This window comes from Schistocerca piceifrons, chromosome 5, assembly GCF_021461385.2.
Source record: "Schistocerca piceifrons isolate TAMUIC-IGC-003096 chromosome 5, iqSchPice1.1, whole genome shotgun sequence".
Lineage (NCBI taxonomy): Eukaryota > Metazoa > Arthropoda > Insecta > Orthoptera > Acrididae > Schistocerca > Schistocerca piceifrons.
This window is the reverse complement of record NC_060142.1, coordinates 534,217,504-534,361,682: the sequence shown is the minus strand read 5'-3', so window position 1 is coordinate 534,361,682 and position 144,179 is coordinate 534,217,504. Positions and strand designations below refer to the sequence as shown.

Here is a 144,179-nt window from a genome sequence, read left to right as displayed (position 1 = left end):
GCGGTTCTAGGCAATTCAGTGCGGAACCGTTCTGCTGCTATGGTCACAGGTTCGAACCCTGCCTTGGGCATGGATGTCTGTGATGTCCTTAGCTTAATTAGGTTTAAGTAGTTCTAAGTCTAGGGGACTGATGACCTCAGATGTTAAGTCCCATAGTGCTTAGAGCCATTTGAGCCATTTAATTGAATTTTATAAATAAACAGTATATCCTATGCTGTATAATTGAATTTCCTGTCATGAGATCCTTCCTCTCTAGCATCTTAGAGCTCATGGTGGAATCCATTCTCAGTCAGCCATTTGCCTTAAGTAGTCAATCAAATTGATAGAGTGAGAGAGTGTCATTCGAATAACTCAAGCCTGAAAGTGTATCTATATAAGCAAGGGGCAGGGAGGAGGGTTGGAGGTTTTCTGAGGGGTTGGTAGGAGGAGAGGGAGGGGTTGGGGAACAACAGGTTAAGGACTGGTCAATCAAAAGAAAGGATTATCCCCATGGGGTCATAATCCTCGTAGCAGAACAATAAATTATGGACCTGTCAAATAAAAGAGGACAGTAGGTTTGCCCTGAATGTAGGCAACCCGCACTAACAAATTGGACTGATGCCGCCCTCCCTCCCCCCTGTTCCACTACTACTGCTTATAGTGATCCCTAATGCACACTCGTTCATGTGATTCTAAAATCAGTCACTAGACTGAAATACTGATCAAGAAACATCGTATGTTCCAAGGTAGAGTATCTACTAGGTACAATACTCAACCCTACGTAAGGGGTGAGGAACAGCATCAGATGTTGAGTGATCACTGTGAAGGAAATGGAGGTTCCACATACTCTTGAGACACGGTTATTACCACCTGACGCAGTTGGAAAGCGGTCTCATTGTGGGTCTAATTGTGTTGTATGCAGATTTGTTGGTGTACCAGTGACCCAATGTTGGACTATGTGGGAACTTCAGGGCAGGCTTATAAGTTATCACACTGCTGGTCAACCACCTCTGACCACCACAAGCGAAGATTGCCATACTGCTCACCAGGCAGATCGTAGCTGCTTCACATCTGCACCTGCCAACCGAGGACAAGTGATGAACTCCCTACAAAATTCTGTGTCATCCTGCACCATTGGTTGCAGAATAGCAGCAGATGGACTGTGGAATTAGCATAGGGTGCATGTAATAGCATAACTCAAACGGCTGTGTTTGGATCTACGCTGCGACAAGAAAGCATATACTGCTGATGAATGGCGTCTCATTGTTTTCAGCGATGAACCGTGGTCCAGCACTACTACAGATGGCCATTGTTGGCGAATATGAAGAGGACTTGGAAAGACCTGGGATGTTTGGAGAGGCAAAGCGGTGTTACTCCTGTCGTCATCATGTGGGGAGGAGTCAAGTGCTGGGAGGTTTCTTGAGGAACGACAGCCCATTCTTCATGGAGTGCTGCACTGAGGAGACGTATCGACGTCGTTCGGTGTGGCCTGGCACGAAGTCGGCGTTCCAAAACATCCCAAAGGTTTTCTATAGGTTTCAGTTCAGGATTCTGTACACGCCAGTCCATTATTTAAAAAAATGGTTCAAATGGCTCTGAGCACTATGGGACTTAACTTCTGAGGTCATCAGTACCCTAGAACTTAGAACTACTTAAACCTAACTAACCTAAAGATATCACACACATCCATGCCCGAGGCAGGATTCGAATCTGCGATCGTAGCGGTCGCGCGGTTCCATACTGTAGCGCCTAGAACCGCTCGCCAGTCCATTACAGGGATGTCATTGCCATGTAACCACTCCGCCAAAGGCTGTGGATTATGAACAGCTGCTCGATCGTGTTGAAAGATGCAGTCCTCATCCCCGAAATGCTCTTCAACAGTGGGAAGCAAGAAGGCGCTTAAAAGATCACTGTAGGTCTGTGCTGTGATAGTGCCACGCAAAACGACAAGGGGTGCAAGCCTCCGTGAGAAACAGGACCACACCATAACACCACCGCCTCCGAATTTTATTGTTGACATTACACATGCTGGCAGATGACGTTCACCAGGCGTTCATACCCACACACTGTCATCGGATCGCCACATTGTGTACCGTGATTCGTCACTCCACACAACGTTTTTCCACTGTTCAACAGTCCTGTGTTTACGCTTCTTACACCAAATGAAGCGTCGTTTGGCATTTACCGGCGTGATCTGTGGCTTAGGAGTAACCGCTCGACCATGAAATGCACGTTTTCTCATCTTCCGCCCAACCGTCGTAGTACTTGCAGTGGATCCTGATGCAGCTTGGAATTCACATTACGACCCTATTTAACTGTCGGCGGTCTCTGTCAGTCAACAGACGAGGTCGGCCTGTACGCTTTTGTAGTGTACGTGTCCCTTCACTTTTCCACTTCAATACCATATCGGAAACAGTGGACCTAGAGATGTTTAGAAGTGTGGAAATCTCGCGGACTGACGTATGACACAAGTGACGCCCTATCACCTGACCACGTTCGAAGTCCGTGAGTTCCGCGGAGCCCCCCATGCTGCTCTCTCACGATGCCTAATGACTACTGAGGTCGCTTATATGGAGTACTTGGCAGTAGGTGGCAGCACAGTGCACCCAATATGAAAAATGTATTTTTTGGGGATGTTCGGATACTGTTGATCACATAGTGTACCTCGAAGTGTCATTACAAGCTTAGACCGTGTCTGAATTGTCACCTACCTGGTAGACAGGATGATGGCACGGGAAATTGCCAGCTGGATTGGCATGCAACACGGGGACGTCGTTCAAACATTCCGCTGCTATCGTGACCTGTTTTGATCTCATACGTACAGTCCTATTGGCTCAAGAGGGAAGTGTCAGTCATATTCCGGACCTGTATCATCTAGTGATCTCTTTTCGCTGTGGATGGGAATTTGAGGGCTGGTGCCGCATTGGGTCAGGATCTCTCCAGCCCTTGTGTAAACTTGCCGGCACTTAGTTAATGGTCGACGCTACAATCCTTGTAGAGCATTAGCCTTCTTGGTTCCTTGCCTCTAGTTCATGATTCCCATTGCTTTGAAGTTTTCTTACATATCTTCAAACCTCCTTTCCTTATGTCTTCCTCTTCTCCTCGCGGACTTTCATATTAACATTTTCCTTACATTGCGAGTTTCTGGCATACTCTATACATGATCTGCCCATCTGATTCTTTCTTTCTAGATTTTCAGTACAATATTCATCTGTCTAGTGAGTCTCTGTAGTGCTCCGCTTGTCGTTATTCTAAAGCTCTCTTCCTCTCTCACTATTCCAAATATCTTCCTCAAAATCTTTCTGTCCCATCTCATTAACCAGCCTTCTTCCTTTGCAGTCATCACGAAGCCTTCTGGACCATACAGGTCTTAATATGGTCAAATACACTGCGATTTTTGTGCTCCTAACATTTCCGGACTTGAATATATTCTGCAAGGAATAAAAGCATTGGTTTTCACTTACTATCCTTTTTGAATTTCTACTGCAGTCCTGTTATCTCCCGTTACTATCGAACCTAGATATGTAAACGTTTGCACTCTTTGATATTCTTTCCCATTTATTTTTTGAAGCCTCTCCTCTATCACTACCAGAACATCCCATCACTGTATACTTTGATTTGCCTGTATTCACTTCCAGTCCTAGCTTCCGCACTTTCAAATGCAGCATAATTATCTTCAGAGCTCTGACATTCCTTCAAATTAACGCTACATCGTCAGCATATGCTACCACCTAGACCTGCCAGTTAAATATTGCCCCCACTGTGCTTGTTGGCATCTGTTGCATTACCTTTTCCAGTGCCAAGTTAAAGAGTAGCACAGAGATCACATCTCCTTGCCGCAGCCCCCTCCGAATTTTGAACTCTTGTGGCAACCACTGTTTAATCTGACTGCAGACTGTTGCTTTCATGGTCATTTCCGTCAACCCTACTAATTTTAGCGGGCGTCTAAAATCTTTCATAGTTTGTAGAATCTTATTCCCGCCTAGACAGTCGTATGCTTGTTTTATATTAATGTACAACTGACCAAGTGGCGATAGGTCGTCTTTTAAGACGATAGTGCGTTAGCACACCACACCCGCCTTGTGAACACTTTCTCCGCGGGTCTGACATCAACCGATTGCAATAGTCTACGGTACCCGATGCTGCGAACCTGAATGAGCATGCTTGGGACCAGTTTAAACTTGCACGGGTTGGAGCAACATGTTATTGAATGTTACCCAGCAGCCTATTTTGTTTTCACGTATGTGCAAAGACGTGCAGTTTTGAACAGACTGGCCTTATTTTTATTATAGTTTTATTTTTATTTCACAGTTTTCTTTTTTCCATAAATTAGTCTAATCCTACACACGTTTGCAGACAAAGTTTTTTTTCTTTTGACGTATAAGCCCGACAGCAACGTCAAATTCAGGTAAACAAGAGACTAAATTGACCATCTTAGAGAAGTGGTCCTCGAACTCCAGTAGCGTGATGTAACCTTTATGGATTAGATATATGCAGGGGGTATAATAATAAATGGCGTAAACGCATGGAGTTGAAAGTACACGATACTAGAAGCAAAAAAAGTCTCAGTAAACATTGGCTACACATACCTTAGGAACTATGAGTACTTCTTCAACTTCGACACTGTGAAGCAAATCTCTTCTACTGCAAGCTCTTTCCTTCTCATATTTTGGGAGGATATAGTAGGAACCAAAAGAAGAATAAAATGTATCGTAAACACTAGCTCTGAAGTGCATACCTGAAGAGCTGTGAGCACTTCTTCCATGGAAGAGGTGTGTGTCACTGTAAAGAAGATGAGTAAGTGCTCACAGCTCGGAAGGTACGCACGTCTCAAAAAATGGAAAGCAGAGAGCTTGGCGTAGAAGAAATTTGTTTCACAGTGTCGAAGATGAGCAAGTGCCCATTGCTCTTATGATATGCGTTTTAGAGGCCGTGTTTACTGAGACTTTTTGTTTGCTTCTGGCATCATATACTTTCAACTGTTTTCATTTACGCAATTAATTACGTTACACTGTGTATAAGTCTAAGCGCCTCGGGCTGACGACATGTACGTGCAACGGAAGCTGAGCGGACCAGAACTGCTGAAGTATGATATGTACGTTTCGAAGTGTCCTTATTAAATGCTTGCAATGTGGTTGCACAACGTTTTCATTGACAAAAGTCTCCTGTTGTTCAAGGTACGCTTGGCTTTCAGACGGTATGTCATCTAAAAGAAGTCGTTTTGGAATAATAGCTTTTGATCTTGGTGACTGGGAAACAGGGTTGTTCCTTTATTTCTTCATGTTTATACTGCTGCAAAGCATGATATTGTAGTCAGTGAAAGCTGTTATGGAAAGACAGGCAACATTGATACCATACGTCTCGACCTGTATCTCGGAAGGTGACATGTTTTGCGTTGACTATTGATGCACAACTCCACATCTCTTCCACTACTTGCATGAAAGAGGAAGAACTGCAGAAGCAGTTCACATGAACAGGAAAAATATGCCGAAACTCGAAGGAGAAGTGCAAAGAGGAAAGAAAGAATATAGCTCCTCGAAGGCTATTATGCCTTCAAAGCGCCATTACAAAAGACGTGTGTATATTGACAACATACCGTGCAACCGAAGTGTATCGTCTCGGTAAAATGGACTGTAAAATTAAATCGGAGACTGTGGGTGCAGTGGACAAACGGTACAATTTACTTAGGTCAACAGAACATGTTCGGAAAAGAAGGCATCACGTCTACTTTTTTTGTCGCATTAGATATGTCAGTACTAAATGCCCATTGGTTCCAAGGTTCGTACCAGAAATAACACGTGAAGCGTCGAGTTTATGAAATTTTGGTACTATACAAACTTCTCTGCTTTCACAAATGTCAACAATGCTATAATTTATAGTAAAAACCTTTTGGTAAGAATCGATGTACAAAAATAGCCTTCGATGACATTCAACGCAGAGGCGCCAAAATGCGCAGCGTCAGGTGGCGGATGGCATTGTTGAACCGAATGGAGCGGACGGACTGCAAAGGGTTGATGACGGCGTTGCTGCGGCGTCCTAAGGAGCGGAAGTGTTACCGGGAGCCCTTGCAGTCACGTCTAACATCCACGTGACTTTTTTTGCTGTTGTAAAGACTTGTGACGGGTAGTGCACATCACTGCATTTGGAGGATGTTGCAGATTTCCCGGTTTTATTGCTTCTCTTGAAGAGTAAGAAGACGTTGATAAGGCTATTACAGTATATTTTTAACGCAGAATGTTATTGTAACTAGGCTCTACTGGCAAATAGATTGCAAGTAATCATGTACATCTATGCCCTGCAAGCCACCTTATGATGTGGGGCGGAAAGAACTTTGTGAACAACTCTCCCTTCCGCTTTCATGTTGGTGTCGCCAAAGGTCCGAAGGAGAAATAATTGTTGGTAAGCTTCCTTGTGAGTTCGAATCTCTCTATGTAATAAAATGGAGCGCCTGCAGCCGTCCTTTCGATTTTATTTATTATATAGGTACCAGTTCCCGTGATTCAGTACACCATTTTCAGATCTAAACTGACGCTGAGGAGGTGAACTCCAATCGTATACACGATCCTCTCAATGGCCAATGTCTAAGAACTGGTTGCCGTAGAACACTGCAAAAGCGATGTTGTGTCTGCAACCATCAACTAGCAACTGACTGGAAAGCATTCAAAACAGAACGTTCCATAAATCCTATCACGTGCAGATCCCATACTGGCGATCAGTATTCAGGTATTCGTCGAACGAGGCGTTTGTTAGCTGCCTTCTTTGCAGGTGGTCTACATTTCCTGAGGAAGCTTCCCATGAATCTCAGTCTGGCATCTGCCTTACCTCCATTTATTTTTATGTGATCATTATTCTTAAAAATCGCGCCGTGCGCAAACTCCCAAATATTTAATGGATGTGACTACTTCTATCGATTCTCCTGCAATCGTGTAGTCATACAATAACGGATCTTCTTGTCTATTTAAACGTAGTACGTTACTTTTCAGTATTAAAATGTAGGCTCAACCTACTTTCGCAGAGCAAAATTACTGAAATAGCCGCGTTTCGAATGAACAAGTCTACATCACTATAATTATTCTTCAAGACTCGTATAAGAGCAATGAAGTTAAAGATACAAATAAAAATATTATATATACTGAAGAGCCGAAGAAACTGGAACACCTGCCTAATATTGTGTAGGGCCCCCGCGATCGCGCAGAAGCGCCGTAACACGACGTGGCATGGACTCGACTAATGTCTGAAGTAGTGCTGCAGGGAACTGACACCATGAATCCTGCAGGGCTGTCCATGAAACCATAGGAGTACGAAGCACGTTGCAAGGCATCCCAGATATGGACAATAAGGACATGTGGGGTGTCGCACTGTCCTGCTGGAACTGCCCAAGTTCGTCGGAATGCACAATGGACATGAATGGATGCAGGTGATCAGACAGGATGCTTACATACTTATCATCTGTCAGAGTCCTATCTAGATGTATCAGGGGTCCCATATCACTCCAACAGCTCTTTTCCCACGCTATTACAGAGCCTCCACCAGTTTCAATAGTCCCTCGCTGACATACAGGGTCCATTGATTCATGAGGTTGTCTCCATACCCGTACACTTCCATCTGATCGATACAAGTTAAAACGAGACTCGGCCGACCAGGCAAAATGTTTCCAGTCATCAACAGTCCATTGTCGGTGTTGAGGGCCTAGACGAGGCGTAAAGCTTTGTGTCGTGTAGTCATCAAGTGTACACGAGTGGGCCTTTGGCTCCGAATGCCCATATCGATGATGTTTCGTTGACTGGTTCGCACGCTGACACTTGTTGACGCCCCAGCATTGAAATATGCACCAATTTGCGGAAGGGTTGCATTTCTGTCACGCTTAATGATTCTCTTCACTCGTCGTTGGTCCCGTTCTTGCAGAATCTTTTTCCGCCCGCAGCGATGTCGCAGGTTTGATGTTTTACCGGATTCCTTACATTCACGGTACACTCGTGAAATAGTCGTACGGGAAAATCCTCACTTCATCGTTACCTCGGAAATGCTGTGTCCCATCGCTCGTGCGCCGACTATAACATCAGTTCAAACTCACCTGAATCTTGAGAAGCTGTCACTGGAGCAGCAGTAACCGAACTAAGAACTGCGCCAGACACTTGTTGTCTTATACAGGGGTTGCCGACCACAGAGCCGTATTCAGCCTGTTCACATATCTCTGTATTATGAATCACGTTGAAGAAAATGGATTATTGATAGATAACCAGCATGAATTCAAAAAATATCGTTCTTGTGGAACACAGCTAGCTCTTTATTCCCATGAAGTAATGAGTGCTGTCGACAAGGGATCTCAGATCTATTCCATATTCCTAGATTTCCAGAAGGCTTTTCATACCGTTCCTCACAAGCGACTATTAATCAATTGCGTGGATATGGATTATCGACTCAGTTGATGACTGGATTCATGATTTCCTCTCAGAGAGGTCACAGTTCGTAGTGATAGTCGGTAAATCATCGAGTAGAACAGAAGTGATATCTGGCGTTTCTCGAGGTAGTGTCATAGACCCTCTGCTGTTCCTGATTTACATAAATGATCTAGGTGATAATCTGAGCAGCCCCCTTAGATTGTTTGCAGATGACGCTGTAATTTACCGCCTAGTAAAATCGTCAGACGATCAATTCCAATTACAAAATGATCTAGAGAGAATATCTGTGTGGTGCGAAAAGTGACAATTGTCACTAAACAAAGAAAAGTGCTAGGTCATCCACATGGGTACTAAAAGAAATCCGATAAATTATGGGTATACGATAAATTGGACAAATCTAAGGGCTGTCACTTCTACTAAATACCTAGGAATTACAATTGCGAGCAACTTAATTTGGAAAGACCACATAGATAATAATGTGGGGAAGGCGAAACAAACACTGCGCTTTGTTGGCAGAACACTAGAGAAGATGCGACAAACCCACTAAAGAGACAGCCTACACTTGCCCGTCCTCTGCTGAAATACTGCTGCGCGGTGTGGGATCCTTACCAGGTAGGATTGACGGAGGACATCGAAAAAGTGCATGGATGGGCAGCTCGTTTCGTGTTATCGGGCAATAGGGGTGAGAGTTTCACTGATATGATACACGAGTTGGGGTGGCAGTCACTGAAACAAATGCGGTTTTCTTTGCGGCGAGATCTATTTACGAAATTTCAATCACCAACTTTCTCTTCCGAATGCGAAAATATTTTGTTGACACCCACCTACGTAGGGAGAAATGATCATCATAATAAAATAAGAAAAATCAGAACTCGAACGGAAAGATTTAGGTATTCCTTTTTCCCACGCGCCATTCGAGAGTGGAATGGTAGAGAAGTAATATGAAAATGGTTCGATGAATCCTCTGCCAGGCACTTAAGTGTGAATTGCAGAGCAACGATGTAGATGTATTTGAATATTCATGCCTGTACCAGTTTCTTTGGCGCTTCAATCAATATATATATATATATATATATATATATATATATATATATATATATATATATATATATATATATATATATATATCCACAGCAAGTCGCTTTGTGCAAGAGAGTAAACTAACAGAAACGTGAATACTCCACTAGTACCACCGCTATCCTTGCAAAAGAAATAGCAGCAGCTTATAGAATTATCTTGGACCTGTCAACAGACTGCTAAAATTGAATGTCTATTCCAACGGTGAGGTTCTGCACCATCCATTGGACTGACTGTCAAGCGATGGTCTCATAACTACGTCTTGTTTAATTTTTATTTTATGTATGCAGATTTGGATGGTGGGAGAGAAGTAGTGACGAATGTGAAGGTGTGATTGTGTATCGTCAGCCGTACCTGGAGAGCTCAGTCGGTAGAGATCCTGCTCGCGAAAGACAAAGGTATCAGGTTCGAGAGCCATTCCGACATTGCCATAAAGTTTCAAGCTATTCAAATTCTACTGTTCTTTATCTTTCCCCAACAAATGTGTAAAAGAACTGCAATTGTTGTTAGTTACTTTGATAGCAGAATCTGTTGTCAGATATTATATGCTCCGTATGGCTTGCTAACCTTTTTTCCCAATGTCTGTAGTACCACATACGTAATAAAACGATAGTACGCAGAACTCTCATGTCTGAAAGAAATATATCAATTTTTCTTGGCATTTAATTTGTTTTGTCGATTGGAGTCGATACGACACAATGCGAAAACTATCATGTGGTTGTTCCCAGCACAACTGTTAACCGTCGCGGCAGCACAGAGTCCGGATGAGCATCGTCTCCCATGTGCCGCAGAGGTCCGCTCGTCGTCTGCTGGAGATACGGCTACTTGACTGGCCTCGAAGCCTATAATAGGACAGGTCGTCTGCTCGAAAGGCGATTCCGGCAGAACGCAGTACTGGACGATGTGCTGCACCGACGATGCTGACTCCTACTTCATCGTAATTTGTTAACACCATCACTGTGTTTTGCTTTTCCAAATGGTGGCAAGTAATTACTTCTTCAATTTAATTCCCTTGAAGCGCTTTTATATTGCTTTTCGAAAGCGATTTTTTCACGTTACTCCGTACAGCACAGTTAACCTACTGAGTAAATTATTTTAGTCGTATAGTTACGGTTATTTTCGACTATATGGACAAGATAATTAACTCATCGTCCGCAGTGTAAGTCAGTGCAACCAATTGGAACTCGGGTTTCTCAAATTATTTTTCGATTTTGTTTTAGGTAAAGTGGTGTACAGGTTCATCTAATCAGGCTGCACACTATAACCGCAATGTACCGAGGAACAAGCTCCAAAAACACTGTTAGTGATAATTAAGTTGCAACGTTTTGCTTCGTAGCAGGATTGTTGACTTTCAGTAGGAGTGGTAACATACCACTTGCAGCTATAAGGTTGCCACTTTCTCCTTTCCTTTCATTCATATTTTCTTATGCCACTACACAAAACCTTTGTTCATAAGTTGATATTTTCGTATGTCACTACACAGAACCTTTGTTCATAAGTTACACTACACAGCTCCCCTTATCGTTGTAATTTAAAGTTATGCACTGACGGAAAAAAAATCACAACACCAGAAACGAGTAATGAGACACTGGTAAGCGTGTTTCTACATCTCAAAGATGATGTCTGTTCCGATTTCGCGGTAGTCATATAATAGTGGTACTAATAGCTCCACTATGAGGGTACTAAACATATTTGCTTTAAATTCACGTTGTAACGGTCGTGGGCGTTAGTTACTTCCAGTAGGAATATAGCCAATGTACATGACTGCTGGCAACGGCGGTCACTAGAATGTACGGTCGCAAGAAGACCGGGCTCCAGATGGCCACTCGGCACTACCAAGAGGGGAGACAATCGTGTTCGGCGTATGGCTCTGGCGCATCGTAGTGCATCTGAAGTAGTTGGCACCACAGTGACACAACGAACTGTTACAAGTCTCTTACTTCAAGGACAGCTCAGAGCCAAATGCCCTGTAGTGTGCATTCCACTGACCCCGAAGCACTGCTATTTGCGACTTCAGTGGTGTCAAGCGAGAGCTCGTTGGAGAACAGGGTGGACGTCTGTCGTGTTTTCTGGTGAAAGTTGGTTCCGCCTCGGTGCCAGTGATGCCAGTGTGTTGGTTAGAAGGAGGCCCTGCAATCACCCTGTCTGGACGTACACCTGAAGTTATGGTCGGGGGTGGGATTTCGTATGACAGCAGGAACATCCTCGCGGTTATGCGAAGTACCTCGACTCCAAATTTGTACGTCAGTGTGATGATTCGACTTTTCGTGCTGCTATTCATGAACAGCATTGCAGGGGGTGTTTTCCAACAGGATAACGCTCATCCACAGACCGCTGTTATAAACCGACATGCTCTAAAGAGTGTCGACATTTTTCGTTGGCCTCCTCGATCAGCAGATCTGTCTCCAATCGAGCACATATGGAACGTCATCGGACGAAAACTCCAGCATCATTCACAAATAGCATTAACCGTCCCTGAATTGACCAACCAAGTGCAACCGGCATGGAACTGCCTCCCACATATCGACATCGGGCACCTGTACAACACAATACGTGCAAGTTTGCATGCTTGCATTCAACATTCTAGAAGTTACAGCGGTTACTAATGTACCAGCGTTTCCAGTGGCTGCACTCAACATACTCGTCGTTTGTAGGTGATTCGAAGAACCTCCGTGAGGCAGTTTGTAACTCTTTTGCCCGTTTATGTTATCGTTAAGAAAGAAAGAAAATTTAGAATGCCCGTCAAACTCACACTTATCAGAGAGGAAAGAAATAGAAAGTTGTGAAAGAAAACTCGCAACGGAGATCACGAAAATCACATTTCGGAGACTTGGTGGTGGAACGTTTGTTAAACAGGTCGTGTGACATGCAGCCACCAAACCCTACTCAATAACTAGTGCAGTGTTGTGTGAAGTATGACCCTAACAGCCCAAGTGCTGGCCAAGTATACTGATCGCTGGGAAAACCCCGCACAGTTAGAGAATATAGATAAACATTTTTGAAAAGACTCGTAGTTCTGATGACTAGATGCTGCGTTCAGCGTTGGTGGCTCTGCTCTGGTTGCTGAGTCATGTAACATCTTATCGTCCTCACTGAACAACAGCTGTCGCTTGCCGTTGATGTGTTTTTGTCGTCTTCTTAACCTTATAAACCGTTAGCGGCTGGATAGTACCTAACATTATATCTGGCTTTCGTTCACTGACAGTTGCGAATATCGGGATGATAAGACAAACGCATCAGCTTAGTCTAGTGCATATGGATTAGATATCAACCTCAGCGAGTTCAAACTCATGATAATTGATCGAGAAGGACAGCTCCAGTTCCCAGGTCAGTTAAAGGAACTGGAAGTCGTGCATTCCTTCATGTATCTTGGGTCAATCATCTGCAGCACGGGAAGTTGTGAAGATGAGATACAAAGACGGATCACGCTAGGGAAAATGGCTATGAAGCAGCTCACCAAGATCTGGCAGAGCAGAGCAATAACAAATAGCGCAAAGATCCGGCTAGTTGAAACACTCTTATTTTCTATCTTCTTTTATGGTTGCGAAACATGGACACTCAAGGCCAGAGACAACCGCTCATTCATGCGTTTGAGCTTCGGTGCTGGCGTAGGAGGCTACATGTAAAGTGGACCGAAAGAAGAACAAATGTGTCCATTATTGAACAACTCGATGTCTCCATATGCCTTTCTTTTCGAGTCACCGAAAAAATTCTCCAGTTCTTTGGCCATATTGTGGGAAGAGGTGGAGAAAATGTAGAGAAAATAACCTTGCAATGAAAGATGGAGAGCACGAGACCACGAGGAAGAGCAGCGAGCAGATGGATAGATCAAATCAAGAAGGTCTCTGGTCTACCTCTTCAGCAGGCACTAAGAGAAGCTGGCAACCGTCCGGGATGGAGACGCTTGGTTCATGGGGTCACGACGCTCAGCAGTGAGCACAACGGACTTATGATGATGATCCATCTTTCATTGGACCTCCGTCTCTGACTTAACTTATTTGTTGGGATCCAGCAAATAACTTCCTTGGACTATCTGCCATCCACTCACCTGCTACCTGTACCGTCCACCTCCATATAATTTTCATTACAGTCGTAGTTACAGCTTCTACCCCACTCTGTTAGTAGCCTTGTCTCTCCCAGTTTCCATGCACGTATCTCACCTTACGTGAGATCCCTGATCCAGACGTTGAGGTTTGCCAATGACATCGTAATTCTGTCAGAGACAGTGAAGGACTGGAAGATCAGTTGAATGGAATGGACAGTATCTTGAAAGGATGATATAAAATAAAAATCAACAAAGCCAAAACAAGGATAATGGAATGTAGTCGAATTAAATCAGGTGATGCGGAGGGAATTAGATTAGCAAATGAGACACGTAAAGTAGTAGATAAGTTTTGCTATTTGGGCAGCAAAATAATTGATGATGGTCGAAGTAGAGAGGATTTAAAATGTAGACTGTCAATGGCAAGGAAAGCGTTTTTGAAGAAGAGAAATTTGTTAACATCGAGTATAGATTTAAAGGTCAGGAAGTCTTTTCTGGAAGTATTTGTACGGAGTGCAGCCATGTATGGATGTGAAACATGGACGATAAACAGTTTAGACAAGAAAAGAATAGAAGCTTTTGAAATGTGGTGCTACAGAAGAATGCTGAAGATTAGATGGGTAGATCACGTAACTAATGAGGAGGTACTGAACAGAACTGGGGAGCAGGGGAATTTGTAGCACAGCTTGACGAGAAGCAGGGATCGATTGATAGGACACGTTCTGAGGCATCGAGGGATCACCAGTTTAGTATTGGAGGGAAGCGTGGAGGGTAAAAATTATAGAGGGAGACCAAGAGATGAATACACTAAGCAGATTCAGAAGGATGTAGGTTGCAGTAGTTACTCGGAGATGAAGAGGCTTTCACAGGATACAGTAGCATGGAGAGCTGCATCAAACCAGTCTTTGGATTGAAGACCACATCAACAATAACAACAACAGCCTTTCACCATTGTTCGCTGAGAAACCTGCGACGGAATTTTCCTGGCGTTTTTATTTGCGCTGTATATTTATCTTTATTTTTTAATTAAGATTATCTAGGTTACCTAAAATATGTAAATTTTCATGTATGTAAGTGTTCTGTATGTGTACTGTCTGTGGTGTTAGCGCTATGCCCAGAGAGATAATATCTGTGTGAAATAAGGGCAACGGAGAGTTGGCGGAAGTGAGTAAAAAAAGAATAATGGTGTGAGTTTTCTGGGGCGTCGAATGTATGAAAAATAAGGAATTGAACGACTCAAGGACTAACAGTTAGTGAAAAAGATTTATAAAGCAGAAGTAAAGAATGTGTGATTCCTAATGATTGAAGCTGTTGCGATACTGAGAGCGATTTAAAAGCGTAAAGGAGGTGATGTGTGAGCTGGAAATCACGAAATCGTGTGGCTTTTACTGAATCATGGTGATTACTTAATCATGGTGATTATCTAATAACACTTTTTTGAAGGCATGGCACACCTAACTGCGTTGTGTGTCTTCTCTGTTTGATAAAGGATCTGGAACAGTTGGGCAAACGAACGAAGCTCTCGAGAGACCACCCTGCTCTCAAGAGTTGGGAAAGCACGATATGCATCTAATAATCTTAATTCATAACATGGACAATACCATGTAGTTAGCAGTATATAAAAACAAATTTTTGGTAACAATATTTATGTAATTAACGACATGCAGAATCATAATTTTAGTTAGGCAAGCAATGTTGTGCGTATGTGTGAATGTGTCCATTGTGATTGCTGTTTTACTACAGAAGTATGTGGAGGACATCAGTGAACGATTAAAACTCAAATACCATTACAATTCTAGACACTCAGTATCAAAAAGCCACGTATCACTACTGACAGTCAAAGCTGGTGTTACACACAGGACTGTAAACTTGATTCTGACCCACCGGAATCTCCATTTTGAAAACCTTACTCACTTTACCAAATGCATCACAGGCTATTTCTGCTCTCTTATTTATTACTTATTCTTCTTCATCCATGAGTTGCCTCAACTGCTATAAATAAAAAAAAAACCTCATCAACTGGTTCCATCACTTCACTGTTAATTTGTACAGTTTTGCTATCTACATACTGATGAAAAACTTTTCCACCATCTGTACAACTGCAGACGTGTATGGGCTTAGATTCAACGGAATCATATAATGAAACAGTAAGCCTCAAAAACTAAAAAAATAGCTTTGTTGTGAAAGGACAACAAAACGTTAATCAAAACGAAGATACCTTCTTCGAAATTGTATATCATTTCACGTCTGTGAAATCAAAATACAATGCTGCGTGATGTTTAATATCACACTGCTACATGCTGTCCGGGGTAAAATGCTTCGCTTCCCCTCAGTATGCTGTCAACAAAGTAGGCAAAACGATACTGATGCACCTATTCCGCTCTTTGACAGCTGCCCTCCTGTGTGATGGGGCCCGCCAGAAATACGGGTCCGGCAACGAACTTGTGACGTCACACTAGTCGCCTTGCCCGCCAGCCATTGAGTAAGCTCGGCTCCGTGCAGCGCCTATGGGAAATCAATATGTCAATGAAAATGTCTTAACTTTGGCGCATGTTATAGAGAGCACGCATGTATTTAAACGCGCGGTTAAAAATTATTAAACTCATCTGAAATAGTAACTCGCTCCCTGTCGGAGACGGCTGCTGCAACTAACTCTTTAGGACCAGCAGTGTTCTGTGCTGTGACGCACGACGCACGGCCTATGATCTCGTTGGGCCCGGTGTTTTGTGAGCACGGACATACGATGACGCACTGCAATTTTCAACTGGTCTCAGACATGCCTCATCGGGTTCATCTCAGCAGATTCTGCAAACCATTCCATTCGGTTGATGCCTGCTTCCTGGAGAAGGTGTTTAGGAGGTAGAAGGCGTGTGGTCGAACATTTGCAGCTTGAAAGAAGAATCATCGCAAGAAATGCTGACTGTAGAGCCGGGCATAGTTCACAGGAACATGTCTCGATACTGCACGTCCTTCAGATTACCTAACAAGGCGGTTGCATGTTGTCTGGATTGACACAGCTTGTCAGATCGCATGCACGAGTCAGTGTATCACACCTCTGGTAGAATGACAAGTAACGAGAGGTGTTAGCGGATCCACTGACTTAGAAACCAATGTAAAAGACATAGGACATAATAACAAACTGTTTCAGTTGCGTTCAAGATGTTCCACTTTCTACAAAGAGTAGTGTGTTGTCCACCGTCCAATCGCTCTTCTAATTCTTTTTCCAAGTGAATGACTGTCTCGCATTTGAGAATATATTTTGAAGCTGCAGAAATACGAATTCCAGTCTCTGACAGTACGTGAAACTCTGTGACAGTTGATGGTTTTACGTTGTGAACATATGGAGTTGTGTTTGCTGTGCACCATTCGAGTCAGAGGAAAGTCGGAAAGACCGTTCGTTGTTTGTACGTTTGTACGCTCAGATACCAGAGGTGAGCTCCACGTTTAATATTACTCAAGTTCCTAGGCAGTCACATGTATCCAACAGCAATGTCCGTGTCGTGCTGTGATGAAGTTCCGTGAAAGTGCTGTAGGGCATCCGTTAATAATATTTTGTTTTTCGCCCATTACCAGTATTTTCTCCTTGTTTCTAGGGCGCAACAATGTCAACACGTTGAATGCAACGATATAAAGGTATTTGTATCCGACAGAAAATTTCCAAATGTACCACCTTCCAGAAGCGGTTTATCGGACCCAATTCACGTATTCTAACGCTTTACGCTCAGATACTTGAATGTCTTTAGTTTTAATGTCGCGTAGTGTTGAGCATTAGCTGTGTGCTCAAAATATTACCATTTGCATCCCATTTCATTCTAGGAAAAATGAAAAACCATCGAATCCGCCAAGTATGACGGGTACATAACTCTTTTTTTTCCAAAAGCTGCCAGACATCGACCCTACAGGCTGCGACAGTTGTCGTGCCGGAGACTTGTACGTGTACAGCAGTGCCCACAATAAAATACAAATACGAGTGAAGACCGCATCAGAAATTTGCGACCAAGAACTTCAAGCCAAGCAAAAACAATAATAATAGTAATAATCTTGAACAACTAAACTAGCGGCCTAGGTGCGATCAGGTTTATTTCACTAGAATACAACAAGGCCCGAAAACAATGTGTCTACAATGTTAATCCATATACACCGTTGCCGGCGGACTGGCAATAATTTTTTTTCTTTTTCACACTATTCCCAGCCCATGGCAAATGATGTGTTTGTTGTATGTGAGACCTCTCAGAGTGTTAAACATACATAGGGTACTGAACTTCGGTATAGGTGTTGACTTCGGTACAGGTGATGCCCACTGTGAACGTGAAAACTGTTTTAAACACTCTGCCATCGGCAAATGCAGTAATATACCAACGCATACCTCTCGATGGCGCTGTCAGAGATCTTCACGAATAGCTTTAGCAAAAGGATTTGACATCAACAGCAGTGAATAATTAAGCTTAGTACCAGTCAGTCGGTTTATTAAGAAAGTTACGAAATTAACTGTGAGCACTACTAGATATTATAGCAAAAAGTCACCTGCCAGCATGACAGTCGAATTAAAATAGAGCCGACTTGAAGCACTAAATTAAGATAAATGCTCAATTAGAAGAACAAACAGTTAATAGTCGCCGCCTACACATGGACTGTGCGGCTGGTTCCGGCGGAGGTTCGAGTCCTCCATCGGGCGTGGGTGTGTGTGTTTGTCCTTAGGATAATGTAGGTTAAGTAGTGTGTAAGCTTAGGGACTGATGACCTTAGCAGTTAAGTCCCATAAGATTTCACACACATTTGAACATTTTTTAGTTGCCTACAGCCAGCAATACAGACCCTAACTACATGAGCTTAAGCCCTGTGGGGCAGCAGAGGGAGACAAACAAATACACAAAGCGATAGTAGTACAAGAGATGAGCACACTGATATGCAGTAGAACAGTAGAAAAAGTGCATACATGAAATTATGGTTCAAATGGCTCTGAGCACTATGGGACTTAACAGCTATGGTCATCAGTCCCCTAGAACTTAGAACTACTTAAACCTAACTAACCTAAGGACATCACACAACACCCAGTCATCACGAGGCAGAGAAAATCCCTGACCCCGCCGGGAATCGAACCCGGGAACCCGAGCGCGGGAAGCGAGAACGCTACCGCACGACCACGAGCTGCGGACATACATGAAATTAGTTGCCAGCTCATTTACAAAGACATAGGCTACCTCTGTCCACTGGAGTATGAAGGATTAAAAAGAACTCCGAGGTACCTCATGTTATCCCTTTTAGCTGCAAACTTAGTTCCACACCAAGTCTTACTGGGCAATACAGCTAAGTCCGTATTGGGGCTCCCTCTTGAATTCAGTCAATAGTAATATGAAATGACCATTAGCTCCGCTGCAATATACAAACTGTATTAATCCTAATACTTCTGAAGCAAGAAAACACATAGGCCATCGATTAAGGCAATGTTTGCGTGCACAAAAAATACAAAGGCCAAGAAAATTTTGACCAATTACTCGAGCATGCAACTCCCTAGACAATGTAAAAACGCGGAGCTTGTACAGACACTAACAAGTCACACCACTCACCAGTACGACAATTAAATGCCAAAATTCCTAACAGTAAATTTACTAAGTAACCCATGTTCGCCAAAAAATGGCGGCTACGGATAGTTCTGTACAGAAACAAACGAGCACATACACGGCCCTCAGCACATCAGGTCAGGTACAGGAGAATCTCTCGCAAACTAGAACATTTTTTTATCGAATTCAAAATTGCTGTCTGTAGCTATAAATTAGCGCTCAGCATGAAATCCACAGTGCTGAGGTGAGATGCATGAGACGCATTACTTCTGCCAAATGATTGAGTGGCTAACAGTTCGAATTTGAACCAGCCAAAAACACACACTCCAAGCTACGCTGTCGACTTCACGCGATGTTCAGCCCGCATGGATGTCGACACGTTCGCAGCAACAGCGGATTCCTAGCTGTACACAGTTCCGCCAACTAGACTTGCCGAGTGTGTCACGCACATCCATGTAATGCCACTCGTTGACACCAAGTCCCTTGGTGAGAAGACGTCCTTCGGTTACCCAGCAACTAGTCAGAAACGTTCACTGTGAACAACTGCTATCGATATACTCGTAAATGAGCGGCCCCAATATGGAACGTGACGGCTCAAGATTCCAACAGGAAGTTGAGATTGATTGTGACATTTTGTTCTGACATGTCTATAACTGTATAATTTCCATATGCATGAAATGGTCATACTTTTCGAGAAGCTTCACAAGTGAGTGTGTTTATGAAAAACATCTCCGGTCAGTGTGACTATCTAAACTTCACAACTTCTGTATAAGCAACGCTTTATATCTTACATAAAGCCTTTTTCCGTAGAGTCAATCACCGGGAAAATGCGAACTTCATGTTGCTCTCTGGACTCCTGTTTGTCTGACGCTTTCCCATAGACGATGATTGGTTACAGATTCAAAATAGGAGAACCTATTACTGCTCTCCCTCTGTCCACAGAAAAGGAATTATCGTTTATTTTGAGCGTCCGCCTCTTGTATCTTGAACGGTTCATAAATTAGGTTCTGACCATCATTTAACTCATCGTTCATGTATTCTCGATGTCTGCACGAATGTGCTTATGCCTGTTGTAAAATAACGAAAACTCACACGTCAATACAATCTAACTGTGTGAATGTATGGGCGAGTGCCGCTGTAACGAAAAGATACATTGAAGGTTCCACACTCACACACACTTTGGAACATATGTCTCCTCTTATCAACTGGCTCAGGGTAACGTAGTCTGAAATGTAGGATTTTTTGAAGTGCTGTGGACTGTACTTCATGTTATAAAGTCGAAAGTCAGGCAGGCATTAGTATGAAGACAGCTTACAGAAACCATGCAGATACGCTGAGATCCTAATGCAGGTCACTATAATCCTGGTAATCTCTGAAGAGCTGAAATATTTTGGAAGGAATAAAAAATGCCATTGACACGCTTGATGGTCGTTTAATCAAACAAACAACTCACTGGACAAAATTTTGATCATCTCGTTAAAAGATCACACTGGTCACTTTGGAACGCTGTAGAGGACATAGAATTAGGCAGTCAAGTGACTCTCTACCACTAACTTCAGCTGTGGCTCTGAAGTCGCGCGCGTGGGCTAGTCGCTTGTCTGAAATTAACATAGTAAGGTGGGACAATGTGAATATATGACAGAATAGCAAAAAGGGACTCGTTCATATGACCACACCACGACAGAAGTTGCCCAGTTCGTCAATTCATCAATGCAGACTATCTAGGGTGTCTTCAAGGAATTGTGCAGCCATGAAACAGGGCGTAAGAACGGCAGTCACATGAAAATCGTACGGTCAGCCCTTGTCGATAAAAATCGATTTCAATTCCGACAGGAATTTCTTCTGTCAGTGAATGCAACCACTTTCCGAGCGAACATGTCGAAGGGAACTGAAAGGCAATGGACATTCGGAGTCCGGTACCTCACAACGCATAAACTTAACAGTAGCCTGACTGGAGGCGTGTACTGTGGTCCAACGAATCGCAATTTTGCCACTTTTTAAGGAGTGCAGTTACAGCGCATGAGCCGTTTAGCTGGCAGTGAGTTGAGGATGCAGTTCAGGCCAGAGACCATTCTCTGGTGTTTTGAGAGTCTTTTTCGCAACATGACTTGGTCTCAGCCATTCATGTTTCCATGATCACGAACCATAATATTTAGTTCAACACTGTCCAGTTTTTGCCCTTTCTATTACGTTTTCATGACGAGTATCCTGTGGACAAAGCCATTTCTAAGGGCTGCATGCATTCATTACTTTCCCCATCATTTTCCGATTGTGGTCCACCTCTACTGACATCATTGTCGACGGGACGTTAAAGCATCCTCTTAGCTTATTACTTCTGAACAACCTGTTTTTAATTTCCGCTCCAACGCCCTGAAGGAACTGGTAGTCACGTCGAACATATGACGACGTTAGTCATCAGACGAAATCCTACGACATTTCAAATACGAGGTATATAGTCTTCTTCTTCTTCTGCTTTTACGGCCTCATTGGACCACTTCAGTCAATCATTTCTGGTCCTCTTCTTTGGTATTTTCCCCTTCCGAGTGGCCCAGTATCTCTTCATTCGTTCCGATGCTTTTCATCGTTCCTTATCTGTAAATACCCTTTTCATTGTATGTCGTTTGTCAATTTTTGGTTTAAATCTTATTTCTGTGTCCCTCAACTTCTTTAAATTTGGCGTTTTGTTCTGCAAATCATCCAGAGTTATTTCCAGTTCTTCCATATCCTCTCTTATTTCCTTAAGCCATCCTCCTTGTTGTTTCAAATTCCAGAGTTTCTCAATAATTTTCCTTGATAATCTGGTTTCTGGTGTCCTCAGAATGTGACCACAAAAAGAGATCCTTTTCTTTCGTATAGTATCAGTGATGGGCTCCAGTTCTCTGTATACCACTTCATTTGGAACTATCCGCCATTGCTCAGCTTTTTGATATTTCTTATTTATGCATGTTCTAGCAATTCTTCTCTCTACTTTTAAAATTTTGTCAATTCTGTTTTTCTGGGTGACTTTAAAAAGAGTTTCACTTCCGTATGTAACCTCTGGTTGAACCACCGTCTTGTAATGTTTTAATTTTGTTTCAATTGATAGACATTTTTTGTTGTACGTAGACCATGTTAGTTTTTGAGCTTTTATCATTTTATTAGTTCTTGCTCGCCATGCAGGTTTCTCATCCAATTTATGTGTTATAATTTCACCCAGGTATTTAAATTGTTTCACTATTTTAATTTCCCTATTGTTCACTGTGATGTGATCTATTACAAGTGGATCCGTTACCATTATTTCAATCTTTTCAAATGATATCTGGAGTCCTAATTTTTGTGCTATATTTTGTAAGCTTGTTATTTGTTTCATGGCTTCCTGAATATTATTAGCTAGTAATGCTAGGTCATCAGCAAATCCCAAGCAATTTAGGTTTATTTTATCTTTCTTAGTTCCAATTTTAATATTCATAGGATTTGCCTTGTACCATTCTCTCATTACATATTCAAGAGCACAATTGAATAGCAATGGTGATAAACAATCTCCCTGTCTCAACCCTGTTTTAATCGTAAATGGTTCAGATATTTCTCCTCTAAATTTTACTTTGGATTTGGTGTTTGTTAAGGTTAACTGTATCATTTTTATTAATTTAGGATGAAGTCCAAAATTCCTTAATATTTTCATCATTGAAGATCTATGGATGCAATCATACGCCTTTTTGAAATCTACCAAGGTTATGACTAGTTGTTTTTGCCTTCTTTTGTAGACATCCATAACTAACTTCAAGGTGATTATCTGTTCTGGGCAGCTTCTCCAGGATCTAAATCCTCCTTGATATTCTCCCAGTTCCAGTTCTAATTGATCTTTACAGCGGTTGTATAGTATTCTTGACATGATTTTATACATGCAGTCCAAAAGGGAAATTCCTCTATAGTTGTCTGGATTTGATTTTTCTCCTTTCTTATGTAATGGATGTATTATAGCAGTAGTCCAATGTTTTGGTAATTTCTCTTCATTCCAGATTTTTACTATGCATTGGTGTAATGCTATCTTTACTGGTTCTGCTGCATATTTCCAAAGCTCTGCAAACGTTTGATCTCCACTTGCTTTGTAGTTTTTGAGTTCTTTCAAAGCTCTGTAGACCTCATTAATTGTAGGTGGATTTATATTTTCTGCTGGTGTTTTAATTGGGGTTTCTGTGTTTATCTGAAGAAGTTCTGGGGGATCTTCACAATTTAGTAACTTGTTAAATGTTTCTGCTAGAATTTCTGTATTTTTACTGTTGCTATGGGCTAGGTTATTATCTTTATCTTTTAACATTAATGTTGGAGGATCATATCTTTGTAATTGTCTGCCAAATATTTTGTAATAGTCTCTTGAGTTTGTTTTTTCACTATTTGTTTCTATCATTAGAAGTATATCTTTTTGGTACTGACGTTTAACTCTCCTTATTATTTTTTGTGTTGTCTTCCTTTGTTTTGTGAGTTCCAAATATGATTTTTCTGTTTTTTCATTTTGATGCTTTAACCAGGCTTGGTGTCGGTCCAACACTGCTTCATCACATTCATCGTTCCACCACTGGTGTTTTTTCCTTGGATTTATAGGGGCAACTTGTTCAGCTATTTGTTTCAATTTGGGAATTATTTCTTCCAGATCATCTGTTATTTTTATATCCCTGGTTTGTGCTCCATAATCCTCATTTTGTATCAGTTTATGAGGGTCATAGGTTCTCTTCTTCTTCTAGTGGGATTTTTTCTTTGCTAATGGGGTTAATTTAATTTTAATATTTATCATGTAATGATCTGATCCGGTATCTGTCCCTCTCAGTACTTTCACATTGTAAATTTCCTTGTGGTAATTCTTATCCATGCAGACATGGTCCAGTTGCCATTCTCCTTTTTTCCAGTCTGGATGTTTCCAAGTTTTTAGTTTACTTGGTCTTCTCTTAAAATACGTCGACTTTGAGATCATGTCATGGTTTCTGCAAAATTCCACTAGTCTTATGCCATTTTTGTTTGTTCTTCTTTGTGCTGTCCATTTCCCTATTATGTCTCTATATCTCTTTTCCCTTCCTAACTGGGCATTGAAGTCTCCAATTAAAATTTTGATGTGATTTTTATTAATGTTATTCGTCGTTTGATCTAAGAGCTCCCAAAATTTTTCTACCTCTTCTCTGTGTTCTTTTTTATTATTTTTATCATTTGTCGGGGCATGGGAATTTATTATTGTGTACATTTTATTTGCAGCTTTTAGAGTTAATGTTGAGAGCCTGGGAGATTGTGCTTTAAATGCTATTATGGACTCTATTATTTTCAGACTCACCACGAATCCTGTTCAAAATTATGGACACTGTTTCATGACTCTTTTCCCTGGTATTCCCTTATAAATCCTATATCCTTGTGATTCTATCGGCTCCTGATCAGTATTTCTCATTTCTTGAAGTCCGGTTATGAGAATCCCCTTGCGATCCATTTCATCCGTCAGAATTTTGAGTTTGCCTGGTTGTATGAGGGAATTTATATTGTGTGTCGCAATGTAGTTTATTTGTCCTGTCTTGAGTTTTGGTCGTCTGTCCGTTTTGGGTATTTTCAGATGCTCCGAGTCATCCAAGTTATCTTTCAGGTGACTGCCCACCGTATCCGAGTGCAGTCTTCCTTGGTTATTGCCAAGCGGTGGATTATTCCTTGAAAGATTTCCTTCCATGTTTGACTTTCAAAGGTAGTCAACCTTGTATGGAGCAAGCTCCGAGTTACAACTACGGTTGTTAGCCGTAGAGGTTGTTTAGTGTTTGGTCCGCGAGAGCTATTTTATTTCGCTCAAGTCCGCCGGTAAACCGGTGAGGACCCCCCTATCCGCCACCTGGGACGCGCCACGTCGGAGTATCACCTCTCCGCCTGCTACGACACCGTAGTAGGTTCGTGGGGTATATAGTCTACTATATCTTTATTATGGAAAGAGTATATTAACGGTTATTATGAGATTACTCATGATCATTTACAGTTACAAAACTATTTTTATTAAGTAATAATAATAATAATAATATATTCGTGTGTCTTAATTGCCTGCAGCAAGTCTTTCAGTCAGGCGACTTGGATGTCCTTAAACAATCCCAGTTATCAAAAAAATGTTCAGATGTGTGTGAAATCTTATGGGACTTAACTGCTAAGGTCATCAGTCCCTAAGCCTACACACTACTTAACCTAAATTATTCTAATGGCAAACACACACACCCATGCCCGAGGGAGAACTCGAACCTCCAGTTATCCAACAGGGGAAACAGGATAGATAGTTTGACGTAGAATTCGTGCACTTATCGATTCTGGTGAATTTCAACTTCATTTAGAGGTGGATGCTATGTTAGAAGCAGATTGTAAAATCCGTGAGTGACTAGGATTCAAATGGTTCAAATGGCTCTGAGCACTATGGGACTTAACTTCTGTGGTCATCAGTCCCCTAGAACTTAGAACTACTTAAACCTAACTAACCTAAGGACATCACACACATCCATGCCCGAGGCAGGATTCGAACCTGCGATCGTAGCGGTCGCGCGGTTCCGGACTGCGCGCCAAGAACCACTAGACCACCGCGGCCGGCGACTAGGATTCGATACCGCGACCACTAAACCATCAATCCCAACATTTTTCAGTAAGTTGAAAGCGGCAATTCAAAGATTGTCATAAAATTATTTATATAGTTTTCTGTAGAAGAAACATTTTCATCTAAGTGTAAAATCGTATAATTGGGACTGAGAATGGCTTCAGTTGAATACGTGTTTGGCGTTGCAGCTGTCAGACAATGTGGTCGCGAAGATAGTCTCACTTTAAGCATTTTCGTTTTGATGTTTGGAAGGCATGAGAGAATACATCATCGTAAATAATCAGCCATTTATTCTGACTCGCATGGTCTTGTCAGTTATTGACAATTGGTCCAAGGGCAACTATTAAGAGGTTATTGCGATTACACTGCTTTTTATTGGGTTCAGGTTTCTGCGGTTTCTCTACACCTCTTAAAATAAGTGGACACATCCTGCGTTCTTTCCCATGCTTACCTATACCGAGTCCGGACACCGTCTGTAATGACATTGTCGCCAATGAAATGTTAAAACTCTTATCTTCCGTCTTTCGTCGTTTCTTTCCTTCGTCGAAGCTTTTCACGATTAAACTAATGGAGATTATGAGAACTGATAGAAAAGGAAAGCGGCACAATAGCGTTAAATCGACGTTCCAGTAAGACATTGTCTGATATTAGTAATACGGCCAGTACATTGTTAAGTTCGTTGAACGGAATCTCCACTTTCACCTTTGGATACAAGGCCATACAGTTATCAGAGAAGTCATGAAATTTCTGATAATTTTGTACATATCAGACACTGAATTACATTGTTTCTTTTTTTTGTTCAGTATCTTACATGAAGTTCAAAGCCAAAGCAGTTGCTGGCCACTGTGGCCGAGCGTTCTAGGCGCTTCAGTCCGGAACCGCGCTGCTGCTGCGGTCGCAAGTTCGAATCCTGCGTCGGGCATGGATGTGTGTGATGTCCTCAAGTTTGTTAGCTTTAAGTAGTTCTAGGCGGCTGATGACCTCAGATAAGTGCTTAGAGCTATTTTAACCATTTTGAACCAAAGCAGGTATTTAGTTACATTCTGGTTTGTGGACAGGATATGACCAACTGTTGTAGTCCAGGGAGCCAAAGCATGTAAGCACGTTTAAAGCAGTAACGTTTGCTTGATGGTCATAGGGAAGCAGGTATTCGAACCCGTAAATAACACTTTACGGGCAGCGAATGTACTCCAGGTCACAACCGACTTCATTGTTTACATGTGTTGCGCGGAAAACCATCCAATCCCCCGTTACGACTCACGACTCGTCAATAACCGATTAACTAATAACTTCCACAAATTTTTCCATTTCATACGACTAACTTTCGTGGTCAATTCAGTAAACGTCCTGCGACTTACGGGCACTCGAACTGGAGGTAGTCATTCGAATAACGCTAGAGTAAAAGAGTTTCATTATTAAAGTGAACTTCTCGCTTGATACTTTTGCAGATACGTGAAGTGTATGCATGTATCGGTTTCCAGCTGTGTCTTTCTTTCAGCAAAAGCTATGATATACAGTCAACATTAAATTTTGTGTGTATGCACCGAAATCGTATAAACTACCTGAGTGTAAGAAGCCCCCAATAACGGTGTATGAACAATTTCCTCGGCGTCTCCAGCTGAATGAGAACTGAACTGTACCCCCCGTTTTTTACCACTTTTTTATTAGGTCTGTCTCTCTGTTCGGTATAAATTTTGCAACTCACCTTAAACTAACTTCCGGATGAGCTAGTTCAAAAATAGCTCTGAGCACTATGCGACTTAACTTCTGAGGTCACCAGTCGCCTAGAACTTAGAACTACTTAAACCTAACTAACCTAAGGACATCACACACATCCATGCCCGAGGCAGGATTCGAACCTGCGACCGTAGCGGTCGCTCGGTTCCAGACTCTAGCGCCTAGAACCGCATGGCTACTCCGGCCGGCGATGAGCTAGAAATTTGAAATTTTAAACATGGCTGAGAATTGGATGACAATACAATATTAACTTCTTGTCTGTCTGATCCACAAGAGTGGAGGTAGTGGTGAAAATGGTTGGTGCTGCCTGACCTCTCAGCTGCGTTGCAGGACCGACATGTGTGCAGGTAATACTGGAACGAATTCCAGCCGATATGCGAGCGGGCGGGCGCAGCTGACCGAAGAGAGGGGGAGGAGGAGATTGGTATTACTGTCCTGGCTGTCTGTTTGGTACAAATTTTGCAGTTGAGTTTAAAATAATTTCCCAAGGAGCTAGGGGCAATACAACATTACTGAGTTTTTTGTCTGGTGTGTGGGGAAGGATACTTTGTTTGGTTCTGTCATTTCCCAGTGAACAAGATACCCGAAACTATCAACGCTGAACTGGATGCCAATGCAACATTAACTGTCTTTCTTATCTGGTGTGTGATGGAGGGTACCTTGTGTACCACTACCATTACCCCGTGTTCCTGTTCAAGTCTCAAATGGTTTGCGGGAAGAATCATTACTGGTACGCCTCCCTGTGATCACGAATCTCTCTAATTTTACCACCATGGTCTTTCTGGGAGACATAAACAGGAGGAAGCAATATATTGATTGAGTACGGAGCAGATAAACTGAAATAAAACTGAAATTTACTTATGTCTCTGTTGCGATCTTATCAAAATGTTTTAAATGGACCAAAAATTTCACAAATAAAAGATTAAAAAGCGGAAAATCATTATTTAAATAAAACTGAATTTTTAATATATCACGTTTTTAAATGTGACTAAAACCTATAAAATACACACCATCCTGAAAATATTTGATTGTGAATATTTAATTGCTGTGGAAATATTTACAAAATTTAAAACGAATGCGTGAATAGTTCACCTACTTCCTCAGTTCACCTACTTCCTAATTGATACACATATAGAAAATTAATGACCACAGGTTTGATTTTCAGGGGTATCTTTATAGGGGTAAGAGAAATTATTTTATGCCTCGTTGTCCCATCTGAAAATGTCGTATATTATAAATCCAGTCGTATTTAAACAACCATTTTCCTCCATACAATAAGCGGTGAGTAAATAAGAAAGCCGTGTGGCGCACTGCCAGACTGAAACCTACTGACTGCGCGGAACGTCGGCGACCGGCGCGTGGAGATGCTGCAGACCCATTCCAGACGCCCATTAGCTGCCAGACATACCGGACCTACATTCAACGTAGGAAATCCCGGGAGCAGTGGGAACAGCAGCCGTGCTGTCTGCGCGAGCAGTCAACAGTGCTAACCACTGCGTAACGAATACGATCAGACTCGGAAAGTTTCACCTTCTTGCGAAACGAAAGTGTGATTTTTTTAAAAGGTAAAAATACTGAAGATGGCTGGCCATTCACGTTTACGCATGCCAGTGCCCCCGTTGCCGCAGTGGCATTGCTCTGTCAGTGTAGCTGGCTCGAAAGCAGTTCGTCGCAGAAAAGTTCATTGTCTGATTTTGACCGGGAGAGAGATCATAGTACGACATTACCGGAATATCTGACAATGTTCTTTGTAAAATGTCTGCCTCCGTGCAAAACTCTTGTGTGCTGGTGGCACACTATATTGCTTAAGATGATATATCTGTTAGGTAGAGATGTTGATCTCGGCGAGGTTAATGACGATTTTCCAGGTGAGTATGGTATGAACCCATACCAGGTTTTACCCCCCTGCAGCAATGGCGGCTGCTGTGTAAGAGCACATGACCACGTGAACACCCTAACTTTTGACACCTTGTGGATTTATTGGTTATTTTTTTTTTATGCTGTTGAACGTAATGTAGATGCGGTAATCTGAAATATACGGCACTAAATCTATCGCGCTGTCCTACATATTGCCCCACTAGACTCCGCGAAACTTTGCATCAGGGTCGTGAGCACACCTTCACTTGTGTACATTTTAAGGAGCTTCTGCGCATGCGTAGCTGGCGTGATGTAATTGCCTTACGGGCCAAATACATACTGGATTGACTAACAACGTATACGGTTCACTGCACTGCTAGCCTCACCACTCAACTACTGGTTTACGTCTGTGCCACCAGGTGGTAGCACACTGCAGGAGACGTATCTACGTTCGCCATAAATCCTTCTATGCGGTAGCACACTCCACCGATATGCGAATTCACCCACTATATATTAAAATTAGATCGGATATATCATATGTTATACTGTGAGAAAAACCTATTTTGTGAGATTCTGAATGAGATATGGTACATAAAGTTTTCGATTTTATCATAGAGTATCCATTTGAGGCGCTGAGAATCGTAAAGCAAATCATCGTCGATTGTGAGACTAGCATTTATTCGTGCTTCTGACATCTGTTGATCTTATTGTTCATCTGTACTATAGGCCCACATTGTTCATATATTTGAACATTCACGAAAAGCTGCCTCACTGGTTTCTCTGATATTCGCTTAAATAGTGGGGGATCGAAGACGGTGTGCTTTTGGCCCTTATGGCTGTCAGTGCCTCATTTGTATTCTAGTCCAGTTACCTTGTTGGTAGGCAGTACTACTTGAATTTAATCATTTCCGCAAAGGGCAGTTTGCGTTTGGAGTTGGTTGTCTACTGTGTAAGAATCGGCTTTCCTGTGGGGTGTCAACATGTACACTGTTGACCTGCATTAAGAACGAACAGAAAAGAAAATTACCAGGAAAAGTTAGCCGCAAAGAAACTAGAGCGTTCCAGACCAGATTCTTGTCTGAGAAAGTGACAAAATCAAATAAGCGTGACTACAAGCGAACATTTCACAAAGAAGTATGTAATAAGACAGTATGTCGGTGCAACGTAAGAATGCCCGATTTTCAGCCCAGAAGTTAATTCGTTAACTAATTCATGAATTAGGAATCTTGTACATTTGTCCGAAAAAATAAAGAAGCACGAAAACTCCCATTTACACAAAAATACGAATCGGAGAATAGGTAAAACTTAAACATGGTTCTTCAGACAAGTTATGCATATTATTATTATTATTATTATTATTATTACTGACAGCGGCTGGAGTTGTATAGATATGTTGTTGAACATGACTGTTGTACAGCAGATGCTATTAATTTCGCACTCTCATATATTTAAAAATTTGTGAAGACCCAGAATGTATATCTACCAGCCGCCACTGCCTCTCACCATTTCTTTAAGCCATACTAATCAACATTAAAGCGAACATAATGTTCCCTAACAAGGAACTCACCACGATCGTTCACTGAAAGTGGTGAAAGGAGAAACTGGCCTAAATGACGTATCAGGTTTAAATAATGCACTGTTCAACGATAGAGTTTCATTTTACCCCCTCGGGGTATGAGAAATGGTACGAACTTCGGCATCGAATGTCAATATTATTAGATGCTTAAGTTAGTATCATTTCTTATACCTCGAGGGGTAAAATGAAATTTTCTGAGGAGTAATAACAGAAATGTGTTCTATTGTGTTTCGGTCACGAAACTAAATTATTTTTAAGAGACCATTACTACTACCACTATTTAGTAATACTGTAATACTGATTACGTAAGTTAGCAATAATTACATTTTTATTCTGCAATTAACGCGTGACACAGTGTGGTAGAGATTACAACTTGTGAAACGAAGACATGAACATCTTAACTTTGTAGTTTGTACCACGCTTTTATGACAGTAAACCTGAGACTGTACGTCACACAGGCTTAAATATCTCATGAAAATAACTTCTCCGACTTGTAGGTAGTTCCTGCCATGGTCCAGAAATTGCTTCATTATTCACTTCCCAACAGGTAAACGATTTCATTGGCAGTACAACACTACAGTAACTATGTAATTGCCACCATATTGCTGTAAGTCTATTCCATTTTATTATTATTATTATTATTATTATTATCACTACTACCGGCAGTGGTCATACGCAAAGCACTAACAGCCAATTTTCGTCAGTTCAGAAGTGAGGCGTCCAGCAATCAAATGATGTACAAACAATAAGTATAGTGCACATATTTTAATTTGATTATTTTTAAATGCTGGTGCAGGGCGCATATGAAGCAAACGTCGCTAGAGCGAGAGAATAGTCGCGCAGAAGGTAGATGTTTTGTAACAATCTTCAATATGGATAGTCAACTTTCTTTCATGAGGAGTTTTAGGTAGCACACAGGCTGCAGTGAGAATTGTTTCATTATTTTATTTAAAGTGTGGTTAGAAATAAGCAGTGCCAATTGTCTCATTAACTCGTGGTATAGTAAAACACTTAAAAAATGAATATCATTTTAAAAGAAAAAGTGTCAAAGATGGTTGGGAACCGCTGTACTAATGGATGCTAGTGGACAATGTTTCTCTTTGAGGGCGCAAAATGTGGAAGTAAGTGGACGGAACTTTTGTTCAAGTACTGAAATTTATTTCCAGCATTTTTTTCCTTTCGTTACTTAAGCTTTTTTTAATGTTTTCTAATTATTCGTAATAATGAAGTTAACTATTATTTTAAGCTAACCACTTCTTGTGCAGACATGTCACGCGATACGTTAAAATGACACTCGTTTTACCCCATACAAATACCATTAACGAAAACAATTAAAAACCACTAAAATATCATTTTCAATTCTATTCGACTTTGATGCTAGTCTGTGAAAAGTAATTAAATGCTTATTTCCAGAAATACAAACTTAAAACAAATCAGTCTCAAGAGGAGATGTTAATGAAACTTGTGATTGGTGTTAACGTTTACTCCGAACGACACAATAGACCGACAATATAGATCTTAGTGGAATAGAGCAACAACTCTTGAAAGTTGTGGCAGTCAAGGGCATACCAACTTATGATACACGCCCGTTCCCTCTAGCAAAACGACGAATTGCCACAAAACGTGTGAAAAGTAAAATAAGTCAGTTTGCAAGTTCACCATATTTAAATCAAATATTGAGCAAAACAACTGACAGATTCAAGAAAACCATAAAGGCGGTTTCAGAAAACAACTTCAGACATGAAATGGAAAACATGTAAGTCCCTGTTAGCACTGTAATCATTTCTCATTATTTCTATTCACTTTTCATTGTCTTCTTTAGTATGTGTCACAGTCGTAAAATCCACTTTAGAAAGCTGGTCAAGCTTGTGGGGCCCAAAGCAAATAGCACTAAAACGGGATATTGAACGTATATAAAGGGCAGCGCAAATGATACAGGTTTGTTTGATCCCATGGGACTGTGACACGGACACGACGAAAGACCTATAAAGCAGAGTTTTGGAGGTACATCTACATCTTCACCTACATCTACATGATTATTCTGCAATTCACAATTAAATGCCTGCTAGAGGGTTCACCGAACCACCTTCAAGCTATTTTTCTACCGTTCCACTCGCGAACAACGCACGGGAAAAACGAACGGTTAAATCTTTCTGGCCGGCCGGTGTGGCCGTGCGGTTAAAGGCGCTTCAGTCTGGAACCGCGTGACCGCTACGGTCGCAGGTTCGAATCCTGCCTCGGGCATGGATGTGTGTGATGTCCTTAGGTTAGTTAGGTTTAATTAGTTCTAAGTTCTAGGCGACTGATGACCTCAGAAGTTAAGTCGCATAGTGCTCAGAGCCATTTGAACCATTTTTTTAAAATCTTTCTGTGCGTGCTCTGTTTCTCTCATTTACGATGATCATTCCTCCCTATGTAGGTAGGGCCAACAAAATATTTTCACACTCTGAGGAGAAAGTTGGTGATTGAAATTTCATGAGAGGATCCTGCCGCAACGAAAAGCGCATTTGTTTTAATGATTACCACCCCAGTTTACGTATCATATCCGTGGCTCTCTCTCCCCTATTTCGCGATAATACAAAACGGAATGCCCTTCTTTGAACTTTTTCGATGTCCTTGTCTGATGCTGATCCCACACCTCACAGCAGTACTCCAGAAGAGGACGTACGAGCGTAGTGTAGGCAACCTGTTGAATTTTCTCAGTGTTCTGCCAATAAGTAGTGGTCTTTGGTTTACTTCACCCGCAAAATTGTCTATGTGGTCGTTCCAATTTAAGTTATTGGTTAATTTAATCCGTAAGTATTTAGTTGAATTTACAGCCTTTAGATTTGTGTGCGTCATCGTGTAACAGAAATTTAGCGGATTATCATTTCGCAATTTCATCATCTGATGACTTCATAAGATGGTAAATGAAAGCATCATCTGCAAACAAACTAGGTGTGCTACTCAGATTGTCTCCTAAATCGTTTATGTAGGTCAGGAACATCATACGGCCTATAACACTTCCTTGGGGAACGCCAGATATTACCTCTGTTTTACTCGATGACTTTCCGTCATTACTGCGAACTGTGATCAATCTGACAGGAAATCATGAATCCAGCGCACAACAGAGGGGACACCCCACATGCACGCAGTTTAATTAGAAATCCCCTGTGAGGTACGGTGTCAAAAGCATTCTGAAAATCTAAAAAATAGAATCAGTTTGTCAGCCTCTGTCAATATCACTCATTACTTCGTGTGAATAAAGAGCTAGCTGTGTTTCACAAGAACGGTATATTCTGAATCCTTGTTGGCTGTTTGTCTATAAATCGTTTTCTTCGAGAAAACGCACGATGTTCGAACATATGGTTCAAATGGCTCTGAGCACTATGGGACTCAACTGCTGAGGTCGTTAGTCCCCTAGAACTTAGAACTAGTTAAACCTAACTAACCTAAGGACATCACAAACATCCATGCCCGAGGCAGGATTCGAACCTGCGACCGTAGCGGTCTTGCGGTTCCAGACTGCAGCGCCTTTAACCGCACGGCCACTTCGGCCGGCTGTTCGAACATAGCATATGTTCCAAAATACTACTGCAAAACGACGTTAGCTATTTGGGTCTGTAATTCAACGGACGATTTGTATTTTCTTTCTTGGGTATTGGTGTGACTTGTGAAACTTTCAGTCTTTAGGTAGGGATCTTTCAACGAACTATCGGTCGTATATGACTGTTAAATATGGAGGTATCAGCATACTCTGAGAGGAACTGAAATTATATCCAATTTGAACTGGAGACCTTGCCTTTATTAACTGAATTGAGCTTCTTTGCTACACCGAGGATATCTACATCTATGTTACTCTTCTTGGTTTGAATTCTAGAATATTTACTTAGTCTGCTTTGGTGAAGGGATTTCGCAAAACCGTATTTAGTAACTCTGCGTTAGTGGCACTGTCATCAGTAACATCACCACTGTTATCGGGCATTGAACGTATTGATTGTCTTTCCGCTGGTGCACTTTACAAACGGCCAGAATATCTTTGGATTTTCTGTCAGATTTTGAGACAGAGTTTTGTTGCGGAAAGTATTACAAGCATCTCGCATTGAAGTTCGCGCTATGTTTCGAGCTTCTGTAAAACTTTGCCAATTTTGAGAGTTTTGGTTGGTTGATTCGGGGAAGGGGACGAAACAGAGCGGTCATCGGTCCCTTCGGACTAGGGAAGGATGGGGAAGGAAGTCGGCCGTGCTATTTCAAAGGAACCATCCTGGCATTTACCTGGACCGATTTAACGAAATCACGGGAAACCTAACTCAGGAATGCTGGACTTGGATGCAGGTTTGAACCGTCGTCCTCCCAAACGCGAGTCCAGTGTGCTAACCACCGCGCCACCACGTTCGGTTTTGAGGGTTTTGCGTCCTATCTGGCGAAAGCCTACTTGCCAAGTTTTAAAAATTAATATTTAGGAATCTAGAAATATACAACATCCCCTGTGTATCATATCCTGTAGGAGCAACAAAGATAAGATTAGAGTAATTATAGCAAACACAGAGACATTGACGCAATCATTCTTCCGTGCAGACCGATTTAATTACTGCCCTATAAGCGACGTCAGCGCAGAAGCTACGGTGGCAGCTTGAACTAAGAACTGTAAGCAACAGATGTATATCCGACCAGTCAGTTGTGAGCACGCAGTGTTAAGTATATCCGACCAGTCAGTTGTGAGCGCGCAGTGTTAAGTAATGAACGGGCAGTTGGAGTGTGTCAACATTGTTGTGTCACAAACTGCAGTATCTCTAAATCAAGGTGTTCAAGACATTCTTCAGAATGTTTTGGAGAAGAGAAGAGAGTGTGCAAAGTTTGTCGCACACACCTTGATTCCCGAATAAAAACATCGGCCTGTGGATATCTGCCGCAACTTGACTGAAATGCGAAACAAAGACAGTTCTTTTCTGGAAATATCATCATGGAAGACGAGAGTTGATAGTATGAATACAAACGTACCACAAAACGACAAAGTGCAAAAATTCAAGTCAATGCTTTGACGTCCTACTCGACATGCAGGCCAGTATGACGCTTGAGTTGAACAACATTCCTAAGAAGAAATTTTGTGACTGTGTCGGTTGTATGAGCGTTCCCTGTGTTGTAATCATGTGTGTCTTCGGTGGAGGGAGGAGGGGGGAAGGATGAGGAAGAGGGGGCCTATGTGGAACCATGTTAAATTTTCCCCTTGTTTTATTAATGCAGTCTAGAAACGTTTTGAACTGATGGGTTTTATGTAGATTTGCATTATGTGGCCCATCCCTAAGAAATTTCGCTAATTTTCAGAGAGTAATAAGTCAGTCAGTATTGTTGCTCCTTGCTGTTGACAGTCACAGTGTTACCTGTGTTCTCTAGTATTTGTCATTTGATGTTGTTTTGCTTCTGTTAATTCTAAGACATTTGTAGAATTTCAGTTTTTAATTTATCTTGCACAGAACAACATAGGGTAAATTTGCTGTTCTTTTTCTCTTTAAAAGTCTCTTATGAGGCAGTCACTGATTATTTTGCGTTGCTTGTTTATGTGCTCTATTTTCAAATTTCCCCATACAAAATTGTACGCCGTTTTCGGCCATTTCTCTCGTATCTTATACGATCCTCACAATGCAGGGCGATGCAATGGTGAAAGACCTTTACTAAGACCACAGGAAAAAAGACAATGTGGGATTTGACATCGCCTGTACATCTCATTTGTAAGTGTGGACGTAATAGCTTTTACAATCCGTGTGCACCAATTCTTGTGCCGAGGTCGCTAAATCGTATCTTCAGGATATAATTCGTCAGGAGAACAACTGGCTACATCATGATGATGTAAAATATTTTCTTCACATTTTCGAAAGGCCTTATAGTTAATCTGACCATCAAACCCTCTTCGTCTCTGAAGCGCCTACTAGACCAGTGGTTCCCCAAGCTTTCTGCGACTATTACCCCTGAGTGTAATCAAATATGTATTAGCTAGTACTTTCTCCCCCTCTTCCCCCTCCCTCCCAAGATTATCAACTTTAGGGCGTAACTAAACTTTAGGATGAAAAAGAATTATCTATGAACACTTTGATTTTTAAAATTAACGGAAGACGAGTGGCATTTAATTTCGTACTTATTTTACTATACCATGAACTAATCATCTAATGAGTCAGTGAGACAATTGGTATTGCTTATTTCTAACAATATTTTTTTATGGAACGATGAAGCAATTCTCGCTGCATCGTAAGCGCTACCTACAACTCCTTCCCAGAAAAGAAACCTAACTATCGACATTAAGGGTAGATACTTGTTACAAACCGTGCTTAGCCTGCAGTACTCTTGCTTCGCCCATACTGTACAACCTATCCAAAATCAACCAAGTTCAAATATGTGAACCATACTTCTATTCGTAAATCACTTGACTGCTGGACTCCTTACCTCTGAACTGACAGAAACTGGAAGACATCAAGCTGCCAGTGCCTCATGTTTGACCTTTTATCATTAATAGTAATATTTATGTTTTTTCGATCCAACGACAAATCTATTACAACATGGGATCATTACTATCACTACCCAACGAAGACCATAAATTTCTGCAAGTATATTTCATCGGAAATGAAGAAACAGAAACTGATCAATGATGCACGAATATCAGTGGATTGAGACGAGAAGTAGTCCGAGTTGCACAGAGGATCTTACAGAAATACAATCAACTGATTCATATTTTCACTAGTCAAATAATTCAAGCCGACAAAAGACCACATGGGGAACACGAACATCAATTTAACGCACCTCACATAAACGATGTCGCCATCGTAATTGTGGACAATGAAAAAACAAGCCATGACCCCCCACCCTCGCATCAACTCCTTGAGCGAAGCTGGGTACCCCAGCTGGTAATTATAATAACAATAATAATAATAATAATGTGTAGGCCCTACAGCAGTGTAGTAGCAATTACATAGTTCCTGTTGAGCTATCAATTAGTTCGTTTATGTGTTGCGAAGTGAATAATGACGAAATATCTGGTCCAGTGATGGAAGTACTTGCAGTTCAGAGGAGGCATTTTCATGAGATATTTAAGAATATATGACACTGTGATATTTTTTTCTACCATAGATACTTGATGCAAAGTATGTGTGTAGTGTGTAGATTCTTTGAGGAAGATGTTGTCGACACATCCGTTTCTCAATCAGTAGTTTCACCAAAGTGTGTTATGCATCATTAGAGGTAGTTGAAAAAGACGTAATTATCGGTCACTTATGATACCAGTAATACAGTTTTATGAAATAGTGATAACAGTAATGGCCTTTTGAAAAATTATATAATTTTGTGATCGAAACACTATAATAGTGTGCAATATTATTGAAGTTCTTAATAATATTGTCCATAAAATAGCAGCTCGGAACGGTGGACGATAAAGACTCTGCTGCTGTGATAATTGCAACCTGAGAAAAAGGTGGGTGAAAAACTGGTTCAAGAAGCGTTAAAGATCACTCACGGACAACTTGTTGAGAGAACTGAAGTGGAACGAAAAAAAGGAAAAAAAAGATTTTCATGACTTTTTATGTGTTGATGGTCAACACTTGATACGCTATTGGAGATGGTTGTCCCCACACATACAAACACGCCCCTATCCCTCTCGCCTGACCATTGGAATCTGGAGTAAGGAGTTTATGTTTTTATTCCTTTCAAATTTCTCAAACAATTCTAGAAGATTTCCTGTGGTTCCTCGAAACCTCGCGTTTTTCCGAATGTGGCACTACGTTGCTGATCGCAGTGAGACAATGCTATAGCTTGAACATTTGTTGAAGAATTGTGTGTTGGTTTTTAAGTATCAAAGTAATTTACCTATAACAAAATAATATTGATTGGATAATCATCAGTCCTCTGGGCTATAATAAGTTTTTTATCATAAAATTTATTTCTAATGGCAGGACACATCTTGAAACTAACTCATTTATATCAAAATTGACCATTTTGAGCCCCACATCCCCTCGCCCCCCTCCCCCCCCCCCAATAAATTTCTGCGGCCATGATCAAAAAACAAAATACAACAATGAGAGACGCAATTCCACGAAGTTAACGCTTACCTATTGCTACAATAGCTTCCTACTGCCAATTCTTTCGAAGACTTTAAATTCACAAGTGTAGGTTTGCGTTAAAGTGTTTGAGACATAGACACAGAAACGTGTCAAGCAATAATACCTGCACGATGTGCAAAGAAGGATTGCTTTCTGGTAAGTAATGCATAATATACATAACTATCTGTATATGCTTTTACTCAAACCTTCCGAGTTAGTTCCTCAATTATTTATTGCACAAGAGCCAAACATTGTACAGATATCATACATATGTCATTTTGTATAGAAACCTTGAAAGTTTTTTTCATATATACCGCCACAGCGTAGTTTGGTAATTTGCTAGTAGTCTGCGGTAGTTGCAAACATGGCGAGTCCAGGTGCGGAGTGAGCTGTCCCATGAAATGGCTTCCCAGATCACCAGATCTCACTCTGTGTGACTTTTTTCTGCGGGGACACATTAAAGATCTGGTGTATGTACCGCCTCCACCACGTGATGTAGCAGAGCTCCGGGAGAGAATACTGGAAGCGACTGCCACAGTCGACGATGCCATGCTGGGACGGCTATGGCAAGAATTCGATTACCATACTGATGTCTGCTGGGTCACTCATGGTTCGCATATCGAATGTTTGTAAAAAAAAAAAAAGTTCAGAGTTTCTCTTCAAAATGCAATGTGTATGACATCTGATCAGTGTTTAGTCCTTGTGCAATAAATAATTGAAAGTATTCTCGGACTTTGTGTACACCTTGTATTTTCTGAGCGACAAATCGTACGATTCATTCTTTACATTTCTGTTTCTGTACTCATCTGCCCTAACATCCCACACTGCCGGCAATAATCTATACATTCGATGTTATCTTATAAAAACGCTCTTTCGTCTTGTTTTGAACATAACACAACGAGTAGCGAACGAAAAGATATTCAGAGTCTGTAGCACGCAAGGGATTGGCTAGGATATTATCAATTCTGACTACAGACAGCACAATATTTCCAAGCAGCCCAAAATATTTCAAAAGCTTTTTATGTTTTCAATATTATTGTGCAGCCTCTCAATCTAAACCCTACATGTTGAATATGACTACTCACCCCGAAATATTGTACAATAATAATGACCGTCTAGGAGCGCTTCACGATTAAATATCGAACTACACTGCAGTGCTGTGTGTCATGGTAATACTTCAGTGTAAATTGCACAAGTGATAGTCCTTAACCATGGAATGAGCTTCTACTTAATTCAACGTCACTTACCGATTATTTGTGTGCAGTGGAATAATAACGTAACAGACAACTAAATACAGCACTGACAAGATTTTGTCGATTGCAGTGCTTTTAATTTTTAGCAGAATATGTGATCCTCGATAAATGACCATGTTGTCCTTAGAAACATTGCTTCACATTTGAAAAAACTTCACTTTTCCAAAATAATTTTTGTAATTTCAGAAAGACTGCAGCATTCAAAAAGTGACTGCTGTCCTTTAAAAATGGAATAAATTGTATATTAAACTTCTATTAGAGGGTTGGCTATGAAAGGTGTTGTAAGGTCAAATACTTTCCCCTACTATTTTTTTCTATACATCTCTGCTTAATAGGATGGAGAATCTCCTGGATGTAGTGTTAACATTTCAATCAAAATAACGTGTTGTAAGTATGCAGATGTTTTACTTCTAGCGGACTTGTGCAGTACATGTCTCGAATGAAATACGTCTACCATCAACAAAATAAGGAAAAGAATGTAATGTCAAGTGAAGGAATCTTCAGAGACTCTTAATTTTATCCGTGCGTGATTAAGCGCGATAAAATTAAGTGTTGAAGTTTCTAGTAAGTACAACGTTATTACCAGAAATCCACACTTGATTCCCGTCATTTCGAATTCTAATAATACCGACTTTACAAAATGTAACGAGAGAAACATTTGATTTTTTCCTGAAACATTATAACATTACATTTATTTTGCGAACAGTAGAGGGTGGATGACTCCTTCTGCCTTTGTTCGTGACACTTGCTGTTCTTGCTGGGAAACTTAACAGCGATCTGCCAGGGTCAAGGATAGTGACGCTTGGAAGACTCAGTTAGATAACGTTTCGTACAACAGAGTATAGGGAAACACCATCATATAGGTTGGTAGGCGTCTAACTTCGAGTCATCCATTACATCTCTTACTGAGGAGCTCGCAGAAGCATCATCCTGTCTGGCTCCATGTGGTAATCTCGAGACTTATTTCCATCTATCATACCGCCGATAACCTATCATATTTGTTGAAGACTTGACAAACGTTCATCTGCAACCTTTCAGGAGGATTAGAGGATGTCAAAATTCTTTTTCACGCGACAAATCTTCTCTAAAGCACATGAGCACTAACCACTTTCGTTTCACTGCTTCACCTAATGATGCGGGTGTGTGTTTTCAGTTCCGCATTTGTCTACACTGACGTTCAACAAAAAACCTCTTAACCCTCACACTCCTTAACGCCACGAAGTCTTCTGAAAACTCCTTAATCTTCTCAGGCTGTTAGACATGGACATTTTGCGTATTTGAGTGCATGGAAGATGGTGCAATGAATAAGACAGACGGGACTTCCCGAAAAAGGGAGGGGGGGGGGGAGAGATGATTATGCCATTATCCATTTAAACGAGACAGATGAGACACGTCTGACATCCCGCGAAACAAATGGTCATAACCATGGGCGTCTGCAGAAACTTATCGGGGGGGGGGGGGTACACTCTATAATTGCCGTTTTTAATATAAATGAGCTGGACAGTTTCGAGACATGTCATGCCACAGAAATAAATTTCAGCTGTGACACAAAAACTTTATTACATCCCAGAGAACTGATGGTTGTGCAGTCACATCTAGATGCGTATGAGGGTTCTGCATGAATAAATATACTCCATCCCACCCCTCCCCACCCCTACACCCAACCATTGCGAAATCGTATGGCCATAAACGTTTGGAGGTTAGGTCTGTGGACCAGAATCGTGAAAGCAATCGGATTGAGACACATACGTGTTTTTTGTCCGCTTTAGCAACGCGGATAATTTTTAAAATACAAGTCTTTCCTAAAGACAGAGCTGACAGATGTAATCATTTACCACACAACGAAGTTTACAGGTATTGGGGAGAGCGTAACTTACCGCGATGAAGGAATACTTTCAGAGAAAAACAATCCTAACGAGTGTATGTCGACGGTTCAGTGCAATACTATCGTAACTACACTTTGGGAGAAAATGAAGTACTATGCCAGTATGTTGTACATGCTACTGTTATGTCTCTGAAATAAAATCGTAACTGCTCCGCTTACTGATCCAACATAGAAAGAAATGTTCGAACATTGTAACTACAGACTCCGTACGTTGTCAGTGGGATACCATCGCAACTGCTGTTAACATCCTTTTGCACTCTTGTCTTTGACAGCTTGCTTAGCCTCTTATCGTAACTGCTTTTACAATTTTGTTTCAGCGAACAAAAAACTAGGTTTATACATCATGGCACAGTTACGTTGGTATCACTGCACTCTTTTGTCATTGTAACGCGTGGGAAAAGGTGTTGATTGGAGCAGGAGGTCGTATTCGGAGTTTTTTTTCTATTTTGTGTTGTGTTTATTATCTAATATCACAGTCATCAGTGTCGTTAAGTATTATTACTGTGTTTCAGTGGTCGTATTATAGGTATTCTAGTAATTGTCAATGAATAAGGTTACAGTACCGTGTATTGTGTTATATACGGCATAATATAGCTTACACTTGGTCTTTTGCCTGATACCATAAAATAAACACTTCCAGATTAGATTAGATCAGTACTTGTTCCATAGATCATGAATACGACACTTCGTAATGATGTGGAACATCTCAGTTAAATAAAAGGTGTCTATAAAAGATATTACATTACGCAAAATATTACATGACACTTAATATTTTTAATTTTTTTTATTGGGGGGTGGGGAAATTACCCACTTATTATATCCAAAAATTCATCTAATGAGTAGAAGAAGTTGGCATTCAAAAATTCTTTTAATTTCCTTTTCAATGCTATATGGCTATCTGTCAGACTTTTGATGCTATTGGTAAGTGACCAAAGACTTTTGTGGCAGCATAATTTACCCCCTTCTTCGCCAAAGTGAGATTTAACCATGAGTAGTGCAGATCATCCTTTCTCCTAGTGTTGTAGCCATGTACACTGCTATTACTTTTGAATTATTTCGGATTGTTAATAACACATTTCATAAGTATATATATATATATATATATATATATATATATATATATTGTGAGTCTACAGTGAAGATCCCTAGTTCTTTAAATAAATTTAATGTTACAAATGGCTTCAGAGAAAGAAAGGAAAGACGATTCTCTGCAACCGGATTCTTCATCAGAAGACACAAGACATGAAGATGTATTACGTAAGAGCAGCCATTTGTCTAAACAGCAAACAACAACCATGAAGCTAATCATACGGTTGCATGCTAAGCACTATTGCACAGATTGGGCTAAAATATTATTATTTTTATTGTACTATTATTTGTACGTTGACAACGGAAACAGCGGCGGTTCTTCTGATGAAGACATTCCAGCCGCTGATGTTTCATCAGAGTGTCAACCATCACATCTTTCTGAAAGTGTAAATAGTGAACAAATAGTTTTAGATAAGCTTCTTTTATTGGACTACTTTGATACATTTAGCAGTATTGCAAACAGTATAATAGTAAAGCAATGCAATTGCTATGCCATGAGAAATTATTATTATTATTGTAGGAATTCCACATGGTCACCAAAAAGTGAAGGATCTCATAACTGAAAATTCAGATGGGATAGATACTGGTTTTCATGGGTAGTTAGCAGACATCCCTGATGAAGCAGCCGAAACAAATGAAAATAAAAGCAGAGGCAAGTGATATTATAGAAGTATACTAAGCCTGCTACATTCGAACCAATATTTTGGATTTTTGGAACAGATATGGTGGAACGGCAACATTTTCTTCACGCAGACAACCCGCGAACGCAGACGTGAAGAATATGAGAAACATTAGAAAAGAAGCTTATCAAAAAAGAAAAGCATATATTAATACAAGCAGAAAAAAGTGCAAGAAAAGCGGATGGGTTCAGGCTGTGCAATAACTGCAAGGTGCAAGTGTAAAGATAAAATATCATTAGATCAAAGACAAATTGTTTTAGATATTTTATGACTTAGAAAGTACAGATAGGAAACGTGATTATCTGAGCAAGCTGTTCATAAAAACTGCAAGAAAAAGAACTTGCATACCTGCACATTACAGTATACAGTTATTCTTGGAAATCACGTAGTAAGATGTGCAAAACTATGGGATTGCATACATTTGGTATTACTGATGAATGGGTAAAAACAGTTTTAGGAAAAACTAGTGTAGAAGGTGTTGTGAGTGAGAGCAAACGTGGAAAGCACAATAATCATCAACGAACATCAGATGATATTATGAAAGATATAAGAAATCATAAGGATTCATTTCATAAAATAGAATCACACTACATTAAAAATGATAGTTCACCGCAGTACCTAGATAGTACCCTCAGTGTTCGAAAGATATATATAATGTACTTTCAGAAGCGCCAAAGGAGGGGATGAAAGATGCATGACATGGATGTATGAAAAGGTTTTCAACATGGAGTACAATCTTGAATTTTTCAAATCTAAAAAGAAAGCATGTGATGAGTGTGACACCCACAAGATGCTGAACCACAAAATAAGTCTGCTTTAGAGGGAAAAATACAAAGACATTGGAGAAACAAAGACATAAATCGAGTAGAAAAAGATTTTGACAAGTTGAAGGCGTAAGCTGACAGTCATTCCTGTGTGCCTGTTTTGATTTACAGCAGGTTCTCAACACTCCACATTGTGAGGTATCCTTGCCCAATACATATAAGATGAGCACCTATAATCTGACTATGTACAGTATGGGAGTAGGTAAAGGAATGCGCTTCGCGTGGCATGAAGGAACTGGACTGCGAGGAAGGATAGACATAACAAGCTGAGACAACAGATTCCTAAAGCAGCAAATGAGAATGGCTACAGAAAGTTTCATTCTTTTCTGACAATTGCAATGGTCAGAAACGAAACATATTTGCATTTTTCATGGAAATGTACAGCTTGAGTACTCTACAAATCGATTCAATTACCCATAAGTCTCTCAAGAAGGAGCACACAAACGAAGGAGACAGCATGCACAATGTTATCGAGAGGGCAAGAAAAGGCGTGAACATTTACCATAACAGTGGCACACTCTAGCAGCCACAGCCAAGCAAAATGGAAAAGGGTGTCATGTACAAGAGATGTCACAGAAGGACTTCCTTGATTTCAAAGGGGCTTCATCGACGATCCGAAACTGGACTAAATCTGAAAATAGAGAAAGAGTAAGATGGTCTGACACCAGACAAAAAGTGACAAGGAAGGAAGAACCATGGATGATGTCATTAAAATATGAATATGCTTTAGACTACAATACAACTGGCTTAATCCACAAGTTTCGAGGTCGCAGGCCAATGTAGAGCAAGCTGTAGAAAATTTATCACATGCATATAGGTCATCAGTGTAAATTTCAGGGGAAATTTTTTCCAGTCTGATGCTCCTGTACCAGAAGAACATTATTCCAACAGTTTACCACGAATTTTATCACAATCTGAAGCATGGGGAACCTCTTAATATTGAGGAAGAAGACGAATGCAGTATTAAAACTGTTTTAATTTCAATGTTAATTTTAACATACAATCTTTATTTTTTCCTGGGAACTATTTTTTGTTGTTGTGTTGTGTTTGCATGTTACCACATTCATGCGATATAAAGCTTTAGAAATAAGAAATGTCATAGAGGTATTGTTACTGTCAACAGAATTTATGAAACAAAGACATTCACGTTCGTAGCCACTTGCTGATGTAATACAATTTCGGTGAAATATGATCGTAAGTGACTTTAATGTCAGACTTAACCACATTTATCAACACTCTCATCTCTAAAATAATTTCTGGAACGTTTTCAGCTATAAAGAACCTAATAACGATGAAACAACAGAACATTCTAAGCATCATTCTCAAGTATACGTTTCTAGGTTGATTTCTGGGAAATACTGGAACTTTCAGTTTGTCATACTGCAAAAACTAAGAAATACTAGTTATGATACTATTGCTCTGAAGCGTCGATGTGTGTGAGGAAAAGAGGACATTATGTAGCAGCTACGGAAGTTGCCGTTAATAATTCGAATGACAAGAAAAGTGTAAGGATCAGACATATAGGCATACCCTTTGAAATTTCTGCGGAACACTGGGAGAGAGGAAGAAAGAGAGAGCGAGAGATCGATTGCTATCTGGCAACTGACATGTACTTAAATTCTCCTGCACAGTCTGCCTGCCAGTGTTCTTCATCTCACTGTCAAAGTAACAATAACCAACACCAGAAAGTTACAATGAGAATTTTCGTTAGTCAAATGTGCGTAATATTGTTTAATTATTCGAGTAGTAGTGATGAAAAGATATCAATTGTTTTGTAAAGGGGAACCGCATTAATTTTCTGTTGCGCAATGAAGAACATTTTATAATAATAAAACATTGTCGATTTATATTTTTGCAACTGGCACACCTAAACATTTTATTATTAATTTGGAAATGACACAGTCAAGTGCAATTATATTTTTATAAAATGTAATCAATATTAATTAAATTTTTGAAAAGTGTTAAGGCTTAAGTTGAATAAATTTCATCATTACAACAGCTCGAAATCACCTCTCCATATCTGCAAGTTTTTTGACAAATAAATTTCTTATCTCCATACCTCCTCTGTGAATTACGAAACGTTGTGAAAAACAGATTTTTGCCGAATGTGTATACATGTGTGCTATTGGCATTTACAGTTACATGACATAGATCTGCAACTTTCTGTGATTACTTTCAATAAAAGTAGGTTATGCATAAATAGTTGTATTTGTAGAAACACTTTACAGCAGTGTAACACAGCACTGGAGAAATGAAAATGATAAGCAAGGAACTATTCATAGAGTCTGTTCGTGTAGAATTCAGTCTCCATAAAACAACAGAAAAATTTTATATTAAGTCTATTATGTTCTTAGCTCCAGTTTCAAATCCATTTATTGTCACGAACGATTCTGACTTGTAATAGTCAATATTCGATTCAGTGGGATATGCAGGTGTCAGAACTTACTCTGAAATTAAATGACAAGTGTAATAAACGAAAATACACTTACATAAGGCGAATTAAGGTTGCACAATATGTCCATATTTACGTGGTACATACAAAACGTGCAAATTGTTGTGAACAAATCATATTGTTTGAGGAATGAGTGACAGGTGTTCATGATCCTAGGAAAAGACTGACAGACTTTGACGTGGCAGTGTTTGAACGTACACGCAACATAAGGAAAGAGTATTTTAACTTAAAATTATAATAAAGAAACAAACATTACCTTTAATGTGAATCTGCAGGAATATCGTCTCTCTAGAATATTTTTCCTAAGACGTACAATAGCGTAGAAATGGGACAGTGGATGATCTTGAATGTGCAGCAAACCCCGAGTTGTTGGAGCATGGGAGCAATACTTCTGAGATGCACTTGGACCATTGGAACAAGATTTTCTCATTACACCCTTTAATTGTTCTAGTTCAATAAGCACTTTTTGCAGCCATCTATAAGTAAATTTTGCAGCTATGTTATTAACATTTTCAGGTCTCAGAGCCGTATTTGGTCTTTGTGTTTATGATACTGTGCTAACATTTCAAGATGCACTGTATAGTCACAAACAAAAGAATCAGTACTCACATCTCTACATGTCTGCAAAAAAGTAAAGAAGGTTAGGGTTCAGTGTCATGTATCTCCAAATATGTGTCGTATTAATTTATAAACAGCAGCTCGTTGAGGTTAGATTAATTTAGATACACTTTTCGTTTCATATGACCATATTGAGGAGGGTCTCAAGGATGCAGAACATTTCATTAAACAAGTATAAGTCATCGATATTTACAAACGAAAAAGAGACGCTAATGTCCCTACCAGAGATCCTAAATGAACTAGTCACGAAGGATTTGAATAAGTAAAAAACCGTAAGGATACAGGGTACTTTTCTGGCTCAATATTATGTAAAAATCAACACCTATTTCTTTCAGGCAATTTTATAATGTATATGTTTTACGAATTTTTTGTTGATATCACGTAATGCAGCACACACACTAAACTAATTAGAAGTATTTCGAATATTTTTGAACCTGCTTAGGGTTATTAAGAAATCACAAAGACATTGATGCAATTTTTTTCCAAAATGCTTCCTCAAATTGAGGTACCATATAATCCAATGTTATGCACTTGAAGGAGACCAAATTCTTACAAGATACGCATGACATGATGGCTGAGGTACTAGACCTATTTAATTCCACCTGTTACGCACATTACAAGGATAAAAAAATAATCACATCTAACATCTTAATTTTTATAGTTTTTTTCTAATAAAATGTTATTTTTTCGATAATTTACTACATAAGTATAATATACTACGTAAGTATGGACTATTGAAAGTTGCAGAAAAAAATTAGAGCAATGCTTTATAAACTTAGGAAATATTTGTACCTGAATTCTGAAAAATTCAACGTGTGGGAAATTGCGAATGAAGATATGAGTCCAACTAAACTGTGCCTCAAAACATTTCTGAAGCATAATCTTCATCATGCAGCATTTCTTCATCTTCAAGCTTCCTCTTGGCATTCCATTGAGCACTTCTTGCTTCTTTGGTAACTTGAAGAGCGAATCTTTCAGCTTCATGCATCTGTTGTCTGTCACAGGCAAGCAATTGATCTTCCATATTAGAGTCACATTCTATGTCTAAATTTCTCAGGACTTCCAACCTTCCTATCACTACATCACTGAAACATATCACTGCATCTAGTACACCAACGTTTAATGTGTTTAGCCCTACAAACACATTCTTGGGTAATCTTTCCCATATACGACGGTTGAAACTTTCATTTATATTCTTAGTGCCCCAATGAAGACATTTACTAAGCAACTCAGGATCACTAAAATTGATTTTATTTCATTCATAAAAGGCCCAGGAAGGGAATGCTTATAATGGTATATTTGACCACTTTCTTTTGCTGTTTGGTAACCACACCAAGAATCTGCTCCTTTAGGGCAAAGTCCGTGAACAGGGTGGTCATCTATGGACAACTTATGAAAGTAGGTGACACATACGGCATTTCTCATTGCTGTAACATCATTCTCAGGTTCAGTTCGTCTAATGACCAGTCCATAATAACTCAAAGAAGGTCTATTTTAGTTTATGTTAATCTGCCTCGGCGAGACCGAGATTTTCCATCGGGTAGCAACTTTCCTTTCATTTCTCTTCATAGCTTCCTCAACCTAGCACCCATCTTCTTTTGCACATGTCCACAACACTCCAGTTTTGTTACCAAGGTATCATCATAAACATTGAACTCATTAATTTTATTGAAAGATTTAGCGTCCACGTCGCCTAGGTACTTCGTATATCTAACGTTATAAACGGGCACTGACCTCTGAAATATCTTTAGAGCTCCATCACACTCCATACCTCCACTGTAACCATCATAATTCTTAGAACTTATGTCCAGTATGTCCTTCAGTGTTACCACGGCAGGTGTGGCAGTACTTAGACAAGCACACAACATCAACAGCTTTTCCATTCTCCAGAGAAGTAGCACTTACATCATTCAAGGAACGATGTCCTCAACGTTGCCATGTCCCATCAAGTGCAACAGCAATGTCCCTGGTTCCACTAATATTTACAGTTTCTTCTACTGCACGTTTCATAGATGCTTTAGACACAACCTTCAAGACACCTAAAAGTATTTTTATGTACTTGCTGAACCTACTGGGAGGAGGAGGAAGGTCATCAGAACACAAAACGTTTGAGCAACCTTTTTTGCTTTTCCTATTGCTCGCATTACAATCACTAACTTCAAATTCACATCCTATGAATTACACACATTTCATTTTCGAGGTAGATTTATTGCAGGATCTACACAGAAGAACTAATTTTGACGCTAAACCCTTCCTGCTACTTTGTTGTTCAGTTATTTCCAGGCAGCCTCACAATGTTTACATTTCGCCACTTCCTTTAGAAAAGAAGACAAGATGCCCACATCAACAGAAACAAATCCACTACAGACAGCGTCATTGTTAACACAAAAATTTGAATCACCATGAGGCGCGCCATGTGGGAGTTTCTTCCCTGAAGAACTAATACATAGGTTAGCTTAAACAGTGTGGCTTGCTTTGTTTGTAAACTGGTTACCACAGAATTTCCTTTTACTGAATTTCTTGATGTGTAGCATGGTTCGTGTTTATTGCACACTAAAGCATATGTACTTCCACAAATATATGTACCACTTGGGCAACAAACATTCAGCAACACGTGAACAAACTGTTTCAGTAAAACAAAAGTAAATATTAGCATAGATAATCATTTACAGACACTAGAAACCTGCACTGTTATCAACATATACAATGTATCATACGTATAATCGCTGGAAGTAGAAAGTTCACAGTTCTTTCGAAATAATACTGGTTTCTGTAACAGAAATAAAGGGGCATGGCGGCATACATGACCATAACTTTATAATTTGGTATATATAGGTCATTTTTCATTTGAAACCCTATAATGTATATATCAATGTAGTCAGGAAAGACTATAGAATTCAATAAAGTCCACCGTTTATAAGTACTTTATATCCTTAAACATATTTCATTTAAGAGGCAATAACAAACTTGTCACAGAATATATAATTGTAGAATACACTGAAGTGCCTATGATGATAAATTCGTAGGTTACTGTAGCCTCACAACATTTATTTACATTCATCACAATACTGCACTGAAGATGTGTGGAAATCAGATTACATGTAGTACCTACTCACGTTATTTGATCTCACTGATATTGTATACGCATCAGTCGACTGTAGTATGAAATTCACCTATGGAGATGAACGATTTGGCAACCGATAAATCCTGTAGACTCTCTGTAAACAGAACTTTATTAATAGCTTATCTTTCTATGACTGCTGGAAAGATATTGAACACATGTGTTCCTGTATAATGGATGGGCTTTTGCACCAAAACACATGACGTTAAATCTTTGTAAAGTTTTAGTATTGATTCCCCGAACTCAGCTGTAGGTGTGAAAAAGAGATATATTACCTATGGCAAAGTTCATTAAGGAGTAAATATATAGGGAAGAAATACTTAATATCCCCAGTTCCTTGAAAAGACCTTTGCAGGATGTTCTTGAGTTCACATCAAAAATTATTTGTATTGCACATTTCTGAAAATACTGTGTGCTCGTGACTGTATTGATCTATGACTTTCAGCATGTCGTGTGAGACAAGCACAAGTTCGGTTTCGCAAGATAACATTTTTGGAGTCCATACTGGTTGGGATGGAAGTTATCATCCTGTTGAAAATAACTCACCTTATTTGAGCTTAGAAAATGCTCTAAGTTTCTGCAACAAATAGACGTCTATGAATTTGGACGGTAGTTTTGTGAGTGTGCTCTCAGTATACTGGCCGTGTATCTCTACAAAGGGAGAAGTGTCAGGTAAATCTACACTGACGCTTGCTAAGCAAAAATGATGCTGCTGTCTGTGATCATTATTCTCCATATAACTAGATGGCTGAACAGGGTCTCCAATATGTGGAAAGGATAATTGTCCTGTTACAGATGACATAAAAGAAATTTTTTGAGGTACACACATGCACACACCCACCCACCAAACCACACACACACACACGAACACGCACACACACGCGCGCGCACACACACACATACACACACACACACACACACACATACACACACACACACACACACACACACACACACACATGCACACACCAACAAAATCATACTACTTTAGATTCAGAAATTCTTCTATGTAGTACATTTAGTTGTCAAGCAGGTAAGATTTCAGTTTGTGTTTGGAGTTAATTTTCTTATCCTTGAAATTCTTTGCCACACTGGGCCACTGATGAAAGATTTGTATGGCTGTTGTTTACAAACTGCAACAATAAATTACATGAGGGAGTAAATGTGTGCTCTGTGGTTGTTGCAGGTATGCCCAGCTGTTTAAAAAGCTGTCTACAAGAGGTTCTAGTGAGGATCCACACATTATCCTTTTGTGCAGCAAACATTATCCCCCACTTACGAGTTCTCGACGAAAATGATGCAATGGGCATTAAAGAATGATAATAGGATAAGTAAGTCAATCTTCTAAATTTTCATCTCCAAAATCTGATATAATCCATAAGCAGGAGTTGAAAGACTAAGATGTTTAAGATGTTGTGCTACATGTGACTTCCAGATGAGATTCTTAGCACTACAAACACCTATAATACAGAATATTCTGTTTGTCATATTGATTTACCCTCATGTATTATTTGTTATGGTACGAACAGGACTTGTGCCTTACTGGCTTGCATGCATTCCCTTTTATTTTATATGAGTGACAGTTCATTTGCAGATAACCTGATATTAATTTTCATCAGAAAATTATTTATATTGTCAAGTGTTCAAGTTGCCCCATTAAGCCTGATTATAATACATACTTCGTCAACAAAGAGAACTATTTCTGTTTATTGGACATATGATGGAAGATCGTTTTATAACAAGAACGTGAGTAGACCCAATATCGATGCCTGTGGTACACATTTAGTGGTTATATCCCTTCCCGCTGTTTCATTGTGTAGACTCCCTGAGTTACCTACTGCAACACTCTGCACCCTTTTATTTAGATAGGATGAAAACTAGTTACCAGCAAAATCTTAAATAGCATAATATATGACTTTCCCTAGAACAATACTATGACCTGTACAATGAAATGTTTTAACAAGTTACGGAAGATACTGGGTGAGAATATTTTGTCATTCAAATTTTGTGCAGTCTGATTTGTGAACTGAAAAGTGGTATATTGTATGAAGAGACCCTTTTGGACTCCAAAATGAGACTAAGTATTTTATTTTGAGAGAGTTGTGATACAGTTGTTGCATACATAATTTTTCCCAATACCTTCGAGAAGGATGGAAGTAGTGAGACCGGTTGGTAATTATTAATATCTTTATTACTACTTCTCTTGTAAATGGTTCTGACAATTGGATATTTCAGCCTGTCTGGAAATATCCCCTGTGGTAATGATGTGCTGCATCTGTAACTAAATATTGAATATGTGAAGAACAGTATTTTAATTTGAGTAGGTTGTATAAGTGGCAAAAACAGGAAAAATGGCCATTGCATATTTTTGGCCCTGAACAATGCTGCTGACTACGAAGAAGTGGTCAGACTAGTTCCAACGTAAATTACCAATCTTTTCATTGACTTTGATAGAGGACAGGAGACTTTTCTGATTTTCAGTCATCTGATGTGAGATAAGTCATTTGTATTGTCCTTCTTACCCCACTAAAACGTAGAATAACACATTGTTGTAATCTCAGGGTTTAAACAACGTCTATTGACTTACAAATGCAGTTCCTTGGTGTTTCTTTTGGATAGTTCCTTGATGTTTCATTTGGATTGATAGTTTCATCTGAGAATCACTAACGCTAACATAGAGTCTCGCTGGGAAAAAAGCATGTTACTCATTGGGAAACATGGTCGAGTTGGTCACTTTTCCCAATAGTTAATTTTTAATCTGTTTACTCCTGTAAGAATGAATTTCTACCATATATCATACATGATACTACAGGCTGAGTTCTAAATTGTTTGGGGGACTGATGACCTTCGCTGTTTAGTCCCCCTTAAACATCCCAACAACCACCATCACCATCTAAATTGTTTTGCATACAAAGTAATCATTGGTAATTCTATAACCTTTGTGACTATTTTTAATTAACATTATTTAAAATCGTCTGTGTTCTATTTGGTCTAATACAAAAAACTGTTCAAAACAGTCTGCTGCAACCAGCTGGTATTGTTTCAGACACTAGGGCATCAAGGTGCTAGAAAATATGTTCAGCAATTCAGAACAACAAATAGGGAACTCTGTTACTGCGATGGAAAATGTCACTGAGGTGACAAAAAATGATATTATGCCTTTTCTACAGTAGTTAAGCAATACTGTGTTCTACTTAATAGTATGAAAAAAAGAGTTCTAGGGAAAAGGTAGAGAAAAAGCATAGACTAGTAATCTGTGGATCTGGGTTCTATTCACATCAATAAAAAAGAAGTATAAACTTGTAATTACCAGACCCAGGTTCCATTCTTGCAGATACCAACATTATTTTATTTTATCTTACTCTTCACAATCTTAAACTATTAATTATAAAATTTAAATATATGTAAACAGTTGAGTCTATATACGTAAAATTATTACGCTCGATTTAGTTATGATTACTACCGTTGCAGTCAAAAGACTGTTGACCATCACACTGCTACACATTGGTATAACTCTGCACGAGCTGCCACTGAGATTAAGGGAAGCTTATGAAGTGTATTCAGTAAAGAACACTAACGAGAGATCCTTGGTTATGTTTTTGAAATGTAAAAGTGATGAAATTGGTTTATAGCTAACGGTTTATGGAGATCAGCACTCCAGTTTGCAAAGGGGAGCAAAAATATCACATCGTTTTGACCAGGAGCCCGAGTCGGCAGGCAAAGACAGCACCCTGATATTAGCCTTAGGAAGACTTCTGCGATCGCTAGAGGACAAGTTTATAACAAAGTAAGCATGGGCAGAGTTTTTTATATCCATAAAATAGTGCACCAAGACGACTGGAAAACCGTAGCCTGATCAGATGAGTTCCGATTTCTGTTGGTAAGAGCTGATAGTAGGGTTCGAGCGAGGTGCAGCCCCACGAAGCCATGGACCCCGTTCGTCAACAAGGCACTGTGGAAGCTGATTGTGGCTCCACAATGGTATGGGCTGCACTGCGTCCTCTGATCCAACTGGATCGACCATTAACTGGAAATGTTTATGTCTGGCTACTTGGAGATCATTTGCAGCCTTTGTTGTGTCTAGACAAGACAGCCTAGACACAATGAGAGGAAGCCGAAAGGCACGCGCTACGCTCACGCAGATGGGCGTGAGGTCTGAAACAGGATAAGTAATGAATACTATAAAGAAAAATACATAGCTTCTGGAATACTTAACTTTAATCCATCCTTTTTGGTACATCTGGAGATTGTGGCGATATAAGTGAGACTCCATAGATACATGCAATGTTACTAATGGCGCCTAGCTAGGTCGTAGCCATTGACTTAACTGAAGGCTATTCTAACTATCTGCTCGGCAAAGGAGCGAGGCTTCGTCAGTGTAGTCGCTAGCTACGTCGTCCGTACAACTGGGGCGAGTGCTCTTCTGTATCTCGAGACCTGCCTTGTGGTGGCGCTCGGTCTGCGATCACACAGTGGCGACACGCGGGTCCGACATGTACTAATGGACCGCGGCCGATTTAAAACTACCACCTAGCAAGTGTGGTGTCTGGCGGTGACACCACAGCCTTCCATGGACTTTATGTTAGGGGAAAAAGGAACAAAGGAAGATTGAATTTAACGTCCCGTCGACACTGACGGAGCATAATCTGTGATACTGTCAAAGATGGGGAAGGAAATCGCCCGTGCCCTTTCAGAGGATCCGTCCCGGCATTTTCCGGGAAGTACTTAGGGAAATCACGGAAAATCTCAATCTGGATGGCTAGACGCGGATTTGAACCAACCACTGTGGGACAGAATCCCAAAAAGCTGGCTAAAATATAAAGAATTGTTGAATTTGTACCAAAGTTAGCAGGTAAAGCATAGCGAAGTTACCGATTAAGAATATGATATCAAAAAATGAAAAAATAAAATGACGGGTCTAAGATGGCGGGCAAATATTGATAAAAGTAATTTCATTCATATAAAAATTATTTCTTTGGGAATTATCTAGGTTGTTGGTGAAGAGTATGAGTGTCAAAATTTACAAAAAAAACATAAAACGGTGGATCCAAGATGGAGTACAAAAATTGATAAAAGTCTTTTTATTTATATAAAAGTCAATTTTTAGGGGTTGTTGTAGTTAATGGTTAAAAATATAGGCTCAATAAATGGAATTCTCGAAAAAAGGACCAAATAGAGGATGGAAAATGGTGCAAAATATTAGAAGAAATATTTTTATTTCAATTACAATTATTCACTAAGTAAATTTTTATAACTATAATTACAAGTTGCCGCTTTCTTTTTCTTCCTCTTCCTCTTCAACTGAATCGTCATCACCTTCAAAGATTGTTTCTTTGCAGCATCTGCATCGGAATCTTCATAATCTTCCACCACAGGAACTATGAGGGCAACGGCTTTTGGCGACAACCTCTTCAGTGTCTTTGATGATGATTTGCTTAGAGAAGAAATGTAGGGGTCAGTGGGTACCAACAGTCTCCTGAACACACTTTCGAGGAAAACTCAGGCGATATTACTTTATCAGCTTATTAGTTGATTCTTGAGCATCCTCCGACAGTTGACCGATGGGTAAAATAGCCGAAGACATAATGTCTGTTTCGTGGATCAACAGTCTATGGACTACTGTTGGCGTGTTGTACCACGGGTATTCTTTGACGTAGCGTCTGGCCGTTGCTATGGCGTAAGCTAGAAACTTTTCAACGTCTGCAAAATAATGTGAAAACGGTTGATTAGTTCTTCAGTTGTCAACGCTGAAGTTCGAGTGTTTTCAAAGAAACGTCAAGCGGTGTTTCCCTCTTTCGTGCTGTCGAACCCTTGTTTTGACATGTCGATTAAAATTCCTAGTTGCTCTTTGAAAGCTTTTTGAATGTTGGCTTTCAGTATTGCCTTTTCCTTGTTATCGTCTGCTCCATGCGCTTGCCAAGCAGGGGTAACCCAAGGTAGCATCCTAGGGCCCCTCTTCTTTAATCTCTACATTAATGATATTCCAACGACACAAAACACGACGGTTGCCATCTACGCGGATGATACAGCAATCCTTGCGCAAGACTGGAAACCGTCAAACGTTAATAACAGACTACAGACAGCACTCTGAACTGTCTACAGATAGCACTCAGAACTGTCGAGTCTTGGTTGGAGAAGTGGCGTATTAAAGTAAACGTCGACAAGTGCGAGGCAGTTCTGTTTACTCGCAGGCCGAAATTACTGCGCAAACATCAAAACTGCAGACCAATAACACTACATGCAAGCCCAATACGCTTCACTGCGAAAGTCAGATACCTCGGTGTCTGGCTAGACCGGAAGCGTACATGGTGGGACACCATGCAACACATGACCAACAGGGCAAATACGAGACTCAAACAACTCTATCCTATGCTCGACAGGAATAGTACACTAAATAGGAGGGTGTCTGGGACATTATACATGACACTGATTAGACCGCTGATGACATACACAGTTCCTGTCTGGGGATACGCAGCGTCCACACACCTGGACCGCCTCCAGAGAATACAGAAAAAGGTATTACGTATCATAAGCAATGCTCCCCGATACACGCGAGCAGCGAACCTTCACCGAGAATACCGACTGGAGACTCTCCAGGAGGTATTCAAAAAACTCGCCGCACGACTGTACAAGAAATCAAGTCACTCGAACAATCCGCGCATCCTACACCTGGGCAACTACGATCGCAACCATAGATGGAAACACAAGCGCCCAAAGACACTTCTTAGGGACTAACCATCTATGGAGGAGGAGGAGGAGGAGGAGATTAGTGTTTAACGTCCCGTCGACAACGAGGTCATTAGAGACGGAGCGCAAGCTGGGGCGAGGGAATGATGGGGAAGGAAATCGGCCGTGCCCTTTCAAAGGAACCATCCCGGCATTTGCCTGAAGCGATTTAGGGAAATCACGGAAAACCTAAATCAGGATGGCTGGAGACGGGATTGAACCGTCGTCCTCCCGAATGCGAGTCCAGTGTGCTAACCACTGGGCCACCTCGCTCGGTAAACCATCTATGAGGCGAGCCCCTGCACATTAGCCACTGACTAGCTTGCTAGCTGAGCCTCTGCCATGAGAACTGGCAATCGCAGGGAAGCCAAACACGACTCACAAACAAACTCCCAACACATAACACACTGCCAGTTCCTTTGAGGACCATCGAACTGACAAACCTACAACGACATGGCTATATTACAGGAGCAGCAGCAGCAGCTGGCCCAGGAGACATCGTCGGCCCAGCAGCAGTAGCGCTCACCACCTCGACAGGACTGACCAGTCTATGACAATCTGGCATTGTTTCTATGGTACTGATGCATGATACCCAACCACTAACATAACCTTACCTTGAACGATCTGTCGCAGATACCAAGAAACCCGTACTGCCCTTACTACCCAACCTGACACTGTCGCAGAGGTTTTTCTCCCTTGGCACTTTTTTCCCTCTGCCCTTAAAACCTCTCTTCTTTCAAGCTTGATTCTGTCAAGCTTTTTCGACCACTTCTATCACCCGGATGCGCCCGTATTAATGGGTAATCTTACCCAGACGTACGGATAACGTCGCAGTTCCTCGCTCCTGCGGTATCCTCGATTCTAAATACTAACAATGCAGAGGTGAGTTGGTCACCATGCTTGTGCGAGCGTGGAAAGGCTCCCACCTATCAAAAAAGCCACCTTTTGTTTTCATTTGGTATGCCAAATGAATACAGCATTCAGGCGAGAAGAGTTGACAATACTGCAAATAATCGGCGATTACCCGTTTTCTTTTTTCAAAATTTCGTCAATGCTATTAAATTGGGTGGACGCTGCCTGGTAGAGATACCACCGGTGCGCTGATTTTGTGTCGGTGATAACATTGCACACTTTACCGTCAATTATGGTCATACTTAAATTGTATTGAATGGAAAGATTTTTCCCATGAATGACTGTTTTGATTGCCTGAGGTTGTGTCGTAATAAGCTTTCTCATTTAAAGAAATTTGCTCTGTTGTCTTTATAAATTCTGGTTGAGTGGTCTGCAAAAGAGGGTTGAAGACGGCTTCGGATTACTCCATAAGATCTTTTCTTCTTTCGTTTCTTGATTTACACCTGCAAGCTGCAGTGGAAAAAGCGAATTAAAAAATTAACTTGTATCTGAAATACTCGGATCTGCAAACTTCATTTTAGAAATACTTTGCCCAGAAGTTCCGTCGAAGCTCCACTTACAAATGAAAGCCATATTCGACATTTCTGAATCACTCATGTATACAATATTGTCTCGTTCCAGCAGTAAAACGACGAAGATTGCAACCGTACCTCAGTTTTTGATTCGGTAAGAGTGATGGTTCGTCTTGAGAGGAGCAAACATTTTTTGCTACCAATACAGTTGAGTACGGTGCATCAAGGGTGTTTAATCCTTTTCCTTTTGCCCCACTTCTCAAATGCTGGTACGATTCTTTTGGCAATTTAAAGTATAACAGAAGTGCTAGAGTTTCATTTGCATCATACGAGGCTGGCGATAATGATGACAATTGAAAGCTTCTCTTGTATTTTCTCGCCTGGGATGGAGTTGCCAGTGTAACGTCTTTCGCAGTCTTTGCAGCATCTGAGTACCCCGAAGATCTAAGACCTTCGACCATAGATATTGGTAGACTGGTCATGACGTATATTTCGTGGCACCAACATCTCTACTGCTATGCCACGTGACTATTGGCAAAACAATGGTGGTATCCTGTTGTGCTTATGGTTGTACCGAGCGTTCACGTGTAAGTATTATTAGTATAATTTAGCGGCATTTCTTGAATACTGATAAACTATTGTGTGTATCATATCCTTACCCAGAACGCCACAGTTACGTAAATTGGCGGTTTGAAGTGCTGTGTGTGTTTCCAGGCGCACATTGCAATCGTATATATTTCTTGAAAGCTGCTTTTTCTCTTTCGTATAAGTTTCCAAAGGATGAAGGGCGCAGGCAGATGTGGATACAGGCAGTGAAACGAAAAGATTTCAAGCCTACTGCGCACACACGCATCTGTTCGAAGCACTTTGAAGAAGATATATATATATATATATATATAAACAAAGATGATGTGACTTACCAAACGAAAGCGCTGGCATGTCGATAGACATACAAACAAAATTCAAGCTTTCGCAACCAACGGTTGCTTCGTCACGAAAGAGGGAGAGAGAGGAAAAGACGAAAGGATGTGGGTTTTAAGGGAGAGCGTAAGGAGTCATTCCAATCCCGGGAGCGGAAAGACTTGCCTTAGGGGGAAAAAAAGGACAGGTATACACTCGCACACACACACACACACACACACACACACACACACACACATATATCCATCCGCACATACACAGATACACCTATATATATATATATATATATTTGTGTGTGTGTGCGAGAGAGAGAGAGATATTTATTACCAATAACGCTTCCCACTCCAAAAGCAATGGCAATGTGCATTGCTACTACATAAGAAGAAAGGATGATTTTTACTATCCTGGATTAAATCTGACTTTGGTACAAAAAGGGGTGAGTTATGCTGGTATTATTTTAAAGAACAATTTGCAAAAACAAGTTAGGGGTTTGATTTCTCATCAGGGTTTAGTTTTATTTTGTACTTCCCAGTTACAAAACATACGAATATCAGAAACAAATACTGAATACCATTTGCAAAAAGGTAGTTGTATGGCCTATGTTAGTTTCCAGATAATAAGCTGTAATGTATGGGATAAATAATATGCTGCTACAAAAATCTTTGGTCATTTACCAAAAAGCATTAAAAGCCTGACAGATAGCCAACCAGCATTTAAAATCAAACTAAAAGAATCTATGAATGACAGCTCCTACTCAGTAGACGATTTCTTAGGTATAAATAAGTGATTGGAAGAATTGTCATCTAATGATAGGTCTACCTTTCATTAAAGTGACACATCATTGCGAAGTATCGTATTCAATTTCTGTGGAACAAGTATTCATGTAAGTAGGTACTGATTTTGTAGATATCTTATTTGATACATCTACGAAACAAACTGTTTAAACCAAAAAAGAGCTTTCAAATGAAACTGCTTTACGTCTTGTGGGTGAACGACACAATTGAGTTCGTTACATTCGATGTGAACACGTGTGTTTACGTTACAGGTTTCGTTGTTTATGCCGATTTATGAAGTCTATAACACTTTCTACAACCAAGGCACTAAAACACACACACACACGCAATATTTACATTTTATGCAGTCCATAACGCGCATTGTTAGTAGAGAATGCATCTCATAATTGCTAACACTGAAATATTCGCGGCGAATATATTGCCGAACATCGAAAGTGTTTCAGCAGTTCACAAAGTTCATTGTGAAGTAATGGCTGTAAAACTAAATTTGTACATTGGTTACGCAATAATTTATCACTTCTAGCTGTGTTTACATAAGCTACATTTAATGTGGTGAAGTTAGCAGGAAATCCACTGAGAAATACTGGGAGTGAAATCAGGAATCAGAATGCTGCCTTGAACTCCCGCCGACGTTCTGCCAACAGTCACGTGATTCTATGTTGCAGCCACGCCAGATGTATAGCCGCTGCACTGCTTGCCCAGTCTGTTAGTATCTATGGTCGAAGTCTAAGACGCATTTCGGCAGGAGTGAACTTCTTACGAATCGTATCCGTTCTCCTTTTTTAGACCTATCAGATAATGTTTCAAAATTTCCGGTAGGTCGCCCTGTTGATTTATTCACAGTTTCAGATTTCCCATCAATCGGAAAGTATACTATCGTATTTAACCAACTTTCGTTCTTCTTGAAAAAATAATCTTGTTGCTGAGCTGCTTGCTTATATTTGCCTCTTGAATTTGTCAACAAAATCGAAATAGTAGACCTCACTTCATCAGGAATTACGCCCTTTTGTCAACGACGATGACCACTTGCAAATCGTTTGACCAATATTCTTTTGTTAGTAGAAAGATCTCTTTTCTCGAAAATCCGTTACCAAATCAGGCAGGTCAGATAGACATGAAATTTAAAAAATTCTATGTCATACTTATTTATTTGTTTATAATTTATTTCTTTATTTAGTATTTATTTCATTAATATTTATTTAACTTGCGAAATTTATTTATGTATGAAAATTTTAATTTTAATTATTAATTCATGCATTATTTACTTATTTATTATTTATTTATTCATTTAGTTAATAATAATTTCTTCACACGCTTTTAAAAGCGTTAAAAAGCATCTCTATAATGTATGTACAATAATTGTTTTTCAAAAAACGTACTTTTTCGTAATTATTAACGAAAAATGGAATTGGTGCAATTAGGTGCATCTGAAGGTTAATTTACGAAGTTAATACTATATATATGCGGATCCAGTGCAAAAGAAAGCTGAATGTCGCAGAATTCGTAACTTATGTCTATTTTTAAGCACATTTTACAACTTTCTTGTGCATTTTCCAGTGTTAATTAAATAAATGAATAATTAATGACTGAACAATGATTTAAATGCAGGGTGTTTACGCCACAGGACTACCGAACAATCCGAAAAAAACACGGGAATTTTTTTAATCCGGGAGAAAACTGGGAAAAACCCTGGATTTTTCGGAATTTCGGGAATTTCTCATTATTTTAGTTTCCAGTTAAACTTTTGTAATTTTGACTGGTAAGAATTGATACTCTAACAAAGAATATTATTGTATCCCCATACTGCAGAATAATACCACAGCAATAAAAGATAAGCAAAAGAAAAATTCCAAAATAAAACTTTGGTTTCCAAGGAAGTACGCCATTTACACCAACAAAACGCCATGCACACACAAGCATCTGCCAACACCAAAATGTGTCAAAGACCTTAGGACGGAATGTATGCAATACTTCATAACAACGAACTGCTTCCTTTGAGCATGACATCACAACTCTTTACATTTGGTTCGTTTGAGTATTTGCCAGTGGGCTCGTGCACATGTGCAGTTCAGTTGCGTATGAGCAGTACCTTCTCCCACTTCTGACTATAGTGCGCGCAAAATGCTCTAGCCGCTAGATGCGCAGTCGGCTGGGGAACACGGGCAGAGCGGTAGTGGTGGGGGGTCGCTCAGGGGGCTGTAGGGGAAATGCCAAGTGCTGGAGGGGAAGTGCCATTTTTTCACTTGCATAGTGACCATTCAGAAAGATCTACTGTCACCTTGACAGAAGGGTCGTGAATGGCGAATTTTGAGTAAAACCTAGGCATTTCTATGGTTGCTTTGTCAAAATTTGATTCTTTTGCCAAAATGCAGTGGAGTCTACGCCATCTGACCTCACTGACATGATGTGCAGACACAGTTGTGAGAGAATTCTGAAACAATGGTTTATTGAGTGTATAAAGTGAGGAGCTTAGGAAAAGTACAGTCAGTAGCTTATGATAAAGCACATCCTCAATACAATGAAAAAAACGGGCCACATCATCACATGTGTTATTCCAAAACACATTTGCCAAAATCACATATCGATATCTGAAACTGTTTATGAAATATAAGGAATGTTGTGAATATTTCACTCTGACTTACTTGCTGGCGCGGCGTAATCGCAAATGAGTGAGCTACATCAGATTAATTGTCTCGAGATTGGTGAAAGATAGGTACCTCTACCCAAGTCTAAAGAAAAATTCAATATGTGAGCTAAATTTCATATGCAACAACATATTATGTAAGGTGCACTAAACGCAAAATCACATTGACCTCTATTTTTCATTGCACAGGGCGCGCACCTCGATTCTTTCATCGCTAACTGGCCGAAAGGTGGAAAAATACTTATGGGCCTCCCTTTGTGAATAAACGAATGAACTCGCCCAGTGCATTGGACGAAAACTGGTCACTGGGCATTGGCCACCATATCCTGCGCGAGCTATACTTGAAGCCAAATGGTAACCGCAAAAGTGTTTCTGGCGCGCCCAAGCTTCCAGATTCGCACATGCCCAGAGTAGTCTGAGTTACAGGAGGGAGGGGAATGGTCTCCACTTGACCCGTGTTTATTCCATCCGCCTTTATTTCGAAGAAGGAATAATAAATGAGATGAAAATTACTACAGCAGGTGTTTAGTACTGCGCCGGTATCCCCACCGCAATGGGAGCCTACAGTGGGTGCACACCTCACATATTATGAAAATATAAAACAAAGAAAACATAAATTGAAATGCAAAGACATAGAAGTGGAATAGAGACGGTGTTGCTGCTGCAATAGAGTCCCCAGGAGTCAAGGAGGAAAGACCAGCACTATTCAACGCCGTCCCTGGGCATCGGGCACTGTGCTGTCATCTTCGAAAATATTTAAGGATCCACAACACGGAAAAAGTATCTGGGAAGACATGATGGCGAGCTCCCGCATCTTGAAGCCATGCTTCAAGAGGTCACTCGCGGACTGCTGGGACCATGTCCCCCTCCAATTCAGCGTGACAGATGTGAAGGAGACATACGAGACGCCGGTACGCAGGTTGAGGACGACACGCCGGATGGACGGCGTGTTGTACTGGGTGTTTAAAAATGAATATCTGCGCTTTAAAGCTTTATAATATTTATTACATTAAACTTACAGTTATAGATGACATGTTCAAAAATGGTTCAAATGGCTCTGAGCACTATGTGACTTAACTTCTGAGGTCATTAGTCCCCTAGAACTTAGAACTACTTAAACCTAACTAACCTAAGGACATCACACACATCCATGCCCGAGGCAAGATTCGAACCTGCGACCGTAGCAGTCGCGCGGTTCCAGACTGTAGCGCCTAAAACCGCACGGCCACTCCGGCCGGCTGGATGACATGTCAAATGAAAGATCAACTCAAACAGTTTTAGCAAGGTCTTCAGTGATTGTAGCAACAGCTGCTTCAATCTAGTTTCTTAATTCAGGGAGGTCTACTGGTAGTGGAGGCTTGTACACACGATCCTTGATGAAGCCCCAAAGGAAAAAATCGCATAGCGTTAGGTCGGGTGAACGTGGAGGCCATGCAGAGCAAGAGCCCTGTTGTTGGGTCCTTTGCGGCCTATCCAGTGCTCGGCTATAGACTTGGTGTGTGCCGTGTGACAAATTGTGCTCACATTGAACATTTATAAGGTTCTTTGTGAAACTGTTTGAGTTTCTCTTTCATTTGACATATCATCAGTTTAATATAATAAATACTACAGAGTGGTCCATTGATCGTGACCGGGCCAAATATCTCACGAAACAAGCATCAAACTAAAACACTACAAAGAGCGAAACTCGTCTAGTTTGAAGGGGGAAACCAGATGGCGCTATGGTTGGCCCACTAGATGGCGCTGCCATAGGTCAAACGGATATCAACTGCGTTTTTTTAAACAGGTTCAAAATGGCTTTGAGCACTATGGGACTCAACATCTGAGGTCATCAGTCCCCTAGAAATTAGAACTACTTAAACCTAACTAAAAAAAGGACATCACACACATCCATGCCCGAAGCAGGATTCGAGCCTGCGACCGTAGCGGTCGCGCGGTTCCAGACTGAAGCGCCTAGAGCCGCTCGGCGACATAGACCGATTTTTAAACAGGAACCACCATTTTTTATTACATATTCGTGTAGTATGTAAACAAATATGAATGTTTCAGTTGGACCACTTTTTTCGCTTTGTGATAGATGGCGCTGCAATAGTCGCAAACATATGGCCCTCAATTTTAGACGAACAGTTGGTAACAGGTAGGTTTTTTAAATTAAAATACAAAACTAAGGTAAGTTTGAACGTCTTATTTCGGTTGTTCCAATGTGATACATGTACCTTTGTGAACTTATCATTTCTGGGAAAGCATGCTGTTACAGCGTGATTACCTGCAAATGCCACATTAATGCAATAAATGCTCAAAATGATGTCCATCAACCTCAATGCATTTGGCAATATGTGTAACGACATTCCTCTCAACAGCGAGTAGTTCGCTTTCCGTAATGTTCGCACATGCATTGACAATGCGCTGACGCATATTGTCAGGCGTTGTCGGTGGATCACGATAGGAAATATCCTTCAACTTTTCCCCAGAGAGAAATCCGGAGACGTCAGATCCGGTGAACGTGTGGGCCATGGTATGGTGCTTCGACGACCAATCCACCCGTCATGAAATATGTTATTCAATACCGCTTCAACCGTACGCGAGCTATGTGCCGGACATCCATCATTTTGGAAGTACATCGCCATTCTGTCATGCTGTGAAACATCTTGTAGTACCATCGATAGACATTACGTAGGAAATCAGCATACATTGCACCATTTAGATTGCCATCGATAAAATGGGGGCCAATTATCCTTCCTCCCATAATGCCGCACCATATATTAACCCGCCAAGGACGCTGATGTTTCACTTGTCGTAGCCATCGTGGATTTTCCGTTGCCCAATAGTGTGTATTATGCCGGTTTACGTTACCGCTGTTGATGAATGACGCTTCATCGCTAAATAGAACACATGCAAAAAATCTGTCATCTTCCCGTAATTTCTCTTGTGCACAGTGGCAGAACTGTACACGACGTTCAAAGTCGTCGCCAAGCAATTCCTGGAGAATAGAAATATGGTACGGGTGCAATCGATGGTGATGTAGCATTCTCAATACCGACATTTTTTAGATTCCGGATTCTCGCGCAATTTGTCTGCTGCTGATGTGCAGATTAGGCACGACAGCAGCTAAAACACCTACTTGGGCATCAGCATTTGTTGCAGGTCGTTGTTGATTTTTCGCGTGTGGCTGAACACTTCCTGTTTCCTTAAATAACGTAACTATCCGGCGAACGGTCCGGAAATTTGGATGATGTCGTACAGGATACGGAGCAGCATACATAGCACACACCCGTTGGGCATTTTGATCACAATAGCCATACATCCACACGATATCGACCTGTTCCGCAATTGGTAAACGGTCAATTTTAACACCGGTAATGTATCACGAAGTAAATACCGTCCGCACTGGCGGAATGTTACGTGATACCACGTACTTATCTACGCCGTCTATCACAAAGCGAAAAAATTGGTCCAACTAAAACACCCATATTTCTTTACGTACTACACGAAAATGTAATAAAAATGGGGGTTCCTACTTAAAAAACGCAGTTGATATCCGTTTGACCTATGGTAACGCCATCTAGCGGGCCAACCATAGCGCCATCTGGTTTCCCCCTTCAAGCTACACGAGTTTCGTTCTTTGTAGTTTTTTCGTTTGATGCTTATTTCGTGAGATATTTGGCCCGGTCACTATCAATGGACCACCCTGTATAAAGCGTTAAAACCCCGATATTCATTCATAAACACCCTGTATTCCGCCGCCTTCTGCTTGTGCACCAGTCGAGCCCAAGGTGATGCCGACTATCTGGACGTCGACTATGCGGTCTTGGGCGTGTCTGACCGCGATGATGTCAGGCTTGCGGGTCCTGGTATACGAAGATGGGGCTCCACAGACAGTCTCCATGTGACCCATATTTACGTTTAGTGATTTTACTGTTTCCTCTTTGTTTGCTGTTCCCATGTCAAACGAAAACAATACGGATTTCTGTGGCCGGGAGCTATCAAGTGAATTAAAATACTTTCACATAATTATGGAAGGCTAAAATATATTATTAGTTTCAGTTTTATGATTTTATTTTATTTCCACTTTTTTGGCAGTCAAGCATTAATCGCGTTGTAGAACAACAGAACAATGAAGCTATTTTTGTCGGTTTGCTAAAGAAATTTGGCTTTAATTAATCTTTTCCGATTAGACAGTCAATTTATTTTAAACGAAGCTCTTCGTTCCACAGTATTGGCTAGTTCCAACTGTTCGCTGAATTTCAAGTGCACGTTTTTATCTTCTGGCACGTATGGCATTATGCCATAATAAAAACCAAACATGAGAGAATGCAATACTGGTACTTCAAGCAAATTTACAGCCTGAAAGCCACACTGAAAAGCTTAATATCAGGTTGGAATTTTCTTCATTGTGAGTTTGTCTGTACGAATGTGCACTTCAAGCCGAATTATGCATTTTAGTATGAGTCACGAAATTCCGATGCTCTTGGAGTATCCTCTGATGTCCGATTTCTTTTATGGAGTAATATCAGATCCCTTAATGCCTTATACGAACATACGGGCTTCCTGCGCAATCGTAGCTGAGAACGCGCTATAACGCCTGTTTTCTGGCGCTCTCTGGCAACTGCTAAAACGAACCTGTTTCTAACAGGTCTCGGGAAAATATTGCTAATGGTGGCTTGAAAAGCGTTATTTTCAAAGTAAGTTCCCTCTTACGCAAGATAAATTATGTTACTTGTGAGAATGTGTGATGAATTTCTTAAAGCACAGAGCGTTTTACTCTCGTTTTAAAAATTAACACTCTGAGGACCAGCCACTTAGAAGAATTACGAGACCAGAAGACAGTTATGTCATTATTTTAAACTTAATTGGCACATTTGTGTGATGTATCTTAAAGTGTAACACGCGCAAAAAAGACCAATATAACATATGAAAGCTTAGCTTCTGTTGTATATTATTAATCTTCGAGACCTATGTTATATGTGAAAGTTTAGCTTTCCTTCAGCTACACCATGTGTATTAATGTTAACCATTAACTTTTCCTATTTGTGTGTTCGCGCTATTTAACAGTGATGTTGCTATTGGATGACTACATCACGTCTCTTACGCTCTGAATATCTGCTGTCATAGGCTGGCGAGGTCACGTGACACGATCTATGATTGGCTTAAAAAAGGGTATCGCAATCATGATTTCAATGCTTCGGAAACTAGTGTGCTGTGTTTGGTTGAATTCGAATTTATACTTCCATAATACGAAAATATGCAGCTTATCGTAATACGGAAAAATGCAGCGTACCGTTACATGTTGCTGTACATTAAAGATCTGTCCAAAACTCTGTTTTTTGCTGGGTTTAGTTTTATAAAGTGCCGGAAGTTCTACACTGGTGTATAAAATGTTAACCATTCAAAGGATTGATAAGTTTTATAGTTCCGTGGAAAAGTATAGTAAACAGAATCGGTTCTTGGTAGAACAACATTGTAATAAATGAAAAGCTTCAGTTTCCTTTTGTTCTACAATATTACTTTTATCGTGTTAACCAGCTTTCGGCTTACAAGGCCATCTTCAGACATTTACTGAAAAGTGAGTATTATCACCAAAGAAGTTACAATGTTTGCAAATAGCATTGGAAGAGAAGTAACATGTCTAGACTGAAGCAGAAACGTACAGTATGTAACATTTTCCTACTATGTTAAGAACATGACAGGCCAGTGTATTTTTAATAGCAAAGTTAGTAGCAATTACTAGGCAACAGTGGGGTATGTTCTGATTGTGACAAATGCTACATCAGTTAGTCAGGCAGAGACATAGCAACTAGGCTGGCTGAGCATGAACGCAGCTGGAGGTTGCAGAAGTCTGACTCCACATTTGCTGAGCATGTACTGAGTGAGGTCACAACTACCAGTCAGTGTCCCATGTACTTAGCAAACAAAGGCCATAAACTCAACCTCATGGAAGCCCTAACAAACATCTTGCTCACAGTCCAGATCTAATCCTAAATGACCAGACACAGCTCAACACTCCCCCTCTCCTAAACTTCATATAATCATCTCTGTTGTTGATTACTTCCCACACTGTCTGTTCCTACATATCCCCATTCTCCTGTATTCATTAAGTTCTTTTGCTTTAATGAAGTTGTCTACGTATTCAATATAGACTGTAAGTTCAATTGTTAATGCTTTCTTTTAACTGTACTTGTATTACTGCCCATGTTTAACACCTATTGTAGTTGTCTCATCAAATATTGTTTATATTTTACTTGGTTTATTTATTTAATGCAAAGTGTTACATAGCCACAATTTTGAATATATTGTTAATGTTAAAATGTAGTGCCACCACACTCTCAAAGATTGCATTTACTGTATGTTGCCTCAAACGCCTCCATTTTCCTGCATTTATTTATTTCTGTTTATCTTATTGATATTGCTTAAGTTCCTTATATTCTGTAGTTACACTGATAATTGTTTCTTCTTTTAATTGGTTTGTGTATCACTCTCCATGTTTTATTAGTTTTGTTTATTAATAGAAACTGTTATGTAGGCATGCTGTTCCTATTTTGTGTAAAAGTTTTTCCTGTCTACTTTTATTTATTTTACGTTCAATTTTTTACTTTTTCATTGAATTACCACCGCACTATGAAAGATGTTACTTACTGTATGTTTCTGCTTCAGTCTAGACGAGTTACCCCTCTTCCAATGTTGTTTGCAGACATTGTAACTTCTTTCGTGACAATACTCAGTAAATGTCTGACGATGACCTTGTAAGCCGAAAACCGGTTATCACAATAAAAGTAATATTGTAGATCAAAAGGAAAGTGTAGTGTCGCTTAGCATGGGAAAAGTGTATTTTCACTAGAGAAAAAGTCTATTTTTTAACTGGGAACTCCGGAAAAAATCCGGGAATTGTTTTCCTTGTCCACGTACATACCCTTAAATATTTTTTAATTGGTACATACCTCCTGGAACACCTTCCATATTGAAAATATTCGCTTCACTTACACGCAATACAAATTTGTATCTTTAACTACAAGACTGTTTTGTAACCTGGCCGGCAGCACGCACCACTAACTATGAATTGCCGCCTTTGACCTCAAATATAACGGACGAAATGAACAGCTGATCGTCCACACAACTGGCATTCAGTAGTTCCTACTTTACTATAGCCAACCTGATAGTTCAAAATCCCTATTCAGAAACCTTTATTTTTTCCTTTTTGGCCACGTTTTCAAGAATCTGGCCTGTCGTCCAGTGTGGTAACCACAGCGCTGTTCGCTCGGTTTCAAGTTATGGATGAAAATGCGCCATGTCACTGGACCACTGGACTCGCATTCTGGAGGACGACGGTTCAATCCCGCGTCCGGCCATCCATATTTAGGTTTTCCATGATTTCCTTAAAATCGCTTCAGGCGAATGCCGGGATGGTTCCTCTGAAAGAGCACGGCCGACTTCCTTCCCCATCCTTCCCTAATTCGATGAGACTGATGACCTCGCAGATTGGTTTCCTCCCCCAAATCAGCCCAACCCAACCCCAACCCAACCCCAGCCCAACTGGGCCACAAATGTTCGCGATTGGTTTGAAGAATATTCTGGACAATTAGAGCAAATGATTTGGCCACTCACATCGCCCGACATGAATTCCATAGAACATTTATGGGACAGAATCGAGAGGTCAGTTTGTGCATAAAATCCTTCACCGGCAACGCTTTTGCAATTACGGACGGCTATAGACGCGGCATGGCTCAATATTTCTGCCGATGACTTCCATCGAGTTGTCGAGTCGCTGCCACGTCTAGTCGCTGCACTAAGTCGGCCAAAAGGAGGTCCGACTTGGTACTAGGGAGTATCCCATGACTTTTGTCACCTCAGTGTGGACGGTAATACGATATGCACTTGGATAACACTTCCTCGGGTATTGTACAGAAAGGTGTGCTGTATTCGCCGTGTTTCCTTTTCAGCAAGTTTCCAGCAGAACTGAAAAAACTCCAAATATTTAAAATTTCAGTTGAAAAGTTGCCTAGTGGCGCGCTCCTTTTATCCTGCACAGGAGTTCCTCGCAAAGGTTGAGAACTTTTTTCTAGACTACACCATCCGATCAAAACTAGCCAGACACTCGTATGAAATACGGAATCGACCACCAGGTACAACGAGAAGCGAACCCTCCAGTATGAAAGGAGGCGGGGAGTGTTGTGTTGTTCACAGAGACGCGGTAACAGCACAATGGGACGATGAGTGAGCTCAGTGAGTTCCAGCGTACACTAGTTATTGCATGTCACCCGAGTAACAGTTCCACCAGTGACACTTCAAACCTTCTAAAGCTGCCTAAGCTGGCTGTTGGTGATGTGACTGAAGTGAAAACGCGAAGGAACAACCACAAGTGAACCTAGCTAGACCAAGCATATCTAATGTTTTGACTGACAGGACCGTCGAGCATTGAAATGAGTGCTTGCAAAAAATCCCATGACATTAACGGAAGGAATCGATCGTGTGTTTTAAAGTGTTACCACCTGTCTTGGTAGCACAGCGACTGTGCGTAGAGAGTTAAAAACTATCGCTTATTTTGGTTGAGCAGCTCTTCATAAGCTAGACAGATCAGAAGTCAGTCCCAAACGACATTTGAAGTGGTGTAAAGAGCAACGGCTCTCGACGTTGAAGGACTGGAAACGAAGTGATGAATTTCGTTATACCCTGTGACAATCCGATGGAAGGGTTTGGGTTTGGCGAGTGGCTGTGTGACGCCGCTTCCTTTGGACGCAAAGATGAAAATATAAAAATAGTACCCAAAACCCAATACAAGTCCCAAACCCAAGATCCAAATTTCATAAAAAAAGAAAACAAAGTCCCACTGTGATAGCATCACTTGAATAGTAGCAAGTATACTGAAGAGAAACAATGTAAAAACAAATGGAAAAGAAATCCAGTATAAAGTAACTTAGTATTTTCGCAAGAGAAACTAAAATAGAATCCCTTTTGTATCAAATTGAAGTAAAAGTAGATCGCAAAGTTGTATACTTATAGATCACGGAGTAGAACAAGTGATCTCAAAGAATACTCCTTGTGAGTACTCTTTGAGGACACCGTGGAATACAGAAGATAAAGTTATACATTGTTAATGTGCTTCTGGGGCTTGCTTGATCGTGTCGTAACTTGGCGTGAGTTCTTATACGTAGGCGATACGAGGTTGTTTTTACATTTTGGAGATTTGCGATCTGCTAGAAATCATTAAGCTTGAAATAGGTAGACCAGCAACTTTGAGTACATTATTACGTAAAGTCAAGATAGGAAAAGAACCGAAATATGTCTTAAATTGATTATTATCAATGAGAGACTGAACTTTGTCCCAAAGTGATAGACTGCTGGTAATTTAACGAAAAAGGAAGTGAATATTAGTGAATATTAGTATGGATTTCGTTACAGCAACTGGTGAAATTTGGATGTTATTGCAAACTCTTTGACTGAAATTTACATAACTAATCCCACCCAGCTTAAAGAAAGATTACTTCTTTAAGACAATGATAGGATGTGCTTAGACTATAATAAACCAGCATAACGTGAATTTACCGTGTTTGACGTTTATTTCAAATTAAATAATATTACGAAACGTTTTATCAGTGCAACGACACAGATTAATAAGCACTGCTTATTTTATATATATATATATATATATATATATATATATATATATATATATATATATATATATATATATATATACTTAAGTATGGATTAGTACAAAACTATTTGGGCTATTGAAAAAAATCAGGAACTCAATGCATGTAAGATATAAGCAAAATAAAAATGTACTTGGACAGTTTTGCATCTGACTTTGCAGATGGCCACTTTTGCTTGCAACTGAAATGGCCATGGACAGTTTTTAACCTGACTAGTTGTACATGAGGAGAGGATATGGGGTGAACATAAAACTGTGTATTCAGTTTTAATATATTTTAATATTTCTGAAGGTACATGGTGTAACAACTGACAAACTGCAATCCACTTCATACATCATATCTGGAACAATGTCTTCATCTTCTCCTGCTAGACATTCTGATTCAACTGATGCCCCTGACCCCCTGGAACCTAGTAATGTCATGTACCACGACAGGGATTCACGTTCCCTCCAGGACTCACCATAGTGTTTCTCGAGGAGTTTTGAAACATCCTCCAGTTTCTTTTCATAAATAGGAACAACCGTGTTCGTAATGCAGCTCGAGTTTATGTGTCCTAAGTGTCCCCACGTTTGCATACGGACACTGGTAGGTTGATTTTAGATTTATAATTAGGCTCCCCTTGGACTTTTATAGCATTCTGAGAATGTGTATAACTTTCAGAATAAACAGCTGTAAGAGACCACACAAGTACAATGTTTACATGCTGATGGTAGCCATCTTGCATTACAGTCACACGACCCCAGCCTTCAGTGCGATTTGTCAAAAGGGACAAGGCACGTTTTGCACCCAACTTACTGATGGACACGGACAGTTTTGAATCTAACCACACTTTTCGTGAGCTGTTTTCCATAGGACATGGAGAGCTTTGAGCATAAATAGCATTTCAAGCAAGTGTAAAATGTCATGCTCTACAATCCAGAGTTGCCAACTCAATTTTTTAAAAAAGTGGACATGGACAGTTTTGCATCTAAGCGACTCATATATATATATACAAGTTATCGTACTGATTCAGGCTATTTAGCTTACGTAAACCGAAAACTTTACTGGAGAAACTATTGCTGTATATAGACTGTAACCATGATTAGTGCAATAACAGAAGTTTGTATGCACCTGCGTGTAGACGTGCTCGTGCACGTCGGGGAGCATGTGGTTATTTGAGCTGGCCGGTACAATTAACACGCACTCGGTGTGAATATAGTGCAGCAGGACAGACTTCTTTTGTAACGTTCCTCATCAGAAAGTGTGTACACATTCTACCGTTAGCTGGCCGGAGCACGAACTGCATCAAAGAACATTTTCAATAGAAGGAGCGGTTGCAGATAGAGAATGCTACCTGCCATTACGTGTAGTGATCGAGCGAGGTGGCGGAATGGTTAGCACACTGGACGCGCATTCGGGAGGACGACGATTCAAATCCGCGTCCGGCCATCCTGATTTACCGTGCTTTCCCTAAATAGCTTCAGGCAAATACCGGGATGGTTTCTTTGAAAAGGCACGTCCGACTTTCTACTCCATCCTTCCCTAATCCGATGGGACAGATGACCTCGCTGTTTGGTCCCGTCGCACAAATCAACCATGTGTAGCATGAAATGTGAAGTACAGAAGAGGTGATGTGGTATGGGGGCGTCTCTTGTGGTCCCCTTATGGCGCTTAAGAAAACGTTAAATGTGGAAGGATATGATCGCATTTTACAGTATTGTGTACTGTATGCCGTAGAGGAACAGTTGGGAGACGACTGGTGTATCAGCGTGACAATACAGCCTGTCATAAAGCAGCTTCTGTGGCGCAATGGTATGTGAACGGTTGTTGTTGTTGTTGTCTTCAGTCCTGAGACTGGTTTGATGCAGCTCTCCATGCTACTCTATCCTGTGCAGGCTTCTTCATCTCCCAGTACCTACTGCAGCCTACGTCCTTCTGAATCTGCTTAGTGTATTCATCTCTTGGTCTCCCTCTTCGATTTTTACCCTCCACGCTGCCCTCCAATACTAAATTGGTGATCCCTCGTTGTCTCAGAACATTCTAGTTAAGTTGTGCCACAAGCTCCTCTTCTCCCCAATTCCATTCAATACCTCCTCATTAGTTACGTGATCTACCCATCTAATCTTCAGCATTCTTCTGTACCACCACATTTCGAAAGCTTCTATTCTCTTCTTGTCTAAACTATTTATCGTCCACGTTTCACTTCCATACATGGCTACACTCCATACAAATACTTTCAGAAACGACTTTCTGACATTTAAATCAATACTCGATGTTAACAAATTTTTCTTCTTCAGAAACGCTTTCCTTGCCATTGCCAGTCTACATTTTATATCCTCTCTACTTCGACCATCATCAGATATTTTGCTCCCCAAATAGCAAAACTCCTTTACTACTTTAAGTGTTTCATTTCCTAATCTAATTCCCTCAGCTTCACCCGACTTAATTCGACTAATTCCATTATCCTCGTTTTGCTTTCGTTGACGTTCATCTTATATCCTTTCAAGACACTGTCCATTCCATTCAACTGCTCTTCCAAGTCCTTTGCTGTCTCTGACAGAATTGCAATGTCATCGGTTAACCTCAAGGTTTTTATTTCTTCTCCATGGATTTTAATACCTACTCCGAACTTTTCTTTTATTTCCTTTACTGCTTGCTCAATATACAGATTGAATAACATTGGGGATAGGCTACAACCCTGTCTCACTCCCTTCCCAACCACTGTTACCTTTTCATACCCCTCGACTCTTATAACTGCCATCTGCTTCCTGTACAAATTGTAAATAGCCTTTTGCTCCCTGTATTTTAACCCTGCCACCTTCAGAATTTGAAAGAGGGTATTCCAATCAACATTGTCAAAAGCTTTCTCTAAGTCAACAAATGCTAGAAACGTAGGTTTGCCTTTCCTTAATCTTTCTTCTAAGATAAGTCGTAGGGTCAGTATTGCCTCACGTGTTCCAACATTTCTATGGAATCCAAACTGATCTTCCCCGAGGTCGGCTTCTATCAGTTTTTCCATTCGTCTGTAAAGAATTCGCGTAACAGTCCTAAAATGAACTGGTCTGCCCAGCGTCCCGGCGTGAACTCAGTGCAGCATTATTGAACCGAGTTACAACGTCGACCTCGCTTCAGATACCAGCGTCCAACACCTTCCCATATTTCGGCTCTTGAGGAAGAGTGGGCTACCATTCTTCCATAGACATTCATACACCTCTTTGAAAGTGTCCCAAGCAGAGTTCGTCGTATAGGCGTAGGGTGGACTCACCCTTTATTAATGTCCCCGAACAGGTGCCCGGATAATTACACTCAGATAGTGTATGATATTTATTCGTACACTCTCTCCTCGTTCTTTCGTGATTTATTACTTCTTTCATTCTTCTGTTTATAAAACTTCTAATCAGCATTCTGTAAGCTAAACGCTAGCTCGTTCCATAACCAGGTAGCTCCGACTCCCATAGTCTAACGGGACCTGATAAATAAGCAAATAAGATAAATTAGTACATCGACACCTGATTTTTGTGTCTGTGGACCCGGCCGGAGTGGCCGTGCGGTTCTAGGCGCTACAGTCTGGAGCCGAGCGACCGCTACGGTCGCAGGTTCGAATCCTGCCTCGGGCATGGATGTGTGTGATGCCCTTAGGTTAGTTAGGTTTAATTAGTTCTAAGTTCCAGGCGATTGATGACCTCAGAAGTTAAGTCGCATAGTGCTCAGAGCCATTTGAACCATTGTCTGTATTGGCAGGGCGTCTGTCTCTCCTGATTTCGAGAGACACGGCCGTCCAATGATCCTTCCACGCCGTCTCTGCTCTGACGGATATCCTTGTGACGAGCGTACGTGGTAGGTTGCCTACGTGACGCTTGAGAGCGTGTGTGGAGATGTGGTAAGGAAGACGTAACATTGGAAAGTGCGACATTCTCCTGCCGCTCCCCACTTGGGCCACTGGAACAGGCCGGGGACTGTGGGTTGCGCAACGTCGGTGCCCGGCCGCGGAGTGGGGCTTTCTCCAGTCTCCTCGCGGCCGGCGTCTGTTGTGTCGGAGCCGACGGCTGCGCCATGAGCTGGGCGGCCGCCTTTCTGCTTTGCCTCGTCACTGGCCAGGTAAGCCGACCACATTCGCAGATATTTTCCAGTTAATAGTTCTGCAGCTGCTCAACCCTAGTGAGGCAAACTGAGTAGCTACTTGATTGAGAAGAAGCGGCTCCGATCTCATAACTGACACACGGCCGGGAGAGCGGTGTGCTGACCACTTATCCCTCCGAATCCGCAGCCTGTGGGCAAAGGATGACACGGCGGCCGTTCGGTACCGTTGGTCCTTCATGTGCTGTTCGGTCGGAATTCACATTTTTAGCTCCGCAGCTAAGTGACACTGTGACGTAACGTAGCCATTGTCACAACGACTGTCAGCAGGAGTACCGAGAACTCAATAGTATTACATATTTTCTTTGGCGGATTTTTGGCCGGTGCTGTTAGAAAGGTCTCATTTCTTTCTCTCCCATTTTTCCGTTAACGCAGCCGCAAGACTGGGCATTCTGGTATGGCATTAAAACTCCTGTGTAGTGCTCGGTAGTCAAGTGCCACGCAACATGGATAACATTTCTAAATGCCACGTAATTTTCAAAAAAAAAAAAAAAAAAAAAAAAAAAAAAAAAAAAAAAAAAAGAAAAGAATGGATCAAATGGCTCTGAGCAATATGGGACTTAACTGCTGAGGTCATCAGTCCCCTAGAACTTAGAACTACTCAAACTCAACTAACCTAAGGACATCGCACACATCCATGCGGCAGGATACGAGCGTGCGACCGTATCAGTCACGCGGTTCCAGACTGAAGCGCCTAGAACCGCCCGGCCACAACGGCCGGCGCTAAATCCGTCGTTTTATTACATTATATCGAGATCTCAACTATTACATCGTCATCTTTATTGTATATAGCAATGGGTGACATTAGTTCGAAGTGTAGAGTTCATGTTAGTCTCCTGTACGCCCTGGCCGGCCGGAGTGGCCGTGCGGTTCTAGGCGCTACAGTCTGGAGCCGAGCGACCGCTACGGTCGCAGGTTCGAATCCTGCCTCGGGCATGGATGTGTGTGATGTCCTTAGGTTAGTTAGGTTTAATTAGTTCTAAGTTCTAGGCGACTAATAACCTCAGAAGTTAAGTCGCATAGTGCTCAGAGCCATTTGAACCATTTTTTTTTTTTTTTTGTACGCCCTGCACTACCAATGTTGTTTACTACGTGACATTTTTGACTAGTATTACCTGTGATATGCACTGAACACTGCTATGTAGAAGTTGAAATCTAGATCTGCTGTAGTAAAACGACGGATTTCGCGGTCGATTGCTGTTCTTCTGTCCATTGTCTGTATTCAACCATCGCTGCCCATAACGGGATCACATCGATTCCAGTCTGATTAGATCTATTATAGTTTACACAACATCTACATTCATGACCTGGTCGTATAGTGCAGTGCATAGAGTGCTAACTTGTGAAACAGAGAGGTGAGCCATAACGAGTCAAAGTGAACCAAATTAGCTACTGTTGGTCTGGCACACCGACTAGCACGTATGCAGCTTTTACTTTTCCCACAATGCTGTGCGACTACCACACAAATTCCCCCTCCCCCTTCAAGGCGCGGTTCCTGTTTTAGTTCTGGGAACAAGAGGGGGAGGATCTAAGTCCCTCCCCCTTACCCCCACTACCATTAAATTTAACTTGCCGTCACCCCTACTTTAATGTACCACAGATATCTACGATAATATTAATAATAACAGTAATAATTTGCTTACATCAATACTTAGAGCAGCACTTTAAACTAACACCCAAGAAATTGTAGTTTAGTGAAGTATAAACACTTGAAAAGCATTAGTCCAAAAATTGTAATGTATATGTTGATTTAAGAGCTATAATAGTAATATAGTATTACAGCTTCGACAACATCAAAATTTACACAATATAAAATCGAAATATGCTTTCACCATTATCAGTATTTTACTTGGCGCTACGATTGTGAACACAAATTTGCAGACCACAGCGTGTGATTGAGTTAGTTGGTTAGTTAGTTGCTTTTTCCATATATCAAAGTCATTACAAACATTATAATTTGTGATGTGGAAACAAAACAAGATTAAATCCTTATATACAACTAAATAAAAATAATATTTATGTGATGACTACATTCTGGTCATTTATAGGTTTTTCTAATGAATAATTATCTCTACTCAAGAATTCCTCTGTAGTACAGAAAGAGTTGTTAAAGAGAAAGCTCTTTAATCTATGTTTGAATACATTTTCGTTATGTGTTAGATTTTTTGTTTCCTTGGGTAGATTGTCAATGAATTTTATAGCTGCATATTTCACCCTTTTGTGTAAGAAAGTTAGACTCATCAAAGGAAATGCAGATCGGTTTTCCTTCTGGTGTTGTGCTTGTGAATATTTCGGTTATTGTCATACTTACAATTGATCGATTGTTGACAGCTAATTTCAAAAGTGCATAAATGTACTGTGAGCCTGTGGTTAATATCTATTTATTTTATTTATTTATTGCTTATTTAGCCTGACCAGATTAGAGCCTTAAAGCCCTCTCTTACGTCTTACCAGGAACAACACACACAAAAATTATTACGTAACAATCACAATAATAATAAAAATATACATTAATAATAATAACAATAGTGATACTAATAATGATGATAAAATAATGAAAGAATTAAGAATGGTATTAATTAGTTATTACATAACGAACTCAATAATTTCCACTATTAACAAAAGGTGACAATTTGTAATAATAATAATAGTAACACTAATAATAACAATAAGAAAATAACAGAAGCATTAATAATTATATTGATTATTTTAGCACCTGAAACCGTGTTTAATTAGAAGAACTGGAAGGAATAAATAAAGACGAGAGAACTGAAATTGAAAGTGACAGTGACAGGTAAGAAGGAAGAGAATTTCAATAGAGAACTCTGTAGACAAGGGGAGGGAAAGTGGTAGGGGAGAAATGGCTGACGAGAGTGAGCTGCAAGAAGAGATAGCTATTGTGATAGCAGGTGGGCGATTAGCTGTCTTTCCAAGTTTGAAAGGATTTTAATTTCCCTAATATTTTTAGGAAGATTGAGCCAAAATCGGATCCCGGCTGCTAAAAGATTTACTTGCAAGATGTGCGTGTGAACGCCATGCCCGATTGTAACTACTTTCTTTTATGCAATGAATAATTTTTTGTCTACGCAAGGAGTTACCCTAGAATATTATCGCATAAGACAACAATGAATGAAAATATGCAAAATATCGTAATTTACTGAGTCCTGTATCTCCAGAGTTGCGAGTTATTCTAACGGCAAAAGTAAGCGAACCTAAACGTTTTACAAAGGTCTGCTACATGGTCTTTCCATTTCAATTTTACATCATTACGCTCACTTAAGAAATTCTGAGGGAAATACTGTTTTTTTCAGTCAGTTCTGTCAACATTCGGGAGCAAGGTCTTGCCCTTACGTCTTACCTTACACCGTCTCCTGTTTGCCTTTTCTACTGGTGGCCTCTTGAAAAGTGTCTGATTTCTTGTCGGCACCTGGTACATTCAGCTCGTGTGTGGGTGCCTGAACCTGGTTAAAATGTTCTCCACAGGCAGTCAGGACGCAAGCTCTCCAAGCAATAAACTGGGAAGTACTCTGTGTTGAACGTCGTCTGCAAATTTCTGGAATTCCTTGATTTTCGAGACTCTCGCATTACTATATTGCCGCAAGTTGGTTGGAAATCTGAAAACTAATGTATTCTTGGCTGCCATGACCCTCCTTAGATCCGCGCTCCTCTCCACATGAGAAACATGGCACACGACAAACGTAAAACGAAAGAACTACGAATATCGTTTTCATTATTTTCAAACAGAGGAATCTTCTTCCCTTTACATTAAAATATTGTAATATGCAGCATGGCGCACGAAATGTGTCACCACATTATTTTTGAATAAACACTTTATTGTCAAGAGAAACTCAAAGGAAGATATACTACCATGGAAAACGCTTTGTGGAGAACTGTTCTAACTCAGGACAGTTTCAGTATGTCCACCATTTTGACTCTTCCTTCATACGAGCGCTGATGTAAGGATAACACTAAGGCACATGTCTTCCGTGATTTCATTGCAAGCTTGCAGAATAAGGCATCTGAGCTCCATTAAATCATGTGAACGTATCGGGAAAATTATTTTCTTTAGGTTGGTTGGTTGGTTGGTTTGGGGAAGGAGACCAGACAGCGTGGTCATCGGTCTCATCGGATAAGGGAAGAATGGGGAAGGAAGTCGGCCGTGCCCTTTCAGAGGAACCATCCCGGCATTTGCCTGGAGTGATTTAGGGAAATCACGGAAAACCTAAATCAGGATGGCCGGACGCGGGATTGAACCGTCGTCCACCCGAATGCGAGTCCAGTGTCTAACCACTGCGCCACCTCGCTCGGTTTTCCTTTAGGTATCCCCAACGAATCAAGTCACATGGATTGAGATGTGGACTATTGAGGGTTGGGGGGAGCAAAACTGTCCGTCGTTAAAACGATCTGGAGACAATTCCTTCAAAGAAAAAGGGCCCAATAAGTCCACGATTGGAAACAGCGACCCACACTGTAATCCTCGGAGCGTACTGTCGTCGTTCGTGAAGCACTTGCGGATTTTTGGTAGCTCACTTTCTGCAGGACCTGACCATCACTGCCGGCCAAAGTGGGCATGCGGTTCTAGTCGCGCAGTCTGGAACCACGAGACCGCTACGGTCGCAGGTTCGGATCCTGCCTCGGGCATGGATGTGTGTGATGTCCTTAGGTTAGTTAAGTTTAACTAGTTCTTAGTTCTTGGGGACTAATGACCTCAGAAGTTGAGTCCCATAGTGTTCAGAACCATTTGACCATCACTTTCCAGGACAATGCTCAAGCACGTAGAGTGCAAGCTGTTGCTGATTTGTTTGACTGATGGGGCTGCTAAGTGCTCTACCACCTAGTGCACTCTCCTGACTTAAGCCCTCGTGAGTTCAACTAGACTTCTAAAAAATGGTTCAAATGGCTCTAAGCACTATGGGACTTAACATCTGAGCTCATCAGTCCCCTAGACTTGTAACTACGTAAACCTAACTAACATAAGGACATCACACACATCCATGCCCGAGGCAGAATTCGAACCTGCGACCGTAGCAGCAGCGCGGTTGCGGACTGAAGCGCCGAGAACCGCTCGGCTAAAGTGGCCGGCTCGATTTCTAAACTGAAGGAAACACTTCACGGCATTCGCTTCAGAACTGCTACAAATTCGTCGGATAATAGACCTCTGGCAAGGTCAGTAAATCTTTGAAACACGTATCTATTTTGTACGAGCTGTAAATAAATAGTTGCCACAATTATTACAACCCTCGTACTTAACACTAGCAATAACGGCTGAGAAGTAATATAAAAAAAAGAAGGGATGGGGCTATAGTTAACATGGTGTGGCATGAGTTTTAAATAGAAGATATTCAATTTATCATGACTTCCCGAAAACAGAATTTTATGGATTTTTTTGCCGATCGTGTGATAAACGCTCACTTCTTGGGCCGGACTCATACTTGGTTTGGGCTGCATGCTGCCCGCGGGCCGCGCGTTGGAGTTCGCTGACCTAGACTCTATGCTGTGTTGTACCAGCGAATGTCGTTTCTGGTTTCTACTGAATTGTATTGCAAAGTTTTCTGTTGCGTGGAAGCTGCAAGGTGGGGAGACTAGGGCTACACAAATGTGAACAGCTCCAGTTCTGTGCCAGAAGGATAATTACCTGCAGCGAAAGTTGTCACACGGCTGATGTCAAGCGGAACAATTATGAGATGCCTTGGATCGTGACTACAGCGGGAAACGAGACCTTGACGCAACGGTTAGTTAATTACAGTTGCCTTAGTTAGTCTGAGCTTGTGCAGTATCTAATTTCGGAAATAGCAGTGTTTAATTATGATACAGCTGATGAGTCACAACACTGTAATCCATATCTGCAAAAGTTTTGCTTCAACCCTTTTCGTCACCCTTCTGCCAAAGGAATATTCCTCAATACGTGATATCTGAGTCACACATTCACTGCACTTGAGTAAATATGGCTTATATTAGCATACATATTTGTGATATAATCTCTTTACTACCTTCAATATTATTACTAGTCTTCGTTTTACACCGATGAATGCAGCATATGCTTTTAGAGAGGATTGAAGTAAAATGGGGAGTTCTGGCTACGGCGAAGATGGAAATGAAGTCTGCGGCACGGTGCTCGGAGATGACATAAACTAAACTGCAGGTGTTAGCATTTGCAATAACTTGTCTAAAAAAATTCAGCCATAGCAAGTTCAGGGAGGGATGCACCTCGGTAGTGAAATACTGTGTCCGCGGAACGATCTAGTACCAAATTGTTTTATTATTTTCATAATGATCGGAAGATGTGTGGGAGAAACGTATACATATACGTTCAAAAGCTTGCCTGAATAAATATGAAAGATGTCAAAGTATAATGAATGCGAGTGAATATACCAGATGCAGTCTGGTACACTAAGTATCTTGCTGTCTTGGTTGTGCCTAATTCGTGGTAATATTGTTTACAAGCACCGTTTGAATGTACCATAAAGTGCAAACAAGGCACTTCACATTTGTTGCAGTGTTTTTTTCTTAATTTCGTAGTGCTGCCTCTATTTTCTTAGTTCGACGAGACTGTTGTAGGACAGGGAGTTCAGGAAATAAAGCCGATATTTTTAATGTGTTTGTTCTCCAACCCAGAGAGTGAAGCGGCTTGTTCGGCATCCGACCCGTCTCAAAAACATGCCTGAAAATGGGGAATTAGCGCTATTTTTAGTTTACACTGCCAGACAAAAAAAGTGGACAACCCAGAAAACATGTTCGGGTCTCAACGTGACCTTATACAAGTATACACTATCGGCGGTTATTTAAATAATTAGATACACAATTCTCTCCAACAGGTAGGAACCCGTCTAGGATGCATTAGGTTGTTCGCGTTTAGTGTTGTTACGAGACCCGGTAGTGTTTATACGGGCTGTGAACAGCGTCAGATGTCGAGTGGTCGCTGTGAGGAGCACGGAGATGCCGCGTAGGCATATGAGACAGCGTTATCAGCACCTGACAGTGTTTGAAAGGGGCCTGACTGTGGGTCTCCAGTTGGCCGCTTGGTCGAATCCCGAACTATCCAGATATATGAGGCAATTGCATGTGAGAGTGGCCCGATGGTAGGCTGCATGGGAACGTGAGGGCAATAATACTCTTCGTCAAGGTACCGATTGACAACATCTGACCACCTCAAGAGGATCACCGTATCATGAACTAAGCGAATTGCAACCCCTTCACATCTGCGCCTTCCGTCCGAGAACAAGTAATGGACTTCCCTCAACACTGTATGGCATCCCGCACCATGGGTCAGAGAGTAGCAGACTAACAGAAATCGGACTATGAAGTTATTTACCCCGGTGTAGGCTGTCATTAACAGCACGACATTAACGGCCGTGATTGGAGTGGTGCCGTAACCGAGAAGCGCGGAATTCTGATGAAAGACATCGCATTGTGTTCATCGATGAATCGTGGTTCTAGATTTTCCCAGATCACTATCGTTTGCGACTATGGCGGCGATCTGGGGAGAAGTCCCAATGTTCTGGAGGGGCAAAGCGGTGTTACTATTGCCGCTGTAGTGTGGGGAGCTGGCGAGTATGACGTCAGGTTACAATGAGTAGTGAGTGAGGGAACTCTGCCGGCACAACGGCACGTCAGGGACATCCAGCGTGCTTGCGTGTTACGGGCAAAAGAGGTGCGACGTCACGCTGATAAGGAGGTTAATAATTGCCAACTTCTTTGTAAATTTCACACGATTCTGTAACCTTTGAAATAATATCGCTTTCCCTCTGTAATCTTACCCTCCCACACATCACCATTAAATTTCTCTTAGTCTCTTCAATATTTTCAAAAGCTTCGTGTGGCGTAAGATATACAAAAGGAAACTTTTTACTTATCTTCATTTTCTCTTTTTGTTGGCTCCACTTCTTGCGTGTAGGGGTACATTCTTGCGGCTGAAATTTTGATTTAACGTTGTGGGTCTCTGATGAAGTACTGTCTGCTGCTATGATTTTCCTTTCTTTTATCCCATTCTTCTATACCACGTTGACTTCACAATCTCCGTTTTCATAAAACCATCAATACATTGTTGTAGCCAAAATTAAAAAAAAACATGTTTTTCCATCAGAGGCATGGCCACTACTCCTTACATTCTGCGGTACTCACAATATTCCAAAGAGTGGGTACATTCTTGCGGCTAAAATTTTGATTTAACGTTGTGGGTCTCTGATGAAGTACTGTCTGCTGCTATGATTTTCTTTTCTTTTATCCCATTCTTCAATACCACACTGACTTCACAATCTCCATTTTCATAAAACCATCAATATATTGTTGTAGATAAAAATGAAAAGAAACATGTTTTTCCATCAGAGGCATGGCCACTAGTCCTTACATTCTGCGGTACTCACAATATTTCAAAGAGTTTACAAAGCAAACGAATTTACAAACTTTCTTTACAAAAGAAAAATCCTCGTCACAACACATCACTACTTTGTAAATGAGCCCAGAAATAAATTTTATAATTATCGTCAGATTGTACAATCAATAATATGAATTTTAAGTATGCCACAATTTATGATTTCAAATATTTCTAAAACAAGAATAATTTTAACGTTATACGTATCGATTGTAACAAATTAATTTCTTTTTATAGATTTTATCCTGAATATAATACATTGTACACAAATTCAAATGAAATTCTTTCACCTATACAAGACTCGACAGTATACATCTATCAGTTCTTTCTATATAAAAAAAGGAAGTGTTAGATGAGGGTGTCCTTACACCCCTCAACACCTGAAGCTGCATTTCGTTCCCTTCTCCCCTTCTGAATGCTTCACGTCTTTGCCAGGCGTGGTATATCTTAGACGGTACGTCGTTCTGTATATATTTACGTGTATAAAAAGCCGATGACTTATGCGACATGCGCTGTGTAATTGAACGTCCCACTAATGTAGGCACTGTTGTGTGTCAATAATAGGGCGAAATGAATCCCCACTCCACAATTCAGTGACGGGGAAGAAACGATACCTTCTTTTAAAGAAAATCACTTTAGAAATCTCCATTATTCAGTCATACACCTTAGTTACTATATCGCGAATTAAAAAAAAAAAAATAGTCTGCGTCTTCGTTTAGAGCGTTACACTGCGTCAAAACATAATTAGATGGAAATGAAAAAGGTAGGGGACGGTTTGCACATTGTAGATAGTGTAGCTAGGAATACATGATGTTTCAATTTAATGAGAGATTTTACGATCATATGAACGAATACACATTTAGAGATCGATGTAAGAAATTTCCAGCATTTCCTACATTTTTTATGAGACGCGATGTTGTGTTTTGTACAGCAGTTTTAAATGTTTCGTGCTTTACGCATTTAAGTGCTTCTTAATACGTTAGAATTATTTGGAAGATATTACTAATTCTTCAGTTACATAATTTTATAGTGAGTAAAACTCTGTACATTTTTAAAACTAATTCTATAACGTGTGGGCGATTAAGTCTTACTTGATCAGTCGTGCACCATCTTGTACCTTGAAACGGAAGAAGGTCCTGTATTATGGAACACGTGATATTTGCAAATGAACTGCGTTTCTTTAACGTCTTAACAATTTTACTTGACTTCAAAATGGAAATTAGTTTTAGTTTCCAGTACTTTATATTCCAAAAAGGTTTTTTAACTTGTAAAAGGGTTTTGATAATACTTCTAATTTATTTGATTTCCTCACTGATAACTGGTGTGTAGCAGAGTAATAATGTAACAGATAGACCATTAAGTATAGTACTGACAAGATTTTCTCGACTGCAACACTTCTGTAGAATATTTGTTCCTAGATACATGACCATGTTGTACAAGGGATTATTTTATCACATTTCCCAAAACCTTACTTTTCCTGAGTAATTTTTTAATGTCAGAAAAAAGCCTGCAGCACACAAAAAGTGAATTCTTTCATTTAAAAACGGAATAAGAAAATATGTTAAACTTCTATTACTAAGCTGGCTATAGGCGAAAGTGTGAAAAGTGTTCCAAGATACAATACTCTTTCCTCACAGTGAAAGCTTTCCACTGTATAAGTCAACGTTTTCATCAGAATTTCTATTTTTATGGTGACATCTAATTGTACCTGATCAAAAATTCCTCTAGACTCACAAATGTGTACGTATATAAAACGGGGTCACATCCGATCTAGGTTCCCTATTTGAAAAACATGCAAGTTTCATATTAAAACTATATCTTCTAAAGACTTACGGCATGCTACCTGTAAACTTCCGTTCCTCATCGGACTGGACAAGGCAGACCTTAATTATTGTGCTCCAGCGCTCCCTCTAGGTGTTATCAGCATCATTCTAGACACTTGACTGCAGGATAATTAAGACACGAGATGCAAGATATCCAACGACAACAATGTACAGATGCGCACCCCTACAGCCAGTACAGTGAAATCACGCAAGCTTTCTAATTTCACAGTTTCGATCTCAACACCAGAATTCGGCAAACAGATAGAGAAATGGTGGCTGCGCATTCTGTGTTAAATTCGAAACTTTTCTGCAGAGAATTACGGACGTAGATAACAACACAAAGCTACGTTAAACTTACTTTTCTGCACTGATAGGCTTATTTTCTCGTATCCTCTTTACCCCATACCTGCACCATATCATCAAAAATACAACTCAACATTTAATTTTAGCTAACTTGGACATTTATATATTGCCTTATTAGAGACACCTTCGGAAAAGGTAGCTTGCAACAGCAAATAGGACAGTATTCAGGGTGACGTTGCTACCGTATTAGTACTCATTTTCCAAAACAGAACACGTGAGGTAATGAAAACAACGGCCCTTCTCAACAATAACTTGACTTACTAGCCCGTAAATGCACTGACAGAAAAAAAGTCGCAACACCAAGAAGAAGTTGTGCAACATAAACTAAACTTGGCAGGCGTGTTTCTACAGCCGAAAGATTATATGTATTCAAATTTTGCGCCACTCAGATGAGAATGGCACTAATGGATGCAAATCAAGTTTGTTTAAATACACGCTGTACCGGTCGTGAGCGTTGGTTACGTTTTAAAATGGACGTGTTGAGTTGAAGTTAGTCAAGAATGCATTTAAGGCTAGCACTCAATATTCTGAGTGTTACACCGATTACTAATGTACCAGCGTTTCACATTTACAACGGCTTATCCCGCACTTAGAACAATCTGTGGTCTCGCAATGTTTATCATTTAAGTGTGTTACCTATAAAAATGCATTCCCGCAATTTCATTATTCTATGTGAATTTTTTTTTTTTTTTTTTTTTTTTGTATATTTAGCTGAAAGGAAAGTACGGCCTTGTAGAATATCGGTCGTGTAATAGGGCTACGAAAAGCTGGATGTTCCTTGTGCCATATTGCAGAAAGACATGAAAGGAATGTAACCAATGTACATGACTGCTGGAAGCGGTGGTCACGAGAATGGTACAGTCTCAAGAAGACCGCGCTTCGGACGGCCAAGTGGAACTACGAGGAACGACCATCTTATTCTGCGTATGGATCTGGAGCATTGTACTGCATATGCAGCAGCAATCTGTGCAGCAGTTGGCACCATCGTGACACAACGAACTGTTATAAATTGGTTAGTTCAAGAACAGCTCTGACCCAAACGCCCTGTACCGTGCATTCCTCCAGCCCCAAACAACCATCATTGGCGACTTCTGCGGTGTCAACCAAGAGCTCGTCGGGGGGCACTGTGGAGGTCTGTTGTGTTTTCTGATGAAAGCAGGTTCTGACTCGGAGCCGCCGATGGCCGTCTGTTGGTTAGAAGGAGGACAGTCGAGGAACTGCAGCCAACCTTTCTGCGTGCTAGACGCACTGGATCTACACCTGGAGGTATGGTCTGGGGTGCGATTTCATATGACAGCAGGAGCACTCTCGTTGCTATCTCACCGACCCTGGCTGCAAAATTGTACGTAAATCCGGTGCTTCGACATGTTGTGCTCCCACTCATGAACAGCATACCAGGTGGTGGTTTCCAGCAGGATAACACTCGCCCACATACCGCTGTTCTAACCCAAGAAGCTCTCCAGAATGTCGACATGTTGCCTTGGATTGATCGATCAGCAGATTTGTCTCCAATCTACCACATATGGGACATTATCGAATGACGACTCCAACGTCATCCACAAACAGGATTAACCGTCCCTGTATTGACCGAGCAAGTGCCACTGGCATGGAACTCTGTCCGACCAACTGACATGCGGCACCTACGCAACACAATTCATGCACATTTGCAAACAATCTGAGAGTCACACCTGTTATTGATGTACGAGCGTTTCACATTTAGAACGGCTTAGCTCCCTCTTAGATTAACCTGTGGTCTTGCAATGTTAATCACCTAAGTGTGTTCCCTAGAAAGATGCATTCCCGAAATTATTTTTTGGTGTTGCGATTTTTTCCCATGTGTATATACCGCTGAAAGGAAAGTATTCCCTTGTAGAATATGCCTAATGCAGATGCCACGGCAACAAACTCAGTTACTGAGCTCATGTTGTCATCTGCAGGTGGCGCACATTGTCTCCTGTAAATACAGTACAACTAGCGTCGTTCTGACAGCACTTGGTACGCTGTTACAAACATCAGAATACAGTCTGATAACGTGTCGTCTTTCCAGGCGGGCCCCGGTGGCCTAGTCATCGATTCCCGATAATCAGATTCAAGTTCCTTATCTGTTCTCAAAGAGATAGCAGAAATATTCGTGCCGGCCGCGGTGGTCTAGCGGTTCTAGGCGCTCAGTCTGGAACCGCGCGACTGCTACGGTCGCAGGTTCGAATCCTGCCTCGGGCATGGATGTATGTGATGTCCTTAGGTTAGTTAGGTTTAAGTAGTTCTAAGTTCTAGGGGACTGATGACCACAGATATTAAGTCCCATAGTGCTCAGAGCCATCTGAACCATTTTGAAATATTCGTTTGATGTCACTGTTACCGGCCAGTCCTCATTGTGGTGTTTGGCATCAATTTTTGTGCTCCGCATGTCGCTGCACGGTTTGGGGACGATGCCTTGTAATATACCATTATTCATAATTTTTCCCGTTTTTTCCGGTTCCTGTTCCGCACCAATCCCATTCCATCCGTAGTCGGTACCCAGGAAGATGGACTTCTTCTCCCCGTGTTACAACTCGGAATTTCTATAAATCTACCAAAATGTTAATCATGTATATGCACACTATTTGATCAAAATTTTCCAGACACCCCTGTACAATGCGAAATTGACCACTAGATGCCACTATCAAAGGTGGCGAGGAGTATTGTGTTGTCAGCAGACAAGCAGAAGCGACGGTCAGCGAGCTCAAGGACTTCGTTCGTGGGCTGGTCATTAGACGTCACCTGAGTAACAAATCCATCACCGACGTTTCAAGCCTCTTAAAGTAGCTCAAGTCGATTGTTGGTGATTTGATCCTGAAGTGGAAATGTGAAGGAACATCCACAGCTTTACCACGACCATGAAGACCTCGTGTACTGACGAACGGGGACCGTCGATCATTGTTAAAGGTGGTTGTAAGAAATCACATGAAATCTACGGACTGAATCACCCGTGACTTCTAAAGTGCTACCAACAGTCTAGCTGGGAAAGTAAAAAGAATGGGGTGTAGTGGTCGATTAGCTCCTCGTAAGCCACACATTTCTGGAGTCAATACTGAGCGACGCTTGAGGTGATGTAAAGAGCGACATCGTTGAACAGGAGTGATGCGGAGTACTGAACCACGCTGTACGCTGCGTCAATCCGATAAGAGGGTCTGGGTTTGGTGAATATCAGGAGAACCTTACGTGCCGTCAATTACAGTGGCAATAGAAAAGTGTGAAGGACGTGTTGTTACGATATGGGGTGTTTTTTGTCCTCTGGATGTGGTCCTCGTACTGCGCTCAAGAGAATGCTACATGCGGAAGGATATGAAGACATTTTACAACGTTGTGTCCTGTATACAGTAGAGAAACTTTTCGGAGACGGTGATTCTTCGTATCAGTATGACTCTGCACTGTGTGATAAATCAACATCTGAGAATGATAACATTCCTCAAATGGATTGGCCTGCCTTGAGCCCCGACCTCAGTCCAATGGAACAGCTTTGGCATGAATTAAAAACTCGATTTCGCTCGAGTCTGCAGCGTCCAAAACGTTTACCTTCACTGGTTGCGGCTCTTGAGAAAGAATGGGCTGCCATTCCTCCGCAGAGGTTCAGTGTCCCCAATGTAGTTCAAAACGTCACGAGGGCGAAGGGTCGACACACCCCTCGTTAAAGTCCACTAATAGGTTTCCAGATAAGATACGGGATCTATTTGCATCGAAGGCTTTTGTGTTTTATTTTTACTTCTTTTCTCATTACTGTTATTTGGCTTGGGCTTATTGAAGCGTATTTCTAGGTCCCAACATTTTGGTACACATGTACGTAAAAACATACATTGAAGCGCAAAAGAAACTGGTATAGGCACTCGTATTCACGTATGGAGATATGTAAACAGGCAAATCGTAACTGCGGTCGGCAACGCCTATATAAGACAAGAGTCTGTCGCAGTTGTTATATCGGTTACTGCTGCTACAATGGCAGGTTATCAAGATTCAAGTGAGCTTGAACGTGGTGTTTTAATCGGCGCACGAGCGATGGGACACAGTATCTCCGGGGTAGTGATGAAGTGGGGATTTTCCCATACAACCATTTCATGAATGTACTGTGAATATCAGGAATCCTATAAAACGTCAAATCTCCGACATCGCTGCCGCCGGGAAAAGATCCTGCAAGAACGGGGCAGAAGTGGAACCCTTCCGCAAATTGCTGCAGATTTCAATGCTGGTCATCAACAAGAGTCAGCGTGCGAACCATTCAACGGAACATCGTCGATATGGGCTTTCGGAGCGAAGGCCCACTCGTATACCCTTGATGACTGCAAGACATAAAGCGTAAAGCCTGGGCCCGTCACACCGACGTTGGACTGTCGATGACAGGAAACATGTTGCCTGGTCGGTCGAATCTCGTTTCAAATTGTATCGAGCGGATGGACGTGTACGGGTATGGAGACAACCTCGTGAATCCATGCACCCTGGATGTCAGCAGGGGACTGTTCAAGCTGGTGGAGGCTCTGTAGTGTTGTGGGACGTGTGCAGTTGGAGTGATATGGGACTCCTGATACATCTAGATACGACTCTGACAGGTGTCTGATCACCTGCATCCATTCATGTCCATTGTGCACTCCGACGGACTAGGGCAGTTCCAGCAGGACACCGCGATACCCCACACGTCCAGAATTGCTACAGAGTGGCTCCAGTAACACTCTTCTTAGTTTAAACACTTCCGCTGGCTGGATCCCGATGTATTATTGACAGTAATGGCGGACCAAAGGTGCCAATCATTTGCTCATTGCTTCTCGCCCAGTTTCGGCATCTATAGCTTGAAGTCTGAGGATGGTAGACTCGCGTTCATTGCGGAGCCAGCCAGATACACTGACCACCTTTGCCAACTGGTCGATCTTGTCACTGTAAACAAATCCTACATGAACTGGTGCTCATAGGAAAGAGGTTCTCACATCACTTCGTTTATTTTGCAATGGTTAACGAATCCAGTATTTGAATGATTATTTTGCTGCCACACTTCCGGTTTCCCGGAGATTGCAACACGCTTTTAGAGTCTGATACTATAAGCTGGCTCTGAAGCCCTGGGAGGCGACCAAATTACAGAGCCACTCGAATGCTATCGCTTTCTCGGTAAAAATTGAGCTATAAAAGGCCATACGAAAGTGCTTGGTATATTTCTTCTTGGGAACAAGAAGTGTCCATCCTGTTGATTAAGTCTCTTGACACTGAGAGCCATCGGTGTACATATGAACGAAGTGCGGCTGACAAACATTAATGTAAGCACTGAATTTTGAACTGATTGTGCCAAATTCACTTTTCATGAAGCTTTAAATAGTGAATATGGAGGTTTTCCAATTGATATCTGAATGGAATTCCAAATGGGAATATGAATCTATCCTACTGAATCCAGCAGTCGATGTTACGCATTGAACCTAATGTTGTCACTAATAGGGGCAAAGACTCCGCATATCCTATGTAAACCTTTTGAGCGAAAGATTGTCTCGTAGGAGATTTATTAAATTAATATTTGACTGCTAACTGTTGTGGGACATAAATTTTCTTGCCAAGTGCTAATGTCGAAGACACAGTGGAGGTTCAGCGGTTTCTACTAATAAGGCGTTTATCGGCGTCTATCGCATTATTCCAAGACGTATCCGCAGGCAACTGAACTGCACAGCACGTCTGGTAGGCGTCGAGGGTTCGACGCTGTCTACTGTAGAATTGACTGGTGAGAGTCATGCCATTGCGTCAGCTCGCGTTGCCCAGAAACCGCAAAACACCGAAGACTGTAAAGGCGAGTGAATGTTTTCACTGTCGTGCTGGGTGAAAAGTGTGTTTAGGAGACGTCCCACTCCAACTTGTCCAGTTATTGGAGGGATATGGGTGTTGGACACTACTGCATTGTGGCGGTTTGGAACTACATTGTATACCACACGCAAGCTCGACTCCTACGTGTTTAAGCCAGTCTACATCGCAAAAATTTTAGATCCGTAGCCATTGACCATCTTTCAGGTAATTCCACACGATGTTTGTCAGCAGGATAATACACTGCCACATGTATTTGAAATCTGCAGACATTCTACAAAGAACGGTGGATATTAGTTTGTGGCGACCTCGATAGAGACTGAGTCGACACAAGTTCGAGTGGAAGCATTCAAGCAATGAGTTATCTTTGATATCAAAATGATATAAAATCTTACGCTCTTTATTTTCGGCAATGGTGTATATTACTACTGTGCGATTCTAGTTATTTCATGTATTGAGTGCAATTAAAACAAATAAAGTGTATTAATTAATTTTCGCCCCGTCATATAATTAAATTTCGGCTGGTATTTCCCCATAACTTCTTCCCTAGGCTAGCGGTTCTTCTGGCTTGCTCCCTATCAAACATTTCGGTACTATCATGAGCCTAGTCTGAGGCAAAATATTGAGGTGTACCCTCTTAGCTTTACAATTTTTATAATCAATAATATATTTGTTATTAGCCTCTGGAAGATCATTATTCATAGATAACTTATATTTCAGATCCAAAGTCATGTGACTGAAGAGACTTCCTTCCTTTACTTGCAACTAAGAATCAGTAAACATGTTCCAAGTTCATCAGAATTGCCCAAAGCAGCCTTCTGATTATTGAGGACAGATCATGTTCATATAATCATTTCCTGAGCTAATACTGAATTGCAAAATCTGATTGGTAATAACGTGCACTAGTGGATCATAGACGCTAGGAGTACTGTGTTGAAGTTTCTCTGGTATCACTGACTACGTACCTAATTCTCGCTTCTTGCGTCACACAAGTGCAAAGTTCTGTTCATCCGATTTGTTTCGAGGAGGCACTCTCATCTACCTGTCGTTCACTATCTTCGCCGGTCGTTCCATCAGCTGACACGAGGAACGGAATTCGCATTTGCATGCGTTCGCTTTCTACGCGTCCTAGCTCGTCACATCCGGAGAAAGTTTCTACTGTTCACTCGCCAGCGTGTGGTATGTTAGTGAGTGATCCTGTTACCAACGTCGCTATAAGCTCTTGCGTAAGTCAACTACGCTTCGGTGGGCAATGATATGAGATGCTGAGAGTTTTTGGTACTGTTTGAACACTTCATTGTCAAAGATTGGACATTCTGTTTCATATTGCGGTAGACCAAAAAAATTTCTGTGCTACAGAGTTGTAGTGTGGTGCACAGATAAAACTCTCTAATTTTTCGTTCTTCAGTCAACTGAAGTACCTTAATATGTTGTCCAGTACATTTTTGAGAAGTTGAGTTATTGATTCATGCTACAATTTGCGTAGAATACGATTCATTACCAGAATCGGAAGATTATCGATCAGGGACCAGCTCGTGACGAATGTATTGCTCTTTACCGTTAATCACCAACGATAAGTGTCTTAGCGATAAGACGGATAATATGAAACGCACTGATTATTGTCTATATCATCTACTAATTTCACACATGTTGTTTATTAATAATGTACACTTTTGCGGAATCATTAAATGACCATCGATATGAATTAACATCCGCTTTAGGTTTTTCGGTAATGTTTATTGACAATGTCCTGTATCTTCGAAACAGAACCGAGACCGTTTTGTTGCTGCATCATGTGATATTCTGAGGGCCGAAGAAAGCCGCGGAATTCAACCATGTGCTTCCAGAAACATAGCGCTCTCTACGGTTGATGGGCAGCCATGTGTGGTCAGCCATGACGTCTTATGACGTTATACACAAGAACACGCTGTTTTCGCAGTACAATTAGTTATGTTTATAATCTTTATGTAAATGACGGTTGTTATATTCAGTGACTGCAGCTACTACACCATTCTGTCACCGGTGGTAACCTTTAGTACAATAGATAACAGCTGGATCACGTAAACGTTAAACAACGGCAGGTTATCTGGAAACAATCATGAATCGTTAATAGAATATGGCTCTTTAAAAAAAATTGTGTTGTGGGTGTTTGCTTCCGTGATGAAATTTGTTGTTTTGAGCTGGCTGAACCAAAACTACAATCACACATGAGAACATCGATGAAGTGCAGAATACGGTATTCGACAATCGGCGAATACAGGTACAGGTAAATCCTGACACTATAGTCTTATCATGAGAAAGTCTGTGGTATATTGTACACGAAGAATTAATTGTGAGAGAGCTTTGTGCAAGATGTGTGAATGCTAATCAAAGAAGTACGAAAATAATTTGCCGGCAATGTGTTGAAAGTTTCAAAAAGAATACGAGATTTTTTTGCGCCGATTTCATGCTGTGAATGAGGTGTGGGTCACAGTTTCATCTCAGAAACGAACGAGCTGGTAGCTCCGAATCAAAAGACGCGAAATCGATATATCTTACGGAAATATTATGACCAGTGTTTTCTAAAATGGAAAAGGGTTCTTCTTGTTGGTTACATTCTAAATGGTAAAAGAATAAACGTCGGATAGAAGGTAAGTCTCCAAATGCTACGGAAACGATCCTCCTTAAGAAACTAAAAAAATCACTAACGGGACGGAGCACCAGCCCAAAGAGGTTGTTATACACTATGTGATCAAAAGTATCCGGACACCTGGCTGAAAATGACTTACAAGTTCGTGGCGCCCTCCATCGGTAATGCTGGAATTCAGTATGGCGATGGCCCATCCTTAGCTTTGATGACAGCCTCCACTCTCGCAGGCATACTTTCAGTCAGATGCTGGAAGGTTTCTTGGGAAATGGCAGCCCATTCTTCAAGGAGTGCTGCACTGAGGAGAGGTATCGATGTCGGTCTGTGAGGCCTGGCACGAAGTCGGCGTTCCAAAACATCCCAAAGGTGTTCCATAGGATTCTGTTCAGGACTCTGTGCGCGCCAGTGCATTACAGGCGTGTTATTGTCGTGTGACCACTCCGCCACAGGCCGTACATTATGAACGGGTATTCTATAGTGTTGAAAGATGCAATCGCCATCCCCGAATTGCTCTTCAACAGTGGGAAGCAAGAAGGTGCTTAAAACATCAATGTAGGCCTGTGCATTGATAGTGCCACGAAAAACCACAAGGGGTGTAAGCCCCCTCCATGAAAAACACGACCACACTATAACACCACAGCCTCCGAATTTCACTGTTGGCACTACACACGCTGGCAGATGACGTTCACCGGGCATTCGCCGTAAGCACACCCTGCCATCGCATCGACACATTGTGTACCGTGATTCGTCACTCCACACAACGTTTTTCCATTGTTCAATTTTTCAATGTTTACGTTCCTTACACCAAGCGAGGCGTCGTTTGGCACTTACCGGCGTGATGTGAGGCTTATGAGCAGCCGCTCGACCATGAAATCCAAGTTTTCTCACCTCCCGCCTAACGGTCATAGTACTTGCAGCGGATCTTGATGCACTTTGGAATTCCTGTGTGATAGTCTGGATAGATGGCTGCCTATGACACAGTACAATCAACAGTCGAGGTCGGCCTGTACGCTTTTGTGCTGTACGTGTGCCTTCACGTTTCCACTTCACTGTCACATCGGAAACAGTGGACATTGCGATGTTTAAGAGTGTGGAAATCTCGCGTACAGACGTATGACACAAGTGACACCCAGTCATCTGACCACGTTCGAAGTCCGTGAGTTCCTCGGAACGCCCCATTCTGCTCTCTCACGATGTCTAATGACTAATGAGGTCGTTGATATGGAGTACCTGGCAGTAGATGGCAGCACAGTGCACCTAATATGAAAAACGTACGTTTTTGGTGGTGTCCGGATACTTTTGATCACATAGTGTATTTGCATCCGGAGACATTGGAGGCCAGTCCATCGTGGACACCCCATTGTCTTGTTTTCGCGCTGTACTGAGGCGGCTGCGATGTTTCGGGTCATTAACCTCTTGAAGCACCCAGTGTGCAACGTTCGAACCAGATAGCTTCTTAACGGATTTGAAGCACATAGTGATACACCTTCTCTGTTCACTAGATTGCATCCCCGCCCCAACCACCCCTGAATACAATCTGTTCTCACATCTTAAAAAGAGTTCTTGACAGGAAAATTTTTTGGGTCCTCCGAAAAAGTTTCGGTAGTTTAAGTGTTTACTCCACAGACCTTCCAGAATCGTATGTTTGAAACTGAAATTATTGAGTGTAAAACCTTTGGACTAAGTGCACTTATCTTGAAGGTATTTATGTCAGAAAATGACTGCATTTTACCTAAAGATACTCTTTACCTGTCAGGCCGAGAAACATCTTCCCTTGACCTAGTAAATTGTTATCACCACGAAAAGACTCAAAAGCATTACTTATCCAACAAGCTACAGAAACATCGGCGAATGCAGTTATATTGACTATTGGTTCTCGATCCTCTGACTCTGACTTTACAAACTGTTTAGCGACGTCTGCATACACTGAATGAAATGCCGATGCCAATAAAGACGTGTCGTTGCACCGACTTCCAGATTTTGTTCTGTATACTGAAACAGAGCCCTGAAAGGGGTATTAAGTGTGAGCAAGGGCCCTCCGCCATGCACAGTACAGTTGCGCGCCCGTGTGTGTGTGTGTGTGTGTGTGTGTGTGTGTGTGTTTGTAGATGTACAGTCAGTTCCATAACTTAATCCAATCGCCGCCATTGTCGATTATAGGTTGCTACCTTTTTGGCGTGCTTTTATCTCGGTAAATGCGAATAGTTTTAGTGAGTGAGCTAAGAATTATAATCCCGCGTACACAGTTTTGTAAAATTTTATCGTGTGTTAATACCAAAAGACGCTTCAGCGTTTTATGTTGTCGAAAAAAATAGACCTTCTCCAAATTAAAAGGTGGCCATTTTTGTGGTCAGTTGTCGTTTACTAACGATTTTCCAGCGTTGTGGAACACGAGGCTAGCTCGTTATTCCTTTTCGACGCACAAGATACACATCTTGGCTCTTTCTCTTTAGCAGCATTGCGGGAGACTTCAGGCGTTCAGAGAAAGTGTCACGCGTACATAACCATAAAAAGTTTCTCCTCTGTATCTCGTTTCTAACGCACCAAATAGCTCTTACTGTATGTATGGTAGCTACATTTTTCACCTAATTCACTGTAATTATTTTAACTGTACAACATGGCGGAACACTTAGAGATCTAGCATCTTCGCAGAATTTCATTCCCTGGGATTTTTCTCTTTGTGTTTTATGTTCATGGCGGTTTTGTTTGAACTGGAGTTTGTGACAAAAATTATAATATGAGCTACGTATAAGATAACGTGTTGTTGTTGTTGTTAGTCTCACTGCTCGGTAACGGTCTCTCCCAGTTTTTCGCATCGACATCTCTCTAGTGATCATCCTTCAAAAAGAAGACAGCAAATTAAACTGTCAAACAAAGCTACTTTATACCTTTGCCGCTATGTTTTATAAGATCTTACCTGACAATGTTGACACAGTGTGTTGTGTCGTTTCAACAATTTTTTTTAATTATTTGTCCAACTTTATTTATAATTTCAGTCTTCCACAACGCTAGCACCAGTCAGCAAAATCCAATTGTGCTAATGAAAATAATGAGGAACATGCCTATACGAATAATAGGGAAGCTGCTCCACAATGCTTAAACACTAAAAGTTATTGTGACACTTCCAGCTAATTGTCAGAGATAGTTCCACCTTACTCGGGTGGATAAAAATCTGAGGAGTTACTGACGTATGGTTTCTAGAGCAAAAATGTGACAATTTACATGCTACTTGGTTAACTTTGCCAGAGGACCTGTTATAGATATAGAAAAAGCCGCAGGCAAAAGGACAAGGAAAATTATTAGTGCAATAATCCACCTTAGTGGTGAAAGAAAAAAAGACAAAGACGTGAGTTCTGCGAAAGCTTATCATGATTGTAAACTGTTAGCAACTGGAAATCGTAGAAGAGAAAACTGAGTGTACAATAGGGAAATGAGAAGACGTCGGGAAATGACTGAATTCTGGATGCAGAAGATTACCGAGGCAATGGAGTCGGTGGCTGAGATACTGCACTCTCCAACCTGACAGGTTTTTCATACTTTCATGAATCGATCAGAAAAATGGCGCAATGGTACCTTTGAAAAGGATGCGGCAGATATTATTCCTAAGTACATATCCTATCCGAGCTTGTGCTTGGATTGTTAACAGCTGTTGCTCCAAAAGACAAGACCGGAAAGATGGAAACAATGCATTTAATAACATTATGGGGTGGTCCAGCAGTGTGACAGAAGACGCGAATGAGACTGGCGAGGAACAAACAGATCGCCTAAGGCTGCGACCTGGGTTTCTGTTACCATACTGTGCGCTTGTCACGTGCTGAAATAAATTTTCACAGTGTCTCTCGGACAGAGGAACGGGACATGTCATGGCGTTGACGGTGACCTGTCTGGAAGATGAGGATGTTAGGCTCCTTCTCCCCCATGGCGTTTTTCAAGGATCTTGCACATTTTAATAGGGTGTGTGATCACCACGGACGGCCACGCAATCTCTGCGACGTAACCCCTCCTCTCCCCCGCCCCCCATGCTGACCACAAAGTTGACAAGGAGTCATTGTGGTAGGGCATTCCATGCCCCCACTAGTGCGGCTGACAACTGCTGGATGTTCGCTGGTGCATGTGGAGGTGTTGCAGTACGCCTCCCGAACGCTTCCCACACATACTCCATGTGATGTAAGTCAGGTGGAACGAGCAGGCCAGTCAAAGAGCTCCTTTACCTGCGCTGTTAGATGCGGTCGTGCAGTGTCATCCATAAAACGAAGTCAGGGCTGAATGCATCCCTTTAAAGACGCACACGGGGAAGAAGCTGCGATGCTACTGTTCGTTTTGTATTATTAGTCCTTTGCTAACTAGGAATGACCTGCACTTGACCTCGCAGCGTCGGACTTTGGTATGTTAACCATCGCGCTCAGTAGTTGCTCAGCAACTTTTTACTACATCGCATTCCGTTACATGACTACCACACGAATACAAATACTTAATTGGAATTTGTGGTTGCGTAGAGGAAGAAATACTCTCTGAGCTATTAACTGTCTCATCACTTTGAGCTCACTGTTGGACCTACAGGGCGATTCAGAAAGAACATTACACTTTTGAAAATTCATATACATCAATTCATAGTACCCACAGAGCTGATTGTAGTGTCAATTTGTAGGGAATTACATCACGTTTTGTCTCGCGTAGTTGGATAGTGCCGAATCGCACCGTTAGTAGCGCTAGCGGCAGTTGCCTTAAAGATGGCTACCTTCACTGGACCCGAGCGTGCTAGCTGTGTGTTTTGGTTTGAAGAATCGAAGTTGGCCACAACAGTTCAGTGTAATTTGCGTACCAAGCACACTAATGATGCTCCTAGTAGGCCTACAATTTATGAGTGGCATAAATGTTTTGTAGAAACAGGGTGCTCGGTAAGACATGGGAAGCACATCTGACGATGTCGTTCAGTGAGTGAGACAACCTTTTCTCAACAGCCCTATGAAATCGACCTGGCATGCATCTCGCGAACTGCAAATCCCCTATACAACTGTTTGGCGTGTGTTGAGAAACTGTTCCCATTTGAATCTGTACAGACTGACGATTGTACAAGTGAGAAAAAACACTGATAAAATTACTCTCAAGAACTTCTGTGTAGATATGTTAAATCGATTACATGAGGATGAGCATTTCTTGAACAAAATCATCTTTTCTGATGAGTCGACTTTTCACTTAAGTGGTAAGGTTAACACACATAACTGTAGGATTTGAGGTAGTGAAAATCCACATCAAACTTGGCAGCATGTTCGTGAGAGCCCTAAACTGAACGTTTTTTGTGCACTGAGCAAGAACAAAGTGTATGGCTCTTTTTTTTCCTTGAGAGAACCATCAACAGTATAGTGTACCTGGATATGTTACAACAATTTTTGATACGACAGATCGATGACGATAACCAAGAACGAAATGTTTACTTCATGCAAGATAGTGCATCACCCCACTACCTGGCTGATGTCTTGGATTTTCTCAGTGATCGCTTTCCAGGTCAGTGGATTGGACATGATCTTCCAATTGCATGGTCCCCATGTTCCCCAGACCTGACACCACTCGATTTTTTTCTGTGGATTCATCAAGGATATCATGTTTGTACCCCCTGAGCTGGCTTCTCTATCCAAACTTAGAGCAAGAATTTACTCCACCACTGAGCAAGTTACACTTGCAATGCTTCATCTAGTTTGGAAAGAAATTGACTTCTGATGGGATGTGTGCAGGATAACCAACGGAAGCCATACACAGCGTCTTTAGATCAAGGTAAAAAAAAACTTGATGTGTTTTCCTAGAAAATAACACAAGACCCAGCTCTATATCTTCTTTCAATAAATTTATATGAATTTTTAAAGTTGTAAAGTTCTTTTTGAAACACCATGTATTTAATAATTTAAACACATAATACTTGAATCTGCCTGTATTTAATTACATAAACCATGATGACATGAAAAACACTTCAACAGACACTGTAAGTAATATTCAGAAGTTTGGTTGGCGTTTTAATCATAAACTTGCAACACGTTTATTTATAAGCTGTTACATTGTGCAAAACTAGGCAAAACTTTACTTTATCGTAATGAAATGATAATGATAAAAAAGTGAACGTGATTTTTATAATTTTCTTTGATACTTGAAAAACACTTGAATTTTGTCACTTGCAAGAAGATGTACTTTTTCACTTATTTTATTCAAAACAATGCCGATGCTTTTTAATATAGAATTTGGCACAATATTTTTTGATGTCAACTTCGTAGAAGAGTTAACACCCAGATGTTTTATATGAAGGAAGCTAAATCTTCAGAATTATGTTTCCTGATAATCTTATGACGATAGAAATTGCTTTTCCGTTGCTCTAGTAAATGTTGAATATGGGAAATGATGTTAGCTAATGAGGAACACAAGTATGAAATCACTCACACTTTGTGAATAAAAACACATGACAGGCTATACCGTTAATAATGCAGTAATTATTTAAAAATTTATTTATCACACTGGAGTTCTTGGCTCACAACTTAATGTTCAGTAATGGCTGCTACCCAACTTATTCACAATTTTTAATAACTCTCATAATAAGAATGCTTAGGTGTTCAGTTGCTGTAATGAGCTTTAAGTTTGCCTCCTTCTAAAATGCTAAGTAAAGTTCCAAACAGATGTAGCGGAGTTCTTGGCTCACAACTTATCTTTCAGTAACGGCTGCTACCCAACTTATTCACAATTTTTAATAAAGCTCATAATAAAAATACTTTGACGTTCAGTTGCTGTAATGAGCTTTAAGGTTGCCTCCGTCGAAAATGCTATGTAAAGTTCCAAACAGCTGTAGCAGTCGTACTTATAGCTCTTGAAGATAGCTTGCACCACATACAAGCTGCTGAACAGTTAACATGAAACATCAGCCAGCATCCATTAGAAGCCTTTCGATGTCCATATCATTGTTGTAGTACTGGCTTCTCATTATATGCAAGTACAGAACCGCAATTAATCCACTTTGTTGTTCAGCCATTAAACATACTTCTTTTTCACAAGTAGCACTATTAAAACAGTTTTTCTAGGCGCTACACAGTCTGCCCACCACTTTTACATGAGTGACTTTCCACTGTGGATCTTAAAAACAGACATGTTTCTATCACTTGTAAAGAACGACTTCATACGCAAGACTCACTAAGACTAATGAAAAAGGCTGGCTTGCATAGCGTACTTTGTCCTGCAGTGCTTCACCTTACTTACGTTACATCCAGTTAATCCTAGCCATTTCCCTCTCTTTAAATACATAATGCCTTTTACAGTACTATTTACTTCTTTGTTTTACATATAATAAAATATCAATATTAATGCATGTTATACAGTGTATCTCAAACCTTTTGGGCCAAACTGAAACAGGTGACAGTAGGTCCACAACTGATTATACTGAGGTGCGGAATCAATGCTCGGAAATGCACATTTATTGTGATATGAACATACACAGTGTAGACCACATAACAACAACATACCTCATAACATTCGTTCAAAGTGACGCCCACCAGTCTTAATGCATGCATGGTGCACTCTTTCGAAGTCCATATCATTGTTGTAGTACTGGCTTCTCATTATATGCAAGTACAGAACCGCAATTAATCCAATTTGTTGTGCAGCCATTAAACATACTTCTTTTTCACAAGTAGCACTATTAAAACAGTTTTTCTAGGCGCTACACAGTCTGCCCACCACTTTTACATGAGTGACTTTCCACTGTGGATCTTAAAAACAGACATGTTTCTATCACTTGTAAAGAACGACTTCATACGCAAGACTCACTAAGACTAATGAAAAAGGCTGGCTTGCATAGCGTCCTTTGTCCTGCAGTGCTTCACCTTACTTACGTCACACTCTCTCAAACGTCAGTGATGTCTGTTGTACCAGGAGATAGGCAGCTTGGACCCTAGCATACCAGCGTCTTGACTTAAGCACTCCATCTTCAGGCCACAGGTGGCCCACCGGGACCATCTGACCGCCGTGCATCCTCAGCTGAGGATGTGGATAGAAGGGGCGTGTGGACAGCACACCACTCTCCCGGTCGTTATGATGGTTTTCTTTGACCGGAGCCGCTACTATTCGGTCGAGTAGCTCCTCAGTTGGCATTACGAGGCTGGGTGCACCCCGAAAAATGGCAACAGCACATGGTGGTCTGGATGGTCACCAATCCAAGTACCGGCCACACTCGACAGCACTTAACTTTGGTGATCTCACGGGAACTGGTGTATCCACTGTGGCAAGGCCATTGCCGGTCTTGACTTAAGGTCAGAGTTAATTATGCAGAAGCGTGAGATCTAGCGATCGCACGGGTCATGAGACAGGAGCTCTCCTTTCAATCCAGTGATAAGTGTATGTGTTGTTCCGCTGCTCAAGGACATTAACACTGAAGTGGGCTGGCGCACCATCGTATTGAAACCACATCCTTTTGTGGACAACAAGAGGTATGGTCTTCAACAACTGTGCCACCACATCTCTCAGTAATACCAGGGACGTGGTTCAAACAGGGAGACAGCAAATCATATCCTGTTAGGTGATCTTGGGCAACGCCTGCCCATAGATTGACGGAGAATCGTGCTGCAGATCACTGATGTGGATGGTGTGGTGACTGCCCTCACTACAGACATGGCAGTTGTGGCAGTTGAAAACATCATCACAAGTGAATGAGGCCTCATCTGTGAACAATACAAACTGTATGAAGTTCGCATTATAGCATTGTGATTGATAATCCATTGATAGAAGTGAAAGTGCGGCTCAGAATCCGTTGGTCCCAGTGCTTGGCCACATTCTTTATGATAAGGGTGTAACATATGTTCTACCAGTGTTCTGCACACTGTAGCCTTTGAAGTGTGCATTTGACAGGTAAATTGACAGTTCGTTATTGCTGGTTGGTCAGCCACACAATCCAATACCAACTCCTCAAAGTCCAGTGTTTGGATATGTCTTCAGCAGGAACCTTGGGCGGCTCTCTGTGGTGTGAACAACCCCATCTCTCATAAGCTGGTATTCATGGATATAAACTTCTTCGAATTAGGATGATGCCTGTTGGGAATTGCGTTATCTCTACATTTGAGTTGCTGTATGGGCACTTCAGCCTGTCACACAGTACGGTAAATACGTGTCTGCCAACTCTCTTGACAAGTAACATTCCATCATTGCCTATATGACACACACTGTACACAGTAACACACGTCTCCTTGGACACATCACAACCTATCTCATGCAATGGACAACTGACACCAGGTGTAGTGGTATGCATGTGGGATAGGTTAATGTGCTGGTGTAATGAATACAGTTGTCACATGACACATAAGCTAAGAGCTAAGTTGTGTACAGTACATCCGTTTGTTGGTCAGGGGTGTACACTATTTGTTATCACCTGGTACCTGTTTCAGAGTACAACAGAAACCCAGGATCTTTGCTAGGGTGTGGCAGAACCGCAGGCGCCACTGCAATACATGCATTGATGGCTCTGAACAATTACTCTGAGATACATTGCTGTTATGAGATGTATGCTGTGTGTGACCATAACACAATAAACACGCACATCTGACCATTGGTTCCCTATTTCAACATAATCATTTGTGTCAGCTGTTTCAGTTTGATTTGAGACGCATTGTATACAACACAGAAAAGAATGTCTTATACTACTTCATATTTTTGTCGCGAGTTGACAGCAACTTTCTTAGCATGTGATGTACCCCCTGTTTTAATTCATACTATAGCCACTAGATGGCATATGCTTACGCATAATTGTGGCACTCACTTTTGGACATCGTCTGCACTAAATACGCTTTGCCAACTCGCGAAACAAACATTGTTTTTGAGGTAACGATAATCGATATGCATACATGTATCATTACTGAGTCCAGTGTCGCAATAGCGTTGACTAGTGAGTGTTCCGTATTCAGAAATTTGGTGGTCACTACACACTCACGTAACATTATGCCTCCCCACACCATAACACCAGTACCACCAAAACGATCTTGCATGCATTGTGTACTCCCACCTCTCGCCATATGTGGGTAATCTAGAATCACTACTCAGACTGAATCGCTGTCATCCGAAAAGAGCACGCGATCTCGTTCCTCGTTGATGCAGTCCCTATACTATCGACACCTTCGAAAGAGGGTCAGCCGATGTGCAGCTGTCAACGGAACACAACGTACTCGTCGTTGGGCAAAGAGACCACTCTCTTGCAGTTGCCGTGCTGCAGTGGAGCGTTAGATTGCATGCCTTCCAGTCCTGTTAAATATGGTTGCAAATACACCCGCTGTTTGAGCTGAGTCCCTTCTTGCCTCCTGCACAATGCGTCGGTCATCTGTTGCTGTAGTTGCCTGTAGTCAAACACTTGCGCATCTTCAGACAGCAGTAGCCGTGGTTCGAAACGCTCCCCATGCATGTGAAACCATGCTGTGAGCAATACCGAGCTCCTAGGCTACGGTCATCGCACTTCATCGTCTTCCAGTTTCCGAATGGTTCTTCCCAAAGTGAGTCATCCAAATGTTATCTGTGAGCGATTCTGTACTGAAGAATACCATCATAGTGTACCGTATCTGATCGCTGATTCACACGCACACACACACACACACACACACACACACACACACACACACACAGTGTTTTCCCGCTCCTTCAACTGCCTGGTGTCTCGGGGCCAGCCCCATTTGGCGCTATACTCATGCTGACCTCCAGCATGTGACGTCCAGCTTTCTGTGCGCGACTGGGAGACCTCTGGCAACATCCTTCCACTTGCATTTATTTCCACCGGTTAGCTAAAATGTTATGTTACTTTATCTACCTCATCCATAACCCTCCCTCTGCCAGGATAGGAATTTTTTTGTCTCACTGATTACTACTGGGGTCATATAGACCCCAATTAATTTACACTGAATATATTCGCACTATTTTAATAAACTGGCATAAAACACATTAAATTTGTCCAAAGTAACAGCAGCGATTCTATTTTCATAAATATTACATTCAAGAAACAAAAAGAAATTTAGATTGAGGTCAATCAGTGCAAAAAACCGTGAATAAAATTGAATGTGTTGTAAACATAAAACTGAGCAAAACGTCATTGGATACAGTTGATTCAGAGGGAGAAAGTCATATGTTTTGTGAATAATAGTTTTGAAAACGAGGGAGATTATATTTCCAAAGTGTTCGTGGGCTCAGATTGACACCAGTAGGACTAGGAAGGTTAAATATTGCAGAACAATGTATTGTGATAAATAATCCGTGAAACAGATACACCATCCAATTAACAAGTAAGCGTTTTTTTTTTTTTCATTTTGCTGAAGAGACCACGAACTTGCAAATATGGGAACTATTGTGCAGCCGGAATTACACTGTTGGCTAATAAAACGGCCACACCTTGAAGGGGCGTGTTATCAACGTCGAACTGACACGAAGTGTACTACATGCTTGGACTTGGAATTGCTTAGCGTGACAACTTGATGCACCCAACGAGACACTGGACACAGAAGTGCGCCCACGTAGTTTTTTCAGACGATTCCCGGTTCTGCATACAGCCTCATGTCGAACGTAACTGCGTGTAGAGGCTCTGAGTAGCAAGAACGTTGCCAGACTGCATACATCCCAGTCACGCGGGCCCAGCGGTTGGTGCGATGGTGTGGGCTGCCATTGGGAACACAACACAATCACCTCTGGTTCGCATGGCCAGCAGCCATTGTTTTTATGAAATGTTAAGGCACATGGGTGTGCCCTATCTTCGAAGTCTCCATGACGTTATCATTCAACAAATTAACTCAAGACCTCATAGTGCGCTTGTTGTCCTGACCTACCAGGATATAGGTGGTGTTCGACTGTACCCTGGCCAGCATGTTTTCTAGATATCTGGTCATTTGCTTCCGAAAGACTGTCACACCACCACTCGGCAACCATTAAAATGATAAACTCTGGCAAAGGCTTAAAGCAGCATGAAATTACGAACGTCTACCTATCGTCCAAACTCAGCTGTCTGGGTTAGAGTCATTGTTGCTGCCAGGAGTGACAGCTCTGTCTACTCAATTTCGTACCGTGTATATCCCCAAAAAACTGCCTACAAATTTAATCCTGTTTTCTTCCTATTGTACTGTATATGCACAGTAAATAGGTTCACGTTATTTGCTATCCTTCTTGGTACTGACTGAAATTTTAATGATCAGGAGTGTACATTTCATGGTCCTAGAAAGCCGCCTAGAATAATATATATCATATTTTCAATGCTTTCTGAACTTTGCTTACTTGAGATTCAGACAAGATAACTTCTGTGGAACAAAAATCGACAAAATTAATGTTTGCAAATGACATTGTTCGTATAGCTGAAAGGAAGGATAATTTAGGGTACTTTAAATAAAAAAAGAACATAATCTTAGCATAGGAAAATTTTTAAAGGGAACGAAAACTAAGAAAATATGAAAAAATAATCAATAAAAAATGACAGCCTTCTGAACTTCAGGGGCCTAATGAATACAGTACAGAAGTTGACCAGAATATTGGCTACAGAGCAAAACTGCATAAGACGGACGAAGCAAGGAAGGCTAAAGGAGCTGACTGGCGAAAGGGAAATAACAAACTATGTTAACTTATACCTGAGGACTTCTTCCCCGCTGAGCCCGCGGCTTACATAAATTCATAATGAGATCTTCTCTGTGCATTTACAAAATTAAATTACAACACTACAGTACATAGCACAAAAAATAATTTCAACACAGATATGGTACTCAAAATCTATCAAGATCATACTAAATATAAAGCAGATAACATACATACGGACATAACCCTGAAAATATATGACAATACCAAATCCAAAACCCTTATAAACACCAACAATACACACAGACAACATATCACACGAAATAAACAAATTGTTATAGAATACGAAAGTACAACTAGTATTACGAACTATCTAAACTTGCAAACAAAGCTGAGATCTGGAAAAACAGACGTCCCCATCTTTCTAATCCAGATGTATCAGAAAATTTCTGTGACGATTGCTTTCATCGGACAAACAGGACAAAGTTTTGGTATGCGATTTAAAGAATACACGAGAGACACCGAAAACAACCAATCAAGTTTTTCGCTACACTTGAGAAATAAAAATCGCAGAGTGAACACAGTCGAAAAGGCTTTGAGGATCTACGTAGGATACCAAAAGGTGAAACTATGAACATTTTGGAATAATTGGAAATTTATACACATATAAATAGATATCCAAATGACATCCTAAACGATTAAATGGACCTCAGACAAAAATTATCTGGAAAAATTTAAATACATAATAGAAAAAGAAAAGGGATGAACAGAACACGATAAATAAAAGATATAGACAACATTAAGATCATACCACAGACATACATTACTAGACCGGCAATACAGTGTACAGTATCATTGGTGTCACTGAGGACAGTAGTTTAGAATAGCAATATGGCTGCGAGCGCAAAGAATTTGTAAACAGCTGTTTATTTAACAATAAAACACTCGTAAGAAATAGGAATAAACTGAAACAATTACGTTACCTTTAGAATTTTTAAATAATAGTCAACGTATGCGTCGTGTTTGGCTGTAGTTTTTTGTACAGCAGACGGAAGATAACAAGGATAGAAACATATATCAATGCAAGCATAACTACATACATCTTACGTATTTTTGCTTTTGCACTATATGTAAGCCTACATAATTACATGACAGTTTGTCTTATCCACAATACCGGCAGTATTTAAATAGTTTGTCTGTTTTAGGGGGGGGGGTTAATAATCTAATATTGGTGCAGCTTAATTACGTGCTTTTAAACAGTTTTGATTAACTTCGGGTTTTCTTGCAATAGTATGCTCGTTATGAAAGTGCTCCTATAAGTAAATGGTGCTATTCGTCGTTGATAAAAAGTGTCTATTCATTTGAGTGTACTTATGAAAACTACAGTCTGCTTTAAATGTGCATATATTTTAATTGATGGTCTTCTCGTACACGACTCTACATTGTATGTGTTAAACTCAACTAGTATGCAAAATTCTTTAAGCCACCTCGTAACGCTTACAACACCATTTCGTTTCAGAAAATTGTGTGAGTACCACACACAAACTCTCTGACGCCGCCATCTTACCTCACTAAAAGTGAGTTACGTCAGGCTTCAGTAACAGCTATGTGTTTGCCAGTCTGGTAATGTATGTCTGTGGGTGACACATAAACATACCATAATGCAAACTATCTCTGGCAAGAAATATCTCTGACCACCTAAGGTATAATTTACTTGTGAACAAAATGCATCAGTGGAACGAAATGTCATTTGACATCTGAAAAAAGAAACACAAAATTTCCATAGAAATAGACCTATATTAACAACGCAGTAAATAAAAGATGTTTTATGGACGTTGCTCCATCTAGACGTAAGTGTAATATAAGATCAAAATCACATAGTACTGTTACATACACGTAGAATGAAATGCTTTACAATTGTAATGTCAACAGAAACACTTGAAAATGGCACAAATACCGAAAGAAGCTTGTCCTGAAACCATGTAAAACAACAAGAAATAAATTATTTTCAACTAATTTTGTTAAAGTATAAAGAAGATATACTTGAGGAATAGGTTGTTGCTAGCAAACTATATCAATGGAATAAGAACAGTGAAGAATTTGGAAAGCGGTAGGAAGTACCTAAGGATGTACTGTAATAGAAGGATGATATAACCATAAAGCCAAAGATGTTGAGTCCCGTAGTGCTCAGAGCCATTTGAACCATAAAGCCAAAAATGTACCTCACTTGTGAGACAGGACAGGCGGCCACTGAAATCTATGCAGAAAAGTTGCCAGAAGTAGGAACGTCAGCGATATATTTTGCAAAGCATGTGGTCGGTAATAATTTTGTATTGACGGCTACGATAAATGGAAAGATTTCCCTTCCCGTGGACCCGAGATCATCAGAAAAAGAGTACTAGTTCATGTGAAAAACGGGGAGGAGATCGACCATACTGTCATTAACCTTATTTGTTGCCTGAATCTAACTTCTTCTCTTGCACAATATTATGGCGATTTTAATGAGAAAAAAAATTTTTATTATGTAAGAATGAATGGATGAAAATGGGGAAGAAATGGCTTTAAATAGTTTTGTTATTTACTCTTTCAGTACGAACTTTGTTGTAGAACCCCTTATTTACGTGTGGTAATAAAAATTCATTTAGACAGAATTAAGCACATTTAAAATTACGTGAAATTTAGCAACCCTCTCCTGCTGGTAAATTCAAACTAACTGATTAATAACATTTATGACTTTGAAAAGTACTTAAATTAAATTTTTTACGTATTTCGGCCTTGGCACACATTTTCTAAATGCAGTGGTTTTTTAAATATTTACTGAATTCTTTCCCGGCGTTAGCTATGGAACACAAGACTGTCTCTGTTAGCATAAAATGGTTAAATATTGCCAAGCCGACCTGAACGTTTATTTATCATTGACAAAACACACTTCACTATACGTTTAAGTTATTTGCTTTAAAAATTGAAAGAACCAACAGATTAACAACTTCAACGTTAATTATCCGCCTATGAATGCACAAATGTAAAACCAGTAATAAATTCAGTCAGCCTCAGGATCGCTGTAAAAGAAAAATATTTTGTAATTCACTGCTAATTTTACCTGCTCCCGATTTACGGGTTTGGTTAATTTTATAGCGGAACAATTTTTTAAATGTGCCGCCGCTGCAAATCTGTCGGTCGCGGTACAGCCCAGCAACACCAACGATAATCGCTAAAAGTGCTGAAAATTCTTTAAAGGAATATTATAGATGACATGGGCAAGCTAATTTACATTAGTAATACACAATTTTGATAAATTATAATGTATTTAGACCATAACAATAATTAAAATTACACACCTTTATAATTTCTCCTCTGATGGCGGCTAAAGATAGATACAGACAAAAGAAGTCTACTCATTCATATAATGCTACGTCACAGGTTCCTCTCTTTCTCAGCTCTCGAGGAATACGACAAAGAATGCACATTATGTGGTGCTTTTTATAGTATTGCTGATAATGAATATCTCTTTGTAACCTTACAACATTACTTTCCTCTGTGGCTATATTTTACATTTTTTCATCGCAAATATTAACATATTTCGTAATTACGAGTATAGAAATATTACAATCAGAAATACATCGAGAATATTATTACAGAAAATATTACAATAATAACCAACGTCCTTTACACAAAATTAAATAATATTTTTTGTTAAACAATTACAGTACATACGAATTGCTTTTTTGTTGGTATGAACTGTACGTAGTGTTCTCATTACCGCACACGTTCCTAACAGCCGTGCCACAGTTGTTGTTAAGCATTTGCAAATGTGCACGCTCGAGTTCAGCAATTCTGTGTGACATTTCATTTTATTAATAGTGTGTGTGCTGCCAGGGAACGTTACATTGCCCCCTGGCAGCATTTGGCAAAGAGTTTCTATACTTTGACACAATGGTGCCAGTAACGTTCTTTACAAATCTGTTTTTTTTTTATGGAATGGCTCTCTTAATTAGTCCCAGGGTTATATATGTTCATGGCTCCCCCATTTGGGCGAAGGCAGACAGGAAACCTGGGCAAAACTGTGCCGGAGCCCAGCCATCCCAGTTGGTTCATGATTAATCTTGTCTCTTTAACAGTAATTCTTTTGAAATGATTTAGCAGTTTGTCGTCAACGGTTACATAATATCACAGTCACATACAGTTCAACGAAAGTTTGTTGTGTGTGTTTAACAACTCGTAATTATCATTTTTGCGATATACTGCAAGGTCACTTGTCCTAGGATATATCATTTAGTTTTTTGAAATCATTTAGTACAACGTCACTTTTCATGATGTTCTCACTACCTACGTGTTACAAATCCATCTCCTACACTTGTTAGTGTTCATTTTCTCTCGTCAGTTTACGGGTATACATAATAAGTGTTCAATGTTTGTCAAAAACCGAGTTCATTGACATGTTATGCAGTTTATGTAAATATTTTGGAATATGTCAATAATGCTGTAGTTGGTGAGCGGTGCGGAGTGATTGTTGAGCGGCGCTCGGCGCGGCGCGTCGGCTCCGTGTAGGTCACCGCCCCCGGTGTTGACAGCTACGGCGCGGAGAGGCGTGTGGCTGTCGGGTCTGCTACGGGTTGCTGCGGCCGCTGCATGGCTGAAGTAGCCGGATGCGCGTTGTATATCAGCTCGCCCGTGTGATATCTTCTTGCAGTGCTCCAGCAAACACGCAACAAGTTCACAAACAGTCTACTATCCTTATGGGCATTTTTCCTGCTGTGGGAAAGAACGCACACAGTTATTGGCAGTTATTATTCAGTAGGCCTTCGCTAGTCTGGTTTGCACAATGTTTTGTTGTCACAGTAACGCGTTTTATGGGCACACAATATTTTTTCACCATGTCATGACTTGTCATTAGTCATACGCAAGTTTTCACCTTAGAACAAAATGTATCTCTGTAGTCAATGCGCTTTCCTGGCGTCCCTTGACACACAAAGAATATACATTTGTATACACGCACAGTACAAGTTATAGTTTGACACTAGCTTGGTCCACCGTCTATTATCGGCTCACTGTTCATGTCGTGCTAGTTCCTTGTCCATTTGCACACACGGCGATGATACAGTTTCTTATTGCTTGTTCGAAACAACCTCGTGACGTATTGCTGCAGTTTTAACAGTCACTGTCTGTCTCTGCCACACAATACTGCACTTTTGTTTAAGTTTTTTTCAGTTACAATGTCCGTTGTGCAATTTTTTGTAACAGCACATTCGTAACTTCTTTGTTCGCTCTTTACCAAGGTGTGTGATAATTGCGAACATGGTAATAAATATTAAAATTTCGTATTAGTTTGCCCAAAAATCATCTATATTTATGTTCGAGTAGATTTTATTTGTGCATTCCAGCCGGATTCAGGCATATTGTTCAATAACTCCTTTGAAATTATGTCTCACTTTACTTGCAAGGTCCTACGTAACTACAGTGTAGTCTCTGTAGGCTAAAATTGATTTGGACTGTATCAGGCTAGCTCTTTTTACTGATTCGATCTGCACATGGTTCAATTGAAGCTTCTTTGTGCGTAACTTTGCGTTACTTTGCATTACTCTCTTTGATAATACTGGTTTGAAAATAAAGTTCTCAGGGTCTCATATTATTAATATTATTCTGGGTTCTAACCTGTCAATCTGACAGCTATACACACACACACACACACACACACACATATATATATATATATATATATATATATATATATATATATATATATATATATATATATATATACATTTAATAGAAAAGACTGTACCAAGAAATATTTCAAGTTTGACACACATATAGAATATTATGCAGTACACAAACTAATCACTACTAAAATGTTCCTCCTGACTGATCTCTGTCACAATTTAACACTACAAATAATTTCACTAATCAGGTTATCTGTGCAGACATTTAGAGCATGTTTAAGCTAACACTAATTAAAAAGAGGACATAACACAAATAATCATAAACAAAAGAGAAAGTCAATCATATTCTTATAACATAATACTTCTACACTAGTACATTATCTCTACAGATCACACATCATTAATGTTCATTCATTTTGAAAAGAATGGCGTACCTTTTTACACATAACACATAGGACTATTAGTCATTTACTTTGGGAATATTTTCACATCCCCGTACTCTCCCTGATTGGGGATCTGCTAAGAGATAGCTACTATTTCCTTCTTGGACCAAGGAATGGAGTATGAGGCTCGACAGTAGGTTTTGTGAGGCTTCACCTCGATATTGTATTGATATCCCTTAACAATTCCTGGTCGTTCTGAAAATACATCTGCATAGCCAGATAATAACTATACCAAATCCTGCTGTTTCATTGAGTTCAAATTTTCGGACTGTGATACTTTGTTCACAAGTGCGTCCACATTTGCTTTTAATTGATCACCTTGTACGTCTGGATAATAGAGATTTTGTCCTAGAGAATGATTGTCTAAATGTAGTATCCACTGCTTCCTACATTTTATGTTAATAGCATTACAATTAGGCACAGGTACCTCTTCAGATCTGAGCATGGACAATTCTATCCTCCTATCCGTGTTCATCAAACTCAATTTTCCCCGAGAAAGGTCGATTACTGCGTCCCTTTCTCTCAAAAAATCTACCCCCAAAATGTAGGCTACCTTTAAACCCTTTACTACCAGGAACGAGCACGCTATGACTTCTCCCCCTATATACATCTCTACCCGCACTTGGAGTTTAATTATTTGTCGCTGTGCACTGATGGCTCCAGTGACTTTGCAATTGTTCACAGGGAAAGTCGGCATACGCTTTTCTTTCCCCAGTACTCTGAATAAGTCCATACTCATGACACTGACAGTAGCACCTGTATCTACGATTGCTTGCACATCAGTATTGTTAATTTTGATCTCTATTATCGCTTGTACTTTGTCTTTGTGCTCCTTTATGCACGCGGGTGGTTTAGTTATTAATTCATGTCCCATCTGTACCCCGTCATTATACCTGAGGATACAGATTTCCGATGTTTTGTTCTGTGTCGGGCTGCTCTCACTCCAAACCTCAGCCGACGATGGAGAGCGTATCTCGGCTGAATCTAGTTTGTTGGATTATTACTGGTGGATGGGTGTGGCTGCTCTGTGTCGCTGACCTCCACTATGTGTAAAGTTGTGTTGCGTCGGCCGCCACGGTTGCGCAATTGGCGCATTTTGTGGTGGCGGTCGGTTATTGTCATATCTATCACTGTTTTGCCGGTCCGGACTGGGCCTCTGGTTCTGTGGCCAAGTTCGGTTTGCATCGTTATAGGTATTGGTGTTCCACGGCCCCCTGGCATTTTTCCATCTACTATTGCTTGGTGGGCCTGTTTCATATCGGTCATCGAACCTTCTTTTCCGGTCATTGTTCACCGGCGGACTATTGCCGTTCCGGTCTCTACCTCTATTCCCGTTTTGTACATAATCTTGTCTCCTATTGTTACCTCCGCCGTTTCCATTATTTGGTGGAGGCGTGTTATTTCGACCATTTCTGTAACCGTATCCGTTACTTCTAGCCTGTTCAGAGGCTGCCTTAACATCCTCCTGAATCAGGTCAATTGAGTCCAGAACAGACAAGAAATGTTCCATTTCGTTCTCCGGTACGTGTATAAGTTTTTCCTTTACGTGTGATTTCAAAAGTCTGATCAAATCCCGGGATGAAATCTGCTCGTCCCAGTAACGGGTCTTATTAATGTATTTCTCAAAATATTTTCGCAAATTGCCTAATCGTGGAGAATACGGCTCTGGATTATATACCTCTTTCCGTAATCTCTCCTGAATACATGTTGACCAATATTTGGCCAAGAATGCCTTTTCAAATTGCTCATATGCGTCGCAACTGTCAGCTGCTTCGGTTGCCCATAATGCAGCATCTCCTTGTATGTAAGACATAACGAACTGTATTTTCTGTGTATGACTCCAAACACTAGGCAAAATGTTTCTAAATCCCTTGATAAATACTACAGGGTGAACAGATTTCTTCTCCGTTGTAAAGATCTGGAACCGTCGGTTTTTAATCGGGCTTTCTTCAGTCACTATTTTGGAATGTCATTTGTTTGTTTCGCTAACATTGGTTGCCTGTTCTGTCTCGCAGTCGCAATTTTTCACTGCTGTATTTATACGCCTATCATTGTTGGACCTGGCTGGCGTCACACACGCCTGTGCGTCGCCGTGCAACAAGCTGTTTTCCAGATCCGCAAGACGACGGTTGACTTTCCGCTGCCACAGCGGAATGTCAGTGTGCTCCGCCATTCTTAGGTCCTGCACTTCCGCACTCGAGCCCAAGTCTCAGGCCTCAATCGCGGCGTGCACCTTTTCGTCTATTGTTTGATTAAGGTCGGTGTCTTTTGCCTCTAACCAGTTCGTAAATTCCTTTTCAATTTTGTTTGCCTGTTCGGATATTTTCTGCTCTATTGCTTGACTTGTGTCAATTTCTAATTTTTCCATCCTGTTAGCCAGTACACTGATTTCATCTACGATACTGGCGTTAGCCACCTGGATATTATCTACTCTTTCGCTCAGTTCTTGTACCGCTTTGGGTATGATTTCATAGTTTTGTCTCAAACTAACAATCTCACTTTGCATAGCTTTCAAAGATTGCATTAACTGCAAGTGAACTACGCCAGTAACATTACCTTGTGCCCCACTTTCTAACTCGGTATCACTGCTTGCTAACTGTTGTTCATTATCCATGTTTATATTTTTCTGACTACGCAATCTAACCATAGTCAACAAAAGAAACAAAATCTGAACTAAATATCCTAACACTCAGGTTTCACTGACATAATCACACAAGAAATGGTCATTTGTTGAAACACACTTATTATATACTACAATGACTAACTACTCAAATGTCGTGTTATTTTAAAAAAGACACTAACAACAAGCACACCACTAATGATCCGAGATCACTGCACTGAGGCTACTTTACTACCCACAGGACAACTACACTGTAGCTTTACCTTTTGGTGATCAATCTTGGGTGCAGCTGCCCCCTGGTATTGTGGTAGGTAATTAATTTTTTGATATAATGAGCTCTCTTCTTGAGCTTGCCTCTGGGTATATAGTGTTCTCATGCAAAAAATCATATACAGGTATTGCCACACAATATTGGTTAGGCAATACATACAATACATGAAAAAATTATTAATTGTTCTCCTACAAAGTTCGACTACAATAATTCCCTAATTATCTCATGGGTATTTTGTAGCCACCGGTTATTCGGGCCCCACGTTGGGCGCCAGTTTAATGAGAAAAAAAATTATTATGTAAAAATGAATGGATGAAAATGGGCAAAAAATCATATACAGGTATTGCCACACAATATTGGTTAGGCAATACATACAATACATGAAAAAATTATTAATTGTTCTCCTACAAAGTTCGACTACAATAATTCCCTAATTATCTCATGGGTATTTTGTGGCCACCGGTTATTCGAGCCCCACGTTGGGCGCCAGTTTAATGAGAAAAAAAATTATTATGTAAAAATGAATGGATGAAAATGGGGAAGAAATGGCTTTAAATATTTTTGTTATTTACTCTTTCAGTACGAACTTTGTTGTAGAACCCCTTATTTACGTGTGGTAATAAAAATTCATTTAGACAGAATTAAGCACATTTAAAATTACGTGAACCTTAGCAACCATCTCCTGCTGATAAATTCAAACTAACTGATCAATAACATTTATGACTTTGAAAAGTATTTAAATTAATTTTTTTACGTATTTCGGCCTTGGGACACATTTTCTAAGTGCGGTGGTTTTTTAAATATTTACTGAATTCTTTCCCGGCGTTAGCTATGGAACACAAGACTGTCTCTGTTAGCATAAAATGGTTAAATATTGCCAAGCCGACCTGAACGTTTATTTATCATTGACAAAACACACTTCACTATACGTTTAAGTTATTTGCTTTAAAAATTGAAAGAACCAACAGATTAACAACTTCAACGTTAATTATCCGCCTATGAATGCACAAATGTAAAACCAGTAATAAATTCAGTCAGCCTCAGGATCGCTGTAAAAGAAAAATATTTCGTAATTCACTGCTAATCTTACCTGCTCCCGATTTACGGGCTTGGTTAATTTTATAGCGGAACAATTTTTTAAATGTGCCGCCGCTGCAAATCGTTCGGTTGCGGCACAGCCCAGCAACACCAACGATAATCGCTAAAAGTGCTGAAAATTCTTTAAAGAAATATTATAGATGACATGGGCAAGCTAATTTACATTAGTAATACACAATTTTGATAAATTATAATGTATTTAGACCATAACAATAATTAAAATTACACACCTTTATAATTTCTCCTCTAATGGCGGCTAAAGATAGATACAGACAAAAGAAGTCTACTCATTCATATAATGCTACGTCACAGGTACCGCTCTCTCTCAGCTCTCGAGGACGACGACAAAGAATGCACATTATGTAGTGCTTTTTATAGTATTGCTGATAATGAATATATCTTTGTAATCTTACAACATTACTTTCCTCTGTGGCTATATTTTACGTTTTTCATCGCAGATATTAACATATTTCGTAATTACGAGTATAGAAATATTACAATCATAAATACATCGAGAATATTATTACAGAAAATATTACAATAATAACCAACGTCCTTTACACAAAATTAAATAATATTTTTTGTTAAACAATTACAGTACATACGAATTGCTTTTTTGTTGGCATGAACTGTACATAGTGTTCTCATTACCGTACACGTTCCTAACAGCCGTGCCACAGTTGTTGTTAAGCATTTGCAAATGTGCACGCTCGAGTTCAGCAATTCTGTGTCAATTCATTTTATTAATAGTGTGTGTGCTGCCAGGGAACGTTACACGATGTAGCTTTCACCTTCAACAGGTGCTGCTTATCCTATAGAAAACTTATGGATTTACAACATGAAGGGAATCTGAAAATCGTTGATAACCTAAATTACATTGATCTTCGTTCTACTATTGTGCTTGTACTATTTGTTAATCATTTCTTGACTTAAGGTCTCCCTAGTAGTCGGAAGACTTCTTGCCGCTTTTTTACTTCCAACCTTTTCTTACCATAACGATATGACAATATCAATATTGTGCCCAGCATTGTAGTAGCCACCATGGAAGGGAATGCGGCGTTGTACCATCAACTAGTTTGTTTATGTGTGAGGAAGCCAGTCCTAATGTGCAGCCTGGATACCTTCAACCGTATGTAGTGAAGCACAAAGCAAACGTGTAGTGCAAGCCTTTTGGGAACAGCGAAAACACTGCATGCAGCTAACGAAAACGAATTACTGCACGGTATTGCTCTTTATGAATCGGCTGCAACACTTGTGTCGAGTCTTCTATTTGCGTGCCACAGTACTGTGGCTTGAGAATTTCAGTGTGTACCAGTTCTGCTGACAAATGAAAAATTGATAACGAATCTTTACTTTTTCGTGGCAATTGTGAAAACTTAATAACTACTTCCCGTATAACTTCCAAAGGCCCTTGTATTGTTATTATATTCTGAGCACATGTAGGAATGCCTACACAAAACTGACCTGATTAAGATGCCATCTTATACACTGAGGTGAGGCGACGAAAGACGTGGGATAGCGATATGCACATATGCAACTGGCGGTAGTGTCGGGGGTACGCAAGGTATGAAAGGGAAATGCATATGCGGAGCTGTCATATGTACTCAGGTGATTAATGTGAAGAGGTTTCCGAAGTGATTATGGCCCCACGACGGGAATCAATAGACTTTGAACACGGAACCGTAGCTGGAGCGACATGCATGGGACATTCAATTTCGGAGATCGTAAGGAAATTCAGTAGTCTGAGTTCCACAGTGTCAATAGTGTGCCTAGAATACCAAATTTCAGGCATTAACTCTCACAATTGACAACGCAGTAGCCGACGGCCTTCACTAACGACCGAGAGCAGCGGCATTCGCGTGGAGTTGTCAGTGCTAACAGACAAGCAACACAGCGCCAAATAACTGCAGAAATCAGTGTGGGACGTACGATGAACGTATCTATTAGGACAGTGTGGCGAAATTTGGCGTTAATGGGCTGCGGCAGAAGACGACCGATGAGAGTGCCTTTGCTATCAGCACGACGTCGCCTGCAGCCCCTCTCCTCGGCTGTTGACCGTATCGGTTGGACTGGAAAACCGTGGCCTGTTCAGATGAATCTAGATTTAAGTTGGTAAGAACTGATGGTAAGGTTCGAGTGTAGTGCAGACCCCATGAGGCCATGGATCCAAGTTGTCAACAAGGCACCGTGCAAGCTCGTTGTGATTCGATAGTGGTGTGAGCTATGTTTACATGGAATGGACTGGGTCCTCTGGTCCAATTGAACCGACCATTGACTGCAAATGGCTATGTTCGGCTACTTGGAGACCATTTGCATCTATTCATGGACTTTATGTTCCCATGTTCATGTTACCGGGCCACAATTTTTCGCGAATGGTTTGACATTCTGGACAATAAGAGCGACAGACCTGGTCCCCTATATCGCCCGACGTGAACCCCATAAAACCTTTATGGGACATAATCGAGAGGTCAATTCGTGACAACATCCTTCACAGGTTACACTTTCACAATTAAGGACGATTACAGAGGGAGCATGGCTCAGTATTTCTGCAGGGTACTTCCAAAGAGTAAGTCGAGTCCATGCCACGTCGAGTTGCGAGAGGAGGTCCGACACGATTTTAGGAGGTACCCTATGACTTTCGTCACCTCAGTGTAATCTGCAAATACAATACCGACATATAAAAGTTTTATTTAATGCTATCTGACTTTACTTTAAGAAGAAGTTAACACAGGAATTACTTACTTGGCGCAACCGGTTAATCTATGGACTTAAATGAACACTTGAATATCCCTCAGTGGTCCAGTTTGCTACCAATGAGTTCATCATTTGACTTCGAAATGTACAAATGTCCTATCCTACAGAAAAGCATGCGCAGCGAACATACCTGGCTCGCGGCTGTGGCCTAAATATTTTTCTGCACAAAAACTGAAATTATTGAATAACAGAATTTTCACTATATGCATCGCGAGATATCGCTAACTGCCTCAAAGATCTCGACGCAAACTTGCCTTCAAAGATATGGAAGATTCATACAAAGACGCTAGTAGTAATCTTGTTGCTGAGTAAATGATTTCCGGATGTGAAGGCGTAGGCTAAGTAAATTCAGAGAGATCGATTTCAAATTACTGATTACTTAAACTCAAAACACATTTCATGATGTATGGAAGAACACATTTATTTCTGCATGAATCACGTGAAATTCTATGCCACTGCAAAGTAAAGAATTTACTCAAAAAATATTCAAGAGACCAATCCAAATATCGAGATTCGTTAAATTAATGAGGAAGTGCTCTATATAGTTCGCCTATGATTCGGATATGCTTTATAGTAAACCGAATTCGGCCCACGTGAAAAACACAGAGCATGTCACATGAAATCACTCATAATGCCTCACTACATACGTGAATTCTTTGCACTGAAATAATAGCTAAGCTGCCCTGTGCAGTGCATTACCTCATCGTAGCTCGTAAGAAGAGAATGTAGGAAACAAATCTCATTGCACGCCACTCTTCTCCTCAAGGAAAGTGGCAGCACAAAGGAGCAATTTGCTGCTGCCAGTCACAGCAACGACGCGTTTCGGGAAGTGATTCCCATTGTGAAGTGCTTTTGTCGTGTCCTATGCAGGGACGCCGACTTATAAAAAATATTGGCGGGGCCCATACTGGGGTTCTTGCCCCAAGACATTTTCTAAATTTTAGATAAAAAAAGTGAGTTATAAAGTTTTTTTAAGCATTTTAAAGTCATATGATCAACATTACAATCCCGAAAACTTGACTCTCGATAACTCGACACTCCGGGAAACTCGACAAGCCTGACACATTTTTTGGCTTCGAAAAAAGAAACGAAACATAAATACGCATGGTATTTTCGTAAAAAGCCAATTTAATTTACAATAATAAACATGCTTATAGACTATTACAGAGCAGTGAATACATAGCTCTGAAAAGACTGAAATTATATTTAAATAAATCCTAAACTATCATTAAAAGAATAAAACAAAATATTTGTGTCGCCCAGTAATAGCTCTTTGATTAATAAGTGAAATAGCTAAGTTAAGCTTACTTTGAATAAGAATCAGGGTTCATTAAATAAAAACAGCATCTCAAAGATAATGCTTTAATATAGTTAATAAAGTTAATACAGAATGCCTAATACTTTCAGTCAAAAAGTATGTAAATAGCGGGTTTTAATTGGGTCTTACACCCTAAAAAATATTTAATTATTTGAAAATAACTAATACAGTACAAAACTAGTACTAACATTCCGAAACTGAAATTTTAACATTATGTATATATCCAATTCTCTAATTTTATAAAAAATTTTAATATTGCTCTAAATGTCATTATTAGGGACAGAGTGTCCGGTCCAAATGTCGACCATCTGACTGGATTACTGAATATGACGTCGTTGGTGACTGGTCGGATGTCCATTTCATCCAAAATATCTCGGTGGGCTTGACGAACAGCCAAGTTGTTCAATCGCTTCTGTCCCGTTGTTGATCGGAGATACGACTTCTGACGGCTAAGGGTGCTAAATGACTGTTCTGATGTTGCTGTCGTGATTGGAACTACTTGGAGAAGCTTAATGCACTTCACTACCTTACATAACATTTCTCCAACTGCAGGCTCTTGTGTAATGTGCTTTCTTACATCACGCATGTGTTTTAAGACCATTTGTTTTTTATTAGCGATATCGGCTAACATATTCAAGTGTAAGCGCAGACTTTCGGTGCCTAGGTCATTTTTGAAAAACTCAGTTGGTTTTTCCAAATTTGTTACACCTCTGTTTACTAAAAGCGAGCACTCTTGTTCAACTGCAATGACCTGTGTGAGTCCAGTTGAAGCAAAACGCTCAGTAATGCAAGATTGCACCGTTTCACAAACTTCAATGTAAATAGCTTTGTAGTATTCCTTTGGGGTTTTGAAAGTGTGCTGTGAGCTGGCTTCGTTGTTTTCATACTTCTTTGGTATACTTCGATTCCAAGGAAGCGAAAGATCACCAACTTGTGAAGGTTTTTATTTAAACGCAATTCCCAAAAGTGTTCAAAACTATCACGTCTTTCATTCCATATAAAAATCAAGCCCTCATATATTTTTTCCAGATCAGCAACGCTTAGATGAGGGCATTAAATTTTTTCATTGACATCCTCTACTGGATTCATTGCACGCTAATAAAGACACGCTTACTCACCCAAAATACGAAGAGCGTTCAATAAGTAATGCAACACCTTTTTTTCGGCCAATTTCGGTTTAAAAAAATGGAACATCGTGGAATATTCCCGCTTCATCCTCTGTAGAGTGATGAAGTTGGTTCAAATGGCTCTGAGCACTACGGGACTTAACATCTGAGGTCATCAGTCCACTAGAACTTAGAACTACTTAAACCTAACTTAACTAACCTAAGGACATCACATTCATGCCCGAGGCAGGATTCGAACCTGCGGCCATAGCAGTCGCGCTGTTTCGGACTGAAACGCCTAGAACCTCTCGGACACCGCGGCCGGCAGCATCATGAAGTTCCTGGCAGCTCTATACGTAGCTTTCAAAATGGCGTCTGTAGCGGAGGTGCGTTCCAATAAGAGAGCTGTCATTTTCTTTTGGCGGAATACCAGAGCATGGCAGATAATAATTGGCGTTTGCAGAATGTGTACGGCAACCTGGCAACGAACAAAGTCGTTGGGCGAGGCGTCTGTCATCATCGCAAACAGGTCTCGCTAACCTGTTCGATCTCCCGCGTGCCGGCCAGTCGTACGCAGTTGTGACGCTTGCAATGTTAGAACGTGCGGACAGTCTCATTCGAGATGATCCACTTATCACAATCAAATACGTCGCTGCTCAAGTGGACGCCACTATTGTAGTGCTGACACAGAGTGCTCCAGTTGGGATAATTACAGGTGTGTACTGCTGGGTTCCTCGCCACCTACCAGCAGACTATAAACAGCGACGAAGAACCATATGCGCGGAACTGCATGCGCTTTGCGAGGCTGATCGTGACAATTTTTTTGTCGAACATTGTCACAAGATGAAACGTAGATTCATCTCTTCGAACCGCAGTCCGCGGAATGGCGACACACCACCTCTCCTCCAAAGGAAAAGTGTTTCGATCGTCGGAATAATTTTTAATTTTTAATTTTTGATAGCGATATCTCGATTTCGCCTGTTTCCACCACTGGCGGCGCGGTATGTTTACTTGCGCTAGAGGGCAGTTATGGCACCTTCTCGCGCACGCATTGTGGGCCTTCTGCAGCCTGTATAGGGGCCGCCGCTTGCGCTGAGAAGTCTGCTCCGGCGAGATCGTGTACCAACACTCTCACCTGAAGATGGTGGCCAGTTGGACCGCTGAAATATTGTGTCAAGATGACGTTATGATCCGGATGCACACCCGCGAAGAATATTATCAAGGAAAAATTGTTCAGAGCCGCATCCTCTACTGCTAAAGTTGTGTCGGCGGTCTCTGGAACTCTGAAGGGGTTGTTTGATGTCCTCTCTCTCGATGCAACGATCAGTTCTGAAGCGCATTGTGCTACCCTCAGGAAATTGAAGAAACGACTTCAGAGTGTTAGTCGCCACAAAAATGCAAACCAACTTCTCCATGACAACGCACGCCTCACACAAGTCTGCACACCCGAGAGGAGCTCACAAAACTTCATTGGACTGTTCTTCCTCATCCACCCTACAGCCCGCACCTCGCACCTTCCGGCTTCCATCTGTTTGGCCCAATGAAGGATGCCCTCTGCGGGAAACAGTAGTTGGATGACGTGGAGGTTATTGAAGCAGGAAGACGTCGGATCCGTCGTCGATCATAAGAGTGGTATCGTATGGGCATACAGGCCATCCCTAAGGTGGAATAAGACCTTCACACTGAAAGGAGATTTTGTTGAAAAAAAATGGTTTTGTAGGAAAACGAGTGGGGAATAATATTGTGTATTAGAATCCTGAATAAAACCAACCTGCTTTCAGAAAAGAAGTGTTGCGTTATCTATTGAACGCCCCTCACATTTTTACTCCAATGGGAATAAAGATGATTATAACACAGTTCTAAATTTGGCAGTCGTCTCAAAGAACCTGGATATCCCTCTAGGAGAACAAGACCAACCGCTCCACTACCATAGTCTGTTCAAGGCCACATAGACTATGTGATCAAAAGTATCCGGACACCCCCAAAAACATACGTTTTTCATGTTAGGTTCATTGTGCTGCCACCTACTGCCAGGTACTCCTTGTAATTAGACATCGTGTAAGAGCAGAATGGGGCGCTCGTCGGAAGTCACGGGCTTCAGACGTGGTCAGGTGATTGGGTGTCACTTGTGTCATACGTCTGTACACGAGATTTCCACACTCCCAAACATCCCTACGTCCACTGTTTCCGATGTGATAATGAAGTGGATACGTGAAGGGACACGTACAGCACAAAACTGTACAGGCCGACATCGTCTGTTGACTGACAGAGACCGACGACCATTGAAGAGGGTCGTAATGTGTAATAGGCACACATCTATCCGTACTGCATCAGGATCCACTACAAGTACTATGACAGTTAGGCGGGAGGTGATAAAACGTGGATTTCACGGTCGAGCGGCTGCTCGTAAGCCACACACACTCCTGTAAATGCCAAACGTCGCCTCGCTTGGTATAAGGAGAGTAAACATTGGACAATTGAACAGTGGAAAAACGTTGTGTGGAGTGACGAATTACGGTACACAATATGGCGATGCGATGGCAGGGTATGGTGAATGCCCGGTGAACGTCATCTGCCAGCGCTGTAGTGCCAATAGTAAAATTCGGAGACGGTGGTGTTATGGTGTGGTCGTGTTTTTCATGGAGAGGGCTTCCACCCCTTGTTTTGTGTGGCACTATCACAGCACAGCCCTACATTGATGTTTTAAGCACCTACTTGCTTCCCACTGTTGAAGAGCAATTCGGGGATCGCGATTGCATCTTTCAACACGATCGAGTACCTGTTCATAATGCACGGTCTGTGGCGGAGTGGTTACACGACAATGACTTCCCTGTAATGGACTGGCCTGCGCAGAGTCCTGACCTGAATCCTATAGAACACCTTTGGAATGTTTTGTAACGCTGACTTCGTGCCAGGCCTCACCGACCGACATCGATACCTCTCCTCAGTGCAGCACTCTGCGAAGAAAGGGCTGCCATTTCCCAAGAAACCTTCCAGCACCTGATTCAACGTATGCCTGCGAGAGTGGAGGGTGTCACCAAGGCTAAGGGTGGACCAACGCCATATTGAATTCTAGCATTACTGATGAAGGGGGCCACGAACTTGTAAGTCATTTTCAGCCAGGTGTCCAGATACTTTTGATCACATAGTGTACCTGTCCGGGGGTAGCAAGGTGGCACGGACACAGGGTGAACACCAAACACGTCAGCTCTGCTTCACGCGTTCCTCTGTCGGCAGGCGCTGTCGGCGCCGGCGGGTCCGCTGTACGGCCTGATACAGCGGCTGGTCCGCAACAACCTGGCAGGGGCGCCCGAGAACTTCCGCACGCAGCAGTGGGACTTCGATCCCGAGGTCTCCGACCGGCGCAGGACCGAGTTCGAGGCCCGCCACGGCAGGATGGGCGAGCGGCTCGTGGAGCGGTTTGGCCTCGGTGAAGACGGCTTCCCAGAGGTGCGTTCCGGCCTCTGCAAACGGGGCTCATTCGTCATTATTGAGGTCTCGACGACTCTTCTTACACCTCGAAGGGGATCTTCCCCCGCGTCTTCATTCTCGAACGATTCTCAGGGATCTGATACATCAGACTTACACGTCAGATTCCTCCATTCTTCCCGACGATACGTGTCACTCACCTGCGATATTTCGCAAACGAGGGGATTTTTAAAAAATGTTTTCATTCCCTGCCTCTGAAGGGAGAGAGCGGGCTACTTATTCTAACTTAAACTAACTTACGCTAAGGACAACACACACACACCCACGCCCGAGGTAGGACTCGAAACTCCGACGCCGGGAGTTGCCCTAACCATGGCAAGGCGCCTTAGACCGCACGGCTACCCCGCACGGCAGAAATGACAGTAAGGAATTTATATATTGAAAGGCCAATGTCAAAATACCCAGATTCGTGAACAGGGGTCGATAAGAGGTTCGTGAACGTACATCACTTATTGCCCGAACCGCCCATTTCCGAGCCAAAAATATCCTTTTAGAATGGGAAGAGTTACCCCAAAATGTAACACCATACGACATAAGCGAATGAAAATAAGCAGAATAGACTAATTTTCGTGTAGAACGTTCACTTACTTCAGATACCATTCGAATAGTAAAAATGGCAGCATTAAGTCTTTGAACAAGATCCTGAACGTGGGCTTTCGACGGCCGTTTACTGTCTGAACACCCAAAAATTTGAACTGTTCAGTTTCACCAATCATATGCCCATTCTGTGAAATTTAAACGTCAGGTTTTGTTGAATCTAAAACGTCAGGTTTTGTTGAATCGTGTGCTAGAAACTGTAAAAACTGAGTCTTACTGTGATTTAGCGTTAGTTTACTTTCTACAAGCCGTGAACTTATGTCATGAACTGCACTATTTGAAACCGAGCCAGTGTTGCACACAACATCCTCTACTACCAAGTGTCATCAGCAAACAGAAATATTTTAGAGTTACCCGTAATACTAGAGGGCATATCATTTATATAAACAAGGAACAGGAGTGACTCCAACACTGATCCCTGGGGCACCCTCCATTTGACCGTACCCACTCAGACCTTCTCCATTCTCAACACTGTGAATAATGACCTTTTGCTGTCTGCTGCTGAAGTAAGAGGTGAACCAATTGTGCGATACTCCCAGTATTTCGTAATGGCCCAACCTCTGGTGTAATATTTTGTGATCAACGCAAGAGACGCCTTAGTTAAATCAAAAATTATGCCTAGCGTTCGAAACCTTGCGTTTAACCCAAACGGTATCTCACATAGAAAAGAGAATATAGCATTTTCAGTTGTTAAACAACTTCTAAAGCCGAATTGTACATTTGATAGCAAATCGTGTGATATAAAATGATCAATTATCCTTACGTACACAGCCTTTTCAATAACATTAGCGAACACCAATGGCATAGAAATAGGTCTAAAATTGTCTACATTATCTCTTTCTCCCTTTCCATAAAGCGTCTTCACTACTGAGTATTTTAATCGTTCAGGAAACTGACCGTTCCTAAAACAAAAATTACACATGTGGCTGAAAACGGGGCTAGCATGTGCAGCACCCTTTTACTGCTAGTAACCCGTTTAGAACGTTCTAATGGAAAGTAACTCTCAAAGAGAATGAGAAATTTGATAAGGAAAGCATTATATTTGTCATCTATGTTATCAGCGCGATAAACATTCTGCCACTCTTGTTCCTTGACGAGGTTCAAAAAACTCTCTATTGCTCATTATACTACAGAACCCACGATGAATAAGTTTAGACCTTCATTCTCAGCGATCTGGCGGCTCGTTCTTCTGCAGATACAACGTATTTCTTCCTTTGTGATGTTTCGAATGTCAGTTGTGTGTATTTGTTCTTCAGATCCAGCTTCTCGTCTCTATGTCCAATTTGATGCTGGGCATTGTTCAAATCATTCAGTTCCATTTGTACTTACTTAGACCAGCTGTTTTTGTTTTACTTTTCCAAAAATAGTCAAAAAGTTGTTTCAGGAGTCTATTATTCGGTAAGGTGCGAAATGTGGCCAAAAATTGAAACGTTTCTTTTTCGCATCATGTCAACAATGGATTCACTTTCTTGGTAACCTACTGAGTTGGGCAAGAGTCTCCACTGACCAGGAACTTGATATTTTTATTGATAATCGTTCGGAAGATTCATCTATCAACTTTCTGGAGTTTAGTGTTTAGTTTCACTTGCATATGTTGTCTCCGATTTAATGACGGAGGGATAACGTCTAAGTTTAGCATTTATTGAAAGAGCTCGTTTTTTATAAGTTGGCCATGTAGTTCTTTGTGCTCGTTGTAGTTATAACGTTCCACCATCTCTTGATGCTCTTTAATTGGCATCCAAGTAACAATATCACCATGATATATAAAAACTTTGACCTCTTCCATTTTTTTCAGCATTATGGAGTGTAATATGGTTGTGTCAACTGAGAAGGTGAACATCATTTCAGTTTTCTCAAAAGAAATTTTCAACCCAATCTTTGCTGCCAATCGTTCAGGTTCTTCTATCTGAAACTTTTGCCTTATCGATACTGCTTACTAACAACCCCAAATCATTTGCAAGAGAGTTAAGTCGAATCTTTCTTCTGATCTTAACAGTAGTTAACTGTAGTTCGACACATCTTCCATTCGCGCATGATTTTCTCCAGCACACAATTTAACAGTAATGGAGACAATCCATCACCTTGTCGGAGGCCAGTTCGAATCCCAAATTGTTCAGAGAATTCATGTCTGAACCTTCTTCTAGACTTAGTATTTCGAAGAGTGATCGCAGTGAGAGTGACAAGTTTCTGGTGTAAACCAAATCCCGTAAGGACAGACAGTAGAGATTCATGATGGATACTATCATAGGCTATTTTAAAATCGACGAAGTTGATTACTACCTTCTTGTTCCTGACCTTCGGTGTTTCATTATCCATTTAAGAGTAATAATTTGACCAGGATAGCTTCGTCCTGGGCGGAAACCCCCTTGATATTCACCTAATTCAGCGTGAAGCTGTTAATGAATTCTGAAATACAGAACCTCAGAGAAAACTGTGAAGTAGTATCCAGAGAGGATATATTTGGATCCGATCTATCTCTTTCGTTGTGTAGTGGATTGTTTATTGCAACATTCCATTCCTCTGGCAATTTCTCAGGATTCCAGATATCAATGAGGTGTGTATGTAAATTCAGTACAGTTAGTACATTTGCGTATTTCCAGAGTTCTGCCACTAGTTGATTCTCTAAAAGCGCCTTATAATTCCGGAGTTAATCACTGCTTGTACTTCGTCTGGATGTGAGGGGATAACGTCTTCTAGATGCGCTTTATTTCTCGGATAAGGGTCAGATTCCAAGTAATGTTGATGTCCCGCACTGTTTAGTAACTGTTTGAAGTATTCAGCGAAAAACATTGAATTTTCATAATTGTTATGTCGTATTGTTATCTTTCCGTTCGTATCCATCATCATAAGAGCAGGTGGAGTATACGGGGTATTTATAAATGAATATCGGGGTTTTAACGCTTTATAATATTTATTATATTAAACTTACAGTTATAAATGATATGTCAAATGAAAGAGCAACTCAAACACTTTTACCAAGAATCTTATAAATGTTCAATGTGAGCACTATTTGTCTCACGACACACATCAAGTCTATAGCCGAATTCTTCCCAAACGTTGATAAGTGTGTCTTCACTGATTGTAGTAACAGCTGCTTCAGTACGGTTTCTTAATTCAGGGAGGTCTGCTGATAGCGGAGACACGTACACACGATCCTTGATGAAGCCCCAAAGGACAAAATCGCATGGCGTTAGGTCGGGTGAACGTGGAGGCCATGCAAAGCAAGCCCTGTTATTGGACCCCTTGCGGCCTATCCAGAGCTTGGGTACAGTGAAGTTCAACAAATCGCGTGCTTCGCTATGCCAGTGAACATTTATAAGGTTCTTGGTAAAACTTTTTGAGTTGCTCTTTGATTTGACATATCATTTATAACTGTAAATTTAATGTAATAAATATCATAAGCGTTAAAACCCCGATATTCTTTTATAAACAACCTGTATGTCGATTGGTTCTGTTTAAATGTGTAGTAGTACTCTCTCGTCTGATGCCGACTGAAAGCCTCCTCGACAGGTTTGAGTGAGTCCTAATTAAATTTCCATTTGACGCATCTAATTTCTTTAGCCGTTGATCGTCTATCACTGATTAATTCATCCCTGGAACTTTCAGTTTCCTTTGTTAGTCACCTAACCAAGCTTTACGCCTGCGTAAAACTGCCATATCGCATTCATCATCGCACCAAGCATGTTTCTTCCGTTTCTGTAAGGGAGCAACTTCTTCAGCGAAAGCTTTTAATCCACTGACAATTGCTCCTAGACTGTCACTTAAGTGTATTCTAGAGCTCCCGTAATATACCGGGTTATTTTTAATCGCTCGACAATTTCTCCTAGATTACCTCTTAAGGGTATTCTAGACCTCTGGTAATATATCGGACTACGAATAATGTAGCTACGCTCAGAAGTTCTCTATCAAACTTTTGAGGTTTGTTTTTACTTTTATGTGTCAGTCTGATGTTTGACATGTAGTGGCCTAAATCAATATCGACGCCACATAGTCTCTGCACGGTCTCAGTCGACTCAAAAGTAAAACTGACTGCCTGCCTGACCCCTACTCTCTCACCGCTAGCGGCGCTAGACAATCGATTTTGCCTATCATCGACTTGTGCGAGGCAAAAATGTGTATATCGTTGCGTATGGTATAACCCTACCACTACTATTGTAATTTGGTATGCTTTTACCTAAATAACACAAAACCTTGTCTCTATGTTGCTAGGTATACTATACCCCAACAGAACAAATAGTCCAGTCATGTGAAAAGCCACATACAACCCTCATACTGAAGTTTAGTTTACTTTCCAAATTAAGTTAACTATGGGAGAGTAGTCCTGTTAATAGGAAAAGCTAATCAATAGAGTTACCCTTTTTACAGGATTTGACCGTGTGTTGTTTCTAATGGATAAGTAAATCAGACTATTCACTTCTTTTCCTAAGATCTTACCCAGCGGTTAGATTGAAGTGCAGTATGAATAACATTATACTGCAGCCAAGACAACTCAGTTCCAAGCTCATTTAGTAGTTAAAAATATGTACTAAAGACTGCCAGCCTATCCATGCAATGAAACAGTGAAGTATTGGAAAAGCAGAAGTATGAATTTGCCTACTTTCCTGCTACTGTTTAATTTGGTTCTTCAAATAAATATTACTCCACTGAAACAATGTTGGACTACACCATTATACATTACGTTTTTAAAAGAGAAAAGGTCCAGTAGATAACTTCAAGGAAGCTAAAAAAATTGGTCAGGGGTGATCTTTAGAAAAGCATTTCCCATAATGAACAAGCTTAAATACTAAAATACTTAGATACTAAAGCATACACTTTTTATACTGAAGATACTAAAGCATACACTTTTTATACTGAACATGTCTGTTTCTTACTGGAACTTACTTTCAAAAGCTATTACTTTTTGAACTAATTCTGCATAGTCATTTAACGGATTCTAGCAACTTGGCTTCACTCTGATTGAATTTTACGTAAGCAAATTTTTATTATAACACTTTGCAACAGTTAAGCAAACTTTTTTATTATTTACACAAAAACAATTTAAATGGTGCCTCTATATATTATTTTGGCACTTCATGTATCTGTAAAAACGGATACTCGGATTAATCAAACACCAGGAAGGAACCCTATATAGATGTATGATTAGGATGAGATAACAGAGTGAACCATTTTCTTTAAAGTAAAAGAATGATTATTGAAAAACAGTTTAAATTAATGGTTCACGCTGTACAAAAGTAAAATTACAAAATAAGTCTTAGCAGGCGGCTGTACGCTTGAGAGTGGCGAACAATTACAGCGGGGCTACACTCCCACAGTACGACCTGCAAGTATCTTGTTGTATGGGCTCAGTTTCTCCTCTTGGCGACGTTCAATTTTACATACAGTAGCCGAACAGCTTGCAACTATGTCGTAAGCCGTTTGCAGTGTTCATCCGAGGCATTTTCGTGCAAATTTGCAGGAAAAGCTTCTCCTGCTCCACAAAGGTGTTGCCTCAATCACTGCTGCCCACAGACTGTGTGACTTGCTTCCCGCTCTTGCTCTAGGTAGCACGGCAATTCGCCCTTGCCACCTTCTACACTCCCCAGAGCCTTTCGCTTCAAACAAAAGCACACTGGCTTTTACATAACACCTATTTCTTAAATTGTTGCTAAGCGTGACCATTTCTTAAATTGTCAAATTTACATCAACATGGACAATTTATACACACAAATATTTTTAAATACAAAATGTCATCAGAAAAATATTTAACGTAATAAACAATTTACATAGTATTTTACATACATTACTCACATACAACGCAAGGAATTCCAAACTCCAGTTCAGCACACTTTGCTTTGCATCTACGAAAATATAGTACCAACATGCGAAAATTTTAAAGCAAAAAAAATTATAAAAAAATAAATGAACAATAAACAAATAATGTTATAAAGGAATCGCGGACTCTTTGCAACTCCCAAGTAAAAGTCAATTATCTCGACAAAAAAGTCTTTATAAAAACTTGCACCAAAAATCTAAATTAAAATACATCGCAAAAATCTTACGTACTACAGAAAAAACCGCAGATTCGGACGTTACAAAACGGTGTAATGAAACTGCATTAATATTTCATTAGCTATAGCTCCGGCCAACTGAAAAATGATGTTCTGAAAAAAAGCATTTAGAGTTTCAACTTGTGTTTTTTAGTACTAAAATTAAACAAACCTTTAGTATGCAATGACAGTACCGTAGAGTTGGGCTTTTTTTCACCGATGTCGAAATACTCTCATTTTGAGGAAATTATATCGATTAACAGGCTTCCGCTAAGCAGTCGAAGCACTTTTTGCACGTTTGAAATTATTTTTCGAACCTTTTCTATCCGTATAAATACGTTTGTTTGTCATTTTCAAGCCTCACATTTTACTTCATATAAAAAACAAGCGAAATGAGAAGTTAAAAGTAGACGTGAGGTAAGCAAGTGGTTTCAGACTATTCACCATAAAGGAGTCATCGAATCACGTTAAGAAAAGAAATCTTGTTGAGAATAGTATTTTAGTTGCTATTAATGTCCTCCGTGATACTATCCGAAGCTAACAGGACTCCTGTTGTGTCGGTAACTATTGTAGTATTACGCAGACTGCATTAGAGCACTCGGATGCGCCAGACCCCAATGCGGTAAATCACAGTTTTTACATATTTTAACATTTATGGCAGACTTCATATGAATGAATCTTCAAAGTAGACTCTCTAAACAACATTTTAACCAAATTAAAAATTAGGCTAAAAAAATTCTTTACTGGTATATCCCTTAAACACTTCCAGACCTGACTTTTTTCTGCAGGAAAGATAATTTTTCTTTATGTGGTAATGCTCTTAGCTGACTTTTAACGATTTTAGATGCAAGATTTATACAAAAAGATGTACTCATTTTCCTAACATACTTTGTACACTTGGCTTCATTTTATGGACTAAAATAACTAATTACGAAATATTCTTTACTGTAATGAAAAGTAAAGTGATCATCCAATAATTGCCATGCAAAATAACAGCAGCGATATTCAGTTATGCAGTGGAATATGTGAGCTAACAGCCCAAAGATGTTCGGGCTCACATACGGTTCCCCTTCATCGAAATGTCTTGACTCAATCTCGTCTAAGGGTTGAACCGCTCGTGTCGCATTACACGCCCTAAATTAGACGCCTGTGATCCTTTGGTTAAATTGTCTGGTTGATGGCAAGTTCGCGAAATACAAAGTTAATATAACATATAATAACAGTAATTATAATATCGAGAGCTAAATTAACGGCCCATAAATGATGTAGGGCACTCAGTTGTTATTTGGTTAGAATTATATTTATTCAGAAAGCAAACTAATAGCGAAAGTGGTCATATTTAGAGTTACTGTTACGCTCGAGCGCATATCCATTTGACACAGTTCGATCATTCACAAAGCCGTCGCGAACTACAAGTTCGATATTCCACCTCATTAACTATGCGAAAAGTTGGAGCTCTACCAGGCGCGCGGCTGCTCACCGCTCAGAAACTAAGTCCCGCGATACCACACAACACGAAATTTTCCAAGTCGTTTCACTTCCTAGCTGCCTAAAGACCGACCGCGCGCTTTCGCGTCTCCACCAGCACTGTATCTTTGGTGTCTCCAGCCGAAGTCTCCGCATTCGCGTCTGCATCCGAACTATACCCTTTCGTGTCTCTAGCCGAACTGTCTTCTTTGGTGTCTAGACCAGAACTGCCCTCTGTCCATCTCCGACCGCGTTTCCCGCGCGCCGAACATCTTCGCTCAACTGACTAGCGCAGTTCCCTTTCCAGAAGCCGCCCATCTGCTTGACTTCAGCTTATTCTACATTACTTTACATTTTAACATATTTAAATAATCAAAGCTTGACCACTTTCACGTTCTAAATAAAGTAACAATAATATCCATTACATAATAAACGTTAAATTCATTTACATAAAACCAATATAATTTCCTTCTTAACTTTGAATGTCACGGCCAGTACCTTTGCATCAATGTGCTTTCTGATAAATAAATAAAGAACAAAAGTAAGTATTATGCACTAAACTTTACAACAAATATTCTATTACCTAATGATTCAAAAAGATGCTGTCTCCAATGGGTCAAATGTCTCTGAGCACTATGGGACTTAACTGCTAAGGTCATCAGTCTCCTAGAACTTAGAACTACTTAAACCTAACTAGCCTAAGGACATCACACACATCCATGCCCGAGGCAGGATTCGAACCTGCGACCGTAGCGGTCGCGCGGTTCCAGACTGTAGCGCCTAGAACCGGATGCTGTCGTCGTTCAGTGTGTTTTTTGTGGAGGAAATGATGATCTGATGCTTAACTCAAAATACTAATAATTTAAATTTACTGTATCTTTTAAAGAAATGAAGTTACAGAATTGATATTTACAACATTTGTCATTTTAATGACGCGCTTCTATATGAAATGTCGATCGTTCAGACCGACTGAAGCGTTCAGATTTTAGCATTCAGGTCTTTGTTACAAAACTTGAATTTCACTTTAAAGTAAATCCTAATCTATTATAGATATGATCAATATTCAAATTTTATTGGGATCAACATGAAAATTTATGATGGATAGTAGATTAAAATTACTGTAGCTTGATTCCCTGCACTACTACAGAATTAATAAATGTTTCCCTTTACGGCCAATCTTAGGTCCGCCATATTTAACATGCTACGTCTCCTTGGCCATGAAAGCCTTTACTGGGTTTCCCTATGACGTAGGTTCTCGTCTGTCTCACGCGCACACTACAGCGCATCGCCCTCAATAAACAATAGGCGCCTGTGAGTTTCCCCATCTCGTGGTGAATCTGCGCCGTTTGTGGCATCCGGTCCTGAACGACAGGATTCGTTTCACAATTCCTGAAGGCTGACTCTTTCGGCCATATACTTAAATGAGAGCGAAATGCTCGTTAACTCACAAATATAGCGAACCAACCACATCCGTGAATTCTGGTGGTCGCGATTTGCTGCGCACTGCTACATTGATTTACTGATATTTTCATTGTAATCAGTTGGGCACGTGTGCATGATGAAAAGGTTGAAAATCCACACATATGTATCTCAGGTTTCCACTGGGGAAAAATACATCTGTTGCTGCTAAGACACAGTAAAAGGTAAGGTAAACAATTGTAGCCAGAGGGGCTCAAAGGGATAAGAGATACAGAAGTAACTCTGAGCGTACGTAAACAGGACCACTAATGTTTGGTTCCCATATCAATGACTCGTTTATTGTCCACAGCTCCACCTGCAGCAGCAGCTGGCCAGGGACGCAGCGCTGGTCGCCCCCGCCGCCCCCACCGCCTCCACTGCCCCCGCGGCGCCACTTCATGACAACTCGGTGTACGGCTGACGTCAGAGTGCCGTGCAGCAGCCACCCCCGGTGCCATTGCCTCGATATACTCCATTGTGAGCAGCTTCCACCTCTCCAGGCGGTCGTGGCGCCGTGTAAAGCAGTGGTGCAAGTGAAACTGTGACGTTCCGTAACTCCTCATCTTCTGCACGGGGTAATTTTACAAAAGAAACCAGATTTCCAGCCATATGGCCATGACGTGCTTTCCACTATTAAAAAAGTGTTATAAAATTCCGCATTTCTCGCTTCATACCACAGCATCGATCCTCGCCGTCACATTGTCTTCTTACAACATTTTATATCCTGGAACATCGACCACACAATCCGCTGTCCCACCTCTTAAACCCGAACATTGGATCCATACCTTAAAATCTTAACCCTCTCATTCCTTGCACATCCTTTTCTGTAGCATCTTTACCGTCTTCCCACCTACCAACAGTATCACCAGCCGAGAATGAATCTTTCATAAAATTTCTCGCACTCCATTAGGCCGTCTGGTACAGCAGCCGTATGTAGAATATTCGAATAAAAACAGTGTTGGATGCAACTTAATATTTTATTAACGACGTGTTTCGCCTTCGTGGAACACCTTCAGATTATCAGTAAAAAATAGCAAAATAAGAAAAAAAAATTAGGGTACTGCCCTAGCTTGCACGATTCTATATGTGAATAAGAAGTTGTCACTGACCTTAAAACTTTCTTTTTGCGACATTTTAATCTGTATGAGACTGAAGCACGTGTGGAACAAGATGAGCCCGCAGAGACCCAGTCAAAAACAACTAAAATAGTATAGTGTAACTGCGGGATAGAATGCTAAATAAATAATCAGATAGACCGAGACAACATATCTTAGTTAAGTCGTACAAGCAGGGCAGAATGGTACAGAGGTTGGACCACACATAGAATAGTACGCCATTTAAACATGATGCAGAGTGCTGCCGCCGTACTTCACGGCAGGAGCGTCAAGCGCACACAAAGACGAGCAACAAAATGAGGCTTGCGTAGAATGTCTGCGGCGGAGATGTCACTCAAAATACTTATGTGGCAGACGGGATATTTAATGCTTACAAAACAGATCTGCAAATGGTTGATTCACTATAATCAAGTTAAGAGGTCACAATTACTCAGAACACAGTCGCTCATTAAAAAAAAATTAAACCACTCCAAGTAGATGAAATAGCATCAGTCGTAACTAAATAAAACCGTAAGATAACCACCAAGGATAGGCACCCTGACAAATGGGGATAAAAAAATTCTTGAAACAGCAAGTTCCGATCCAACTTTACCACTGACATCACTGAATCGTAATCCTACTAGTCAGCTGATCGTTCAGCAATTGTTAGTCTCCCGTACACGTGTGTTTAAAGATTTCCAACTCTTCCAACAAATCAAGCCTTTTGCCTTTCCGAGCACAATATGACATGCAGAGATCATTAGGCGTGGGTGGTCGGCGCCCTGCTGTCTCATTCTAAACTTTCTGCCAGTTTGACCAATATAGAATGTATGGTAGACATTGCATTCCAATTGGTAAACACGTGGGGAGGCATACCAATCTTTACTAGTCCGTTCATTATGCACATAAGAGTTCTGAACTTTATTATGCGGTAGAAAAGCTACACCGATGTCAATATTTTTTAATAACGTAGCTAACTGATACGATAATTTCCTCACAAACGAAAAGTTTACATGTCTCTGTGGTGGTGACAAAAGATTAGATTGCATATTGTTCCTGCTACCTGATAATTTTCGTTTATATAGTCTATCTACCATCTGTGGGGTATAACCTATAGTAGCTGCAATCAAATTTAAGTTTTCAGGCCTTTTTTTCTTTACAGATTAGGTGCTGAGGGGCAACTTTTGTGATACACCTGAACCAGGAGTGGGAAATTACAATATAAAGTCGTGTGCATAAATTATGTGTTTGACATTACTTACCGCCGTCCCTAGTTGCTTGACCATGGCCCTCTAAATTCTTCCCGTTTCATAGAAGATCATACAACTTTTCAGAGCAAGTTGTAACGTTTCTTCATCATCATTATGACCACACACTTCGTCGAGTACCACCAACAACACTCAGTGAGAAATATCATTGTCACCAGAGGCAGTAAAATACCAAGCATCATCCTCCTTTTATTATTATTTCACCAAAAAGTCAATCATATGCAGATTGTTAATCAGTATAATAAGCTTCATAAGTTTTTAACTTAAGACAATAAAACTGACAGAATACTTGTCTGTAAATTGAAACACTAATAAAAAGATTAAAAATAAGCCATATTATCACTTTCATTTAATCGAGTCCTTCATGATTCACGTAGTTTTACCAAAAGGTTAAGACGGTACAATTTTTCTAGCCTCGAGTGCGTAATTTTCACGGGCAAACATCGCGTAACGTGCAACGCCCTAGCTTGCGAGACAGGGTATTATTCCAGACCTGGATGGAATCCACGCGGCGGGCTAACGACTTTGGGCTGGCACATCGTCCAGCCTGGCTGTAGATTTTAGGCGGTTTCCCACACTCGTTTAGGCTAAAGGTGTCTGGCCTGCTAATTCCGCCTCAGAGAATACGGTAGGCAAACAGTTAAAATACAGTAACTCACTGACAGACGAGCCAGGCGACTTCCCTCCCTTAAGTTACCATGATGACTGTGGCACAAAGAAAGGCATTCGGCCACAGAAATTGAATAATAAAATAAAATCTACCAAATACTGTACTGAAAAAACGGACTCCGCTCTAGACGGGATAAACGCTGGGTAGAAGAATGACATTCGTCACGCTATGTTCCAGACAAATTTTACACCTGAGTTGTCTTGTGACAGCCAGAGCGAGAGCACCAGCAGCAGCGAGTACTGTTTGTATAAAGCGTTTATTTTGCATTTTGTTTACGACCTTCCACTAAGGAAGGGATTCTATTTGTGCTTATCTGCTCTGCATAGTAACTAACAGTTCTTGATAAAACTTTACGTAGTTTTCGTGTTAGATTTCTTAGTGTTTTCTTGATCGTTTAGAACAGAAAGCGCCCTAAAACCGTCTTTTGTTTGTTTCGCGGCCGTTAGCCACTAGTCACTTGAATCAGCAGTTGTCTTGTGACAGCCAGAGCGAGAGCACCAGCAGCAGCGAGTACTGTTTGTATAAAGCGTTTTTGTGCTTATTTGCTGCGCTTAGCTTTTAAATAGTTTTTCTGGGAAAACCTAGCGTAGTTTTCGCGTCTCGTATTTCAGTGAGTGTTTCTTGATTATCAGAGTAGCTCATCAGAAGATTATCTTGGGAATTTGTCACCGTATAGAGTAGGGTAAACATAGTCATTTGTAGGGACTGTGGTTTTTGTGAGCGGACGCAAGGAGTATTGGCCACTCTTCGGGGGCAGGTGGAGGCTTTGTCTGTTAGGCTCATCGAGCTCGAAGCGCAGGCGTCGGCTCGTAGTGGCGTTGGGGCAACTGTGGTGAGACCTATGCCTACTTCGGTGGCCTTGGAATCACATGGAACTCCTGATGTCGCTGCGTCTTCCGGCAGTGAGCATCTTACCGGTCAGCCATCACTCCAGGGTGAATGGCGGACAGTGGTGGGCTCGCGCGTGCCTGGCCGAAAGGCGAAGGTGGGATCTGGCCGCGTGGCAGCTGCCTTACCCCTTTCCAACAGGTACGGGGTGCTTCCTAGTGGTGATGACATCGTTTCCGAGCCACCACAGGATGCCTCGCCTGTTGGGCCAGTGGCCGATTCTCCGGCAAGGTCCCGACAGTCACAGAGGGCGGGCCTATTAGTTATAGGGAGCTCCAACGTTAGGCGGGTTATGGAGCCCCTCAGGAAAATAGCGGGTAGGTCGGGGAAGAATGCCAGTGTGCACTCGGTGTGCTTGCCGGGGGGTCTCGTCCGTAATGTGGAGGAGGCCCTTCCGGCAGCTATTGAACGCACTGGGTGTGACCGGCTGCAGATAGTAGCACATGTCGGAACGAATGACGCCTGCCGCTTGGGTTCTGAGGCCATCCTTGGTTCCTTCCGGCGGCTGGCTGATTTGGTGAAGACAACCAGCATCGCACGCGGAGTGCAAGCTGAGCTTAATATCTGCAGCATAGTGCCCAGAGTCGATCGCGGTCCTCTGGTTTGGAGCCGTGTGGAGGGTCTAAACCAGAGGCTCAGACGACTCTGCGACTATAATGGTTGCAAATTCATCGACCTCCGTTATTGGGTGGAGAACTGTAGGGCCCCCCTAGACAGGTCAGGCGTGCACTACACACCGGAAGCAGCTACTAGGGTAGCAGAGTACGTGTGGCGTGCACACGGGGGTTTTTTAGGTTAGAGGGACCCCCCCCCCCCCCCCTTGGGCGAAACGATAAAATACCTGACGGCTTACCAGAGAGGACATTATCATCGTTGATAAAGAACGTCCGTCCTCAGAGACCAAAAACAGGAAAAGTTAACGTAATATTGGTAAACTGCAGGAGTATCCAGGGCAAGGTTCCTGAATTAGTATCTCTTATTGAAGGAAATAGTGCGCATGTAGTATTAGGAACGGAAAGTTGGTTAAAACCGGAAGTGAACAGTAACGAAATCCTAGACACAGAATGGAATATATACCGCAAGGATAGGATAAACGCCAATGGTGGAGGAGTATTTATAGCAGTAAAGAATTCAATAATATCCAGTGAAGTTATTAGCGAATGCGAATGTGAAATAATCTGGGTTAAGTTAAGTATCAAAGGTAGGTCAGATATGATAGTCGGATGCTTCTATAGACCACCTGCATCAGCAACCGTAGTAGTTGAGCGCCTCAGAGAGAACCTGCAGAACGTCGTGAAGAAGTTTCGTGATCATACTATTGTAATAGGGGGAGACTTCAATCTACCAGGTATAGAATGGGATAGTCACACAATCAGAACTGGAGCCAGGGACAGAGACTCTTGTGACATTATCCTGACTGCCTTGTCCGAGAATTACTTCGAGCAGATAGTTAGAGAACCAACTCGTGAAGCTAACGTTTTAGACCTCATAGCAACAAACAGACCGGAACTTTTCGACTCCGTGAATGTAGAAGAGGGTATCAGTGATCATAAGTCAGTGGTTGCATCAATGACTACAAGTGTAATAAGAAATGCCAAGAAAGGAAGGAAAATATATTTGCTTAACAAGAGTGATAGGGCACAAATCGCAGAATATCTGAGTGACCACCATCAAACGTTCATTTCTGAGGAAGAGGATGTGGAACAAAAATGGAAAAAATTCAGAAACATCGTCCAGTACGCCTTAGATAAGTTCGTACCGACTAAGGTCCAAAGCGAGGGGAAAGATCCACCGTGGTATAACAATCATGTACGAAAGGTACTACGGAAACAAAGAAAGCTTCATCATAGGTTTAAGAGTAGTCGAATCATAGCTGATAAGGAAAAGCTGAACAAAGCGAAAAAGAGCGTAAAGAGAGCAATGAGAGAAGCATTCAACGAATTCGAACATAAAACATTGGCAAACAATCTAAACAAGAACCCTAAAAAGTTTTGGTCATATGTAAAATCGGTAAGCGGATCTAAATCCCCTATTCAGTCACTCGTTGACCACGATGGCACCGAAACAGAGGACGACCGAAGAAAGGCAGAAATACTGAATTCAGTGTTCCGAAACTGTTTCACTGCGGAAAATCGTAACACGGTCCCTGACTTCAGCCGTCGCACGGACGCCAAAATGGAAAATATTGAAATAAACGATATCGGAATTGAAAAACAACTGCTATCACTTAGTAGCGGAAAAGCATCCGGACCAGACGAGATACCCTTAAGATTCTACAGTGATTATGCTAAAGAACTTGCCCCCTTTCTATCAGCAATTTATCGTAGATCGCTGGAAGAACGTAAAGTACCTAGCGACTGGAAGAAAGCGCAGGTCGTTCCCATTTTCAAGAAGGGTCATAAATCAGATGCGAATAATTATAGGCCTATTTCGCTTACGTCAATCTGTTGTAGAATAATGGAACATGTTTTGTGTTCTCGTATTATGACGTTCTTAGATAATACAAATCTCCTTCATCATAACCAACATGGATTCCGCAAACAGAGATCATGTGAAACTCAGCTCGCCCTATTTGCCCAAGAAATTCACAGTGCCGTAGACACTGGCGAGCAGATTGATGCCGTATTCCTGGACTTCAGGAAGGCATTTGATACGGTTCCGCACTTACGTTTAGTGAAAAAAATACGAGCTTACGGAATATCGGACCAGGTTTGTGATTGGATTCAGGATTTCCTAGAAGAAAGAACACAACATGTCATTCTTAACGGTTCAAAATCTGCAGATGTAGAGGTAATTTCGGGAGTACCGCAGGGAAGCGTGATAGGACCTTTATTGTTTACAATATACATAAATGACTTAGTTGACAACATCGGTAGCTCCGTGAGGCTATTTGCAGATGACACGGTTGTCTACAAGAAAGTAGCAACATCAGAAGACTCGTACGTACTCCAGGAGGACCTGCAGAGGATTAATGCATGGTGCGACAGCTGGCAGCTTTCCCTAAACGTAGATAAATGTAATATAATGCGCATACATAGGGGCAGAAATCCATTCCAGTACGATTATGCCATAGGTGGTAAATCATTGGAAGCGGTAACGACCGTAAAATACTTAGGAGTTACTATCCGGAGCGATCTGAAGTGGAATGATCACATAAAACAAATAGTGGGAAAAGCAGGCGCCAGGTTGAGATTCATAGGAAGAATTCTAAGAAAATGTGACTCATCGACGAAAGAAGTAGCTTACAAAACGCTTGTTCGTCCGATTCTTGAGTATTGCTCATCAGTATGGGACCCTTACCAGGTTGGATTAATAGAAGAGATAGACATGATCCAGCGAAAAGCAGC

At 40.9% G+C, this 144,179-nt stretch overlaps 1 protein-coding gene across 1 annotated transcript; it reads left to right on the top strand.

The window, feature by feature from the left end:
• The first annotated feature begins 76,944 nt into the window (after positions 1-76,944).
• LOC124798426 lies at positions 76,945-139,575 on the top strand. Its single transcript, XM_047261832.1, has 3 exons — positions 76,945-77,023; positions 127,113-127,325; positions 137,223-139,575. The coding sequence occupies exons 1-3, from the start codon at positions 76,979-76,981 to the stop codon at positions 137,331-137,333; spliced, it is 369 nt and encodes a 122-aa protein (XP_047117788.1). The 5' UTR covers positions 76,945-76,978; the 3' UTR covers positions 137,334-139,575.
• Positions 139,576-144,179: the final 4,604 nt, after the last annotated feature.

What these genes read in the sequence shown, in the direction of transcription:
- LOC124798426 (XM_047261832.1), top strand. Translation starts at nt 76,979, where the DNA reads ATGAGCTGGGCGGCCGCCTTTCTGCTTTGCCTCGTCACTGGCCAG. An exon ending in TTTGCCTCGTCACTGGCCAG is followed by an intron (nt 77,024 to 127,112) that starts GTAAGCCGACCA and finishes CTCTGTCGGCAG; the next exon opens with GCGCTGTCGGCGCCGGCGGG. An exon ending in GTGAAGACGGCTTCCCAGAG is followed by an intron (nt 127,326 to 137,222) that starts GTGCGTTCCGGC and finishes TATTGTCCACAG; the next exon opens with CTCCACCTGCAGCAGCAGCT.